Raw genomic sequence first — 124,703 nt, 5'->3', positions numbered from 1 at the left:
GGGGACACGGGTCCGAGCCCTGGTCTGGGAAGATCCCACATGCCGCGGAGCAACTAAGCCCGTGAGCCACAGCTACTGAGCCTGCGCGTCTGGAGCCTGTGCTCGCAAAGGGAGAGGCCACGACAGTGAGAGGCCCGCGCACTGCGATGAAGAGTGGCCCCCACTCGCCGCAACTGGAGAAAGCCCTCGCACAGAAACGAAGACCCAACACAGCCATAAATAAATAAAGGAATAAATAAATAAATAAATAAAATATATATATATTAAAAAAAAAAAAAAGACAGATCAGCATGTACAGTCAGTATGACCTTGGCACCTGGCAAGGGAGGCTTGTCATTGGAGTACTAGCATTGGCATCCCAGGAAGGGAGGCATTTATCTCTATCTTCAAAACAGTCATTCCTTACTCTGGACAGCCCACCCTTTTCTTTAATGATTAAAAGAGATGTGCAATGGATGTTTGATACGTCACCACCCAGGCTGTTCTAGTTAGCATAAAATTCAAATTTAACCATGTATAAGCCAGAATGATTTCCGCATTTCAACATGGTGAAAACTTCTTCCATTGTTTCTCCCTTTTGATCACAAATCTTTTGATAGAAAGCACTGATGATCAAAATATTTGTCCCTTGACTCGAGGGTGGTTGCTGCCTGCCCTGAGTCCATCATGTCCCTCCGTGCTAGGCCTCTTTTTTGTTTATAGATAGAGAGATAGAAAACTAATTGGGGGAAACTAATCGGACATAGTGAACAAGCACAGAGGTTTATACTAATAGGGAAACATTTCACAGGAAACATTATATATTTTCTCAATTATATCTAATTGTCACACAAACATTGTACATGTACTTTTAGCAGTAGACATAAAACAAGTGGAAATACATGTCATGAGTAGTTATACTCTGTGACAACTTCACTAAAGAATTTTGTTTCCATCCTGAACACTGGGGCAAAAGTATACTTAGAACAGTAACTTTCAATTTTGATAGGGAGACAAATATTTGGTAAACAGTTCAATTGAACTGGTAGGATGGGTCTTACAGGCCTGGTCTGGATTCTTGGGTCAACTGTCTACCAATGCTGTTGTCTTCTTCTCATCCTGGTGTGGGTGTCATTTCTCCTCTGAGCATTGTTTTAAGGTGAGTTTGAGGTCAGTAGTCCTCTCTATTCATCAGTCTGGGGCAGAGGCCCTTTTTTTTGTTTTTAATAAACACCATGCATTCACTACATTACTTTTACTTATTTAAAAAATATATTTATTTACTTTATTTTCTTTTATTATTTTTTTGGCCGTGTCGGGTCTTAGTTGTGGCACGTGGGGTCTTCATTGAGGAGTGCAGGATCTTTCATTGAGGCACGGGCTCGTTGTTGTGGCACGCGGGCTTCTCTCTAGCTGTGGTATGCAGGTTTTCTCTCTCTAGTTGTGGCGCATGGGCTCTGTAGTTGTGGCATGCAGGCTTAGTTGCCCTGCAGCATGAGGGATCTTAGCTCCCCAACCAGGTATAGAACCTGCTTCCCCTGCCTTGGAAGGCAGATTGTTTACCACTGGACCACCAGGGAAGTCCCCAGAGGCCCTTTTTAAGTGGAAAATTTGAATTCAAGAGTTAATTCCCTTCAGTTTCGCTGTGCATGAACTACTTAAGTTTCACTGTGCATGAGATACCTGATAAGGGTCCTTCCATCTAAGTTGGAGACAGTCCTTTAAGTGATGTCTTTTCCAGTATGCATAATCTTGTGGTTGTAGGTCATGGGGCATCTGACCTTCATTCAAATATAGATTACTATGATAAGCTTCAGAAACAAACTTAGAATGTCCTTTTAATAATTCAATTAAACTTTACCATGATGTAACATACCATCAAGGAACCATCTAGGAAGTGAGTCTTAGGCAGTATATAGTGAACCTCAAAGACCATTAACAACAGCACCAGAACTTAATATCCATTGAAACCATAAACTTTTTCTCTCTAAAATTACCCTAATTTCTTACCAAATATAGCCAAATTAAGACTAATTTGTTTGTAAAATAATTCTGATTTCAATAAGCTTGTCCTGATTATTTACATAAGTGTAATTTATCATATAAGCTCTTTTAAATTGGCATTGCTGGAACTTTTCATAAGGAATCTCAAATTGAACTTTAAAAAAATTTTTATTGGAGTATAGTTGATTTAAAATGTTGTGTTAGTTTCTGCAAAGTGAATCAGTTATACATATACCTATATTCACTCTTTTAAAAATTCTTTTCCAGGGGACTTCCCTGGTGGTTAAGACTCCATGCTCCCAATGCAGGGGGCCTGGGTTCGATCCCTGGTCAGGGAACTAGATCCCGCATGCTGCAATTAAGATCCTGCATGCCGCAACGAAGGTCCCACGTGCCGAAACTAAGACCTGGCTCAGCCAAATAAATAAATAAATAATTTAAAAAAAATTTCTTTTCCCATATAGGTCATTATAGAGTATTGAGAAGAGTTCCCTGTGCTATACAGTTATCTATTTTATATATCATAGTGTGTATATGTCAATCCCAATCTCCGAATTTATCCCTCCCTCCCCGCTTTCCCCCTTGGTAACCAAAAGTTTGTTTTCTACATCTGTGACTCTATTTCTGTTTTGTAAATAAGTTCATTTTTACCATTTTTTTAGATTCCACATATAAGAAATATCATATGATATTTGTCTTTGTCTGACTTACTTCACTCAGTATGACAATCTCTAAGTCCATCCATGTTGCTGCAAATGACGTTATTTCATTCTTTTTATGGCTGAGTGATATTCCATTGCATATATGTACCATATCTTCTTTATCCATTCCTCTGTTGATGGACATTTAGGTTGCTTCCATGCCCTGGCTATTGTAAATAGTGCTGCTATGAACACTGGAGTGCATATATCTTTTTTTTTTAATATAAGTTTATTTATTTATTTATTTTATTTTTGGCTGCATTGGATCTTCCTTGTTGGGTCTTCATTGTTGCGCGTGGGCTTTCTCTAGTTGCGGCGAGCAGGGGCTACTCTTCGTTGTGGTGTGTAGGCTTCTCATTGCAGTGGCTTCTCTTGTTGCAAAGCTCGGGCTCTAGGCACGCAGGCTTCTGTAGTTGTGGCACGCAGGCTCAGTAGTTGTGGCTTGCGGGCTCTAGAGCGCAGGCTCAATAGTTGTGGCACACGGGCTTAGTTGCTCTGCAGCATGTGGGATCTTCCTGGACCAGGGTTCTAACCCGTGTCCCCTGCACTGGCAGGCAGATTTTTAACCACTGCACCACCAGGGGAGCCCACATATATCTTTTTGAATTATGGTTTTCCTTGGGTATATGCCCAGGAGTGGGAATGCCAGATCATATGGTAGCTCTATTTTTAGTTTTTAAAAGAACCTCCATACTGTTCTCCATAATGGTTGTACCAATTTACATTTCCACCAACAGTGTAGGAGGGTTCCCTCAAACTGAACTTTTAAAAGGCCTCTCAGGGCCAGGAAAGTGATACCAAGGGCTTGTTATCAGATTCCGCTTGCAAAGCTATAGATTTGTGTGAATTCCTCTCTTCTCAAGGTCCCCCAAATATCTTGAGATTCTTGCACTTCTCAGGAGGTGGCTTTCCTTATTCACCTGATAAGGCTGCTGGGAACCTAAGAGTTTCCAATTTCTGGAGGAATCAGCTAGAGAGAAAAGATAAATGTTTTAGTTCTGCTCATACAGGTATAATTTACCAGGTTGCTATAAGTCATACCTAGTGTAAGGGGAAAGTTTACTTATATTTGGCAAACCGATTAAAAGCTAGTAATATTTCGGACCAAAACCCCTCATAAGAATTATAGCCATATTCATCAGTTCACTCAGTCCTATGTAACTAATCCTTGATCTTGAGCTTTTATTAACAGTTTTACGAAGCATCAGGATTTCCATTAGAATGTTTAAGTTTCTTATCCAGTTCAGGAGTATGACCTGAAAGGTATCAGGGACCTGTACTTGTCAAAAAAGTCCTTTCTATGGTCTTCCTATAGCTTAGGCATTTTTTTTTTGCAAAAGCATCAGAATGAAACAATAACTGTCTATGAATGATGAAAGATTTTAAAAAGCATGGTTAAAGACTTGATTACAATGCAACTGACAAAGAAATCTGGTTATTTTTGTGACATACAATATTAAAATAATGTAACATTATATGAGGACATATTCAAATTTTGGAAATTTCACACAATTTCTAGAACATTTATACTAATGACATTTATGCATACAAAATAACCTAAGAAGGTTTATCACCACTCATTTGACAATGCTTCCCATGTAATTTAAGATACCAAATAAACCTAATTAGTTTAACATCTCTCTTTGATAAAGAGAGAAAACAAATCTCTTGTGGTGTTCCAGAGGCCCTCTGGAAAACTTCAAAGTTAGCTAGAGGTCACATGAACTTCATTTAGAATTTGATCTTTGGGAAGTTTGTCAGAAATATCAAAAAGCTTTTAAAACACTTGGTCAAATAGGATCATAGGTCAATGTGAATCAATACTTATTCACTTAAACAAGTGACAAAAAAAGATTTCAAAAGAAAATACAGAGAGTTATAACAGATTACTTAAAAGGTAAAGAAACTTTACAATCTGTTGTCAAAAGCAGATTAATATTCCAAGGAAACTTTGTCCTCTCAACAGAGAGAGAAAACCAAATTCGAATTTTGCACCAGCTTATTTTTAATATTAAAATTCATTCACTCAGTTACATTCATTTTAATCTTAGCCAGTCCTGACCATGCACAAAACTCTTTTCCCAGGGTTCCTTTACCACAAACCTTCCACAACTTTCTGTATTCTTATTTTCTCCTGTTTAGAAATAACCAGCTTCAGAACAAAATCACTTTCTTTTTCCTTTACCAAAAACCTCTCCACTCTTCATACCTTCTCTTAACCAACAACATATATTAATTTACATATACGATCTTTTTAAAAATCTTAATTGCTAGAAACATATGCCACTTCATAGCACAATTTCTCAATAAAGCACAAAATATATTTATTAATAGTCTCAAACATATTTATTCTCTCTGTAATGAGAGGTCAAAATGGTAAACATAGACTCTTTAGCAATTAGTATTTCAGTATTTTATCTTATTTAAAAATCATCCAGACATTTAATAGATTCCCATCATTTAACTTTATTTAGCAAAACTCTAAAGTTTTAAGTTACCAAATATCTGGAGTGACTATTTTTAAGTAGATATTCTTATAACATGATTGTTCCTAGAGTTCACCTAAAAGCTCTTATCTCATTTACATTTAATTTACTTATAAAAATATCATCATACCAAGTTTTTTCCTTGCTGACAAATTTTTGTAACAGAAATAACAGGATCTTATTTGACTTCTAGTAAACCTAGGTACACTAGAAGTATTATATTTAATGTTGATGACTCTAAAGACATGTCTGTATTAATTAAATCAACAAACTAACTTTAATTACCAAATATTAATTTTATACTGAATATTTCCCAGATCACATAGACCTGAAATTCATTTGGGTCAGTTTTTTATATTTCTGAGAATTTATATAATTGTTTAATTTCATTTAAGCCAATTAACTAGTGCTCATTTACAAATTAACTTTGGTTATATCATCCAGAGGTAGAGACATATTATATCTGTAACATACACACAGACATAAAGACAGAACCAGAAATTTCATAGCTTCGTTTAAAAACTTAGTCATGAATCAGGTATTACAACATTAAACTCACTAGTTTATAAATAATAGTTGGAGTAAGTTAAGTTTAGTGTCTTGAGTTTAAAAAGGTCTCTTTCCCCCTTTTTCCTCTTAGTCTCAGGAATTGGAGATGGTCTAGATAAGAGAAAAATAAGAGTTCCCAAGAACGCTGGCAGAACATTTACATCTCAAAAGCACAGGGAGAGAGATACAAATTCCTCCTAGAAGGACTTGTCTCCTCAGTTTCAGAATTCTGAAAAGCTGTTTTTATCAAGCCAACTTTTTCTAACTGCGTATGCAAAAACCAGTTTTGGATTGTCAAAAGAGTCCCATCCTGGCCATTTTCAGGGTGGGAAACTGTCTTCAGTTCCCAATGAAGTATTTGCAAGTATACTTAATTGGGTATTGATACAAAGATATAAATGATTGTACATATGGAATTTCATCCCATTTTTCCTCTCTGTTACAAAACAGGACTAATTGTAAAATAGAACTATAAGTTCAGGACTTAACTTCGGGCCACTTCTCCCCTGACTCCAACTGATAGCAGGACCAGGATGTGTTACAAAAGAAAACCATTTTCATTTTTTTCATAGGTTCATAGCTAAACATTGACCAATTTTGAAGGATTGTATCCTAAAGGACTGCAGTCAGCTATACTATTAACATTCCCCATTTTGGAAGGGTGTCTCTCAGGGTGACCAGAGCAAAATGATACTAAGTAGATGTTTTGGGTCAGCAGTGTGGTGCTTGCGGAAGGCTCCTTCCCAGAGGACTCTTACATGTCTCAGAGGTCCCCAAACACCAAGAGGTGCTGGGCTGCTCAAGGTGCTGTGGTGACCCTCATGCAACTCTTGAATGAGCTCTCAGAGTTTCCTCTGACCCCAAAATGGGGTGTGTTCTTCCAAGATGGATTCCTATGAGAGCACTACACATCATGGGTAAAGAACCCGACACCTCCTCAAGTTTTCTAATTGCCTGGAAACACCCTGAAAGGCCTGGGGGAGCAATATCTCTTATCTTTGGAGTCAGAGGACCCTCATACTGAGCAGGTTCAATAAAATTTTGTGCCAGTTATCTGACAGTTAATGCTTATTAGCCAATTTTAACAAATAAAACAATCAGATATAGACAAACATGAACAGACAGAGACATCTGAAACCCTGGTACTCTAAACCCAGGTTTCAGGACTCTACCCCAATCCTGATGAGATTATTAGACAATTTGGGCACAGGCACATTCTAACGAGGTTACTCAACCAAAAGACGTCTGATCCAGAAGCTGTTTCTTCTCTCAAAAGTGAAAATAGTGCTGAAGTGCCTGGAGAGCTGCCCATGGGGAAGCAGAACCCTGACAGTCAAGCCTTTAGGCAAATCCGGTCTAGGTGGCCACTCAGGGTTGGCGGTGAGAGGCCATGCCCTGCAGGGGACTACAGTGCCTTAGGCAGGTGGTCAGAAGACCTAAGTCCCTTTGTAGTTGCAAGAAATTGTTACTGACAAAGGACTCATTGCCCAATAAGAATAGAAGCCAACACTATGGTACTGGCTTTTGAGAAAAGAAAGAGTTTTATTACAAGGTCAACCAGCAAGGATACAGGAGGCACAGCTCAGATCTGTCTCCCCAATCTGGGGTTCCATCACACTTCTGTGAGTTAGTAGAGGAGGGTTGGTATGTGGAAGTGTTGGTGGGCAGGATTCCATTGGAGGGCTTTGGAACATTTATGGTAAGGTGTGGTGAAGGGGCGTCAGCACTTTACCAGCACTGGATCTTCCTGGATAATAGATCTTTCACTTCTGAAAGGGTGCCAGCATTCAGGTTCCAGTCATGTCCCAGTCCTTTGGTTCCATGGAGGGAACTTTGGTTCTGGGTGTTACCTGAGATCAAAATTTTCTCCTCTGTGCATGTTCCAGCTGCATGACTGGCAGTTTTTTCCTGTTGTCTCTGAAAAAAGAACTCAGTATCTTGTTAGAAACAGGGTAGGGTCAGTATAAACTAGTTCTGTAGTTTCAGTATTTACTATCAAAAAAAATCCACGTATAAGTAGTAAATATGTGCATATCAGACCTGTGGTGTTCAAGGGTCAACTATATTTTAAAGAAATTTGTGGGTGTGGTTCTTGTCTAATAGAATGAAATTGAAAAGATTCACAGGAGACCTACAAAGTCTTTAATAGTATCATGTCACCGGAAGAATTGCCAGCTTGGGCTAACAGGAACAGAGACTGAATGAATGAGCAAAGGCTTTTATTTATTTATTTATTTATTTATTTATTTATTTATTTATTTATTTATGGCTGCGTTGGGTCTTCGTTGCTGCGCGTGGGCTTTCTCTAGTTGTGATGAGCAGGGGCTACTCTTCGTTGCGGTGCAGAGGCTTCTCATTGCGGTGGCTTCTCTTGTTGCAGAGCACGGGGTCTAGGCGCACGACCTTCAGTAGTTGTGGCACCTGGGCTCTAGACCACAGGCTCAGTAGTTGTGACGCACGGGCTTAGTTGCTCCATGGCATTTGGGATCTTCCTGGACCAGAGATCGAACCCATGTCCCCTGCATTGGCAGGCGGATTGTTAACCACTGTGCCACCAGGGAAGTCCCAGGAGTCATTCTTAAGGAACTACCCTGAGATGCCCCATCAGCAGGTGAGCTTGATATAGATGATGAGATTCTGAACTCTGAACTGATGCTGCAGTGGGATAATATTTGGGGGCCTTAGGAAGGCAGTGCATGTATTTTGATATTTTGAGTGATATGAACGATTGGGAGGCCACAGGGCAGACAGTGGTAGATAGTCTCTAAGCTTGCCCCCAGATCCCTGACTCCTGGTGTCCAATCTGTAACATAAGCCCCTCTGTTTGAGTGTGGGCTGGATTTAGAGATTCACGTCTTTTTTTTTTTGGCTGCGTTGGGTCTTCATTGCTGTGTGCAGGCTTTCTCTAGTTGTGGCGAGCGGGGGCTACTCTTTGCTGTGGTGCTCGGGCTTCTCATTGCGGTGGCTTCTCTTGTTGCAGAGCACGGGCTCTAGGTGTGAGGTCTTCAGTAGTTGTGGCATGAGGGCTCAGTAGTTGTGGCTCGTGGGCTCTAGAGCGCAGGCTCAGTAGTTGTGGCGCACGGGCTTAGTTGCTCTGCGGCACGTGGGATCTTCCCGGACCAGGGATCGAACCCGTGTCCCCTGCATTGGCAGGCGGATTGTTAACCACTGATCCACTAGGGAAGTCCCTAGAGGTTCACCTCTAATGGATAGGATACAACAGAAGCGATCGGATGACGCTCATACTATGTTATAAGAAGACCGTGGCTTACATCTTGGGTATCTCTTTCTCATCCCTTGTTCTGAGGGAAGCCAGCTGCCATGTCGTGAGCAGCCCCGAGGTGAGGCCCACATGGCGAGAAGCAGATACCTTGGCCTTCAGCCAGCGAGGACCTGTGGCCTGCGGAGGCTCATGTGAGTGAGCAGTGAGGCAGCCTCGCTCTGTGGAGCCAGGCGGTCACTGCAGCCCTGGCTGACACTTTAAGCCAGGAGTGCCCAGCTAAGGCACGCCCGAAGCCCTGACCCACAGGAGCTGTGAGGTAATAAATGTTGTTTTAAGACACTAAGTTTGGGATCATTTGTTGTGCAGCAATAGATAGTACAGTTTGCTTCTGTTATTTGCAACTTAAAGGTTTATAACAGACACGTTAAGTGATAACCCTAAGCCCTCCACGATTTCATGCAGTTGGCCTTCCCAACTTTCTTTCCACCAGCTTCAGGCTTCTCCACAAGACCCAAACTGTGCTCAAGCACATGTTTTGATGTTTTACTTTTATGCTAAGTATTCCCGAAGCAGATGACCCTGCCCTCTGAAACGTGCTCAATCCTCAACTGAGCTCCAAGTTTTTTGGTCTGTTCATCTGACTTCATCTCTTTCTCTGACACTTACAAGCCCTTGACTTTTCACTCATTAGGACAGTGGTTATCGAGACGGGACATCTGGACCAGCAGAAACAGCACCCCTGGAAACTGCAGATGCTTGGGTTCCAACCCAGACCTACTGCATCAGAAAACTTGAGGGTGGGGCCCAGCAGCCTTTACATGTCATGCTTTACATGTCAAAGGTATTAACACCTTTGTTTATTACGCTTTCCACTGGGATGCATTCCAGAGAGGACACTCTCCTGTGAGCCTCAAACTGGAGTTTCTTATCACTATAATATTAGCTATAAAATATCACTAGCATGCAAAGGGATTTTTAATTAATTGTTTTGTTTCAACTGGACATCCCAGCTAAAAAGAACAAGGGAAATAGAGAAAGGATAGGGTTTCAGATCATCAAATAACCATTTAGGATGTATTATAACGAACATGAACATTCCTGTGTCTGTTGGAAATAACAAGGTGTGACTAATTTACTGCAGATAAATATGTCCTTTTTGTTTATGATGTATTTGTTTACTCTTTGTTTGTCCTCCTCACTACACTGAGATCCTTGGGAACAGGACTTTGTCTGACCTGCCCATCATGTTATGGTCAGCATCTGGCATGGGCCAAGGTGCTCAATAACAAATGAGTGAATACCTAGCTCAATAAAACACAGGGTTTATTTGTGTCATGAGCCTACACATCCTCATATAGACCAGAATCAGAGCTACATATTATAGTCCAGCATATGAGACAAAGTATGAGTGCACAGTTTTGTTTTGTTTCACAAAAAAGGTCAGATTTTATTAACCACTGCTCCAATCCTCATCACTATAGATTAATTTTGTCTGCTTGTTAGCTTTATATAAATGGAATTATACAATATGAAACCTTGAAAGTCTGGCTTCTTTTTTATCAGCATAAAATTCTTGAAATTCATCTATGTGGTTATATGTGTCAGATATGTGTTACTTTTTGAAAAAATTGACTTTATTTTTCCGAGCAGTTTTGGGTTCCACAGCAAAATGGAACGGAAGGTACAGAGAATTCTCGTATACCCCCTGCCCCACCATGGGCACAGCCTGCCCCAAGTTAACACCCCCGCCAAAGTGGGACATGAACCTGATGTCAACGCAGACGATCAATGAACAATCTATAATAGGGAATGGAAGAGAGTTTTGCTTGAGCCAAGCTGAGGACTAGCCCAGAAGTATAGTCTCCACCAAGGAAGAACGTGGTCCAGAGAAGCATGGTTTTCAGCACAGTTTTATACTTTGTCGGAACAAAGAACATCCATGAAACCTGACAGGGGTACATTCCTTCAAGGCTCCAGGAGAGACGTATAGTTACAGATTAGCATGTACACAGAGAGTCAGCATGGGCCTGGTGTCTGAGAAGGGGAATATTTCCAAAGGAGTACTAGTATTGGTGTCATAGGAAAGAAAGCATTTCTCCCTATCGTCAAAGAGGACATTCTTTTTTTTTTTTTTTTTTTTTTTTTTTTTTTTTAACATCTTTATTGAGGTATAATTGCCTTACAATGGTGTGTTAGCTTCTGCTTTATAACAAAGTGAATCAGTTATACATATACAATATGTTCCCATTTCTCTTCCCTCTTGCATCTCCCTCCCTCCCACCCTCCCCATCCCATCCCTCTAGGTGGTCACAAAGCACCGAGCTGATCTCCCTGTGCTATGCGGCTGCTTCCCACTAGTTATCTATTTTACATTTGGTAGTGTATATATGTCCATGACACTCTCTTACCCTGTCACATCTCACCCCACCCCCTCCCCATATCCTCAAGTCCATTCTCTAGTAGGTCTGTGTCTTTATTCCCGTCTTGCTACTAGGTTCTTCATGGCCTTTTTTTTTTTTTTTTTTTTTTTTTTCCCCTTAGATTCCGTATATATGTGTTAGCATACTGTATTTGTTTTTCTCTTTCTGACTTACTTCACTCTGTATGACAGACTCTAACTCCATCCACCTCATTACAAATACCTCCATTTCATTTCTTTTTATGGCTGAGTAATATTCCATTGTATATATGTGCCACATCTTCTTTATCCATTCATCTGTCGATGGACATTTAGATTGCTTCCATGTCCTGGCTATTGTAAATAGAGCTGCAATGAACATTTTGGTACATGACTCTTTTTGACCTATGGTTTTCTCAGGGTATATGCCCAGTAGTGGGATTGCTGGGTCGTATGGTAGTTCTATTTGTAGTTTTTTAAGGAACCTCCATACTGTTCTCCATAGTGGCTGTATCAATTTACATTCCCACCAACAGTGCAAGAGTGTTCCCTTTCCTCCACACCCTCTCCAGCATTTATTGTTTCTAGATTTTTTGATGATGGCCATTCTGACCGGTGTGAGATGATATCTCATTGTAGTTTTGATTTGCATTTCTCTAATGATTAATGATGTTGAGCATTCTTTCATGTGTCTGTAGGCCATCTGTATATCTTCTTTGGAGAAATGTCTATTTAGGTCTTCTGCCCATTTTTGGATTGGGTTGTTCGTTTTCTTGTTATTGAGCTGCATGAGCTGCTTGTAAATCTTGGAGATTAATCCTTTGTCAGTTGCTTCATTTGCAAATATTTTCTCCCATTCTAATGGTTGTCTTTTGGTCTTGTTTATGGTTTCCTTTGCTGTGCAAAAGCTTTTAAGTTTCATTAGGTCCCATTTGTTTATTTGTGTTCTTATTTCCATTTCTCTGGGAGCTGGGTCAAAAAGAATCTTGCTGTGATGTATGTCATAGAGTGTTCTGCCTATGTTTTCCTCTAAGAGTTTGATAGTGTCTGCCCTTACACTTAGGTCTTTAATCCATTTTGAGTTTATTTTTGTGCATGGTGTCAGGGAGTGTTCTATTTTCATACTTTTACATGTACCTGTCCAATTTTCCCAGCACCACTTATTGAAGAGGCTGTCTTTTCTCCACTGTATATGCTTGCCTCCTTTATCAAAAATAAGGTGCCCATATGTGTGTGGGTTTATCTCTGGGCTTTCTATCCTGTTCCATTGATCTATATTTCTGTTTTTGTGCCAGTACCAAACTGTCTTGATTACTGAAGCTTTGTAATATAGTCTGAAGTCAGGGAGCCTGATTCCCCCAGCTCCATTTTTCGTTCTCAAGATTGCTTTGGCTATTCGGGGTCTTTTGTGTTTCCATACAAATTGTGAAATTGTTTGTTCTAGTTCTGTGAAAAATGCCAGTGGTAGTTTGATAGGGATTGCATTGAATCTGTAGATTGCTTTGGGTAGTAGAGTCATTTTCACAATGTTGATTCTTCCAATCCAGGAACATGGTATATCTCTCCATCTATTTGTGTCATCTTTAATTTCTTTCATCAGTGTCTTATAATTTTCTGCATACAGGTCTTTTGTCTCCTTAGGTAGGTTTATTCCTAGATATTTTATTCTTTTTGTTGCAATGGTAAATGGGAGTGTTTTCTTAATTTCACTTTCAGATTTTTCGTCATTAGTGTATAGAAATGCAAGAGATTTCTGTGCATTAATTTTGTATCCTGCTACTTTACCAAATTCATTGATTAGCTCTAGGAGTTTTCTGGTAGCATCTTTAGGATTCTCTATGTATAGTATCATGTCATCTGCAAATAGTGACAGCTTTACTTCTTCTTTTCCGATTTGGATTCCTTTTATTTCTTTTTCTTCTCTGATTGCTGTGGCTAACACTTCCAAAACTATGTTGAATAATAGTGGTGAGAGTGGGCAACCTTGTCTTGTTCCTGATCTTAGTGGAAATGGTTTCAGTTTTTCACCATTGAGGACAATGTTGGCTGTGGGTTTGTCATATATGGCCTTTATTATGTTGAGGAAAGTTCCCTCTATGCCTACTTTCTGCAGGGCTTTTATCATAAATGGGTGTTGAATTTTGTCGAAAGCTTTCTCTGCATCTATTGAGATGATCATATGGTTTTTCTCCTTCAGTTTGTTAATATGATGTATCACATTGATTGATTTGCGTATATTGAAGAATCCTTGCATTCCTGGGATAAACCCCACTTGATCATGGTGTATGATCCTTTTAATGTGCTGTTGGATTCTGTTTGCTAGTATTTTGTTGAGGATTTTTGCATCTATGTTCATCAGTGATATTGGCCTGTAGTTTTCTTTCTTTGTGACATCTTTGTCTGGTTTTGGTATCAGGGTGATGGTGGCCTCGTAGAATGAGTTTGGGAGTGTTCCTCCCTCTGCAATATTTTGGAAGAGTTTGAGAAGGATAGGTGTTAGCTCTTCTCTAAATGTTTGATAGAATTCACCTGTGAAGCCATCTGGTCCTGGGCTTTTGTTTGTTGGAAGGTTTTTAATCACAGTTTCAATTTCAGTGCTTGTGATTGGTCTGTTCATATTTTCTATTTCTTCCTGGTTCAGTCTCGGCAGTTTGTGCATTTCTAAGAATCTGTCCATTTCTTCCAGGTTGTCCATTTTATTGGCATAGAGTTGCTTGTAGTAATCTCTCATGATCTTTTGTATTTCTGCAGTGTCAGTGGTTACTTCTCCTTTTTCATTTCTAATTCTATTGATCTGAGTCTTCTCCCTTTTTCTCTTGATGAGTCTGGCTAATGGTTTATCAATTTTGTTTATCTTCTCAAAGAACCAGCTTTTAGTTTCATTGATTTTTGCTATTGTTTCCTTCATTTCTTTTTCATTTATTTCTGACCTGATCTTTATAATTTCTTTCCTTCTGCTGGCTTTGGGGTTTTTTTGTTCTTCTTTCTCTAATTGCTTTAGGTGCAAGGTTAGGTTGTTTATTCGAGATGTTTCCTGTTTCTTGAGGTAGGCTTGTATTGCTATAAACTTCCCTCTTAGCACTGCTTTTGCTGCGTCCCATAGGTTTTGGGTCGTCGTATCTCCATTGTCATTTGTTTCTAGGTATTTTTTGATTTCCCCTTTGATTTCTTCAGTGATCACTTCGTTATTAAGTAATGTATTGTGTAGCCTCCATGTGTTTGTATTTTTTACAGATCTTTTCCTGTAATTGATATCTAGTCTCATAGCGTTGTGGTCGGAAAAGATACTTGATACGATTTCAATTTTCTTAAATTTACCAAGGCTTGATTTGTGACCCAAGATATGATCTATCCTGGAGAATGTTCCATGAGCACTTGAGAAAAATGTGTATTCTGCTGTTTTTGGATGGAATGTCCTATAAATATCAATTAAGTCCATCTTGTTTAATGTATCATTTAAAGCTTGTGTTTCCTTATTTATTTTCATTTTGGATGATCTGTCCATTGGTGAGAGTGGGGTGTTAAAGTCCCCTACTATGATTGTGTTGCTGTCGATTTCCCCTTTTATGGCTGTTAGTATTTGCCTTATGTATTGAGGTGCTCCTATGTTGGGTGCATAAATATTTACAATTGTTATACCTTCCTCTTGTATCGATCCCTTGATCATTATATAGTGTCCTTCTTTGTCTCTTGTAATAGTCTTTATTTTAAAGTCTATTTTGTCTGATATGAGAATTGCTACTCCAGCTTTCTTTTGATTTCCATTTGCATGGAATATCTTTTTCCATCCCCTCACTTTCAGTCTATATGTGTCTCTAGGTCTGAAGTGGGTCTCTTGTAGACAGCATATATATGGGTCTTGTTTTTGTATCCATTCAGCCAGCCTGTGTCTTTTGGTGGGAGCATTTAATCCATTTACATTCAAGGTAATTATCGATATGTATGTTCCTATTCCCATTTTCTTAAATGTTTTGGGTTTGTTATTGTAGGTGTTTTCCTTCTCTTGTGTTTCTTGCCTAGAGAAGTTCCTTTAGCATTTGTTGTAAAGCTGGTTTGGTGGTGCTGAACTCTCTCAGCTTTTGCTTGTCTGTAAAGGTTTTAATTTCTCCATCGAATCTGAATGAGATCCTTGCTGGGTAGTGTAATCTTGGTTGCAGGTTTTTCTCCTTCATCACTTTAAGTATATCCTGCCACTCCCTTCTGGCTTGCAGAGTTTCTGCTGAAAGATCAGATGTTAACCTTATGGGGATTCCCTTGTGTGTTATTTGTTTTTTTTCCCTTGCTGCCTTTAATATGTTTTCCTTATATTTAATTTTTGATAGTTTGATTAATATGTGTCTTGGTGTGTTTCTCCTTGGGTTTATCCTGTATGGGACTCTCTGTGCTTCCAGGACTTGATTAGCTATTTCCTTTCCCATATTAGGGAAGTTTTCAACTATAATCTCTTCAAATATCTTCTCAGTCCCTTTCTTTTTCTCTTCTTCTTCTGGGACCCCTATAATTCGAATGTTGGCGCGTTTAATGTTGTCCCAGAGGTCTCTGAGACTGTCCTCAGTTCTTTTCATTCTTTTTTCTTTATCCTGCTCTGCAGTAGTTATTTCCACCATTTTATCTTCCAGGTCACTTATCCTTTCTTCTGCCTCAGTTATTCTGCTATTGATCCCATCTAGAGTATTTTTAATTTCATTTATTGTGGTTTTCATCATTGCTTGGTTCCTCTTTAGTTCTTCTACGTCCTTGTTAAATGTTTCTTGCATTTTGTCTATTCTATTTCCAAGATTTTGGATCATCCTTACTATCATTATTCTGAATTCTTTTTCAGGTAGACTACCTATTTCCTCTTCATTTGTTAAGTCTGGTATGTTCTGACCCTGCTCCTTCATCTGCTGTGTGTTTTTCTGTCGTCTCATTTTGCTTATCTTACTGTGTTTGGGGTCTCCTTTTCACAGGCTACAGGTTCGTAGTTCCTGTTGTTTTTGGTATCTGTCCCCAGTGGCTAAGGTTGGTTCAGTGGGTTGTGTAGGCTTCCTGGTGGAGGGAACTAGTGCCTGAGCTCTGGTGGATGAGGTTGGATCTTGTCTTTCTGGTGGGCACGTCCACGTCTGGTGGTGTATTTTGGGGTGTCTGTGGCCTTATTATGATTTTAGGCAGCCTCTCTGCTAATGGATGGGGCTGTGTTCCTGTCTTGCTAGTTGTTTGGCATAGGGTGTCCAGCACTGTAGCTTGCTGGTCGTTGAGTGAAGCTGGGTCTTGATGTTGAGATGGAGATCTCTGAGAGATTTTTGCCGTTTGGTATTACGTGAAGCTGGGAGGTCTCTTGTGGACCAGTGTCCTGAAGTTGGCTCTCCCACCTCAGAGGCACGGCCCTGATGCCTGGCTGGAGCACCAAGAGCCTTTCGTCCACACGGCTCAGAGTAAAAGGGAGAAAAAATAGAAAGAAAGAAAGAAAGAAAGAAAGAGGCTATAATATAGTGAAGTAAAATAAAGCTATTGTAAAGCAAAGCTATACAGACAAAATCGCACCCAGAAGCATATACATATACACTCACAAATAAAGGAAAAGGGGAAAAATTAATATATCCTGCTCCCAAAGTCCACCTCCTGAATTTGGGATGATTCGTTGTCTATTCAGGTATTCACCAGATGCAGGCACATCAAGTTGTTTGTGGAGTTTTAATCCGCTGCTTCTAAGGCTGCTGGGAGAGATTTCCCCTTATCTTCCCTGTTCGCACAGTTCCTGGGGTTCAGCTTTGGATTTGGACCCGCCTCTGCGTGTAGGTCGCCTGAGGGCGTCTATTCCCCGCACAGACAGGACGGGGTTAAAGGAGCAGCTGCTTCGGGGGCTCTGGCTCACTCAGGCCGCGGGGAGGGAGGTGTACAGAGGAGGCGGGGTGAGCCTGCGGCGGCCGAGGCCGGCGTGACGTTGCACCAGCCTGAGGTGGGCAGTGCGTTCTCCCGGGGAACTTGTCCCCGGATCGCGGGACCCTGGCAGTGGCGGGCTGCACAGGCTCCCGGGAGGGGCGATGTGGAGAGTGACCTGTGCTCACACACAGGCTTTTTGGAGGCGGCAGCAGCAGCCCCAGCGTCTCACGCCCGTCTCTGGGGTCCGTGCTGATCGCCGCGGCTCGCGCCTTTCTCTGGAGTTCGTTTAGGCGGCGCTCTGAATCCCCTCTCCTTGCGCGCCGTGAAACAAAGAGGCAAGAAAAAGTCTCTTGCCTCTTCGGCAGCTGCAGACTTTTTCCCGGACTCCCTCCCAGCCAGCTGTGGTGCACTCACCCCTTCAGGCTGTGTTCACGCCGCCAAACCCAGTCCTCTCCCTGCAATCCGACCGAAGCCCGAGCCTCAGCTCCCAGCCCCGCCCGCCCCGGCGGGGGAGCAGACAAGCCTCTCTTGGGCTGGTGAGTGCTGCTCGGCGCCGAGCCTCTGTGCGGGAATCTCTCCGCTTTGCCCTCCGCACCCCTGTGGCTGCGCTCTCCTCCGTGGCTCCGAAGCTTCCCCCCTCTGCCACCCGCAGTCTCTGCCCGCGAAGGGGCTTCCTAGTGCGTGGAAATCTTTCCTCCTTCACGGCTCCCTCCCACTAGTGCAGGTGCCGTCCCTATTCTTTTGTCTCTGTTATTTCTTTTTTCTTTTGCCCTACCCAAGTACGGGGGGAGTTTCTTGCCTTTTTGGAGGTCGGACGTTTTCTGCCAGCGTTCAGTGGGTGTTCTGTAGGAGCAGTTCCACGTGTAGATGTATTTCTACTGTATCTGTGGGAAGGAAGGTGATCTCCGCGTCTTACTCTTCCGCCATCTTCCCGAGGACCAAAGAGGACATTCTAAACAATCTGGATCATGCATTCTTTTCTTTAATGGTTAAAGCAGATATACAATGTATGTTTGACAGGTCATAAGTCAGGCTGTTCTAGTTGTGTTTTACATTCTATGCGTTTGGGCAAATGTATTCATCACTGTAGTAACATACAGAATAATTTCACTACTTTTTTTTTTTTAATTTTTATTTATTTTTATTTATGGCTGTGTTGGGTCTTCGTTTCTGTGCGAGGGCTCTCTCCAGTTGTGGCAAGCAGGGGCCACTCTTCATCGCGGTGCGCGGGCCTCTCACCACCACGGTCTCTCTCGTTGCGGAGCACAGGCTCCAGACGCGCAGGCTCAGCAGTTGTGGCTCACGGGCCCAGCCGCTCCGCGGCATGTGGGATCCTCCCAGACCAGGGCTCGAACCCGTGTCCCCTGCATTGGCAGGCAGATTCTCAACCACTGCACCACCAGGGAAGCCCTCATTTCACTACTTTAAAAATTGTCTGTTCTCTGCCTATTCATTTATATCCTCCCCAACCCCTGATCTTTTTACTGTCTCTATAGTTTTGCCTTTTCCAGAATATCATATACAGTTGATCCTTGAACAACATGGGTTTGAACTGCATAGGTCCACTTATACGCAGAATTTTTTCAATAAATACAGTAGTACATGTACTACTGCATATGTTGATTGAATTTATGGATGTGGAACTGTGGATATGGAGGGCTGACTGTGAAGTTAAGCATGGATTTTCGACAGCCCGGGGAAAGGGTGGGGGGTGGTTGGCACCCTTAACCCCTGTGTTGTTCAGGGGTGAAATGTAGTTGGAATCATCCAGTTGCTCTAGCACCATTTGTTTAAAAGTTTCCTTTTTCCATTAAATTTTTTGGCACCTTAGTAAAAAAAAAAAAAAAAATCAGTAGACTATATAGGTATAAGTATTTCTGGACTCTACTCTACTCCATTAATCTGTCTATCCTTTTGCCAGTACCACATTAATCTTTTTTTTTTTTTTTTCTTTTGGCCACACAGCATGTGGGACCTTGGTTCCCTGACCAGGGATTGAACCCATGCCCCCTGCAGTGGAAGTGCAGAGTCCTAAACACTGGACTGCCAGGGAAGTCCCAGTACCACACTAGTCTTGATTACTGCAGCTCTAGAGAAAGTCTTGAAATCAGGTAAAGTCCTCTAACGCTGCTCCTGTCCTTCAAAATTGCTTTGGTTATTCTAGGTCACTTGCATATTCATCTAAATTTTACAGTCAGCCTGTCATCTACAAAACGCCTGCTGGGATTAATTTGGATTGTGCTGATTCTATGGATCAGTTGGGAAGAACTGACATCTTAATCATATAGAATCTTTTAATTAATAAATATGGTATATCTTTTCATTTTGGTCTTTAATCTCTCTGAGTAATTTTATAGCTTTCAATTTAGAGGTCTTATATATCTTGCGTCATATGCATTCCTAGAAAGTTTATGTTTCCAATGTTTTATTTCATGATCCTGTTTCTTCCAATACATCATTATAAAAATTTCAAACATACAAGACAATTGAAAGAATTTTACAGTGAACACTCATTATACCTACCACCCAGACCCTATAAACACTTTACTGTATTTGCTTATTCATATTTAAAAATTTCATTTTACAATTGTTATTATATAGAAATATTTTTATATTGACCTTGAATCCTTTGAAATTATCAAATTCACTTTATAGTTCCAGTTTGAAATTCCTTTACATTTTCTACATACACAATCATGTCATTTGTGAATAAAGACAATTTTTACGTCTTACTTTCCAAACTTTGTGCCTTTTATTTCTTTTTCCTAATTATTGCACTGGCTAGGACCTTCAGCATGATGTTGCACAGAAGTGTTGAAAGCAGACATATTTGCCTTGTTCGCAACCTTAGGGTTAAAGCACCTAGTCTTTCCCCATTAAGCATGATTTTTTTTTTTTTAAGGTGCTCCTCATTAGGTGGAGGAATACTTTTTTATTCCTGGTTTATTGAGAGCTTTTATCATGAATGGTCATGGCTTTTTTCAAATACATTTTTACAGCTATTGAGGTGATTAGATGATTTTTGCTCTTTTTGTTGTTAATATGGTGAATCACATTGTTTGATTTTCAAATGTTGAACCAACTCTGTGGTGGTGAACTTGATTTGCTTAAGGACTTGATTTCATTAGTGAATTTTGGGTCTAAATTTCATGAGGGTTATTTTTCTGTAATTTTATATTCTTGCAATTCTTTGTAAATTTTTATCAGGGTTTTGTTGAACTCATAAAATGTTTTTTCTTATTTATTCCCTTATGCCTTTATCCTACTCATTATCTAGCTTCAAATTTTTTTTGGCTTAATTTGCTTTCTTTTTTCTCCAGCTTTTCTGAGTCTAACCAAATGGGTCTTGAACTTACCACCTTTTCTTCTGGAACTATCTTTCAAAGTCCTTGTTCAGTGCTTTTGACTGTCAGCTGTTGCTTTACTTCTTCACTCTTTGAGGTCTTGTCATACACATGCGTGCTTAGGAGTCAATCAAGTATGTAAGAGTTTAATACAGATTACAGGGCTCCCCTTCAGGCTTTGAGCCTTCCCTGCAGTGCTGGAGTGCAAGCCAGTGAGACTTCAGCTTTCCAGCTGAGCTCTGTCTGTTCATCCTGGAGTGCCGTGCATCCTGGGGTGCCCTTAGAGAAAGCCTTGTAAATGTGGGTTTCAAATAATGTGGTTTCCTTCTCTAAGTACCCTGAATTTTCTGCTTTTGTTCATTCTCTAGTACCTTTTTAAAAAACATTTTGTCCAGAGTTTATTATTGGCATAAATTTTAGTCTAATAATGCTCTACTCTGCCGTCACTGGAACCAGCAATCTTACTCAATACTTTAAAGATGTTGTTCCAGTTTCTCTTAGTTGCCTTGCTTCATATGATATGTCGATATCACTCTTATCATTGTTACCCTGTATGTAATGTATTTCTTTTCCTAAGGCTGCCTTTTAGGATTTTATCTTTTCTTCTGTTTTTAGCAGTTTGACTATGATGGACCTAGGTATGGTTTTGTTTGCCTTTATCTAACTTGAGATTCATTCACCTTCTTGGATCTACGGGTTCATGTTCTTCATCAAATCTGGAAAATTTTAGGCCATTCTTCCTTTTCTTTCTTTTTGTGTGTGCGTGTGTGTGTGTGTGTGCTAACTGAATCATACAAATGTTCATCTATACAGTAAGGAAAAGCCTCCTCACCCTCATCTCCTCCCAGGCACGAGGAGGCCCCACCACAAACACCCAGACACCGTCCAGGTGGAGGAGGCAGCTGCCGCTGCTCCAGGTTCACCCAAGGAAACAAAAGGCCGGGCAGGGAGTCAGCTTGCATTTCTGGGCCCCGGCAACCCTGCCACCCGCTCCTGCTGGGGCTCACACTGAATTTGGGGAGGCATTTTTTCTTATGCCCACTTCCCACCTTGGTCACCCTCAGGCCACACCAGCTGTCATGGTGAGGTTCTCTTTTGGTTGGAAGGGTCTTCGATGGACTTAAGGTTACAGCCAATCCTTGCTGGGGGAAGAGAAGCCTGTTTCTTGTAGAAAAATGCCCTGAATTCAACTGTCCCCATGGCAAAAAGAATAAAAGCATGCACGCGTGCACACAGATAGGCTCTTCCCAAGCCTGAGCCCCTCTGCCTCCCCCACTGGGCTCAGGTCCTTAAGGATGGTGCCTGCCTCACCTCGTGGGTGCCAGACACTGGTGGTCCTGCCCAGAGGCAGCCTGCCATTTGGGAAAGAGTCCGAGGAACTGAGACTACCAAGGCTGAGAGGGTAGCCTCTGCCGCCCCACTAGGCAGGGGAGAAGAGGTGCTCTAGGACTTGCTCAGAACCCACACCAGCGAGAAGAGGCAGGATGAATGGTACTAACAGCCTCCAGGTCCTGGGAGGACCACAGACACTCCTTCCGCCCCTACTCCAAGGCTTGCGCTCGCTCTGGCCTCTGCAAGGAGCTCACCTCTCCAAAGATGTGCACAGAAATGGTTTGCTCTTGAGAGGGAAGCCAACGTGCTTGGGATAATTACCTTGCTGGGTAAGATTGCCTAAAAGCAAGAGGAGGAGCAGGATCCTTGTGGCAGGGCCAGACCCACTGACGGTGACTACGAAGCCACCGCTGAATAACAGGAAAGGGGAAGGGGCACCTAGTGTGAAGATGTGATGCTTTGAGGGCTATCAAGTGAGGAGAACAGCTTGGCAGGTATGGGTTCCAGGGCAGCAGTCTGGGCCCAACAAACACAAGGCAATCGTGAGCCTCCTTGGCTTGGAGCTGTGGTGGCGTGGGCACCTGGCAGGGGCTCCCCTCTGCTGTTGGTAACGGGGTGCTCTTTGTGTGCCAAGAAAGTAGGCGCTCCAGTGTGAGCCCTAGCCCAGCCCCAGCCCCAGCGGCACTGCCCTCTCAGCAGGCCGGCTCCGCCCTCCCCCAGGCAGGGCTTCTTCAGGGGACCAATGTTTATTCCCCCTTTTATTTTGGGGGAGGTGGGGAGGCAAAGGGGGGTTTCATACAAGCTTTTCTCTCACAATCAAGCTTTGAAAAAACAACAGTCCTAGAAAAGGATGAGGAGGAACAAACGACGCACATTTTTGGAACTCAGACACCCAGATAGAGACAGACAGGCAGGCAGGCCCTCACCCACACCCAGGCTTGCTTGTGTCACACCCCCGGGGTGGGAGGGGTGTGGTAACAGGCAGGCGACCCTGCAACTGCACCCTAGATCCATATCCCCGGGTACCAAACCAACCAGGACTCGGCCATTATTCCTTTTTTGTTTTTAATATTTATTTATTTATTTGGCTGTGCAGGGTCTTAGTTGCGGCACATGGGATCTTTTATTTGCAGCATGCGGGATCTAGTTCCCTGACCTGGGATGGAACCCAGGCCCCCTGGGGAGCACGGAGTCTTAACCACTGGACCACCAGGGAAGTCCCTCAGCCATTATTTCTTAAAATATTTTTCTGGCACATTCTGTCTTTTCCTTCTGGGTCATCAATTACATGTATGTTAGATTACATGATATTATCACACAAAATTAGTGATACTTTTTCATTCCCAATTTTTCTCTTTCTTCCTATAATTTTTAGTAATGTCTTCAAGTTTATTAACCTTTTTGTTTTCAGTATCAGCAGATTTGCTGATAAATCCATCTAATGAATTTTAAAATTTCGGGAGGTATATTTTAGGTTTCTTTTTAGACTTCCCATTTCTCTCCTTGAAATACCTGTCTTCTTCACCATGTATGTCATCTATTCCTGCAAATTCTTCAACACATTCATAAAATTATTTCAAAGTACTTGCCTGGTAATTTTAATAACTGAATTAACTGTGGGTGGGCTTCTATTGACTATGTTTTTCCTTGATTATGGGTCCCATTTTGTTATATAGGGTGATACTTAGTTACACGTCTTCTAAGTTTTAAAATGGTAATCTAGATGTTGTCTATAAAAAGAACATTGGACACTGTAGTATAATATTGCTTTATTTAATTTCCTAGAGAATGCAACTCTGTCCTTGTGATACTGTGTTTTATAATAAGAAATATATATTTGGTCTTTATCCCTGTTCCTGACAAAGAGCTCCTAAAATCCTTAGGATTTCCTGTGATGAGAGCAATAAAGGTGTCTTTTATTTATTTTTTAGTGCCATTTTAAACATTTCGTCTAGACTTTATCACTACTGGTAAAAATATGAGTCCGATATGCACTACCCTGCCATCATTAGAACCTGCAGTCTTTCTCAACACTTTAAAGACATTTTTCCAGTTTCTTTTTGTTAATGAGGTGACTTTTGGAAAGCCCCTAGCCTAGCTAACCTAAGGATGGGAGTTCGTCACCAGAGTAACCAACCATGTGATTAGAGGGGAGAAGGGCTGAGGATTTGAGTTCATCACCAATGGCCAATAATTTAATCAATCACGTCTATGTAATGAAGCCTCCATGAAAACCTAAAAAGGATGGCCTTCAGAGAGCTTCTGGGTTAGTGAACACATGGAGATGCTGGGAGAGTGCTGTGCTCAGAGAGCATGGAAGCTCCGCACCCTTTCCCCATGCATTGCCCTATGCATCTCTTCCACCTGGCTGCTGCTAAATTATATTCTTTCATAATAAACTGGTAATCTAGTAAGTAAAATGTTTCTCTGAGTTCTGTGAGCCATCCTAGCAAATCAAACCCAAGGAAGGGGTCGTGGGCACCTCCGATTTACAGCCGATCAGTCAGAAGAACAGGTGACAACCCGGACTTGTGATTGGCATCTGAAGTGGGGTACATGGCAGTACTGTAGGACTGAGCCCTTAACTTGTGGGATCTAACACTATCTGCAGGTGGATAGTGTCAGAACTGAGTTGAATTATAAGACAGCCAGTTGGTGTCAGAATTGTAGTGTGGGGAAAAACACACACTTCAGAATGGGAGTGTCAGAATCTGAGTCCTATATTTGGTGACAGGAAAGGATTCCACAGATTCCTCCTAGGTTTGAAATGAATTGCAGCTGAGCTGCACTAATCATATTGAACCTGTGGTTCCCAATCTCTAGCCTCTAATACCACCACCTCTTTAATCTTGTGAATATTTGAACTAGGAGGGGTTGGGCTGCAGTTTCAGATACTGTTGGTTCACATTTGGATTAAGCTTTGACGGGCTCCAGAATACAATCACTCTGAGAAGGCACAGGACTACTACACTCCCAGCTTTTTATCTACTGCCACCTCCTCAGCAAAATTTGGGCAGGACTGGGGGAAAAAATGTTGGGACAAGTGACTGATCTTTCATTCGCAGCTTTCACATTCCAATCCATCCTCCCAGACCACACTGCTTGTCAAAGACTCAACTGGTTTCTTCTCAACTGTATATTCTCTCCATCTATGGCACATGAAGTCCTACTGCAAACTCACACCTGCACCATTCATCCCTCTCAGGGTATGGAAGTTGCATAGCTCTTTGCTCTCTTAGGAAGGGCTTGTTTCTCTTTGGAATTCAGTTCAAGGTTTCTGTATAGACAGTCTGTACTAAGCCCATACAAATGTACAATTTTATTTTGCCTTGTTTTTTTCTTGTTAACCATAGAAATGAAGGTCTTTAGTGTCTTAACCCAAAGTGGAAGTATGTAGGGCATTTTCTGAGATAGAGAATTTGGATCAGGTCTCAGATCAATCTCTGATAAAAGTGAATAAGCGTAGGTAAATTATATCTCAGTATTTGAAAAAGGCCGGAACTCTAGGTACCTTAACTAAATTCTCAGTCCCCTTGCAACTAGGTGTGACATGTAGGACAGATGCTTGCCCTCTGCTTCCTCTCTTCCTCTGTGGGCTGAAAGGTAGACAGAGGGCTGCCAGCTGGCCTTGGCTATTCAAACAAGGGCAACATCATCGGCAATAAGAAGCCAGAAGGGACCTCTGTCCTCAACCTCATGGTGTAGAACCACTAAGCCACCTTGAACCCCACTTGGACCTCCACACTATCACGGGAGAGAAATGAACTTCTCTTTCCTCATGGAAATGTGTTCTGGTCTCTTTGTTACAGAAGTTGAGCCTATGCTCTAACTCAATGGTCTTCAAACATTTTCTCTTAAATAAAAATTTTAGAAATCTGTATCCCCTCACACATTTTAAAGTTGACATCTGTTTTTTATATTTTAAAACTTTGCAAAGGCTATAGTTTCTGCTCTATTGGTTTATCACAAATGCTTTCAATATGTCTTCATTAAATTTTTAAAGCTACACATTACCTATGCAATTTATGCCAAATATCCCCGTTTAACGTAATTGCAAAACCAGTCCTCATTGGCAAAACCATTCTCTGACTGAAGTAATGAGCTAAGTCAGATCACTTCCTATCAGAAAATGTCTGACTTCATTTTTAAATTTCATAGGTGCTAGCCCAGGCCAACCATGTCACTTCTGAATCCTAATTCTAGGATTGGTAGATACAGAGATTCCCTTAAATTTTTCACGCCCATAAAATACCTGGAGAGTCTTCATGTACCCCAGGGTACAAAAACTCCAATTGGAAGGCCACTGCCGAGTAGAGTAGCACGCACAGGTTTAGCCCTGTCATCACACCAGCTTCCTGTCCACAGGGGCTCCTCCTGGACTCCCCTCTCCACCCCACATTTGAGCATGACACACCCAACTACCTCTCTAAGCCTGTCTCCTGACATGCCCCTTGCTCTCTGTGCACTAGCCACACAGGTCTTGCTTTGTCATGGACACACCAGGCTCATTCTTCCCATCCCCACCTTTTACATGACTGATAAGACATGACTTCCAAATGTTACCACTCAAGGAGGCTTTCCTGGATCCGTTCACACGGGAAATCACTCCCAAGTTGGTCTTACACATTATATTTTACATCAAGATAAATTCTAGATGGAACAAACAGTTAAATATAAAAATGAAAACTTAAAAGTTCCTAAGGGAAATAATGGGAAATTTTATAAAATCTTGGAGTGGAGAGGACCTTTCTTAAATTTTATTTTGTTTTAATGAAAAGTTGTATGGTATACTTTCAAAGTTCTCTTCTGGTTCTTAAAATTTTATGGAGTGAAAAGTGTCTTGTGTATAAACTCAAAGTCACAGTGGATAGGTGCCAGACTGCGGCTTATTTATTGGTACCATATCTGAGAGGCCTGTTTCTAGAGTAATTCATCTACTTTAAATGGGAGACTTATTTTGGTTATTGGTAAGCTAGGTTTTTCAGAAGAAACTTTTCATTGAAAACGACTAAATATACTGATTAAAATATGCTTTAGAAATCTTAAAATCTTAAGTACACCTGACAAAATAGTAAGGAACATTCCAACAGCTAAAAGAAAGCAAGAACCTTGACAGAGGCAAAGGGGTGAACTGGAGACACCTTATCCTAAAGATATTTGCCAATCCAGGTGAAATTAAGCCTGGGGCAAGAGGCTCATATACTTGGGTGTCTATATTTAAGTTAATCAAGTTAACAAACTAATAAATAAAGTGTTTTATCTTCTTGCTTGACAATTATATCTTCGTAAGAACAAAACTGAAAGTCATTAAAATATGAAAGACTATTTATAGCACGTATTGAGTTCTGTTGATTGGGCAAGCAATGCTGGCGTAATAAAATAAAAGCATAAATACTTTACAACTTCAAATCTTTATTTCATTAAAATAATTTTTTGTCTTGATTTCAGCAAATCATTTGTTATGTGAATAAATATTTTTTCATATAATTACATTCTACTAACAGTAACGTCAATCTTCCTTGATTTTAAGGACATTTTCTCCTGTCCTAGTTCTATCCACCATTTTAGTGGAGGTTCTGGCCAGGGAAATTAGGTGTGAAAATGAAATAAGTCATTCATATTGGAAGGAAGTAAAACTATCTCTATTTGCAGTTGGCATGATCTTGTATACAGAAAATCCTAAGGAACAGACATACACGCACATTAGTGCTAATAAGCAAGTTTGGCAAAGTTGTAGGATACAAGATCACCATATAAAAACCTGTATTTATTTCTGTACACTTGCAATGACCAACTAAAAAATAAAATGAAGAAAACAAATCCACTTCCAATAGCATCAAAAATAATAAAAGTCATATATTTGATAATAATATAAGACTAGCACACTAAAAAATAAATAAAAACATTGTTAAAAAAATTAAAGACCTAAGTAAATAGAGACATCCCATGTTCCTGGATTAGAAATTAAATATTGTGAAAATGGCAGTACTCTCCCAATTGATCTACAGATTGAATGGAATCCCTAGCAAAATTCCAACTGCCTTTTTTTTACAGAAATTGACAAGCTGATCCTAAAATCCATATTGAAATGCAAACGATCCAGAATAGCCAAAACAATCTTGAAAAAGAACAAAACTGGAGGAATCATACTTCCTGACTTGAAAACTTACTACACAGCTACAATAATCAAGACACTGTGGTAGTGTCATAAGGATGGACACACAGATGAATGAAATAAAACTGAGAACACATACATCTATAGTTAAATGATTTTTGACAAGGGTTCCAAGACAATTCAATGGAAAATAATAGTCTTTTCAACAAATCATGCTGCAACTAGACCCCTAACCTCACACCTGTTGTAAGACCTAAAACTTCATGTGCTGCCTTTACATCTTTGAGCCTCACAGGCCCTTAGAAAGGCCTAATCATGAGTTCCCTTGCTCTCTAGAAACATGCCCCACCCAGCTAGTTCTCCTATCCACTGAACCAGCTGCACCCTACCTGGTCCTCAATCTAACAGGTTTCATTTCCTTGCCAACCCACAGAATCATCCAAACCAATCACATCCACCACCTCCACTTCTAGTTACTATTGGGGTTGGCCAAAAAGTTTGTTCAGGTTTTACCTGTATAACGTATAACATCTTATAGAAAAACCAAAACAAACTTTTTGGCCAACCCTACAAAGCCGCCTCCTGCAGCCCCTGCTTGTTCATTCCATTCACATTGTGGTCTGAGAGCATACTCTGTATGATTTCTATTTTTAAAAATTTGTTAAGGTGTAGTTTATGGCCAAAAATGTGGCCTATCATGCTGAATGTTCTATAAGTTTGAATTGTATTCTGTTGAAGTAATTTAAAAATGACTATTTGATCCAGTTCAGTTCAACCATGTCCTTACTGAGTTTCCATCTCTCTACTTACATTGCCTATCTGTTCTTGCATGGCGTCCACCTTTTCCATTAGAGCCCTTAGCATATTAATCATAGTTGTTTTAAGTCTCCAGTCTAATAATTCCAACATTTCTGCCAAATCTGAATCCAGTTCTGATGCTTGCTGTCTCGTCAAACTGTTTCTTGCTTTTTTTTTTTTTTAAATAAATTTATTTATTTATTTATTTTTGGCTGTGCTGGGTCTTCGTTTCTGTGCGAGGGCTATCTCTAGTTGTGGCAAGCGGGGGCCACTCTTCATTGCAGTGCGCGGGCCTTTCACTGTTGCGGCCTCTCTTGTTGCAGGGCACAGGCTCCAGATGCGCAGGCTCAGTAGTTGTGGCTCATGGGCCTAGTTGCTCCGTGGCATGTGGGATCTTCCCAGACCAGGGCTTGAATCCATGTCCCCTGCATTAGCAGGCAGATTCTCAACCACTGCGCCACCAGGGAAGCCCTGTTTTTTGCTTTTTGATAGAAGCTGGACATGATGTGCTGGGTAAACGGAAATGAGGCAAACAGGCCTTTAGTGTAACATTTTAAGTTTATCTGGGTAGCAGTTAGACTGTTTTACCATTTGCTGTAGCGGTAGGTGTCAGAAGCTACAATTTCCTCTGGTGTCCTGGTTTTTGTATCCTATTGTGGTCAGGTTTCCCTGGAGACTTCTTATTAAATAAGGTTTTAGCTTACAGTTGTAATTCATTGTATTCCCCTGTTACACAGAAGCCCTACTGGTGTGGCAGCAAGGTGTGGAGGAGGAAAAGCATTTTGTAGTACTATGATTAGCTATGATTAGCTATGATTAGCTCTGTCTTGTGAGCCTGTGCCCCCGTGCTATGACCTTTACAAGTGCTTCTCAGTTATCTCCTCCCTCCACCCGCTACACACACACAAACACACACACACTCTCTCTCTCTCTCAGGTGACACAGAAGACTAGAAGGGGCTGGAATTCGGTGTTTCCCTTCCTCCAGGTTCATTAGGCTCTGGTAAAAGTTTCCCTCTACTCAGCCTGGCTAAAAACAGAATTCTCTGGGCATATTACAAAATGGACACTATTCTCTTCCTCATGCCAGAAACACAAGAGGATTTCTCTCTGATCTTCACTGTGAAAACCTGGTAGTCCTCCTAAAAGTCACAAAAGTATGTCCCATCCCTGAAGTCTGGGCCCCTTGGAGTTTTTAACTCAGAGTCTTGTCCACACTGAGCCTCTAGCGATTTGTCAATTATGATTTAAGTTTCCTTAGCTTGGTTCTGGCTCCTGAAGAGGTTTCTGCTGTTGCTCTGGTACAATGTGATTCTCTATGTCTGCTTGTCTCTCCAATTTGGGGGGCAGCAGTTTGCCCTCTGACCTCAAGTCTGATGGGTCTAAGAAGGGCTATTGATCTTCAGTTTGTTCAGCTTTTTTCTTGTTCCAAGGATGGCAGTGATGACTTCCAAGCTCCTAACATGCCCAACTGGAAAACCATAAGATTAAAGGTCCAAACAGAACCAGAAGAAAAATTAAGTAAAAGAGATCCCATCTATTCCACACAGAGGAGAAGGCAATTCAATGTACATCACAGCATTAACTTTCCTACACAAACTAGTTAAGGAGCAGCTCTTACTTATAGTGTAAAAGTCCTTTATTTAGATGACTCAAGAATCACCTGATGAGTGTAGCTGATGTGCTGGTGCACAGCCAGCAGACAGCTGCAGTGTCGCTGCTCCTGGGGTGGCCTCAGCTGGAGAGGTCGTGCTTGCCCTAGGGACCCACAACCAAGGACTGATGAAGGTGGGGGATAGAAGCCTACTGTCTCAGCCCTGCAGGGCTGGCTTTTCTCTCCAGCCAGTTCATCGCCCTTCCCTTCTTCCCAATCTGCATCTTGGAGGCTCCTTCCCAAAGAAACCAACTGGTGACACTTTGTGACGTCTATTCTTCCCCCAATTTAAACTTTGCTAATCTTCCCTTGGAAACTCTTAAAGTCATGAGAAAAGAACAAATACAGTATAAAATCAGTCTAAGGTAACAACAAATTCCAAATACTCATTTTTTAAAATGAAAAGATTTACTTTCCTAAATATCCTATAAATAAATGTATCTTGTATCCCAGGTTTAGAAACACTGATAATAAACATAATTCAGTTTATGAAAGAATTATGTTTTGGTATGTTTGATGTGATGATTTTTGCTATGCATAAAGAACTTTACCAAAAGAGCCAGGCCATCATTGTTTGAACCTTGACTCCATCATGACTGCTTTATGCGAGCATATGCTTCCATCAGTTTCTACAGGGTTTTGACTTAAAGCACCAGATCAAGAAATACTTCTCATATCTTATAGTTGTTAGGTTATACTGCAGTGTTTTCTTGAGACTTGGAAGTAACTATTCATCCCTGGCATTTGAAGGCCTCCTCAGTGAATTTCTTCCAAGACTTCAGAGTAAAGCCTGGGACCTGGGCTTGTTCCCAGGAGGGCTTATTAGCCGACTTTGCCATCTGCATGCAGGAAATGCTGATGCTGTAAAACGACTGAGGTTGTGCCTAGGGCAGAGGCCCCTGGTGCTCAGCTCTGAGGTTATGTGGACTTCAGTAGTTGTTTTTAAAAAATAAGTAGTAAATATAGTGCTGAGTCATAAGTGCTACAGACATGCCAAGAAGTATATAAAGAAAATGTGGGAAAACTGAACAGTAAATATAGTTTTAATTAATTGTGGTTAGCTCACAAAAGCCATACAATAGGATATATCAACAGCTGGCTTTTACATTTATTGACATTGGTGGAAGCTATTTTCCATTTTGGAACTTCCCAGGCATATAAAAGAAAATAAAACTTCTGTGACTAAGCAAAAGGGGAATAAAGTGCTTTAATTTATTTTTAATATTAATAATTACATTTTCAAAAACGATTATTTTACATTTAAAGGTATCAATACCATAAATCTATAGCTTATAGTAGGAAATATAAGTGTAAACAGCCTATACACATTCTGCATTATTGATACAGTTTTATATGCATAACCCTATATACTAACCAATAATCTCCAGAGAAAACACATAAAACCCACTTGTCTAGACAGTAGACAACAGTTTTAAAAACAAACCAAAATAGATTCCCGTTTCGCAGCTGTATGTGGTGGAAACGTGTATGTATGAAGATTAAATCTGAGGCATTTACTACACTGAAGATATCTGCTCCATGCCAGCCATGAGTGACAGTGCTAGAGATTCCACTGTGGGAAGAATAAAAATAGGTTAATAAAATAGGTTTAAATGTTTGAAAATGGCTAAATAGGCTCTAATAAATGTCTTGAAAAGTATTTAGAGACATTTTCTATTTTTAATTAAAATACTCATTATTTTTAACATATAATAAAGATGGTAATCTTCATTTATTAAATACAATTGAGAAAGTACGATTTATTTCTATTTCAGATCATTTTAGTTTTGAAAACAAAAAAAGTCTGGGCATTACACTGAACAAATCACATTTTTCAAAATGTCATAAAATCTGGCCTCAATTCATAACAAAACGCCATGTTCTGAGCTATGAGTGGAATCTCCTTGCGTAACAGTCACCCAGTGCAAAAATGGACAAATGCATCAATGTTTCCTCTAACACAGTATGGTTTTTTTTTTGGCCAAGGGTAAAAATGGGGGAGGCTGAGAGGTGGCAGTAGGGGCTTACAACATTAATTTGTTTTAAAATACTTGCATAATAAACAAATGCCTCTTCGTCGTAGAAGTCACCCGACACAGGAATACAGGGATCTAAGTAAGCACTGTGAGATCAGAACTTTCTCTCTGTTTTCCTGCCTGGCCGGCCCCCAGCTTCTTCACCACTTACAAAGAGCCGTCGGGGAGGGCTGGGGGTCAGGAGGACGGGCTCGGCGTGGGGTCCTCTAGGATTCCAGTGTGCCACACCGACAGTGGGTTTCTCTATCCTTGCAAAGATTATGTGCCTCTGGCCGGTCACTGCCCCGCCTACCTGTACTGTGGGTGCAGCAGGTCAGCACTGAAGGGCTCATCTCATCCCAGAATTTATTTAGACTTCTTTGCATTCACAACTTTCTGTGGATATGTTTTTGTTTGTTTATTCTGTGTTCACTCGTTACTCTAACAGTATTTTAAAAAATGTTCAGCTACTCTTAATGAGCATATCACAATTTGAACATACAGTAATAGGGAACAAATTAGCCCTGCATACTTTTCTCAAAAAAGCTTTGCAAGAGATACTACTTAGTCCTTTGTGTCTGTAGATTAAATGACTATCTTCTCCCCATGACTCACCCCACAGACCTCTATCTGCTTCACACACTGTCTGTGTACTGAACCGTCAGGCCTGCATTTCCTTGTGTAAGAGGCAGCCTTGGGAATTTTAAAATTGCTAAAACAACAAAAAACAACCCCCCCCCCACAAACCCTATCTTTTGAAAAGGAATAGTTACAAAGGCTACACATGACAGTGAAGTGTGACTGAAACCTATTCTGCCATCTGCTTTACTTAACGATGGTTTTAGAAATCCATTGGTGTAACACATGATATACTAGAAAGCAAAATCTTCCATCTCAATGTTTTACATCTGATTCACTCACTCCACTGTAATTTGGGAAAAACAATTCAACTGCTGAGGGACTTTCCAGGTTTGAAGTGGTGAAAAATTCTAATTCTTCATGAGATCAGTACCAAAACAATAACAGGTAGACTTAGTTATCAGAAAATATAAAAGCAGTAATATTTTAATACAATACTCACGATGGGGAAAGGATCCTCTACAGACAGCTTTGTTTAAAACTGTTACAAGAAACATATGGCAGTTTTTAAAATCAGACTCCATTTTCTCTATAGATTCCATTCTAGGAAAGAAAGTAAATTTCAATTTAGGTAAATGCATAAGGAGTTACTAGGTAGGCTATAAAATACCTTCGGAGTAATTTCAAATGTGCTTCAGTTTAATTACGTAGAATCCTAAGTCTAAGGAGTTACTAGGTAGGCTATTAAATACCTTTGGAGTAATATCAAATGTGCTTCAGTTTAATTACGTAGAATCCTAAGTCTAAAGATTCTAAAATAAAATATAAAATTTCCTGCCAAACTTTCAAAGAGTCTGAAGGAAAGTGTCATTAGGATACAAAACTGCTGCTTCAGGATGGCAGTGAGTTCTAGAGTGAGGATAACTGCGGATATTCCCGTTTCTATTGCACAGTTCTATACTTTTACTTTCCACAAGCACACCTTCTTTGAAATAAACAGCACATAAAGATATAAAACCTTACATTTTAAACTTACTAAAAAACTTGTTATTACGGGAAATAGCAAACACCCGTACCCAGCTTCAGTAGTCACCGCCCTGCAGGCAGTCCTACTTACACCCTCAGCCCCATATCTTTAGAAGCAATGTTGAGACATCATAGCATTTCAGTCATAAATATTTCAGTGTGTACACACTAAAGATAAATACTCCTTTAAAATCATAGCCACCATACCATTTGCTTAAAAATTTCACCTTGCTTTAAACATTTTTCACTTTCTGCTTTAAATGTGAATCAAGATCAGTTAATTTCCATAAACTGCGATGGTTAATGAGCCTCTTAAGTCCTCCTCACCCCCTTGTTGAAGAAACAGTTCAATTTTAGCCAAGTATACGCAGCAGTGTTATTACCTTCTCCGCCACCTGACAGTGACATGGAGGGAGAAGTCTGCTGCACACACTTGAGACAGCAATAATAAAGTAAGACTTCTGTTTTCATCCCTGCAATGAGGAATTTTATCTACCATCTTTCACCCCTGCAATGAGGAATTTTATCTACCAATGAGGAATTTTTAATCCACCATTTAGAGTATTCTGACACAGCCATATGTTAAGATTTTAGATTAGTGCTATAATGAACTTTCAGCTCCTTACTAATACCAACTAAGTACAAGCTATTATCCCAACAGCCCAGTCAACCAGACTTGCTCTTTTAAATATATTTCAAGGAAGTAATAATAGCAGCATTACATTAATTTTATAAACAAGACAGAGACAAACTATTGAGCTGCACATTCAAGGTAACAGTAGAGGATGGTACTCTGGATAGGAAGAAAGAGTTCCTGGGTCCTCTGACTTTCTATGTGATAGGTGTGGATAATAAACACCCTAAAAGTAAAATATACAATCATTCTTTTAGAGCTCTCTAAAATACAATTTTGGACTAGGATCTAGCATGATGTCCAGAATTTGGTTTAAAATAATTGAGTGAATGGGAGTGGGAGTGGGCAGTAAACACAAAACAGAACTGATTGTCACTGGCATCTACTGAAGTGGAGTGATGGACCCCAGGGTCTGTTATGCTCCCCGCCCACTTCTGTGTATGCTCGAAGGCATCCATTAACAAAAATTTAGCAAACCTATACAACAGGAATGTAATTTAAGGATATTTGCTTGTCCTAATCAAAAGACTTCAGATTTTTCTTGTTTTACCGCTCAGAAAAGAATTGCATAATTCTTGATCCTGCCTAGCTCAGATGAACAAATTCAATTCTTCAATTCTCTCCATAATTATAAGTGTATGTAATGTGTTGCCAAGATGAAAAACAAGGCTCCCAGATTGAAGCCAGCTAAAAGTGAAACTGGTCACAGCACAGAGGCTCCACAAACTTCGTACTTACTGCCACGCCCCCAGGCCAGCCTGCCAACCGTCTGCAAACATGAGGGCCAAGTTCAACACCTTCATGATGGCTTCCTTCACAAAACTGACCTGGAGAAAGCCATGGAAGAACACAGGCTCTGTGACCATATTTGGACACTGAAACCAACACTTTCACCTAATTTAAATGAGTCACAGATAAAGCTCAGTGAAATCATTGCCTTCTAGGTATAAGGAAGGGTACTAGGCTCTGAACAAAATGCACTTGGAATTGGGCCACATGCCTACTGCACCCACAGTACAGGTATATCAGCAGCAGAGTCTGACCAACAGAGCCATCAAGCTACCATTTCCTGGGACAGCCATTTGAATTCACCAGTGAAATGGGGCAAGTTATTCCAATGGCTGTAAGATGACTTAATCCCATATATTCACATCAAGCTGGACACATTTCCTGACCAAAGCACTATTATTCCATAACTGCAAATAAAATTTTCTTATTGAATCCAAACACAGTGCTGAGTGAGTGCAGACTGTCACAATAAAGTTGTCAACTGTTTCTCTTACATGTAACTTCCAGTCATATGGCACAAATTTGTAACCTATTTGATCTGGTCCTTCCTTTAAGAACATTTTGCAGATCAGAAGCTTAATAAGTATAAAATTCCAAAGTAGAGAGACAACTTCCCTTGGCTGGCTTCATTCCTGCCTCAGTGGCCAAGTTCACAGGTGACACCTCACGTACCTTTTCTCTCAGCAGACATCGATCATGGATGGTTGACAAGTATCTATAGTGAATTTTAATCAATTGATCTAAATCCTTGGCTTCTTCGACTTGATGTTGAAACTCCAGCCCTGTACTGTGAAGAATCTTGAAAGAGAAAGATGACAAATTTAATCAATAGATTTTTTTCTTTGAGAAATAATGTGCCACACACAAAACTTTTTTACCAACCTCTTCTACATTCACTTGCACAGGGAGGGAATGCCTCACTCTGGACTAACAGACTGCTCCTGTGTGGAGGGGCAAGTATATGAACTGTATAGGATATGCAGTGATTTTTTTAAAAAAAGTCACCAGGTAAATTGAATTTGTATGTTTTAATAAATTCCACTGCTTACATAATGGTCTTTCTTTAAAAGGAACATAACTGTACTTCAAGTAGAAAACAAAAAACAGAGAGCCTCCCATCAAGCCTCTTAGATAGCCTCAACCACCAGAAGGCAGACAGCAGAAGCAAGAAAAACTACAATCCTGCAGCCTGTGGACCAAAAACCACAGTTACAGAAAGATAGAGAAGATGAAAAGGCAGAGGGCTATGTACCAGATGAAGGAACAAGAAAAAACCCCAGAAAAACAACTAAATGAAGTGGAGATAGGCAACCTTCCAGAAAAAGAATTCAGAATAATGATAGTGAAGATGATCCAGGACCTCGGAATAAGAATGGAGGCAAAGATTGAGAAGATGCAAGAAATAATTAACAAAGACCTAGAAGAATTAAAGAACAAACAAACAGAGATGACCAATACAATAACTGAAATGAAAACTACACTAGAAGGAATCAATAGCAGAATAACTGAGGCAGAAGAACGGATAAGTGACCTGGAAGACAGAATGGTGGAATTCACTGCTGCGGAACAGACTAAAGAAAAAAGAATGAAAAGAAATGAAGACAGCCTAAGAGACCTCTGGGACAACATTAAACGCAACAACATTCGCATTATAGGGGTCCCAGAAGGAGAAGAGAGAGAGAAAGGACCAGAAAAAATATTTGAAGAGATTATAGTCGAAAACTTCCCTAACATGGGAAAGGAAATAGCCACCCAAGTCCAGGAAGAGCAGAGAGTCCCATACAGAATAAACCCAAGGAGAAACACGCCAAGACACATAGTAATCAAAGTGGCAAAAATTAAAGACAAAGAAAAATTACTGAAAGCAGCAAGGGAAAAACGACAAATAACATACAAGGGAACTCCCATAAGGTTAACAGCTGATTTCTCAGCAGAAACTCTGCAAGCCAGAAGGGAGTGGCATGATATACTTAAAGTGATGAAAGGGAAGAACCTACAACCAAGATTACTCTACCCGGCAAGGATCTCATTTAGATTCGTTGGAGAAATCAAAAGCTTTACAGACAAGCAAAACCTAAGAGAATTCAGCACCACCAAACCAGCTCTACAACAAATGCTGAAGGAACTTCTCTAAGTGGGAAACACAAGAGAAGAAAAGGACCTACAAAAACAAACCCAAAACAATTAAGAAAATGGTCATAGGAACATACATATCGATAATTACCGTAAACGTGAATGGATTAAATGCCCCAACCAAAAGACATAGACTGGCTGAATGGATACAAAAACAAGACCCATATATATGCTGTCTACAAGAGACCCACTTTAGACCTAGGGACACATACAGACTGAAAGTGAGGGGATGGAAAAAGATATTCCATGCAAATGGAAATCAAAAGAAAGCTGGAGTAGCTATACTCATATCAGATAAAATAGACTTTAAAATAAAGAATGTTACAAGAGACAAGGAAGGACACTACATAATGATCCAGGGATCAATCCAAGAAGAAAATATAACAATTATAAATATATATGCACCCAACATAGGAGCACCTCACTACATAAGGTAACTGCTAACAGCTATAAAAGAGGAAATTGACAGTAACACAATAATAGTGGGGGACTTTAACACCTCACTTACACCGATGGACAGATCATCCAAAATGAAAATAAATAAGGAAACAGAAGCTTTAAATGACACAACAGACCAGATAGATTTAATTGATATTTATAGGACATTCCATCCAAAAACAGCAGATTACACGTTCTTCTCAAGTGCGCACGGAACATTCTCCAGGATAGATCACATCTTGGGTCACAAATCAAGCCTCAGTAAATTTAAGAAAATTGAAATCATATTAAGCATCTTTTCTGACCACAACGCTATGAGATTAGAAATGAATTACAGGGAAAAAAACGTAAAAAAGACAAACACATGGAGGCTAAACAATACGTTACAAAATAACCAAGAGATCACTGAAAAAATCAAAGAGGAAATCAAAAAATACCTAGAGACAAATGACAATGAAAACACGACGACCCAAAACCTATGGGATGCAGCAAAAGCAGTTCTAAGAGGGAAGTTTATAGCTATACAAGCCTACCTAAAGAAACAAGAAAAATCTCAAGTAAACAATCTAACCTTACACCTAAAGAAACTAGAGAAAGAAGAACAAACAAAACCCAAAGTTAGCAGAAGGAAAGAAATCATAAAGATCAGAGCAGAAATAAATGAAATAGAAACAAAGAAAACAATAGCAAAGATCAATAAAACTAAAAGCTGGTTCTTTGAGAAGATAAACAAAATTGATAAGCCATTAGCCAGAATCATCAAGAAAAAGAGGGAGAGGACTCAAATCAATAAAATCAGAAATGAAAAAGGAGAAGTTACAACAGACACCACAGAAATACAAAGCATCCTAAGAGACTACTACAAGCAACTCTATGCCAATAAAATGGACAACCTGGAAGAAATGGACAAATTCTTAGAAAGGTATAACCTTCCAAGACTGAACCAGGAATAAACAGAAAATATGAACAGACCAATCACAAGTAATGAAATTGAAACTGTGATTAAAAATCTTCCAACAAACAAAAGTCCAGGACCAGACGGCTTCACAGGTGAATTCTATCAAACATTTAGAGAAGAGCTAACACCTATCCTTCTCAAACTCTTCCAAAAAATTGCAGAGGAAGGAACACTCCCAAACTCATTCTATGAGGCCACCATCACCCTGATACCAAAACCAGACAAAGACACTACAAAAAAAGAAAATTACAGACCAATATCACTGATGAATATAGATGCAAAATACTAGCAAACAGAATCCAACAACACATTAAAAGGATCATACACCACGATCAAGTGGGATTTATCCCAGGGATGCAAGGATTCTTCAATATACGCAAATCAATCAATGTGATAAACCATATTAACAAATTGAAGAATAAAAACCATATGATCATCTCAATAGATGCAGAAAAAGCTTTTGACAAAATTCAACACCCATTTATGATAAAAACTCTCCAGAAAGTGGGCATAGAGGGAACCTACCTCAACATAATAAAGGCCAGATATGACAAACCCACAGCAAACATCATTCTCAATGGTGAAAAACTGAAAGCATTTCCTCTAAGATCAGGAACAAGACAAGGATGTCCACTCTCACCACTATTATTCAACATAGTTCTGGAAGTCCTAGCCACGGCAATCAGAGAAGAAAAAGAAATAAAACGAATACAAATTGGAAAAGAAGAAGTAAAACTGTCACTGTTTGCGGATGACATGATACTATACATAGAGAATCCTAAAACTGCCACCAGAAAACTGCTAGAGCTAATTAATGAATATGGTAAAGTTGCAGGATACAAAATTAATACACAGAAATCTCTTGCATTCCTATACACTAATGATGAAAAATCTGAAAGAGAAATTATGGAAACACGCCCATTTACCATTGCAACAAAAAGAATAAAATACCTAGGAATAAACCTACCTAGGGAGACAAAAGACCTGTATGCAGAAAACTATAAGACACTGATGAAAGAAATTAAAGATGATACCAACAGATGGAGAGATATACCATGTTCTTGGATTGGAAGAATCAACATTGTGAAAATGAGTATACTACCCAAAGCAATCTACAGATTCAATGCAATCCCTATCAAATTACCAATGGCATTTTTTACGGAGCTAGAACAAATCATCTTAAAATTTGTATGGAGACACAAAAGACCCCGAATAGGCAAAGCAGTCTTGAGGCAAAAAAATGGAGCTGGAGGAATCAGACTCCCTGACTTCAGACTATACTACAAAGCTACAGTAATCAAGACAATATGGTACTGGCACAAAAACAGAAACACAGATCAATGGAACAAGATAGAAAGCCCAGAGATTAACTCACGCACCTATGGTCAACTAATCTATGACAAAGGAGGCAAAGATATACAATGGAGAAAAGACAGTCTCTTCAATAAGTGGTGCTGGGAAAACTGGACAGCTACATGTAAAAGAATGAAATTAGAATACTCCCTAACACCATACACAAAAATAAACTCAAAATGGATTCGAGACCTAAATATAAGACCGGACACTATAAAACTCTTAGAGGAAAACATAGGAAGAACACTCTTTGACATAAATCACAGCAAGATCTTTTTTGATCCACCTCCTAGAGTAATGGAAATAAAAACAAAAATAAACAAGTGGGACCTAATGAAACTTCAAAGCTTTTGCACAGCAAAGGAAACCATAAACAAGATGAAAAGACAACCCTCAGAATGGGAGAAAATATTTGCAAATGAATCAACGGACAAAGGATTAATCTCCAAAATATATAAACAGCTCATTCAGCTCAATATTAAAGAAACAAACACCCCAATCCAAAAATGGGCAGAAGACCTAAATAGACATTTCTCCAAAGAAAACATACAGACGGCCACGAAGCACATGAAAAGCTGCTCAACATCACTAATTATTAGAGAAATGCAAATCAAAACTACAATGAGGTATCACCTCACTCCTGTTAGAATGGGCATCATCAGAAAATCTACAAACAACAAATGCTGGAGAGGGTGTGGAGAAAAGGGAACCCTCTTGCACTGTTGGTGGGAATGTAAATTGATACAGCCACTATGGAGAACAATATGGAGGTTCCTTAAAAAACTAAAAATAGAATTACCATATGACCCAGCAATCCCACTACTGGGCATATACCCAGAGAAAACCATAATTCAAAAAGACACATGCACCCAAATGTTCATTGCAGCACTATTTACAATAGCCAGGTCATGGAAGCAACCTAAATGCCCATCAACAGACGAATGGATAAAGAAGTTGTGGTACATATATACAATGGAATATTACTCAGCCATAAAAAGGAACGAAACTGAGTCATTTGTTGAGACGTGGATGGATCTAGAGACTGTCATACAGAGTGAAGTAAGTCAGAAAGAGAAAAACAAATATCGTATATTAATGCATGTATGTGGAACCTAGAAAAATGGTACAGATGAGCCAGTTTGCAGGGCAGAAGTTGAGACACAGATGTAGAGAATGGACATGTGGACACCAAGGGGGGAAAACTGCGGTGGGGTGGGGATGGTGGTGTGCTGAATTGGGCGATTGGGATTGAAATGTATACACTGATGTGTATAAAATTGATGCCTAATAAGAACCTGCAGTATAAAAAAACAAACAAAACAACTAATACTAAACTTTCATTGGGCTATTTGTATGGAAATATGTTAATATAAATGTTTCAGACATTACATGAAATTTCTAAAAATCTTATATTTGTATGGAAATATGTTAATATAAAGGTTTCAGACATTACATGAAATTTCTAAAAAAAAAAAAAAAAGAAAACAAAAAACAAATTAAACAAAAACTTAACTACCATGGTAGAGAGTAAATGGTAAGCTACCATTTACTCTCAACAATTAAGGGCTTAAGGTTGGCCCTCTGAAGGCCGCTAGTGCACGGGAAACAGAGAGCACCTCTGCCATGTGTACCATGTCTAAAACACAGGCTTCAAAGGCTCACTTCATCCAAACAAAAGTGGGTTCTTAGAACCCACCTACCAGAATGACTACAGATTTTTTTTAGCAATGAGCACTGTCCTCGAATAACACTGCTACTGTTCAAACATCTGAACCCCTCTTCAGAAGCTACTCTAGAACTGGTTTTAATATGTGTAAGAAAAGCAGATTTACTCTACGAGTTACTTCTTATATTTAAGAAAAAAGTATATAATCTGGCTGCATTTTCCTCCTTACACCCCATACTAGCCTGACAGATTTGTTTTTAGGCTTCCATTACAAAAAACTGAAGCCATTTTCCAGGGACAGCCCTGTTCCCACTGGTGACATTTAAAGGACTACGTGGCAAGTTCTGATGGCAAGTCCAAAAGAGGAGCTCTGCGTGTGTCATCCCAAGGGGTCACTAGACAGCAGAGACACAGTGTCTGGATACATGTGCTCTGGCATGTTTTAAAAAACACTTCCCCCTGCTGCCACGTTATTTTATGATCAAGTTTTTAGTATGTGCTATCTTTACATTTACAGTCTATAAGTATTTTGTGTGCTTGTTTGTATTTATAAATATATTACAAGTAATTCTCGATGAACAGATGTATACACGGTGATAGAACTGAGTGGATGGACAGACACGAACCCTGGTCATGATGTAGTTGTGTAAGCTGTTCACAAAGTGCATGAGCTTCACTCTTAAGAGGAACATACGATGAATCTGCTGTCTTACTGGCTCCTTCTGTGGTCCAAAATTAGCAGCTGTGTCTTGTCCACCTAAAAGTCCTTCAAGTTGTGGTTTTTCAGCAGGACTAGCTAGTTCTGTGAAGGAACGAAGAGGAGGGGGGGTGGGAAGAGCATCCACTCAGACCCCACCTGCACCACTGCACAGAGCAGGACTTGTAATGGCGTGGTCACCAGCCCTGTAAAGGGCACTCGGCTGGATGCACAGCAGGGACCCCATCCTCCCTATCTGGAAGGTGAAGCAGTAAAAGCTGCCGTATCACCTTGATTATCACTGTCATCAAAAATATAAAAACAAAGTCCCATTAACTTGTCATTAAAACTTTTTCACATAACCTAAGAATTTTTATTCTGGCTAAATTCCTAATTTAGTTATTGCATTTCAGATTAACTGTACTCATTCAGGGAAGTTAATTCTGATGTCTGTAAAGCTATTGCCATAAATACATATCATTTTGGCACTTGTGTATACATAAAAAATGACCTAAGACTACCAACCTTTTTTTCAGTGCTAAAATTAAATTATAATTTATCTGTTGAAAACAAATCTTACCACCAAATAGTAAAACATCCAGACTATATTTTGCCCATTTTATTTGCAATAAGAGAAGAAACACCTGATTATAAATTTTTTGACATTCCAAACTTATAACAATGTCCACAGGCCATGGGACCTACGAAAACAAAAACAGAAAATTAGAATAGAAAGTAACCTATTACTCATATGTCTCAATTTTTTGTGTGTGTGTGGCTGTGCCGCACAGTATGTGGGAATCTTAGTTCCCCGACCAGGGATTGAACCCACGCCCCCTACATTGGAAGTGCGGAGTCTTAACCACTGGACCACCAGGGAAGTCCCTTGTATGCCTTCATTTTAATACAAAATGTTCTTACACAGAACATCAGCACATACCTTATAGCTCAGGGTCAGACCATCTAAGATATGAACAGGGAGTTTCTTCTTAGCTGTGTCAACATTTTCAAAAGATATAGATAGACTAGATAAAGAAATATCAGTTTTAGTTATTTAGCACTTTGAGTTATTTAACTTACATATTCCAAAAAGACATTTCACAAAAGGAATGCAGATATTCCATATTTTTCTAAGCATATATTCCAGAATAGAAATCAGGTTTCAGAAATAAGGAAGGGGGGCAAAATTTTTAAATAATGGGTTTAGCTATAAAAAAGAAGATACTTATAGTAAATTACTTAGGAAAAAAGACAAAGTCAGGGAAGGTTAACTGTATTTGCCAGGTGCCTAGTCCTGGTAGAGTTCAGCAAGAGGCTCAGGAGACGGACCCTCTGTTGGGGGTGGCAGGAGAGAGGGTGGGGAGAGAGAGACAGAGAGAGAGAGAGGGAGAGGGAGCGTGTGTGTGTGTCTGGGGCGGGGAGAGGCTGTTCTCCTCACCCTGGAGAGCAGGCATATGCAAGTGTGTGGGCAAGAATGGGGTCTGAAAGTGAGAGAGTGGCATGTACATATATACACTACTAAGTGTGAAACCGATAGCTGGTGGGAGGCAGCCGCACAGCACAGGGAGATCAGCTCAGTGCTTTGTGACCACCTGGAGGGGTGGGATAGGGAGGGTGGGAGGGAGGGAGGCGTAGGAGGGAAAAGATATGGGGATATGTGTGTGTGTATGGCTGATTCGCTTTGTTATGGGGCAGAAACTAACACACTATTGTAAAGCAGTTACACTCCAATAAAGATGTTAAAAAAAAAAAAATGGGGTCTGCTTCTAAAGCAAAGGTGTCACACATGGCTTCTTCCACTCTTTCCCAACTAGTTTGAGTGTGACTCTCAATAGAATGCAGCTACCATAGGGCATGGAAATGTTCCTGAGCCAGGCACTTATCTCCTTCACTCCTCAGAGCAGTTCTGTCACTGGGCTGAGAAAGGACGTGACTCTCCCAGGTTACAGAGGCACCCGTGATGATGCCTGGATGCAGCCCACGGAAGGTTAACTGTAATGCCGAGGCAGGAGTTAGCCTTACAACCAGAGATGTAAGGGGCGGTGTGTGATTTACGAGTTTAGCCAATTCATTCCATGTCAGACTAGTCAGAATTTTTTTATCTCGTAAGTCTGTTACACGTGCATCTACTAAGTACTTAGTAGGCACCTACTGAATACCTTGTCAAGTGCTGCACTAAGCAGGTGATAAAAAGCCAATCCCTCCCCGCCTCCAGGGGCTCATAGCCCAGAGCAAACAAAACGTGCAGTCACCCTCCAGTCACCAAGCCAGGGGGGCAGAGCTTTGCAGGAGTGCAGACAACTGCTGGCCATGCCCATGAGAGAGCAGCTAACTCAGTTAACTGGAGGGTGCAGACACGTGAAGGCTCCTGCGGGAGACAGTACAGCTCTCAGGGGAACCAGATATGTCCCAAATCCCTGAAGTGGGAAGTGTGGTGGAGAGAGAAGGCGATGTGTCTGTCTCTGTGTGCACAAGAAGCGAGGTGGGGAGCCAGACAGTGAAAAGCTCTTTCTCAGGAGAAGCTCGGCCCATCTGCTCCGAGGCGCCAAGGACCCCGAGCGTGTGTGGGGGCGGGGCGGCTAGTGTCCCGTGTGGCCCTGGAAGGCCAAGCGGAAGGGAGGGACGCCGAGACAGCTGGTTAGCAGGCGGCAGGGAGGTGCTCTCCAGCAAGCGCTGAAGGGCATGGGGAATGTCATCCAGGAGGCAGAACCGAGGGACCAGGGTATGTGGGGGCCGGCAGAGAGGAAGGAATCTAAGGTGAGCTACACTGGGCACTGGGATGAACAGTGGTCCCATCCAGAAGAAACAAAGGGCTGAGACAAAGATGAAGCTCAGTTTTGGACACATGGCATCTGAGGAAAGTCATGAGGCACTGGTTGTGCAGGCACCTGGGCTAAAGGTACTGACCTGCAGGTCACTAGCGGTCGCTGAAGCCATCGACATGGAATGAAGGTGCCCCAGGCAGGAGAGCGAGAAGCTACGCTAACGGTGGGCGGAGGGCAAGGGGCTCACAGGGAGGATGCAGGAGCACCAGTGACAAGGGAGGGGTATGGGCAGGGCAGGGGAGCCTGGAACCGAGAAGGAGACCTGTGGGTGCAGACTCAGGGAGCCTGAGGGCACAGACAGGCACCTAGAACACGTGGAAGCCACAGGAGAAGGGGTCCCAATGGGGTGGCTCATTTGTCCTGAGTTAATCTATGCGTGGGAATCTCAATAAAAATAGCACCAATGTTTTTGTTTTTGTTTTGGTGGATGGAGCTAGACAAGATGATAAATAAAGTACATTTGTCAAAATAAATAAGCAAGAATAGCCAGGAAAACCCTATTAATAAAACAGAATGCTATTGGCATGTGAATAAACAGAACAGTGAAACAGGATGGAAAATTTAGAGAGACCCAATGCATATAACTCAAGTGCATATGAAAATTTAATGATAAAGGGGTATCAAATAAATGGGGAAAGGTGGATTTTTTTTTTAAAGAAATGTGATGGCAACCAATTAGTCATTTGGAAAAAAGATAAAACTGGATCTATTTCTCATGTTTTTTAGCTGAATAAATTCCAAATGGATCAACATCTAAATGTAAAAAAATCCATTCAAGCATTAAAAGAAAACATGGGTGAATTTCTTTATAAACTTGGATACAGTAAAACTTTCTTAACTATCACTTAAAATTCAGAAGTAATAAGAAAAAAGATAGATTATAAAACTAAAAAATATCTTCATGACAAAACAAGAAATTGTTATACCATAAGCAGAACAAAAAGACAAATGCCGAACTGGGAAACCTATAAAAAGAGCTTCTAGGGAATTCCCTGGTGGTCAAGTGGTCAGAACTCTGCACTTCCACTGCAGGGGGCATGGGTTTGATCCCTGGTTGGGGAACTAAGATCCCACAAGCCGTGTGGCACAGCCAAAAAAACAAAAAAAAACAAAAAAAAGAGCTTCTAAAAATGGAGAGGATGAAGACCAACAACTTGATACTGACAGAAATAGTGGCAAAAGATACGGAGAGTTCACTTTAAAACAAATGCAAAAACAAGCATATGAAAAGATAACTACGCTCACATGGAAAAATGTAAATTAAAACTACACTGAGACATCATTTTTCATCATCAGACTGGCAAAAATCCGAAAGTCTGACAACATATTCTGTTGGTGAGGCTGTGGAGAAAGCCTCATTGCTGGCGGGAATTAGAAAAACCACAGCCTTTATGAAGAGGAATTTGGTAACTGCTAGCAGAGTTACACAGGTGTTTACCCTTTTACCTGGCAATCCCATTCTAGAAAAATACTCCAAAGTCACACTGGCAAAAATAAGAAGTGAAATGCACAAGACCAGTCACTGCATACATACATCGCAGAAGAACAGAATCCACGTGTCCACCAACAGGACACCTGGTTGAATGAACACAATCAGCTGTAAAGTAGTGCGGACAAGCTCTCTAGCCTGCAATGCACTGGGTCTGGGATGTATTATCTACTTAAGAAAAGTTAAGCAGGTGTTAGAGAGTGCACACTGTGTGCTTCCTTTTGTGTAACACGTGAGGAGAAAAAGGAATATGTACACATATGGTTTTGGTTCCAAAAAATAAACGCTGGAAGGATAAAATAAAATCTAATAAAAAAGGTAATGAGGGAAGGGAGAAAATGGGCACGAACAGGAACAGAAGCCAGAGCTCCCTAAAAGTAATTTTGTATCAAAGATTTTAACTTAAGAAATATATAGATGTTTTATACAATTAAAACACAAAATGGAATCAAGAAAAATAAAAATGAAGTGATTCCTAAAAGTAGAAAATAAAACAAATGAACCCAGCCCTATATTAGTGGTATAATCACATTGAGAATTGTTCCAGGTGACCTTGACTTGAAAGTACAAGGAAGAGAATATAGTCACAAGTATGTTTTAAACTCTCAGTGGGCTTGTTGCTGTTATTGTTACTTTGGAACTATTATGATTTATTATAGAATAAATATAATAAATATTTACGTTCATGTGTTAGTAAGCACTCAAGATACAAAAGAAAATCAAAAAAGTGAAACCCTGTCATCTTTAATACATACTGGAAATATCAATATGAGCTTATGATTCATCTTCCTCTTTCTACATATTTCCTAGCTCCATCCACTGAGTGAGCCCAGAATTATTGATAATCCAGTATAGACGAACACTCTGGGACACAGACCAAGGGCTTTTAAAGCCACAGAACAGACAGGACCAGTGCTCCTGGAAGAGGTGCAGAGCCTGGGGCAGGAAGTGCACAGGATGAGTCCGGACATCCAGTCCTGAAAGCAAAGATGCTCTCCAAGATTACTAGAGTCAAGTGAAGGAGTTCCGTCTGGGTAAAGATGGGACAGTCTGAGCAAGAAAAAAGGAATAACTGTAATAGATTGAAACATACTAAAAATAACAAAATTCATGAGTTTCTACTGATAGTGAAAAATATAACCTTAACCTTCCCTGGCCCCCCCTGGGGATTGCTAGGCACTAATTCCTTACTACGAAAAGAATTCAGCGGTTACCCTGCTTTTACTAACCATATAATTGACGAAAATTCTGCTTTTATGGAATCATCAAAGGTAATACATGACATAAATAAAAGGAATTATTTTATCCACTACTAAGCAGTAGACGGTCAGTAACCTGGCATGGCTATGAGGAAAACAATATCCTAAGTGGCATGTAATAAATGTTAATTATTATCATTATTACTTTTCAAGGGCCACTGAGGGAGCCAAGAAAGGTAGCCAAGCAAGGACATGGAACAGGAATAAGGACCAACAAGCAGGGTGGAAAATGAGCCTCTGTTATACAAAGATTTAATGGCACCAACCCACAGACCTGGCCCAGTTGCTCAGCAGGCAGACTGACAGGGAGGAGGGAAGGTGAGTTCCCTAGCTGGGGATAAGCCAGTACAACAGCTTGAAAACAGGCAACCCTGTCTGTGAAAAGTGGTGGAATCTATTTCCCCTCTAACTGGTCTGGCCTCTGACTTGGTTTGTGGTGGAAGTGAGGGTCTGTGAGGTGCGGCCTGCAGCTCAGGCCTTGGCCCGTGCCAAGGGCTCTGCTCTCACTCTCTCAGAACACCGCCTGTGACACCACAGTGAAGGCTGGTACAGCCGGCTGGAGGGCAAGGCGTTGGGTAGGAAGGCGGCCAGCATGGACTCCAGCCATGTGAGCAAGGCCATCAGACCCTGAGAGACCACACGGTGCCATCTCACATCTCCTCTCACTCAGTGGGCAAGTCGCTGCTGTCTCAGCTTTTTTTTTTTCTCAAAATATTTATTTATTTGGCTGTGTCGGGTCTTAGTCGTAGCATATGGGATCTTTGCTGGGGCATGCGGGATCTTTTTCGTTACGGCATATGAACTATTAGTTGCGGCATGTGGGATCTAGTTCCCCGACCAGGGATCGAACCTGGGCTCCCTGCACTGGGAGCCCAGAGTCTTACCCACTGGACCACCAGGGAAGTCCCTGCCTCAGTTTTCTAATGTGTAAAATAACATTAGTAAAACTCACAGGGGTTGGTGTGAGGATTAAATAAGGTAACATATAAAAGAGTACATGACACATGGATTATCCTATAATATTTAAAATAAAAGGTCCTCCCATATTTTACCGAGAACTGTCTTCAGGATAACGCTGTCCTACTGCTTCTTGAAGCTGGACATTAAGAAAAGACACATTCTGCCAGGTTTCCTTTTCTCTTATTTTATCAAAAATTGACGTGTAGAAGTCATACATGGTATCTCCCCCTTCCATTAAGAAGAAATTCCTCATGGCCTGCAAGTACTCAACCAACCTGAATGAAGAGAAAATAAGTGACAGAAAGATCTTAGGCTCATAAGATAGGATTCTAGATCAGGATCAGGTTTTGTACACCATCATTTTTAGTGAAATGGGTTTACACTGTACATTTACTAAAATTAGAAATACTAACACATCTTAAAGATTTTCAAAAATAATAACAACAGCATATGGTTTACTTTTAATAATCAAAAAGAAGTTATTTTTCTTAACATTGAAGAAAATTTGGCAAAGTCACAAAAGTGTAATAAAAAAAGTTAATCCAAATCTACTATTCATGACGAATTTCCACTGTTAATATTTAGGGTATTTCTTCCCAGTGTTTTTTTCCATGCATTAAAAAAAATAGTTCTTACCATATTATATATCCTGTTTTTTAAGATTTAAGAAACTTTACATTATTTAAAACTCTGTATAAACATAATTTGTATGAACTTTACAAAGTTCATACATGGAAATGAATATGCCATATTTTAATATGGATATGCCACAATTTAAAGAACTAGTCATCCATTACTAAGTAATTTCATGTTTTTTCTCTGATAGCAAACTTCATGACAAGCATTTTTGTGTAACAAGCTTTTTCTATATTTCATTTGGGATAAATTCTCAGAAACAAATTTCACAATAAAGTTAAGAAAACACTGATGGTCTACTGATCCTCTCAAAAGAAAACTGTTTATTGCATATCCATTCCTTACTCTAATAAAAATTAGCTTGAAATCTAGGTTTAAAAATAACTTCAGCTATTCTTAAAGTACAATAAACTACCGACTACCTCCCAAATGAAACCACTCCTCATACCTGTAATCTTTTTTTAGAGTTCGCATGAGGTTTCCACAGCAATCTAGATACTGCTTGTCAATATGAGGATAGAGGCAAGATCTCAGCGTTAATTCAAAAGTCTGGCAAGTCACAGATTCTGATGATCTATCCACACATATGTCTCCACCAGCAAACTTCTCGTGAAAGTCACTCTGTTCCAAATACAACCTTTAATATAAAAATATGTCTTCTTTTTAAGAGCTGTCAACAGAATTCTTTTTAAAAAAAGACATCAATTCTTTTTTCTTTTAATGGAGGTACAGTTGATTTACAATATTACAAGTTTCAGGTGTACAACATAGCGATTCACAATTTTTAAAGGTTATACTCTATAGTTATTATAAAATACTGGCATATTCCCTGTGCTGTACAATATATCCTTGTAGCTTATTTTATACATAGTAATTTGTACCTCTTAATTCCTCACCCCTATCTTGCCCCTCCCCCTTGCCTCTCCCCACTGGTAAACCAATGTTTTGTTCTTTATATCTGTGAGTCTGTTTCTTTTTTGCCATATTCACCAGTTTGTTGTATTTTTTATTTTTATTTTTAAAATTTATTTATTTATTTATTTTTTGGCTGCGTTGGGTCTTCGTTGCTGTGCACGGGCTTTCTCTAGTTGTGGCGAGCGGGTGCTACTCTTCATTGCGGTGCACAGGCTTCTCATTGCGGTGGCTTCTCTTGTTGCGGAGCATGGGCTCTAGGCATGTGGGCTTCAGTAGTTGTGGCACATGGGCTCAGTATTTGTGGCTCACGGGCTCTAGAGTGCAGGCTCAGTAGTTGTTGCACACAGGCTTAGCTGTTCTGCGGCATGTGGGATCTTCCTGGACCAGGGATTGAACCCGGGTCCCCTGCACTGGCAGGCGGATTCTTAACCACTGAGCCACCAGGGAAGCCCTGTATTTTTTTTAGATTTCCCATATAAGTGATATCATACATTATTTGTTTTTCTCTGTCTGACTTATTTCAATAAGTATAATATCCTCTAAGTTCATCCATATTGCTGCAAGTGGCAGAATTTCATTCTTTTTAATGACTGAGTAGTATTCCACTGTATACATATACACCACATGTTCTTTATTCATTCATCTCAATAGAATTCTCTTAAATCAAAACTCTGGAGTCCCATATTTATCTTGAGTCATAAAATTACCAACTATTATAGAAATAAAAATCTTTTTCCTCAAAGTATTCTTTGTGTGAAGCAGTCCTTCACAGAGTTGCTTCTGCCTAAAAGATCCTGAGTAGGTCTTTCTAGCCATTAGGGTTGAAAGTAGTGAATGGCGGCCATTAGACAATAAACAGGGTATTGTGTGGGTATTAATAACTTATTTCATTGGGGCAATTACCTAAAAGCCCCTAAGGGCCAAGATACATCGGGAGGGTCTGACTCAACATGTCCCAGGACCCCCTACTTCCATGAGCGTCTTCTGTATGAGTGACAGCGCTGCCCGTGGGCCTAGGGCACATGAAAATCTGTGGACTTTCACAAATAATAAGGAGGCTAAATTATGTACCTGAAATAAGTGAACACAATATATTCTTGTATTTCATTCATTAGAAAGGAGAGGCTACAAAGGTTTCTATTTTTAAGGCTGGAAAGCCCTACCTGGCAGAGATAAACAGTTACTAAATATTGCAGCATGGATTCTGCCATTTCAAACATTGAAAATCCTGCAGGTGTGTATCACCTTGCAAAATTAATCGCCAGCAGCGGATCATGAACATCATCCAGTTCAAGGTGCCTCTCGGCAATGGACTGCATCTTAATGAGGGTCTCTCTGGTGGCCTGCTGCTCAGTGAGGGCCTGTGCAGTGGAGTCTTCTCCGTGTCGAAGACGAGACTGCACAGACTCCAGAAACAGGGTATACAGACTTTTTCTTTCTGCATCTGAAACATAAAGAAATGTGTAAGGTGAATTATGTTCTAGTAAATAACATTACGAAATATTAAGTAAACTTATCTAAATATACTATAGCCTGGTATCTTTCCTTTGGCCTACGAAGGTCTATCCCTGTTTTGTTATCCTTACAGTATAGTACCCTTAGTACAACTAAACATTTTTATACCCTGTTAGACAATTGCAAAGTTCATGGTTAAACATTCAAAGTATAAGCTAGTTTTTTTCTGAACAGAGTAACAGCATAAGCAGGATGCCTGAAAGTAAAGTTACCATTATACTAGAGAGCACTATGATAACATTAATAGGAATCATAATTACATTGGGAAAAACACTTTCAACAGTGGCCCTGGAAAGTTCTTTACGTTTTATTATTCAGTTAAAAAGGAAACATTCCACAAAGTGAAAATATTACTTAAAGTAGATATAATAATTCAAACTAATTAACGTAACATTAAGATGATTTACAAACAAAACAACTAAGGTCACATCTATACCTCTCAAAGCCTTTTTAGTCAGTTGATAAAACCTTAAGTATATTGCTTAAATAACATCCAAAAAGACCAGAAATTATATCAAGATTTTCTCAAAATCTATGATCAAGTCTGAACTGTTCACCAACAAATTCCTATCTGCCAGAGTTCATGTCCTCAGGGGCCAAATGCTGCTCTGCATTAAGAAACAGCAGAGAATTATTGTTAAAGGACCAGTCCTAAGGCATCAAGAATAAGTAAAATGCATGTGGAACGTATTATCACTGCCTTTCAAACACCGTGATAAAAGTTTCCAACGAGGACAATCTTTTTTCAGTCAGGAGCAGCATGATCTATCAGTTTGATCATTGTGATCACTTCCATGAAAATAAAAGGCTTTGATAATTTTCAAACTGCAAAATAATGACGTATCTCAGGATGGCAAGCATGAAGATTGGAGCAGCTACTCCACCACTAAGGGGTTACCTCTGGCTGTGGCTTGGCACGTGGTGCTCTCCATGCATTGCAGGTTCTTCAGCAGCTGCATTGACTTGCCAGCCATTATGATCTGCTTGAGGACGGGTTTCAGGAAGGACACCATGGTGTGCTGCCTGCTGGAGGGACCTTGATCACTGCCAGAACTCGCACTAGCGTTATCACTCATTTTTTCTTCGTTTTCTGTCTTTTCCGATACACTGTATAGCGTGTAAGTTGCATACCAAAAGTCTCTGTGATTTACCGGAACATTCTTGTTTCTATAGGGATTCAAAAGAATTTAAACGTTAACTTCTCTTCCTTAAAAACAACAGTATATCTATTCTAGCTTAGGCATGTTGTCCAAACATTCCAAAACACAGTAATATCAATTATTAGTAAAACAATGCAATCTTTAGGTAAAATGGGACAGATGTTTTACCTTACTTCAGCTTAACATAGAAAAGTGGACAAATACTGTGAATGGCATAGGTAAAATCTAACTAAGCAGAAAGTTTCCTGAATTGGAATTAAACAAAATATGATTAATCTGGTTCTCTTTAAAGGTAGAATAAAAGTTTACCCATCTCCTCTGAAAGTAAACTCCAGAATTCCACATCTTTTTTTCCACAATTATTTCCACTGGACTATTTTAACAATGAAACAAGGTGTACTCATCACCCCTTAAGGATAGTCAGAATCCTGTTTTTACAAAAATCCTCATGTGCAACAGAAGAAACAAGACATAATGAGACCCAAGATTCAGCTAAAGAAAGGCCAGTTCTTTTATGTGAGCACTGTGTAAACAGGGTTACCTTTCTGTAGCTCTAAGAAAGTTACTCTCCCTGATGAGTTAAATGGATAGCTATCAATAAAAACATGTATCTAGGGACTTCCTTGGTGGTGCAGTGGTTAAGAATCTGCCTGCCAATGCAGGGGACACGGGTTCGAGCCCCGGTCTGGGAAGATCCCACATGCTACGGAGCAACTAAGCCCATGTGCCACAACTACTGAGCCTGTGCTCTAGAGCCCGCGAGCCACAACTACTGAAGCTTGCATGCTTCAACTACTGAAGCCCGTATGCCTAGAGTCCGTGCTTTGCAACAAGAGAAGCCAGTGCAATGAGACGCCCATGCACCGCAATGAAGAGTAGGCCCCGCTCGTCGCAACTGGAGAAAGCTCTCATGCAGCAACGAAGACCCAATGCAGCCAAAAATAAAATAAATAAATAAATAAATAAAAACAAAACAAAACAAAACAAAAAACATGTATCTGTACAGAGTGCAGAACTTAAGACTGAGTTAAGAGAGTGCAAATAGTTCTATATTGCAGTTTCCATGATTCTGTTCAGAAAAATCAATTAAGTGAAGGGGAATCATCATAAATACATTTTATGATGATTAAGATTTTCCTTAATTGTTTTATTAAATTGTTTGTTTCCTTATTGTTTATTAATTGTTTAATTAATTGTTTTATTAAATTGTTTTATTTTCCTTAATTGTTTTATTGTTTTTATTACTAAAAAGGTAAAAAGAGCAGCTAATTAGGAGAAATAAATATATTAGAGGCATATTCTGTAATATTTTCACATCTTTTATCTCACAGATAATTTATTCCCATTGGTTCCCATTAATGAAGCCATCTGACATCACCTAATTCATTTTAAGGGACTCAGTGCGCCTTTCACCATACCAGCCATAAACACACTATCACTCAAAAATATAATTTGCTTATAAGCAAAGCTGCGATTGACATAAAACTTGGAAAAATTATTTTTGGACTGGTACCTGATGTCTTCTATAAAAATGCAACAGAACTTGCCTATGGATCATGTGAAGCTAACGGAAGTGTACGACCTCCACATGGGAGAAGAGAGGTCAAGCCAGCTCCTGGTGTGCCTCCCTCACCTCTGGATGATGAACTCCCGGGCACAGTCGCACAGGTGCCCATGCACGATCCACTCATCTACAGTCTGCAGGTAGGGCCGCACGGTCTCCACCCAGAGCGAGAACAGCAAGGAGACCTGAGGAGACAGCGCAGCACGCACATCCATTCTCAGAACTCCCTCGTCTCCGGATAAAATGAGGTTCAAGCGTTTCTGAAGCACCTTTTAAAAAGTGATCCAATTTCTATGTTTTTTGAAACAAAGTAAGAAATTAAAAATCCAAACCACATGCTATAAAATCCTTATGAAAAACCTCACCTAAATATGAGAAGACCATATTGTCCATAGCAGGACCCTCTTAGGAGTGAAAGTTACCCAGGGACAACAGGTCTGAACTGGACAGTCCAAACTGGGATATGGTTATCCTATCCAAACAGTGCTATTAGCAAAATGTCCATTAACAACAAGGAAGTGATTCTGTTCTACTATAGTTCCTAATAAAAAGAAATTACAGAGCTGAAAGAAATCAACTTTTTATTGAAATGCAGTACCAAAATGGTGAGGAAAAAGAGTCACACCAACAAACTAGGCAGAACACCTAAAGTGTGTACCCAAAGAAACATGCAGCTTTCTAGATTAAAGTCTAGATTTGTATTTTTTAAAATTATGGTAAAAAAATACATAATATAAACTATACTGTCTTAACAATTTTAAAGTGTACAGTTTGGTAGTGTTAAATGTATTCATATTGTTATGAAAACAGACCTCCTAAACCTTTTTCAGGCTACAAAACTGAAACTCTGTACCCATTAACTAACCCATTTTCTCCTCTCCCCCGGTCCCTGGTAACCACCATTCTCTTCTCTGTTTCTATTTGACTAGAAACAGAATTTGACTACTCTAGATACCTCATATAATAGATCTGTATTTTTATTTAAGAAAGAGTTATTACAAATATCTATATAAATCAGCTAGGTATTTTTCACATCTTGCTTTTATGTTTTGTTTTATTCTTGCCTCATCCATCTGGTGAGCTTGGCAATTATAGATGAAAAGCTAGTTTCCTGCAGCCTCAAATTTAGAACCTAATTTGAAAACTCACAACAGCTGTCTGATACACTATTTTTACAAATATCTATAACAGGCTATCGACCACTCCTATGGCTGAGCAGAATTAGTCACACACGGTGGACTAGACAAGGATCCCCACATACAGTTTGCTCAGAGGCTTCTCCAACATTGTCATATTCAAGGATGGCTTTGTACAGGGTGTTGAGCAGGTGAGATGCTCGAACGACATTTCGAGTGTCAGGTGGAACTTCTGCTACTCCAGTACTAAACACTTTGTGCAGAACCTTGAGCTGAGCTAATCGAGGTGACAACTTGTCCACCACTATTGCAAGAGTTATTGTAGTATCTGCAAATATCAAGAAATCAAACTCATTAGCAAGGAAAAATATCTGCATTCAAAATGTGATATAAACGCTAACCTACTTATGGAAAGGCATGGCAAACCGGAGGATGGCAGGTTTTAATCTCATGTTACAAGGAACTGATTTCCCCCAAAAAAGAACCCCCTAAAGAAGGAAAAGACAACTCAGCAGAAAAATAATGAACAAAGGAAGTGACAATTCATGAAAAAGGAAATTCAAGCAATTCTTAAACATATAGAAAGATACTCAACCTCACTTATGAAAAAAGAATGCAGAATAAAACTACTCTGGGCAAATACAAAACAGACTACAATGGGCTCCTGTTTTAGTGCGGGGAGGCAGAGAGGGTGACTACTAAAGGCAACAAGAGCAAGTCCCTTCGTCAGGATGGCACAGCTCTGAACCCTAAATATGGAGGTGGTCTTACAGATCTACATATGTGATAAAATGTAAAAGAACGGCAGAAAGATACTGCTTACCTCCTCACAAAAAAACAAGGCCCTGCAAAACTGGTGAAACCCATGTCAGACCTGCAGACTAGTTAATGTACTGTGCCAATGTCAATTTCCTAGTTTTGATAACGTACTATAGGTGTCAACACTGGAGGACGCTGGGTGATGGGAACATGGGACCTCAATGTACTATTTTTTGCATTAGTTGTAAATAAAAGTTAAGGGGGAAAACCTGCACTGGGTTACCATTTTCACCTGTCATATTGGTGAAGACCCAAAAGTTTGATAACACACTGCTGGCAAGACTGGGAACAAACGGGTACCCATATATATTGCTGGCAAGGGTGTAAAGTTATTTATCTGTACCTCCGTGGAGAACAATGTGGCAATATCTACTAAAATCACATATGCCATCACATACCCTTTGACTTAGCAATTCCACTCTTAAGAATTTGTGCTATAGGTAAGTTGGTGCACATATGTACAATTACTTATATGTAAGTGGTTATCACTGCAGCACTGTTGCCAACAGGAAAAGATCAGATACAGCCCAAATGTCCATCAAAAGGGGGCTGGTCTATGATATACAACAAAATGCTCAATATGTAAAAAAGAACGAGGAGGCTCTTTAAATACTTGTATGGTATAATCCTCAAAATTTAAATTAGAAAGCAATTTGAAGACAGCAGTTAAAAGACTACTAGGCATATGTATATGAATATATGTTGCTTGCATATGTCTAAATTATTTCTGGAAGGATGCACAAGAAATGGATCAGTTGGTTGTCTCTAGGCTGGGGAACTAATGCAGGAGGAAAAACTTTCACTGTAAATCTTTCTATACTGTTTGGATTTTTAGAGATATGAATGGCTTAAAAAGACAGATTTAAAATAATTTAAAAAAATGAGTGTATTCAGGAGAATTACTTATTTGCCATGTAATTTTCAAATCTTATATCAATTATTAACCTAAATGGCATTCAAAATACGAGTTACGTTTGTTATGAGTAAAAGGGAAGAATATTTAAATACCATTATTGATGATGCACTTCTCAATTTCTGTAAGTTCCTCTTTGAAACCAATGAAGTATTTGTACAGGGCCCACATGAAAGCCTGGTATGTTCTAAAAGGTGCTTCTGTCGACTTCTTAGGAACGGAACTATTTCCAGGTAACAGGCTTTCAGAGCTGTGCCCCATGATTTCATCAATAAACTCCTGGAGTCTAAACACAACCTGGCCATATGCTGCTATTTGTTCTAGCACTGATCGTAAACAGCTCTACAACAGAAGCAAACCAGAATGATTTAAAGTCAGTCTTCTGTAGGCATTCTAATTCATATCCCCCTCACTGTAAAATATTTCTTTTGTGACTTTTTTAAACAGTATGCTTAGTAAAAGACAAAGTAATAAAACGAGTATTTAGTTTTACATTCAGAGGAAACAGTGTAAGCATTAATTTTTATAAAATATAGAACTGTGGCTTATACTTTTAAAAAACACATAAATATAAGGTAAATGTACTGTAGGCAAAAAATTAACAGTAGACAGCTTTCCCAGTAAAGAATGACAGAAAATACAAATCAAAACTAAATATGAACACCACAAACAATATAAAAGAATTCTCTAAGCACTATAAAAATACAAACTTAATTTTGCCTTTTGTAACTTAAATATATTTAATAGTTAATTTTAATATTGCAAAATGTTCTAAAGTTACATAACCATGATTTACATAAATCTTATTATTTAATTTTAATTACAATAAATACAAATAACTTACATGTGTCAAATGAGTTACTATAATGTTGTTCCTCACAGTTACCTTTCCATCTATCAGTTGAAATATAAAGAGCTTTTTTACCCCTGAAAGTAACCTGAAATAAAAAGATGAATGTACTTTAAGTTTAGAAAAATATTCACTACAGTAATGCCTAAGAAATTTTAATAAAAGATTCAGAAGGGGAGGGTAAGGGAGGACAAAGAGGTCAGATAATTAGAAAATAGAAGACATCTGTCTTTTTATCTGATTACTTTAAGATTGATTATTTCAGTACCATCTTTAAAAAAGTACAAAACAGTATTGTCAAAACATTTCCTCACATACGTGATGGTCCAAACAGATCTTCCCACTTTTAAGCATGTCAGTATTATATTTTATGGCAGAAAGAACCAGAAACTGGAAATCTCAGTAGTAACAGCACTACATGTTACATTCTTCATCTTCATTTTTGTGTGAACACAATCTAAATTTTTAGATTCCTGGTTCCTAGGTACAGGGCACAGGTAACTCTCACTGATGTGCTCTGCCTAAAAAGCAGTAAGCAGAAAATTAGAAACCTTAACTTGAATTCAGATATTTAAAAAGTGATAGTCTAATCTTGGTTAAATCATATATGACATTATTTAAAATGGAAAAGAGGTAAATATACCAAAATCTCCATGGTCGACTCTAAAGTTTGGGCTTCCTGAGTCTGCCAATCCAAATTTAGGTGTCCACAGGGACCTGACTTGGGTTCATACCTAATGGCCTATTTCTAATATGCATGTGAAAAACCCTCAAACATTTTTCTTCAAAAAACCAAAATTCTGCTTCTCATTAATAAAGTCTTTAGACTATGAATTAGGTTAACAGGTCTTACCAAAGGGTTTCCCGAATAACCTGCGTCTCAGTAACAAAAACTCTGTCATCTGGAACATATAATGGGTCACTGCTGTACAAATGTTGGTCCCTATTAGATAACAAACATCAAATGTCAATGAAAAGATTTCTCATTAAGTAAAAGTAGAAGTCTCAAAGAATATGTGTAATTTAGTGGTTATTTAACCAGTAATCAATAAGCAAATAAACATTAATACATACTTTAAATTTCCTCCCATATTCATTTTCACAAGTCAACTGATATACTCTCAGAGAAGCACTTTCAGAGCAATTCTAACTGCTATGTTTATTGCTGACTTCGGCAAATATTTAAAACTATGTATTGTTATTTTGGAAAAATAGTAACTATTTTTGCAGTAAGTACACTAAAACAGAAATAAAATAGATGGCCTAATATATATCAATCCATTCACTTTGAAAATAACAAATCAAAAGACAGATTATAGTTAAATAATTTCATTTTAAAAATAATAATTAAATAACAAAACTGCTTAATTGGAATTGTTAAAAATTTCAAGGAAAAGCAGATTTGAGATTTGTTTTCCCTTCTCACTTGGCTGCCTTGTGAATAAACCCTTTCTGCTGCAAACCTTGGGAGTTTCAGCATTTGGCTTGCTGCTCATCAGGCAAACGGAGCTAGTTCGATGAGGAACTGATCACAGGTTAAGTGGCAAGTGCAAAGTGTTATGAAGAATAAGTGACTGAGGAGAGCGGTCAAGATGGCAGAGTAGAAGGACCCTAAGCTCACATCCTCTCACGAGCACAGCAAAATTACAACTAACTGTGGAAAGAAAAACTGATGAAAAACACTGAGACATACCAGAAAATGTTAAAGAAGGAACCACAACAAGACAGGTAGGAGAGGCAGACTCGTGATACAATCAAATCCGATACTCCCCAGGTGGGTGACCCACAAACCAGAGAATAATTATATTATAGAGGTTCTCCCACATGTGAGGCACGCCCCAGTCTGGGGGGTCTGGCACCGGGACGAGGAGCCCCCAGAGCATTTGGCTTTGAAGGCCAGCGGGGCTTGACTGCAGGAGCTCCACAGGATGGAGAGAAATAGAGACTCCACTCTTAAGGGCACACACAAAATCTCATGAGCACCGACACTGAGGGCAAAGGCAGCAATATGATAGGAGCCCGGGCCAGACCTACCTGCTGGTCTTGGAGGGTCTCTTGGGGAGGTGGGGGATGGCTGGTGGCTCATCCTGGGGACAAAGACCCTGGTGGTGGCTATATCAGGGAGCATTCACCTGCGTGAGCTCTCATGGAGGCTGACCTCTGGGCACTAGGACCTGGCCCCACCCAGTAGGCTGCAGGCTCCAGTGTGGGGACGCCACAGGCGAAATAACAAACTGGGCAGGGACGCAGCCCCTCCCCTCAGCAGAAAGGCTGCCTAAAGACTTCCTGAGCCCACAGCCGCCTCTACACACGCCCGCAGATACAACCCTGCCCACAATAGGGACAAGACCCAGCTTCACACATCAGTGGGCAGGCACCAGTACCTCCTGCAGGAAGCCTGAACAAGCCCCTGGACCAGTCTTACCCACCAGGGGGCAGACACCAGAAGCAAGAAAACCAGTCTGCAACAGGTCACTGATGAAATCAAAGAGGAAATAAAAAAATACTTGGAGACAAATGAAAGTGGAAACACAATGATCCAAATCTACTGGACACAGCAAAAGCAGTTCTAAGAGGGATGTTTACAGTAATACAAACCTAACTCAGGAAAAGAGAAAAATCTCAAATAATCAAGCTAACCTCACACCTAAAGGAACTAGAAAAAGAAGAACAAATAAAACCCAAAGCTAGTAAAAGGAAAAATCATAAAGCTCCACAGCGGAAGTAAATGAAATAGAGACAAAAACATAATAGAAAAGATCAATGAAACTAAGAGCTGGTTCCTTGAAAAGATAAACAAATTTGGTAACTTGTTTATCAGACTCATCAAAAAAAAAAAAAGAAAAAAAAGAGAGAGAAGGCCCAAATCAATAAAATCAGAAATGAATAAGAAGTTACAACTGACACCATAGAAATACAAATGGTTAGAAGAGACTACTATGAGCAACTATATGCCTAATAAAATGAACAACCTAGAAGAAATGGACAAATTCCTGGGAATGTACAATCTCCCAAGACCGAATCAGGAAGAAATAGAAAATATGAACAGATCAATTTCCAGTAATTAAATTGGATCAGTAATCAAAGAAAGTCCCAACAAACAAAAGTCCAGGACCAGGTGGCTTCACAGGTGAATTCGTGAATTCTACCAAACATTTAGAGAAAAGTTAACACCTATCCTTCTGAAACTATTCCAAAAAATTGCAGAGGAAGGAACACTTCCAACCTCATTTTATGAGGCCACCATCACCGATACCAAAACCAGACAAAGATATCACACAAAAAAAGAAAATTACAGGCCAGTATCACTGATGAACACAGATGCAAAAGTCCTCAGCAAAATACTAGCAAACTGACTTGAACAATACATTAAAAGGATCATATACCATGATCAAGTGGGGTTTATCCCAGGGATGCAAGGATGAGTCAACATCTGCATATCAATGTGATACATCACATTAATAAATTGAAGAATAAAAATTACATGACCATCTCAATAGATGCAGAAAAAGCTTTTGACAAAATTCAACATCCATTAATGATAAAAACTCTCGAAAAAATGGGTATAGAGGGAACATACCTCAACATAATAAAGGCCATATACGTTAAGCCCAGCTAACATCATACTCAAAGGCGAAATGTTCTTCCTCTAACATTAGACACAAGACAAGGATGCCCACTCTTGCCGCTTTTATTCAACATAATTTTGGAAGTCCTAGCCACAGCAATCAGAGAACAAAAAGAAATAAAAGGAATCCAAATTGGAAAAGAAGTAAAACTGTCACTGTTTGCAGATTACATGATAATATATATAAGAAAATCCTAAAGATGCTACCAGAAAACTACTAGAGCTTATCAATGAATTCAGTAAAGTTGCTAGATACAAAATTAATATATAGAAATCTGTTGTAATTCTATACACTAACAATGAAATATCAGAAAGAGAAATTAAAGAAATAATCCCATTTACCACTGCATCAAAAAGAATAAAATACCTAGGAGTAAACCTACCTAAGGAGGCAAAAGACCTGTACTCCGAAAACTGTAAGACACTGATGAAAGAAATTGAAGAGGATACAAACAGCTGGAAAGATATACCGTATTCTTGGATTGGAAGAATCAATATTGTTAAAATGACCATACTACCTAAGGCAATCTACAGATTCAATGCAATCCCTATCAAATTACCAATGGCATTTTTCACAGAACCAGAACAAGAAAATTTTAAATGTGTATGGAGACACAAAAGACCTTGAATAGCCAAAACAATCTTGAGATAGAAAAACGAAGGTGGAGGAATCAGGCTCCCTGACTTCAGACTATATTACAAAATTACAGTAATTAATACAGTATGGTACTGGCACAAAAACAGACACACAGATCAATGGAACAGGATAGAAAGCCCAGAAATAAACCCACACGCTCATGGTTAATTAATCTACGACAAAGGAGGCAAGAATATGCAATGGAGAAAAACAGTCTCTTCAATAAGTGGTGCTGGGCACTGGACAGCTACATGTAAAAGAATGAAATTAGAACAGTCTCTAACACCATATACACAAATAAACTCAAAATGGATTAAAGACCTAAATATAAAACTGGACACTATAAAACTCCTAGAGATAAACATAGGCAGAAAACTCTTTGACATAAATCTCAGCAATATTTTTTTGGATCCGTTTCCTAGAGTAATGGAAATAAAGAGAAAAATAAACAAATGGGACCTAATTAAATTCAAAAGTTTTTGTACAGTAAAGGAAATCATAAGCAAAACAAAAAAGACAACCTACTGACAGGGAGAAAATATTTGCAAATGATGCAAATGACAAGGGATTAATTTCCAAAATATATAAACAGCTCATACAGCTTAATATGAAAAAAACAAACAACCCAACCAAAAAATGGGTAGAAAACCTAAAGACATTTCTCCAAAGACATACAAATGGCCAACAGGCACATGAAAACATGCTCAATACACTAATTATTAGAGTAATGCAAATCAAAACTACAGTGAGGTATCACCTCATACCAGTCAGAATAGCCATCATTAAAAAGTCTACAAATAATAAATGCTGGAGAGGATCTGGAGAAAAAGGAACCCTCCTCCCCTGTTGGTGGGAATGTAAATTGGTGCAGCCACTATGGAGAACAGTACAGAGGTTCCTTAAAAAACTAAAAATAGAGCCTCAATGTTCATAGCAGCACTATTTACAATAGATAAGACATGGAATCAACCTACATGTCCATCAACAGATGGACAGATGAATGGATAAAGAAGATGTGGTACACACACACACACACATACACACAATGGAATATTACTCAGCCATAAAAAGAATGAAACATCGCCATTTGCAGCAACATGGATGGACCTAGAGATTATCATACTAAATGAAGTAAGTCAGACAGTGAAAGGCAAATATCACATGATATCACTTATATGTGGAATCTAAAAAAATGATAGAAATGAACTTATTTATAAGACATAAATGCACTCATAGGCATAGAATAGAAACTTACTGTTACCAAAGGGGATAGCAGAAGGGGGGGAGAGATAAATTAGGAGTTTGGAGTTAACATATACACCTTACTACATATAAAACAGGTAAACAACAAGGACCTACTGTATAGGATAGGGAACTATATTCAACATCTTGTAATAACTCATAATGGAAAAGAATCTGAAAAAGTATTATATATACACACACACACATATATAAATGTATGTATGTATAACAATCACTTTGCTGTACACCTGAAACTAACACAACATTGTAAATTCAATACTTCAATTTTGAAAAATGTTGAAAAAAAAAGTTCAAGGAAGCATTTGATTTAAGTCACAACTCAAAACCAAATATTAAAATATCCAAGTTTCCTCTATCAACACATGAAATGGAAAATAGCTTCTTACCAGACAGCAGCTAGATTGGAGTGCAAATGTAAACTATGAGGAAACCTCGAGGACCTGACTGTCCAGTACTGACGGACCACATGTTGTTCCAGCCAGCTTCGGGCATCTGACTCATCTAGTGGAAGGAAATTTATTTACATTTAAGTTATAAGAGTTAACAACAAAATACTTGATCAGCTTTGATACAATATCTGGACTTACGATTCCATTCAAATATTCAATTGACAAAGGGTCTTTAAAATAACAGCTACCCAACAACATTTATATATATAATCATTTACTTAAAACCATATATATAAACACACACACATATACACAGAGAGACATACAAAATTTAATTAAATGTCACTGCTAGACAGTAAAAAAAAAAAAAAAAAAATTACTCGATTTTAAAATGACCCATGAATAAAAACACACGATCAGTATACTTGAATAATTCAATAATCATAAAAGAAATTGAAATGGTAACCTAAGATGTTCCCAAGCACCCCCAAAGTCTCAGGACTAGTACTAGGGTTTGAAGGATTAGCTATCTTATACAGATTGTTGTAGAAAACAGAAAAAGGGAGAGCTGCCTAACATTTTATGAGGCCAATATAACCTTGCTTCTAAAACCAGATAAAGACATGATAAGAAAAAGTAATTCATCAAAGAATAAAGATTAAAAATTCTCAATTAAAAAAGGCTAACCCAATCCAATACTGTAGTAAAAAAATAACAGAATGATCAAGGAAGTTTAGCTCAGGAATTCAAGAATGATTCACTATCAAAAAATCTATCAGTAAAGTACAAGAGTAAAAGTGATGAATTATAGAATTATCTCACAGATAAAAAATAGCACTTGATAAAGTTCAATACTTATTTATAATTAAAGACTCCTAGAAAAGCAGGAATAAAAGTCTTAATTTTACAAAGGACACATATCCAGAACCTAAGCCAAAAACTATCACACTTAATTAAGGAATTTTAGGGGCAACCCTCTTGGGATAAAAACTACGCCAGAAAACCCATGCTCATTGCCACTGCTTCCTCTGCAGACAAGACAGCTGGCCAGAAAAGAGACATGGTTAACATGTCATTAAGAAGATATAAGGTATAAGAACTGGCAGGAGGGGCTTCCCTAGTGGCACAGTAGTTAAGAATCTGCCTGCCAATTCAGGGGACACGGGTTTGAGCCCCAGTCCGGGAAGATCCCACATGCCGTGAAGCAGCTAGGCCCGTGAGCCACAACTACTGAACCTGCGTGTCTGGAGCCTGTGCTCCACAACAGGAGAGGCCGCGACAGTGAGAGGCCCGTGCACTGCGACGAAGAGTGGCCCCCGCTTGCCGCAACTGGAGAAAGCCCTCGCACAGAAACGAAGACCCAACACAGCCAAAAATAAATAAATAAATTAAAAAAAAAAAACACAGAGTTAAATGAAAAGAGGAACAGAACAGAGTTTATGCATAGCATAATACCAGTATGTAATTTTAAAAAAGGAATACGACCAACCAAAACAATGTACTTTACAAGAACTCATCATGTTTGAGAACAGATATCAAATACATTAGAATAGGAGCCTGTCACTGGGCTGGCAGAGAAAAGGAAAGGTGAATGAGAATCAGAAAGAGCAGAAGAGAAAAAATTAAACCAAAAGGCCCTGCACGGGCTGCTGCTGCTGCTCATGTGCTCTGAGCTGATTAATCCACACTCTACCCTAAAGGTCCAATTCAAGAATGAAAAAGAAAGGGAAGAGAAAAGAAAGCAGAAAATCGTTAGCATGCTAAACCAGCTTTAACTACTTTATGTGCATTTGGCAAGGTTCAGGTACAATGAACAGGGCTAGGTCACAGACCCCAGCTTCTGGGGTTAGCTTCACGGCTGTGACCATGGGAAAAACACTGTAACCACGCCTTTGTTTTTTATCTACAAAATGAGAAGTAGGATTAGATGTTCTAATCTCTAAGGTTGTTTCCAGCTCTTTCTAGATTCTACCAATTCATATTTTTTCACTAAAAACTGAAAAAGCAGACATTCAAATTTAAAATTAAATTGTAAAATAAATAAATAAACAAATAAATTGTATGGATCTTTTCCTTTTATTTAGTCACTAACTTTAGCAAAGCCAATCCTTCTCAAAAAAAAAAAAAAGAAAATAAACAACCATTTAGGACTAACAAAGTTCTCAGAACTATATATAAAAAAAAAAGACCAAAATTGCACTGTAAATGCCTTTTCAACATTAATTCTATAGAGCTACTTCTTAGGCACTACAGAAGAAAGATCTACTAATGGTTTAAAAAGGTTTGTTTTTAAGGATGGCAGAGCTTACCAATATCTTAAACCACATGGAACTGATTCTCAAAGCCTGCCTTTCCTTCTAGAGAATTCTTCTATTAGAAAATGATGCCAGAATCTAAGAACACACACTACCTTTCCAGCTGACTTGAGGTCCCAGTTTTTTGTTTTGATCTTGTTCTTCTAATGGTGTCCTGTCCACCTGAATCCCAGAGTCCTCTCTGCTTAAAGGCTGTTGATCATCTTCATCTTCACTTTCTTCAGACCAATTCTGATTAAAAGAAGGAAATACACCTTACCCTTAGAGCACCTAACAACTGGAGCTATTTAGACTAAAAGATCAAGAAAATTTCAGAAGAAAAGCAAAAACTTTATCAAATAAAACTTTTTTCTATATGTCTTGAAAGTTACTATTACAGGATGGAATTAGTTTTGGTGGCAAAATCCCAAGATTCACAGCTCCTTAAGGGATACATATATTTTCTTATCAACTTCCTAGTACTGATGTTTGGGTGCAAAATCTTAATAAAACTTCCATAATAAACCACTCTAATTTAGTGAAGAGTGTTCCTGTTTTAGATAAGTTGCTGTACGGCAGAAGGACCCATAAAAATCATCTAAATAACCTGGCATGTATTTATATTTTCAGTAGCAAAACCACTGCTACTTACTGGTGTGTCTACATTTGAGCCAAGGTCAATTTCTTCACCTTCCATCAAGTATTTTCCCCAGTCGAAATCATCTTTCTTTTCTAAAATGTAACAGAAGAATTTCATCAGCTTGATCAAAAATATGTGGGAAAAAAACCCAAATTACAATAAAAAGTCTAACGAAACTCAAAATAAGATACACTTGGGAAATGAAAGTTCAAAAATATTGAAACACTCAATAAATTGACAGTCTAATACATTTAAAATTTTAATTTCTTTATCTTCAAAAGTGATTTTTCTCTTTATATAATTGAAAGTTTAACTTACAAAGTCAGAATTCATATTTTAAAAGAAAATTTACAACTACAGTTGCATTTAAGACAACAGAAACATTTTAGTTTCACAGATTTTTCTTACAACTTTTTATAAAATCTCGATGTCTGGTAATTAAGTCATAAAACCAATTTCTCTTTTATTTGTTATATATGAAGAGCATTTGGTAACGTACCCACTTCTTTATCTCTTGGTGTTTCCACATAATTGCTGTTTGAAGGAGAATCAGACAGACATAGAAGAAGTGACAGTATGGAATAATGTGCATCTGTCTTTAAAACAAGAAATGAAAAATATGAATCACTGAGGTTGGTAAGAGCTTTCTAAACTAGTTTGAGTAAAGAAAAGATAACCCCATGACAGTTAGGTCCTCAAGTTTTTTTCCTGGTTTAAGAAAACAAAAATCATACCTAAATAAATCTCAAACTCTAAACTTGTTTTTATAGTTCAAACGTGTACAGATAAGGAACCTGTCAAATAATGCACTACCTGAATCATAATGAGGAATCTCAGACAAACCTAAATTGAGAACAAGCTACCAAATAATTAGCCTGCTCTCTTCAATAATGTCAAGGTCAAAAAAAGAAAGGGTGAGGAATGTTCCAGATCAAAGGACACCAATTGGTGAACCCAAGCAAAAAGTACACAGGAGTTCCTTTTACTATTCTTCAACTTCTAAGTTTTTTTAAAACTTAAATTGTATTTTAAAAATCACATTTAAAAAGCTGCCAAAAATTAAAAATACTCTAAATATGCAAATAGTCAACAACTATGCATGGAAAGGAGAGGAGGTGAATTAAAATCAAGGAAGGTAAGGAAGTCTCAGGTTACCTCTCCCTATTATATGTTCTATACTTTATGTACAGCTTCATAGTATTTATCATAATTATAATTAAATAGCTATTCACAACTACTTGGGTAGTGATGATCATGTCTTGTTTATTCCGTATTCCTACCACCCAGTGATGATAGGGACACAGCAGACACTTGGTAAACTTTCCTGGGAATGATAAGACAATATATCATGAATTCTCTGCTTAGAAATGTGTTAAATTCCTTTAACAAAAAAAAATAATTTTCATTCCATAGAGAAGAGTAGTCTAAAATGTAAATACTTGAAGAAAATAACTCCCAATATATAAAACTATTATTTAGTAATAATTGCTAACATCAGATTGTTTATTTTGGAAGGACTTTGTACATCTGAAACAGGTGAATGTTACCAGTGAAAGAGGAGAGAACTATGTACAGTAAAAGCAAGAGCACACACAGTGCCCTTGCAGACCTCCCTACTTTGCCAAGGACCAGAACTACCGCCCTGTAGCTGCATGGTGATGCACAAAAGCAGCACATGGTCCTGGGAAGAGGACCTGGATGAGGCCATTCCCCTACCCCTTGTTCATTTTTTTGCTAACATCTATAAGGGAGCTTGACACCTAGAGGACTCATTAATTGAAGTAATCACTGAACTAAAAATTAGCATTAATGGCTAAAACATAACCTATCAATCAGCTAATATCATGTTTTAACTGAAGTCACTAATAGCATTAAAGAAAAAAGAAGACTGCTGCTAAAAGTTAGGGCCCTGGAACTTAACATTTAGATGATACAGGAGACTGTCCAAGATGGCAGATTGGGAAGACCTGCGCTCACCTTCTCCTACGGGCACACCAAAATTACAACTATTTACAGAGCAACTATCAGTGAGAATGCTCTGCAGACTAGCAGAACAGATCTTCTGCAGCTAAAGATACAAAGAAGGAACCACAATGAGATGGTTAAGAGGAGTGGAGACATAGTCAAGACCCATACTCCCAGGTCAGTGACCCACAAATAGGAGGATAATTATAACTGCAAAAGTTCTTCCCAAGGAGTGTGGGGTCTGAGCCCCCTACTGAGCTCCCCAGCCTGGGGGTCCTGCATTGGGAAGACAAGCCCCCAGAATGTTTGGCTTTGAAGGCTAGTAGGGCTTATATTCAGGTGACCCAGAAGGCTGTGGGAAATATAGACTCCACTCTTAAGTGGCACACACAAAATCTCACATGCTCTGGGACTCAGGGCAGAAGCACTAATTTGAAAGGAGCCTGGGTCAAACCCACCTGCTGATCTTGGAGAACCTCCCAGAGAGGCAGGAGGTAACTGGGTCTCATCCTGGGGACACAGATGCTGCTGGCAGCCATCTTGGGGAGCCTGTTCTACCACAAGGACATTAGTATGGGCAAGCACCATTTTGGAGTCCTCCTCTAGCTTATTAGCACAGGGGGCTTACCTGCCCACCAGCCAGTCTGTAACAATCCCAGGCTCCCAGGTCAGCTGCCAGCCATCTGGAGACCTAACCTTGTCTACCAGTGTGCCCACGACCCAACCCCACCCACCAGTGGGCCAGCACCAGCCCCAGGACCTCCTGGGTCCTGCAGCCAGCTGTGCCAGGACCCAGCATTGCCCACCAGCAGCTGGGCAGACCTAATTGAGGCTGAGTCTGGCAGCCAACTGTGCTAAGGACCATCCTGTGTACCACTGGGCCCACAGTAGTCAGCCCACCACAACAGAAGGGTGCATGCAGCCCATAGAGGGGGCACCCATAGAACAAAGAGCTCTGGTGACCAGAGCGGAGTGCTCTGCTGGGCCCTGTAGGGCATCTCTTACATAAGGCCACTTGTTCAAGTATGGGAAACGTAAGCATTCCACCTAATGAACAGAAGTAAAAACAGAGAATTAGGCAAAATGAGGTGACAGAGAAACATGTTCCAAATGATAGAACACAATAAAAGGCCAGAAGAAAGAAGCAAAGTGGAGATAAGTAATCTACCTGGTAAAGTTTCCAAGGCAATGACCATAAAGATGCTCAACAAACTTGGGAGAAGAATGAACACAATGAGAAGCATAACAAAAAGTTAAAAAATCCAAACAAAAACCAAACATAGGTGAAGAATACAATAACTGAAATAAAAAATATACTAGAAGGAATTCACAGTAGATTAGATGATACAAAGGAATGGATCAGTGAACTGACAGTAGTGGAAACCATACAAGCTGAACAAAAAAATTTAAATAAAGGACTGCTTAAGAGACTTCTGGGACAATGTCAAGAGTACTAATATTCACATTATAGGGGCCCCAGAAGAAGGAGAAAGGGACAGAGAACTTATTTGAAGGGATAATAGCTGAAAAATTCTTTAACCTGGGAAAGGAAACAGACATCCAGGTCCAGAAAGCACAGAGAGCTCTAAACAAGATCAACCCAAAGAGATCCACACCAAGACACACTGTAATTAAAATGCAAAAATTAAAGTTAAAGAGAGATGGACTTCCCTGGTGGCGCAGTGATTAAGAACTCGCCTGCCAATGCAGGGGACATGGGTTCAATCCCTGGTCTGGGAAGATCCCACATGCCGTGGAGCAACTAAGCCCGTTCGCCACAACTATTGAGCCTGCACTCTAGAGCCCGTGAGCCACAACTACTGAAGCCCACGCGCCACAACAAGAGAAGCCACCGCAATGAGAAGCCCGTGCACCGCAATGAAGAGTAGCCCCTGCTCACCACAACTAGAGAAAGCCCGTGTGCAGCAATGAAGACCCAATGTAGCCAAAAATAAATAAAATTTAAAAAAAAAGTTAAAGAGAGAATCTTAAAGGCAGCAAGGGAAAAACAAGTTACTTACAAAGGAATTCCCATAAGGCTATCATCTGACTTTTCTGCAGAAACTTTGCAGGTCAGAAGGTAGTGGCATGATATATTTAAAGTGATGGAAAGAAAAAAACCTACAACCAAGAATACTCTACCCAGCAAAGCTATCATTCAGATTTGAAGGACAGAGCAAAAGTTTTACAGACAAGCAAAAGCTTAAAGAGTTCAGTACCACCAAACCAGCTTTTCAAGAATTGTTAAAGGGACTTCTTTAACTGGAAAAGAAAAGGCCACAACTAGAAATAAGAAAATTACAAAAGTAAAAGCCTCATTGGTAAAGGCAAATATACAGTAAAGGTAGTAGATCAACCACTTATAAAGCTAGCAGGAAGGTTAAAAGACAAAAGTAGTGGGGCTTCCCTGGTGGCGCAGTGGTTGAGAATCTGCCTGCTAATGCAGGGGACACGGGTTCGAGCCCTGGTCTGGGAAGATCCCACATGCCGCAGAGCAACTAGGCCCGTAAGCCACAACTACTGAGTCTGCGCGTCTGGAGCCTGTGCTCCGCAACAAGAGAGGCCACGATAGTGAGAGGCCCGCACACCGCGATGAAGAGCGGCCCCCGCTTGCCGCAACTAGAGAAAGCCCTAGTACAGAAATGAAGACCCAACATAGCAATCAATCAATCAATCAATCTTTAAAAAAAAAAAAAAGACAAAAGTAGTAAAATGATCTATATCCACAATAAGTAAATTAAGGGATACACAAAACAAAAAGATATAACATCTGATGTCAAAAACATTAAATGTTGTGGGGAGAGGAAAAATGCAGGGTTGTGAAAATGTGTTCAAACTTAAGAAATCAGCAACTTAAAATAATCACGTGTATATATTAGCTTGCTATATACAAACCTCATGGTAATCACATACCAAAAACCTATAATAGATACACACACACCAAAAGAGAAAGGAATCCAAACATAACACTAAAGATAGTCATCAAATCACAAGAGAAGAGAACAAAAGAAGAAGAAAGGAACAAAAAAGAAATAATAAAACAATCCCAAAACAATTAACAAAATGGCAATGAGAACATACCTATCAATAATTACTTTAAATGTAAGTGGACTAAATGCTCCAATCTAAGAATACAGAGTGGCTGAAGGGATACAAAAATACCCATATATATTCCACTCCTAAGAGTCTCACTTCAGATCCAAAGACACAGGCAGACTGAAAGTGAGGAAATGGAAAAAGGTTTTCCATGCAAATGGAAATGAAAGCTGGGGTAGCAATACCTAAATCAGACAAAAACAGACGTTAAAACAAAGACTGTAAAAGGAGACAAAGGACATTACATAATGATCAAGGGATCAATCCAAGAAGAATATACAATACCTGTAAATATATATGCACCCAACATAGAGCACCTAAATACAGAAAGCAAATAATAACAAACATAGAGGGAGAAACTGAAAATAACATGATAATTGTAGGGGACATTAACAGCCCACTTACATAAATGGACAGATCATCCAGACAGCAATCAATCAGGAAACACTGGCCTTAAATGATACATTAGATCAGATGGAGTAAATAGATATATGTAGGACATTCCATCCAAAAAAGCAAAATACACATTCTTTTCAAGTGCACAGAGAACATTCTCCAGGATAGATCACATACTAGGCCACAAAATAAGTCTCAGGAAAATTAAGAGGACTAAAATCATATCAAGTATCTTCCGACCATGCTGCTAAGAGACTAGAAATCAACTACAAGAAAAAAATTGCAAAAACCACAACCACGTGAAGGCTAAACAACATGCCACTAAAGAACCAATGGGTCACTGATGAAATCAGAGCAAATAAAAAAATACTTGGAGACAAATGAAAGTGGAAACACAATGATCCAAATCTACTGGACACAGCAAAAGCAGTTCTAAGAGGGATGTTTATAGTGATACAAACCTAACTCAGGAAAAAAGAAAAATCTCAAATAAACAACCTAACCTCACACCTAAAGGAACTAGAAAAAGAAGAACAAATAAAACCCAAAGTTAATAAAAGGAAAAATCATAAAGCTCTACAGCAGAAGTAAATGAAATAAAGACAAAAGCATAATAGAAAAGATCAATGAAACTAAGAGCTGGTTCCTGGAAAAGATAAACAAATTTGGTAACTTGTTTATCAGACTCATCAAAAAAAAAAAAAGAAAAAAAAAGAAAAAAAAAAAGAGAGAAGGCCCAAATGAATAAAATCAGAAATGAATAAGAAGTTACAACTGACACCACAGAAATACAAACGGTCACAAGAGACTACTACGAGCAACTGTATGCCTAATAAAATGAACAACCTAGAAGAAATGGACAAATTCCTGGGAATGTACAATCTCCCAAGACCGAATCAGGAAGAAATAGAAAATATGAACAGATCAATTTCCAGTAATTAAATTGGATCAGTAATCAAAAAAAGTCCCAACGAACAAAAGTCCAGGACCAGATGGCTTCACAGGTGAATTCGTGAATTCTACCAAACATTTAGAGAAGAGTTAACACCTATCCTTCTGAAACTATTCCAAAAAATTGCAGAGGAAGGAACACTTCCAACCTCATTCTATGAAGGCACCATCACCCTGATACCAAAACCAGACAAAGATATCACACAAAAAAAGAAAATTACAGGCCAGTATCACTGATGAACACAGATGCAAAAGTCCTCAGCAAAATACTAGCAAACTGACTTGAACAATACATTAAAAGGATCATATACCATGATCAAGTGGGGTTTATCCCAGGGATGCAAGGATGATTCAACATCTGCATATCAATGTGATACATCACATTAATAAATTGAAGAATAAAAATTACATGACCATCTCAATAGATGCAGAAAAAGCTTCTGACAAAATTCAACATCCATTTATGACAAAAACTCTCAAAAAAATGGGTACAGAGGGAACATACCTCAACATAATAAAGGCCATATATGATATGCCCAGCTAACATCATACTCAAAGGCAAAAGCATTTCCTCTGACATCAGACACAAGACAAGGATGCCCACTTTTGTCACTTTTATACAATGTAGTCCTAGCCACAGCAATCAGAGAAGAAAAGAAATAAAAGGAATCTAAATTGGAAAGGAAGAAGTAAAACTGTCACTGTTTGCAGATGACATGATAATATATATAAGAAAATCCTAAAGATGCCACCAAAACACTGTTAAAACTATTTCATGAAATCACTAAAGTTGCAGGATACAAAATTAATATATAGAAATCTGTTGCATTTCTATACACTAACAATGAACTAATGAAGGAAAAATTAGGAACTCAATTCCATATACAACTGCATCATGAAGAATAACGTACTTAGGAATGAATCTAACTAAGAAGGTAAAAGACCTATACTTGGAAAACTATAACACACTGTGAACGAAATTGAAGATGACACAAAGAAATGCTAAGATCTACAGTGGTCATGTACTGGAAGAATTAATACTGTTAAAAGGACCACACTACCCAGCAATCTGCAGATTCAATGTAATCCCTATCAAAATACCAATGGCACTTTTCACAGAACTAGCACAAATAATTCTGAAATTTGTACAGCAACACAACAGACCCTAAATAGCCAAAACAATCTTGAAAAAGAAAAACAAAGCTTGAGGTATCACACTCCCTGATTTCAAACTATACTACAAAGCGATAGTAATCAAAACAGTATGGTACTGGCACAAAAACAGACACACAGATCAATGGAACAGAACAGACAGCCCAGAAATAAACCCACATTTATATGGGCTATTATTCTATGACAAAGAAACCAAGAATATACAATGGGGAAAGACAGCCTCTTCAATAAATGGTGTTGGGAAAACTGGACAGCTACATGCAAAAGAATCAAAGTGGACAACTTTCTTACATCATGAACAAAAATAAATTCAAAATGGATTAAAGACTAAATATAAGACCTGAAACCATAAAACCCTTAATAAAAAAAATAGGTAGTACACTCTTTGACATCAGTCTTAGCAATATTTTTTGGATATGTTTCCTCAGGCAAGGGAAACAAAAGCAAAAATAAACAAATGGGGCTGCACAAAATAAAAAGCTTTTATACAATGAAGGATAATATCAACAAAATGAAAAGGCCACCTACTGAATGGGAGAAGATATTTACAAACCATATACCTTACCCGAAATGGGTTTATATCCAAAATACACAAAGAACTCATACAGCCAATATTAAAAAAACCAATCAGATTAAAACATGGGCAGAGGATCTGAATACACATTTTTTCAAAGAAGACATACAAATGGCCAGACACAGGAAAACACGCTCAACGTCAGTCATCATCAGGGAAATACTAATTAAAACCACAAGATATCACCTCACACTTGTCAGAATGGCTATTATGAAAAAGAAAACAAATAAAATGTGTTGGCGAGGATGTGGAAAGAAGAATTCTTGTATACTGGTGGTGGGAATGTAAATTGGTGTAGTCACTATGGAAAACAGCATGAAGCTTCCTCAAAAAATAAAAAATAGGGAGTTCCCTGGTGGCCTAGTGGTTAGGATTCTGGGCTTTCACTGCCATGGCCCAGGTTCAATCCCTGGTCGGGGAACTGCAATCCTGCAAGCTGCGCAGCACAACCAAAAAATAAAAAAAAAAAACTACCATAAGATCCACCAATTCCACTAAACAAAAACACTAAATTGAAAGAATATATGCACCCCTATGTTCACTGCAGCATTATTTACAATAGCCAAGATACCGAAGAAATTTAAGTGTTCATTGATAGATGAATGGATAAAAAAGATGTGCTATATACATACAATGGACTATTACTCAGCCATTAAAGAGAATGAAATCTTGCCTTTTTCGACAACAGGGATGGATCCAGAGGATACTACGCTTAAGTGAAATAAGTCAGACAGAGAAAGACAAAGACTGTATGATTACACTTATATATGGAATCAAACAGCAAAACAAATGAAAACCAAAACAAACATACAAAACAGAAACTGAGTCACAGATACAGAGAACAACAGGTGGTCACCACAGGGAAGAGGGATGGGGAATAAGTGAAATAGGTGAGGGAGATCAAGAGGTACAAACTTCCAGTTACAAAATAAATGAGTCACAGGGAAGAAATGCACACTATTGGGAACATAGGAATAATATTGTAATAACTTTGTATGGTGACACATGGTAACTAGAAATATCAAACCACTGTGTTGTGCACCTGGAACTAACATAGTGTTGTAGGTCAATTATACTTCTATTAACCTTTAAAACACGGGTTAATTTGTTCTTTTATGCTACCTGTTTGCAAAGAGATGAAAGTAAAGAGTTAGAGCTCCATCTCTAAATCAGCCATGTGTCCCTTCATAGTCTGTCTTATGAAGACCTGCACAATCCCTGCTACTCCATGGAAAGTCAAGAAATACATGTACATATATATTGAATGAGTAATTCCATGTGCTGTACATTCATTATATGAGAGGTGGCCTTGAATCTCAAAGTTAGAAATAATTTTCCACTTCCACATCCTTTGAAATCCAAAGCTACAAAGAGCCAGAATTCCTAGTTCCAGTGGGGTTTTACAGATATGCCAAAGTCTTTGCTTATTTCTTCTAGAATAACAAATAACCCCAAATTCTCCTTTGCCAAACATCGTTTCAAGCCTGGAGGTAAAGTGTCATTTACTCAGTAAGTCCTATGGAAACTATGTCTATCTATTTGTAAATCTAAGTAAAGTGGGGTTCAGAGATTCGCTTCTGGCATGATGGAAGAAGATGACCTTCAAATCTTCTCCCCAAAAAGCAACTGTAAGTCTGGACAAGATTGCCAAAGACAACCATTTCAGTGCTCTGGATCAAGCACAGTCATACAAATGCAGTGTTTATCCATGAAAATAACCTCAGGTAAGAACAGTGTGAGTTTGAGGCATGTACGCCTAAAGCTATCTCCCTTCTCCCACCAGCTCCATCAGAGTGGTACTTCAACCAGGGCTGGACAGCAAGTGAACACTAGCAGCTTTGCTGTCATTGTCTTAGTGGTGATTGCAGTGGCAAGTGAGTGGGGAAACCAGTAGTTGCAGGTCTGAGTGTCAGGCAAGCAGTGGACCAGCAGAACAGTTGAGGGTTTATCAGGGAGCTCCTGGATGCAAGACAATGAAAGGGGGCTTGCTAAGCTCTCCACATGTCTTGGGTTGACTAGAGGCTGTGATGTGCACAGCAGAGACTGGAGTGGACCCAAGCCATCCACATCTTTGGCCGATGGAGACTGAGTTCATGTGCAGAGATGAGAGAGCCCACACAAAGTATAAACCAGGACAGTCTTGAAAAGAGCTTAAGTAGAAATGTACTTCTCAGTCCACACACAAGTAAATCAGATTAACAACCAAAAATCATTTAATGTAATACACCATATCTTATGAACTGAATTATGTCCCCTTCAAATTTATATGTTGAAAATCTAACTCCTATTGTGATGGTATTCGGAGATGGGGCCTTTGGGAGGTAATCAGGTCATGAGGGTGGAGCACTGGTCCAATGGGATAAGACCAGAGAGCTCTCTCTCTCTCCACCATGTGAGGTCACAGGGAGAAGGCAGCCACCTGCAAGCCAGGAACAGTCCTTACCAGCAACCGAATTGGCCAGCACCTTGACCTTAGACTCCTAGTCTCCAGAAGTGTGAGAAAATAAATTTCTGTTTTTTTAAGCCACCAAAATACCAGTGTGTGGTATTTTGTTATGGCAACCTGAGCTGACTAAGACACATGAATAGAATTCAAGGCAAAAAAAGATATGATATCTCAGAGACACAGAAAAAAATCTGACAAAATCCAACACTCATTCATGATAAAAACTTTCACCAAACTAGGAATACAAAGCAACATCCTCCTTCAGATAAAGGGCATCTGTGAAAATCCTAAAACTAACATCATAATAAATGGTTGAAACTAAAGCTTTCCCTTTAAGATTGGGAACAAGGCAAAGATGTGCACTTTGGCTTCTGTTCAGCATTGTATTGATACCAGTGCAATAAGACAAAAAACAAAAAGACACCTCCCATTGGAATGGAGGAAGTCAAACTGTCTTTATTCAGAGATGACACGATCCTAAGTGTAGAAAATACTAAGGAAATCCAGAAGAAAATTACTAGAATAAATGAGTTTAGCAAGGCTAGGTGTAAGAAAAATCAATATAAAAGTGAGTTCTATTTTTTACATGCTAGCAATAAGCAAACCGCAAATGAAATTAAGACAATTCCATTCATAATAGCACCAAACAGAATAAAATATTTAGGAATAAATGTAAAAGAAATGAGGTAATTGGTGAAAAAATTAAAAATGATCTAAGTAAATGGAGAGTTCATATTTGTGGATTAAAAGATTTAATATTGGTAAGATTGTGTGTTAGTTTCCTAGGGTTTCCTTAAAATACTACAAACCATGTGATTTAAAACAAAAGGAATTTATTCTCTCTCAGTTCTGGAGGCTAGAAGTCTGAAATCAAGGTGCTGGCAGTCTATGCTTCCTCTGAAGGCTCAAGGGAAGAATTCTTCCTTGACTCTTCCTAGCTTCTCATGGTTGCTGTCAATCTTTGGCGTTCCTTGGCTCATAGCTGCATTGCTCCAATCTCTGCCTCTTTCACTGCATGGTGTTGCCCCATGTGTGTCTCTGTATTCAAATTTCTATTTTCTTATAAGGACACCAATCAACGAATTAATCCAGTTTGACTTCATTTTAACTTGCTTACATTGTCAAAGACCCTATAATAAGGTCACATGCACAGATTATCAGGGGATAGGATTTGAACATATCTATCTGGGGGACACGAGTCAACCTAACAAATGGCAATACTTCACAAACTGATTTATGGATTCAATGCAATCCCTGCCAAAACCCCAGCTGGCTTTTGCAGAAGTTTAGTTGACCCTAAAATGTATACAGAAATTCAAAGGGTCTAGAATAGACAAAACAGTTTTGAAAAAGAAAAAAGTTGGAGGACTTATATCACCCAATTCCAAAACTTACTATAAAGCTACAGTAATAAAGACAGTGTAGTATGTAGTATTTGTGTAAGGACAGGCATACAAGATTAATGAAACAATTGAAAACCCGTAAATCCTTATACGGTAAATTTGTTTTTGACAAAGTTGCCACGACAATTCAATAGGAAAAGAATAATCTTTTAAACAAATGGTGACAGGACAGAAGAATATATTCGTAGGCAAAAACAAAAAACAAAAAAAACAAACTTAGACCCTTTCCTCACAACATTTACAACAATTTACTCAAAGTGGGTCATGAATCTAAGTGCAAGTACTAAAAGTGCTAGAAGAAAACAGAAGAGAAAAGTATATCTTTGGGTTAGGCAAAGAGTTCTTAGATATGACATCAAAAGCATGAGTCATGAAAGAAACAAAAAGCTAAAATGGACTTCATTAAAATTAAGAATATTTTGAGTTTCAAAAAAACATCACTCAGAAAATGAAAAGATAAGGTAGGGTCTAGAGGAAAATATTTGTAAATCATTTTTCTGATGAATAAGTTGCATGAGAAATACACAAACAACCCTGAGGATTTAATAAGAAGACAAACAATCCAATTTAAAAATGGTTAAAAGACTCAAATGAGGGGCTTCCCTGGTGGCACAGCGGTTGAGAATCTGTCTGCCAATGCAGGGGACACGGGTTCGAGCCTTGGTCTGGGAAGATCCCACATGCCGCGGAGCGACTAGGCCCATGAGCCACAATTGCTGAGCCTGCGCGTCTGGAGCCTGTGCTCCGCAACAAGAGAGGCCGCGATAGTGAGAGGCCCGTGCACCGCGATGAAGAGTGGCCCCCACTTGCTGCAACTAGAGAAAGCCCTCACGCAGAAACGAATACCCAACACAGCCATAAATTAAAAAAAAAAAAAAAAAAGACTCAAATGAATATCACAGAGGCATACAAATGGCTAAAAAGCACATGAAAAATGCTCAACATCGTTAGTCACTCGGGAAATGTAAATCAAACCATAGGAGACATTACTACCTACTCTCTAGGATGTCTACAATCAAAAAGACAAACAATAACAAGTGTTGGAAAGGATGTGGAGAAACTGGAACACTTAAACACTGTTAGTGGGAATATAAAACGATACAGCCACTTTGGGAAATAATTTTGCAGTGTTTTTAAAGGTTAAACCTAAGCTTACCATATAAACCAGCCCTTCCACTCCCAGAAATCTACCAAGAAGCGTGAAGAAAGCTCATATGAGAATATTCACAGCAGTTCATTATTCATACTAACCAAAAACTGGCAACAATCCAAATGTCATCCACTGGTGATTAAGCAAAATGTGGCCATATCCATACAATGGAATACTATTCAGTAATTAAAAGGAATAGAATATGGACACATGCTACACATGGATGAACCTCAAAAACATCATGAAAGAAAAGCAGACACAAAAACTGGATATTGTATAATCTCATTTATATGAAATGTCCAGAAGGGCAAATTTATACATACAGTAAGTAGATCAGTAGTTGTGTGGGGCTGGGGTGAGAGCAGGCATTGACTGCAAAAAAACTGGGCTTGAGGAGAACTTCTGGGGTGACGGAAATGTTTTAAAACTGGACTGTGGTTGCATAACTACATATCTACTAAAAATCAGTGAACTGTACATTCAGAATGGAGGAATTTTATGGTAAGTTATATATCGATAAAGCTGAAAAAATGTGACGTTATTGCTGCACTACAAGAGATGTGTCAAAGACGCCACAGCAAAGGAGAAAAGGGCAACCAACCACTTTGCCTGTGTAAGTGGGGAAGAAGCCAAGGACAGAGAGGGACAGCAAGGCAGAAAGGAATACACAGATTTATTTCCTCAACAAATATCTATTGTCTACTCTGTTCTAGGTGCCTGAGAAATCAGAAGCAAAGCCTACACCTGTAAAACTCCTATGTTAAAGGGAAGATAGGAAATAAACAATAACAAATATAATAAACAAGTTAAAAGTATGTATAGACAATATTTGAATTTAATATTAAATGAGATTCCTCAGGCACAAGGGGAAGGGCAGGTACAGGACATAGGATGTGCCACAGAAGAACTAGGGAATGTGGTTCCACTGTGTTCAGTGAGCCCTGTGACTGGGGGTGTACAGAAAAATAACCAAAGATGGCAACAAAAAGGTCAAAGTAGGAATCAGAAGTGACACTCACTGTTTCATTTAATTATTCTGCACCACGTAGGTATTTTCATTGGTACAGATGAAACTGAGATTAGGGCATTTGCCAGGCAAAATGATAGTAACAGTATGTACTGAAGATGGTCTTTATTGGACTAACAGTGCCTGGCGCGTAGTGAATGCCCTGAAAATGCTTGCCTTTATGTTTATTATTAATATTATGGTGTCACAGTGCCTAAATTACTAAGTTCTATAGTCTACCCAGAAAGCTATACAAAATGAATCAAGAAGAGATATAAAAAAAGATTTGCCTCCTTCTCTTTCAAAATGCTCCTTGCAGGAACAATACACAGAAGTGTATTTCTAATCCTTAGAGCATGGGTTCATAGCACTGCAGTTCTCTCCTCCAGAAATACCTTTATAGCCCTTCCTTAAATTTATGGACAGTTTTAAAAATTATCTAAAGCTTTCTTTCTTAGGCCACCAACTCAGTGCAGACAAAGGGAAAGCCTATCAATAACAGAATACTCCACAGAGGTTATTGTGAAGATTGAGTTAATATATGTATGCACTAAAGGGTTAACTCAGGAGGCCTCAGTTGCCCAAACCCTGAACATCTCAAAGATCTTCAGGACTGGCCCTTGACTGGCTCCTAAGATATCTTCTGAGCCCTTGGAATATCCTGCTAGTACAGTATAATTTGTATGCCATTCTTTGGGCCACACTGTATCAGCCTGACCAGACAGTTTATGCTAACAATGTGACTTATGGTGAATGATTTTGTAGGCCTGAAGTCCTTGGTTTGACCTCTGGGAGTGCTGGAGATTGAGTAGCTAAGGTCAGCCACATGGGCACTGCATATCCATGTGACTGACCCCCCAAAAAAACCCTGGACACCAAGACTCAGGAGAGTTTCCCTAGTTTGCAACATTTTGTCACTGGGAGAGTTCAGTGCATCCCCATGCAAGTTCACTGGGAAGGGACATCTGGAAGCTTGTGCCTGGTTTCTCCTGGACTTCACCCCATGCCTTTTCCCTTTGCTCATTTTAAATCTGTATCCTTTCACTGTAATAAACCATAACAGTAAGGAGAGCAATTTTTTTTTTTTTGGAGCTCTGTGAATCCTTCCAGTGAATCATTGAGCCTAAGGGTGGTCTTGGGGATCCATGATTGAACATAGAAGTCCTTAGAACAGCACCTGGCATCTAGTGAGCAATATATGGATAATTATTATTGCCAAGTGCAGAGAAGTCATTTAAAAGTTTAAGGACAGCCAGATAGTGCTATTATTTCTGCCAATCTCTGATCTCAATTTCCATAATAGGTTGGGGCTAAGATGATTAAACAAGAACATACTTCTTCTTTCATCACAAGCTTGAGACACACTGGATTTGATGGCAACACTTAAGTCAATTTCCAGGAGATTCTGGTTCTAGTCAGTGGACAATACTAAAACAGAATGAATGTTTAAATGTTCATAGAAACAGGCTGACAATAATCAGATTAGAAACAGTAAAATACAGAGATCTCACAATATAGCATACCTTGATTTCCTTTATGCTTGGAAGTGATGCATTTAGAAATTCCTCAGTTAATCTCTTCCAACTAGCAGCTTTGCTGAGATCAGAATGAATGATGAATTTTTCATAAATCCTAAAACGTTAAAAAAAATCAACTGATAACTATAAAGCTATATTAATAAAAAGGTCTATAAGAAAATTCATATATATCTGAACATGCACACATATATACACACATGTAAACTTACTTACCCTTCTATTGTCTTTTCTACTTTGTGGCTGTTGACATCTAAGAAACGATGAAATCTAAAAGAGAAAATGTAATTCTTATAACAATCTTGTCATATAGCTAAGCAGATTAGTCTCACAGCCCTGCACATCTCCCCGACACCCAATACTCAGCTATATGTCTCCAGTGAGTGTACCTCTCTCCCTGTTATCACCTCTATCATTCATGCAAACAACCACTGAATCTGAGAGACTGCTCAAGCATTCTTTCCACAGGACACAGGTTGTCCTGAGCTACCCAACCCTGTCCTCTGGCTTCTCTGTCTTTTCATAATGCCCTGCGTCCAAGTCCAGCACAACACATTCAATAGCAGGGGTTCCTAATCTGTTTATGCCAGCAAAGCCCTGTGAATCCTAGGGACCCCTTCTCAGGATAATGCTTTTAATCATAAAATGAAATACAAAGGAAGCCAAGCATACTGAAATACAGTTGTGAAATATTTTTTTACAGTTTGTGATACAGTAAGAAACATATATCTTTGTTACAGCATTAAATAACAAAATCTAGCAGTGGGTTCATAACTATGTAACAGTAAATAACATTTAAAAATATCTGCAATAACTACAATATGGCAGTGAAATATGTGATTTCTGCTGGTGACACAGTCATACAATAAGCAACTACTTGTTGCTTTCATTCATAGTTGAAGGAAATGCTACTTTTTAGTTAGAGGTTAGTGTAATTTTTTTCTTGTCCAAATCCGTAACACCTGAATTCTATCTTCAGGCCCTCAGGTTAAGAAGTCCTATTCTATATCATATGTAATTAATTTTTGTCTGTCTTACTGAAGGACAGAAGCTTTATTTCACCTATCTATGAATTTCTAAGGCCTAGAATGTGGTCACAGTTTTTTAAAAAAAAACATGAATTGTTCATTTTTCTGATGGATTAAAGCATCATGAAATTATAGTACAGCTCATTCACCTCTTGTTTTTCATCTTTTAGTATCAAAGCCACACAATCTGTACTTAAAAGAAGTAAATTATACTACTAAATAACATATCTAATTCTAACCCAATAAATGGCTGACTGGAATACCACTTTACTCATAATAATTTAGTTTCTCAATGTGCAAAAGTAGATAATAACTGCTAATGCCTCTCCCAACTCTAAAATGATGTCCACTTACCTACTGTCATTTAGAAATATTAATAGAAAAATTATTTGAGATACAGCATTTAAATATCTCTATTTATATCACCTATTCAGGCATTGTTATATTTATAAGTTACATTTAAGAACTGAGTATTTTATTTCAGAAACTTGGGGGGGCTGTTAGACTCATCTATTCTTATTATAAACCAAGTAGGCACTTTATGATCATTAAGGTTGATAATCAAGATTACAGATTTTGCAAAACTGTTTACTATTCAAGAAGATTTCTATTGGGGATTAACCAAGATGGCGGAGTAAAAGAACGTGCTCACACTCCCTCTTGCAAGAGCACCAGAATCACAACTGTCTGCTGGACAATCATCGACAGGAAGACACTGGACTTCACCAAGGAGGATACCCCACGTCCAAGGACAGAGGAGAAGCCACAGTGAGACGGTAGGAGGGGCGCAATCAGAGTAAAATCAAATCCCATAACTGCTGGGTGGGAGACTCACAGACTGGCAAACACTTATACCACAGAAGTCCACCCACTGGAGTGAAGGTTCTGAGCCCCACGTCAGGATTCCCAACCTGGGGGTCCGGCAACGGGAGGAGGAATTCCTAGAGAATCAGACTTTGAAGCCTGGTGGGAATTGATTGCAGGACTTTGACGGGACTGGGGGAAGCGGAGACCCCACTCTTGGAGGGCACACACAGAGTGGTGTGCGCATCGGGACCCAGGGGAAGGAGCAGTGACCCTGGGAGAGACTGAACCAGACCTACCTGCTGGTGTTGGGGGGGTCTCCTGCAGAGGCGGGGGGTGGCTCTGTTTCACCGTGGGGACAGGGACACTGGCAGCGGAGGTTCTGGGAAGTGCTCCTTGGCATGAGCCCTCCCAGGGTCTGCCATTAACCCCATCAAAGAGCCTAGGTAGGCTCCAGTGTTGGGTTGCCTCAGGCAAAACAACCAACAGGGAGGGAACCCAGCCCCACCCATCAACAGTCAAGTGGATTAAAGTTTTACGGAGCTCTGACCACCACAGCAACAGTCAGCTCTACCCACCACCAGAGCCTCCCATTAAGACTCTCAGATAGCCTCAACCACCAGAGGGCAGACAGCAGAAGCAGGAAAAACTACAATCCTGCAGCCTGTGGACCAAAAACCACAGTTACAGAAAGATAGACAAGATGAAAAGGCAGAGGGCTATATACCAGATGAAGGAACAAGAAAAAAACCCAGAAAAACAACTAAATGAAGTGGAGATAGGCAACCTTCCAGAAAAAGAATTCAGAATAATGATAGTGAAGATGATCCAGGACCTCGGAATAAGAATGGAGGCAAAGATTGAGAAGATGCAAGAAATGATTAACAAAGACCTAGAAGAATTAAAGAACAAACAAACAGAGATGACCAATACAATAACTGAAATGAAAACTACACTAGAAGGAATCAATAGCAGAATAACTGAGGCAGAAGAACGGATAAGTGACCTGGAAGACAAAATGGTGGAATTCACTGCTGCGGAACAGACTAAAGAAAAAAGAAATGAAGACAGCCTAAGAGACCTCTGGGACAACATTAAACGCAACAACATTCGCATTATAGGGGTCCCAGAAGGAGAAGAGAGAGAGAAAGGACCAGAGAAAATATTTGAAGAGATTATAGTTGAAAACTTCCCTAACATGGGAAAGGAAATAGCCACCCAAGTCCAGGAAGCGCAGAGAGTCCCATACAGGATAAACCCAAGGAGAAACACGCCGAGACACATAGTAATCAAAGTGGCAAAAATTAAAGACAAAGAAAAATTATTGAAAGCAGCAAGGGAAAAACGACAAATAACATACAAGGGAACTCCCATAAGGTTAACAGCTGATTTCTCAGCAGAAACTCTACAAGCCAGAAGGGAGTGGCATGATATACTTAAAGTGATGAAAGGGAAGAACCTACAACCAAGATTGCTGTACCCGGCAAGGATCTCGTTTAGATTTGATGGAGAAATCAAAAGCTTTACAGACAAGCAAAAGCTAAGAGAATTCAGCACCACCAAACCAGCTCTACAACAAATGCTAAAGGAACTTCTCTAAGTGGGAAACACAAGAGAAGAAAAGGACCTACAAAAACAAACCCAAAACAATTAAGAAAATGGTCATAGGAACATACATATCGATAATTACCTTAAACATGAATGGATTAAATGCTCCAACCAAAAGACACAGGCTTGCTGAATGGATACAAAAACAAGACCCATATATATGCTGTCTACAAGAGACCCACTTTAGACGTAGGGACACATACAGACTGAAAGTGAGGGGATGCAAAAAGATATTCCATGCGAATGGAAATCAAAAGAAAGCTGGAGTAGCTATACTCATATCAGATAAAATAGACTTTAAAATAAAGAATATTACAAGAGACAAGGAAGGACACTACATAATGATCAAGGGATCAATCCAAGAAGAAGATATAACAATTATAAATATATATGCACCAAACATAGGAGCACCTCAATACATAAGGCAACTGCTAACAGCTATAAAAGAGGAAATTGACAGTAACACAATAATAGTGGGGGACTTTAACACCTCACTTACACCAATGGACAGATCATCCAAAATGAAAATAAATAAGGAAATAGAAGCTTTAAATGACACAATAGACCAGATAGATTTAATTGATATTTATAGGACATTCCATCCAAAAACAGCAGATTACACGTTCTTCTCAAGTGCATGCAGAACATTCTCCAGGATAGATCACATCTTGGGTCACAAGTCAAGCCTCAGTAAATTTAAGAAAATTGAAATCATATCAAGCATCTTTTCTGACCACAACACTATGAGATTAGAAATGAATTACAGGGGAAAAAACGTAAAAAAGACAAACACATGGAGGCTAAACAATACGTTACAAAATAACCAAGAGATCACTGAAGAAATCAAAGAGGAAATCAAAAAATACCTAGAGACAAATGACAATGAAAACACGACGACCCAAAACCTATGGGATGCAGCAAAAGCAGTTCTAAGAGGGAAGTTTATAGCTATACAAGCCTACCTCAAGAAACAAAAAAAATCTCAAGTAAACAATCTAACCTTACACCTAAAGAAACTAGAGAAAGAAGAACAAACAAAACCCAAAGTTAGCAGAAGGAAAGAAATCATAAAGATCAGAGCAGAAATAAATGAAATAGAAACAAAGAAAACAATAGCAAAGATCAATAAAACTAAAAGCTGGTTCTTTGAGAAGATAAACAAAATTGATAAGCCATTAGCCAGAATCATCAAGAAAAAGAGGGAGAGGACTCAAATCAATAAAATCAGAAATGAAAAAGGAGAAGTTACAACAGACACCACAGAAATACAAAGCATCCTAAGAGACTACTACAAGCAACTTTATGCCAATAAAATGGACAACCTGGAAGAAATGGACAAATTCTTAGAAAGGTATAACCTTCCAAGACTGAACCAGGAAGAAGCAGAAAATACGAACAGACCAATCACAAGTAATTAAATTGAAACTGTGATTAAAAATCTTCCAACAAACAAAAGTCCAGGACCAGATGGCTTCACAGGTGAATTCTATCAAACATTTAGAGAAGAGCTAACACCTATCCTTCTCAAACTCTTCCAAAAAATTGCAGAGGAAGGAACACTCCCAAACTCATTCTATGAGGCCACCATCACCCTGATACCAAAACCAGACAAAGACACTACAAAAAAAGAAAATTACAGACCAATATCACTGATGAATATAGATGCAAAAATCCTCAACAAAATACTAGCAAACAGAATCCAACAACACATTAAAAGGATCATACACCACAATCAAGTGGGATTTATCCCAGGGATGCAAGGATTCTTCAATATACGCAAATCAATCAATGTGATACACCATATTAACAAATTGAAGAAGAAAAACCATATGATCATCTCAATAGATGCAGAAAAAGCTTTTGACAAAATTCAACACCCATTTATGATAAAAACTCTCCAGAAAGTGGGCATAGAGGGAACCTACCTCAACATAATAAAGGCCATATATGACAAACCCACAGCAAACATCATTCTCAATGGTGAAAAACTGAAAGCATTTCCTCTAAGATCAGGAACGAGACAAGGATGTCCACTCTCACCACTATTATTCAACATAGTTCTGAAAGTCCTAGCCACGGCAATCAGAGAAGAAAAAGAAATAAAAGGAATACAAATCGGAAAAGAAGAAGTAAAACTGTCACTGTTTGCGGATGACATGATACTATACATAGAGAATCCTAAAACTGCCACCAGAAAACTGCTAGAGCTAATTAATGAATATGGTAAAGTTGCAGGATACAAAATTAATGCACAGAAATCTCTTGCATTCCTATACACTAATGATGAAAAATCTGAAAGAGAAATTATGGAAACACTCCCATTTACCATTGCAACAAAAAGAATAAAATACCTAGGAATAAACCTACCTAGGGAGACAAAAGACCTGTATGCAGAAAACTATAAGACACTGATGAAAGAAATTAAAGATGATACCAACAGATGAAGAGATATGTTCTTGGATTGGAAGAATCAACATTGTGAAAATGACTCTACTACCCAAAGCAATCTACAGATTCAATGCAATCCCTATCAAATTACCAATGGCATTTTTTACGGAGCTAGAACAAATCATCTTAAAATTTGTATGGAGACACAAAAGACCCCGAATAGCCAAAGCAGTCTTGAGGGAAAAAAACGGAGCTGGAGGAATCAGACTCCCTGACTTCAGACTATACTACAAAGCTACAGTAATCAAGACAATATGGTACTGGCACAAAAACAGAAATATAGGTCAATGGAACAGGATAGAAAGCCCAGAGATAAACCCATGCACCTATGGCCAACTAATCTATGACAAAGGAGGCAAAGAGATACAATGGAGAAAAGACAGTCTCTTCAATAAGTGGTGCTGGGAAAACTGGACAGCTACATGTAAAAGAACGAAATTAGAATACTCCCTAACATCATACACAAAAATAACTCAAAATGGATTAGAGACCTAAATGTAAGACCGGACACTATAGAACTCTTAGAGGAAAACATAGGAAGAACACTCTTTGACATAAATCACAGCAAGATCTTTTTTGATCCACCTCCTAGAGTAATGGAAATAAAAACAAAAATAAACAAATGGGACCTAATGAAACTTCAAAGCTTTTGCACAGCAAAGGAAACCATAAACAAGACGAAAAGACAACCCTCAGAATGGGAGAAAATATTTGCAAACGAATCAACGGACAAAGGATTAATCTCCAAAATATATAAACAGCTCATTCAGCTCAATATTAAAGAAACAAACAACCCAATCCAAAAATGGGCAGAAGACCTAAATAGACATTTCTCCAAAGAAGACATACAGACGGCCACGAAGCACATGAAAAGGTGCTCAACATCACTAATTATTAGAGAAATGCAAATCAAAACTACAATGAGGTATCACCTCACACCAGTTAGAATGGGCATCATCAGAAAATCTACAAACAACAAATGCTGGAGAGGGTGTGGAGAAAAGGGAACCCCCTTGCACTGTTGGTGGGAATGTAAATTGATACAGCCACTATGGAGAACAATATGGAGGTTCCTTAAAAAACTAAAAATAGACTTACCATATGACCCAGCAATCCCACTACTGGGCATATACCCAGAGAAAACCGTAATTCAAAAAGACACATGCACCCGAATGTTCATTGCAGCACTATTTACAATAGCCAGGTCATGGAAGCAACCTAAATGCCCATCAACAGACGAATGCATAAAGAAGATGTGGTACATATATACAATGGAATATTACTCAGCCATAAAAAGGAACGAAATTGAGTCATTTGTTGAGACGTGGATGGACCTAGAGACTGTCATACAGAGTGAAGTAAGTCAGAAAGAGAAAAACAAATATCGTATATTAACGCATGTATGTGGAACCTAGAAAAATGGTACAGATGAGCTGGTTTGCAGGGCAGAAGTTGAGACACAGATGTAGAGAACGGACATATGGACACCAAGGGGGGAAAACTGCGGTGGGGTGGGGATGGTGGTGTGCTGAATTGGGCGATTGGGATTGACATGTATACACTGATGTGTGTAAAATTGATGCCTAATAAGAAACTGCAGTATAAAAAAACAAACAAACAAAACAACTAATACTAAACTTTCATTGGGTTATTTGTATGGAAATATGTTAATATAAATGTTTTAGACATTACATGAGATTTCTAAAAATCTTATATGTTCTGGTATAATGTTATAAGTCATAATCCTAGTTATTACTTTAAAATGTATATCTCAGAAATAACTAATTTTCTTGTCAACTGCATTATTATGAACTTTCATCAAATCTTTAACTGTGGTCATTTTTAAGTCTTTTGTCATTTACAGACAGTTCTGGGTGTACTCTGATGCTTTTGCAAATATGTTCCTATAAAAGGGTTTCATCTTCAAGAAATTCATGGAAAAGACTCTGACAAGTACAGGTTTCTGGTAACTGACTGTACTGCTGAACTGAATGAATAAGCATTTTCAGAACTCTAATGAAAAACTGATGAACTCATAAAAGTGCTAACAAAAGATCAAGATGAAAAAAAAAATTACATGGGACTGAGTGAACTGATGAGGATGAGTATAATTTTTGTGACTTTCTGTCTGAATTAAAAAAAAAAAAAATCCCACAAGGACACAGAGGCAAAGAATATACAAATCGATTTTCACTGCAAAGTAAAGGAACTGTTACAGTGGAGGATTACTGGACTGAATGTCAATATTATGACATAGTATGAGTGTGTTTCATGTTTGGTAATTGCAATCATTGTTGCTTTTGTTGTGGTCATCCATGTACAATGCTTGGTGTCAGTCTATTCATCTCTTGTAAAAATAAAATACAGTGTGTGTGTGTGAAAAAAAAAAAACAAAAAACCAGAAACCTACAAGGGAGAACAACATCTGAATGATCATTAAAATGATTAACTATCCCATAAAAAGGTGACTTTAAAGATAAAATGATATGAGGGAAGCAAGGCCATTGGGAATACTTTGGAAAGTGACCAAGAAAAACTAGATCCCATAACTAATAAGAGTGGGTTCTTGTTTGCTTTGTATTACAATTGCAGTTTCCAGTTTCATGCGTATATGGGCATTTTCCTCAATTAAATTTTTAGCTCTTTTGGGAGAAGGGCTATGTCTTATGTTTGCTTTGAATAAGATAAATAGCAAGTACTTCAAAAATACTCAATTAATTGAACTGAAAAAAAAAAAGAAGATTTCTATTGAAATTAAACAGGTAGAATATTAACAATGACTAACATTCTTCTAATGATAATTTTTTTAAAATAATAATTTAATTACAGGTAATGATCAAAACAGTATCGTCTAATTTACATGTTCCATAAAGAAAAACGGGAGCTCTGACTTCACCTAAGTACCTAAACTGAATAAATCTTTAAAAATTAATTACATGAAAAACTGTATTAGAAGTTGCATTAGGCGGCCTGGTGTGCTCTATGCCAAGAACTGTTCTAGGTGCTGGGATAAGAAATGAACAAAACAGACGAAGATCCCTACCCTAGTGGAACCTGTATTCTGCATGAAGGTGGGGGAGGAGACGACAAACAGTAACAACAGCTAAGTTATCCAATGTGTCATGCTACGCGTTTTGGAAAAAGAAAAAGAGCAGGGTAAAAGAGATCTGGAGTGGCCCGAGCAGGGAGGGAGAGTCAGCGAGAATACAGTTTTAAATAGGGTATGACCATTATTTTGCTCTAAAACTTTACTCACCCATCCATTCAAAAAATTGTTTGATGGGCAGTGGCCCGCGCTAAGCGCAGTGGGCGGGGCAGGGAACTGGACAGACAGAACCCTTCCCTAGGGGCGCACTTCTAAGACGGGAGGACGACCCCCAGCAACCCACAACCCACTGTTTGAGCTTGCGTGTGTCACCGCGTCGGGGACCCAGAAGGCGCGAGGTCACCAAGCAGCTGGAGCTGCAAGGCGAGCTGGGGCTCTGCCGGTCGCGCCACGCGCCCCACACCTCGCCAGTCACCTTCCCGTCCCCGGCTCCGGTGCCGCGCCCGCACCTGAAATTGGACCAAGCGAAGTGCAAGGCGAGCTGGAAGTTGGGGTCCGCCTCGTCATGGACGCCCGCCACAAGGCGGACGAGCTCGCGCACGTCGCGTTCTTGCCTTCGGTCCAGCCGGCTCCAAGACGGAGCCGGAGACGCCATACCTCCGGCACTCCCACAGCCCTTCGCGAGGTCGCGCTCGCTCTCGCGAGTGTTCGAGCTACCGCCTAGTTGAGCGAGGCTGCGGCCTCTCTCGCGAGAGTTCGCGCTGCAGTCGCGTTAAGCCTGGGTTCTGATTTTTGTTGGTGGCTTGGGTGTGTGTTCACCAGTCTCACCTGGTTAAGTTTAGGAACGTCTTAAAAGGGGTAGCCGTTATTATTAGTTTTATTAATAATAGTCTCTGGCTAACCTTGGTTGATGGTTTAACTCCTAATGTTTTGAGAGCAGCCACTTCTCATTCGGTGTATCTGTTTGCACCTGCACTTTCAGGTACCATAATCCGTTAGTTGCCCATTCTTCTCTAAGCTTCAGTTTCTCCTAGAGGTGATCTCCAGTGATCTTTCGGTTCCCCTCTGCTTACAAGGGCCACAGTACATGGCCCACGCTCCGGCAGGTGTAAAGAAAGTGCGTTGTCCCACACACAGGCTGAGCGCTACACCTCCCCCTCTTGCCAGTGACTCCCAGTGGCCCAAGGAGAATTTGGTAAACCCCCTTGGCCAGAGGTAGAGTAATGTCTTTGCTGTTGTTCGTAATTAAAACTGTACTTTAAAACTGTTTCCGTTAAGTATTCCTCGTAACCATTCCAAGACTTGTTACATAGAACTATTAAATTTTTTTTTCTTTTAGGGATCTACTAGGTTTTCACGTGGTTTATTACATTGCATTACCGTAGTAAAAGATAGCTGATACACCACTGTCTCAGTCTGTTTGGGCTGCTGTAACAAAGTACCACATACTGGGTGGCTTATAAACAACAGAAACTTATTTCTCATAGTTCTGGAGGCTGGATTTTGAGATCAGGGTGCCAGCATGATTGGGTGAGAGCCCGCTTGCTGGAAGCAGACTTCTGGTTGTGTCCTCACATGGTGAAAGGGGTAAGGGAGCTCACTGGGGCCTCTTTTATAAGGGCACTCATTCCATTCTTGAGGGCTCCACCCTCCTTTTCTAATCACCTCCCAAATACCAGCATATTGGGCATTAGGATTTCAAGTTATCAATTTTGAGGGGACACAAACAGCTACCTAAAACATAGGCTGCACACAACTGCACAAATCCCACAAGAAGGGGAAAATCATAGCAGTAGAAATGATTCTGCGAAATGGAATTTATACTCTCTCCCTAGGCAGTCTTTTCTACTCCAGTCTCAACTGTCATCTGTGTGTTTATAACTCTCAAATTTGTGTATGCAGCTCACATTTTCCTTAGCACTCCAGATCTATAATTGCTTATTGTACATCTCCAAAATCAAAGTATACATACACACTTACATGTGTCTTTCCTGCCTCCCCATCTAGCTGGTTGGTCTTGACCTCTGGAGGGATACTTAGAAAACTTTCCACAGGGTGCTCCCAATGACTTGGACCCAGTAGGGACTGAGCTACTCTCCCAGGCCTCCCTGGCTGGCCTGGGCCAAGGTTCCCATTCTGGAAGGGGAATTGAAAATTTTTTCTAGAGGTGCCTCTGATGACTGAGCCCCATTCAAACTACAATTGGGCCCCAGATACCCTCTGTGGGCCTCAAAGGCTGGTCACCCACTCTGCAGGGGATGTGGGAACATTTTTGGAAAGAACATACAAAGACAGGATAGCAAACAGGCTGGGTGCACTGCCATGTGTCCCTTGCTGGCCTAGGCCAGTGCAGCCCTCCAGAATGGCCCCTGGATGAATCTTCTGGAAGTGCATGCAAAGAACAGGCCCCAGGCACCACTGCAACCTGGCGAAGGGTGCCATCCCCATCCTCCTGTCCAGCCTGTTCCAATGTCCCCTTTGGAGGGACTTAGAGATACTTAAGGGGTGTTTCTGTCGAATGTGCCATATATGGGACTGTGCCAGTCTAGGGATGTCTACCACAGATCTACATGCCCAGCCAAGTTGGGCTGGCTTTTAGAGGGAACTTACAAAAGTTTGGGGGAGGTGCAATGCCCTTCCCTTCATCCATGGCCAGCCTGAGGTGTTGCCCACTTTGGAGGGGAAATTGGAAATGTTTGGGGGAGATATAGCCAGTGACCAGGACTGATGCAGGATTGTGGTCAGAGTGCCCTCCCCAGGCCTGTCTGTACTAATGGGGCTGGTCCTGGCCTTGGAAGGGGAATTAGAAACTTTGGGGGTAGGGATCCCAATACCAGGACCTATCCAGGCTCCTTCTCCAGGCCTCCCTGGCCTGCCCAGGCCTTTCCACACCAGAGAGAGGCTTAGAAATGTTTTGAGGTGCCTCCAAGGACCAGTCACCAGGCAGGAGCACAGCCAGGGCCAAGGTGCCTCTGCAGCCTCCAGGCTTGTCTTGGTGATGACCCCCTCAAGAGGGAGACATCAATATCTTCAGAATGTGCACCCACCTTTTAATCTCCAAGTGGGACCATGGCCAGAACTGGGGTGCCCCCTGGGGCCTCCCTGTTGACCTGGGCTGGTACCTGATTCTGAATGAAAAGGGTGCCTCCCCAAAACATTTCTCAATCCCCCTCCAGTGGCTGAGATGTGAACGGCCTGCCAGGGAGGCCTGGAGAGGGCTCTGGGCTCTGCCACAGTCCCACAAAGGCCCGGCTGTCGGCAGCACCCACCTGAGTGTTCCTAGTCCCACTCTGGCCGAGACTGGCCCAAGCCAGATGGGAAGCAGGGGAGGGCAGCGTGGACACAGCTATGGTCCTGCATGGGCCCAAGTCATTAGTGTGCCTCCAAAAACATTTCCAAGTTCCCCTCAAAGGGTGGGTGTGTGCCACCATGAGCCTGCCAGGGAGGTCTGAGAGGGCACTAAGGGTCAGGCCCTGGTCCTGTGTGGGTCTGGTCAGTGGATGGCCTCTAGATGTTCACCTCTGAAGGATGTGGGCACTGGCCCAGGTCAGCAAGGGCTGCCCAGGGAGAGTAATGTGTGAGGTCCAGTTTTTGATGTGCCCCCAGAAAATTTTATGTCCCACTTTGGTGGTGAACACCAGCCTGTGACCGACATGGAGGCTCCAAGAGGGAGTCTTCATCTCAGCTGTTGTTTCTGTATCCCCCTTACAAATGGGGATTGGTCTGAGCTGGCCAGAGAGGCCCCTGGAAGGGTGCCTCATGGGGCCCAGTCATAGAAGTCACTCCTAAAACATTCCTAAGACCCATTCCAATGATGGGGAGCCAGTGAGAATCAAGAAGGACGTGCCCAGGCCTGGTGGTATCCCGTGTGGGCCTGGTCATTTCGTGCAGCCCCCCAAATGTTTTCATGTCCCAACCAGAGAAGGGGCACTGCAGGCAGGTCAGATGCACCCTGAGATCCCACCCAGACTCCTTGAGGTCCTCTGTAGGGCAGATCACTGGAGGCGGCACCCAACCACTTTCCTAAGCTCTCATCAGTGGTGGAGACTGGCCTGGGATGGCCAGGGAGCCCCACGGAGTGTCCTGACCATGGTCAGGCATGGGCCCTGGTCAACTGTGGAAAATGTCTCCAAGTCTTCTCTGTGCATAGCACTGGGTAGGGATGCCATGGGGTGGTACTGGGGCCTAGGCACAGTCCTGCATGGGGCCTGGTTACCAGATGTGTCTGTTGAAATTTTTCCTAAGTCCCTTTTGGAGGCAGAGACTGATCTGGGATGTACAGGGAGGCCCAGTGATAGCACTGTCCTGGCCACAGTCCTAGGTTTGGCTCAGTGGACAGATGTGCCTCCAGAGACACACGGAGATGTGTGTGAGTGGCCTGCCAGAGATACCTGTGGAGGGGCAGATGGTCCAGCCACAGTCCCGCATGGGGCCCTGTCATCATACGCCCCTTTAGAAAATGTTTCCATGTCCACTTCTGGACCCAGGGAGGCTTGGAGAGGGTGTCTGGGACCGGCTTCCCACTCCCAGCATTGGGAGCACCTCACACAATGTTTTGTACAGTCCTGGAATGATCCAGCCAGAGAGGGGCGACTGTGGAAGCTGTCCATGCACACCCACACCGCTGCATGGGGCCCACCCCCTGAGGCCCAGAGAGTGAGAATTGGAAGAACTCATGGCAGGGGCTTCCCTGGTGGCGCAGTGGTTGAGAATCTGCCTGCCAATGCAGGGGACACGGGTTCGAGCCCTGGTCTGGGAAGATCCCACATGCTGCGGAGCAACTGGGCCCATGAGCCACAACTACTGAGCCTGCGCGTCTGGAGCCTGTGTTCCACAACAAGAGAGGCCGCGACAGTGAGAGGCCCGCGCACCGCGATGAAGAGTGGCCCCCGCTCTCTGCAACTAGAGAAAGCCATCTCACAGAAACGAAGACCCAACACAGCCAGAAATAAATAAATTAATTAATTAAAACAAACAAACAAAACAAGCAAACAAAACACCACGCCTTGTGCTTAAAAAAAAAAAAAAAAGAACTCATGGCACAGAACAACTCCATCCAAACCCTTCCACTAAAAGACTTGACCAAACTGTGGCTTGTCTTTTGGCAGCATGTGTCTCTAGGATGACCCCAGGTCCCACCACCGCCCCCCACCCCAAACAAAATACCTGCTTGGGAACGCCCAGTGCTGACATGAAGTGTCCTATTTGTTCCAGCCGACACCTGACGATTGGCCCCTGCCCTCCCTTTCTTAGAGGACTTACTGAAAGGGGTCTGTGATTGTATGTATCTCTTGCAACTCAGAAACATCTCTCTCAAGGACCTGAGAGCCGTCCCTTGGAAATGTAATCACTAAGGATAAGGCCTCTGTCTGCCAGTTTCTGTCCTAACTTCCATAACTGCCAGTGAACAAACACAGATGAACAGATCGCATCTGCACTGAGCAACCCTGTGTACTTCCTCAGCTCTCTGACTGTGCCCAGCCGCCACACGCCCCTCCATTATTCTCCCCTAAAATGCCCAAATCAGCTCTGCACTCTGGAACAGAGCTCAGCTCTATCCCCTACTGCCAGAAGTTACTGAGTAAAACCTGTTTTCTGGCTTTAACTCATGTCTCGCTGTGTTTATCTTTGGCAGGGGGCACCCGGGCCTCGCTGACTCTGCTTGGTCAGTGTGCCTCCCAATGTCTTCTGTCCCCTCTGGCGGTGGGGACATCCCAGGATGGACAGGCAGGCCCTGGGGCACCAAGGCTCGTCACAGTCCACGCTGGTGGGCAGCAAGGGAGGGGCTGGGCACGGTTCGGCTTGGGCCCTGGTGAGCGTATGAATCTCCCTACCATTTCCAGGCCATCCCCTGGAGTGGGGACAGTGGTCTGGGTTGGCCAGGGGGCCTAGAGGTGGCACACCTGGTCATGCCTCAGTCCTGTGGGGTCTCAGTAATGAGCAGCCTCCACCAAAATACGTCCAAATGTGGCGGGGTGGGGGGAGGGCCAGGACTGTTCAGTTTGTACAGTCAGGCCAAGGAGGTGCCCCAGTCCCACCACAACCCTTCACGGGGTGCAGGCGGTTGCACACCATGAAGATGTCTCTGTCTCCCTCTGGAGGGGGGCCAGGAAGTTCTGGGGAGGGTGCCAGGGACTCCACCAAAGTCAGCTTGTGTCGGTTATAGGCGGGTATGGGGCCCTGTTGCAGGATGCACCTCCAGAAGGTTTTGTGTGTTGCTTCAGAGGGGAGATGACGCCAGCCAAGACGGGCCGAGAAGTGTCCACGTGGCCCTTTTTATTGAACCACCTTCAGAAGATGTTTCCAACTCACCTGCGGAGGTGGACACCAGCTGGACCAGCTCTTGCTGCCCTGGGAAGGTCCCCAGGCCCTGCCGAAGTTTTTATGGGGCTGGTCGCCCTACACGTTTCCCAGAACATTTCTGAAGTATTCCTTTGGGGAAATACTGGTCCAGGCCTCTGGAGAAGGACTTTAAAACATTTTTCAACATGCTCATCTAGGACCAGGCAGGTTCTATCCTCCAGAGAGGACTTAGAAAACATTTTCAGGAGGTGCTTCCATGACTGGGCCTCATGAGAGACCTCATCCAGCTGAACCAGATTAGCCTGGGCTGACCCCACCCACCAGAGGTGGCAGAAAGGTTTTGGTGAGCGTGTGCAATGGCCAGGCCAACCTAAGGCATCTTCCTTAAGACTCTCCAGCCTGGTGGTCACTGCCTCCAGGGGGAGACTTAGTTTCTCAGGAGGTACATCCTGTGACTGCCCTGCCTCTCCCCAGCCCACACCCTCTCTCCCCCTTCTTCTGGCCCTGCCACTGGAGGGGGACGAAAGAGTGTTTTCAGGTGGCCACTACCTTGCACACCCACTGTACTCCATCCGGCTTTTGTCTGACATGCCCCCTCTGTGCTATTTACCTGGCAGCTGCTGCACAACAAGGCTGTTCTCTCCATTTCCACACTTTGCACACAGCCTGGGCCATTCAATCACAACTCCTCGTAGAGAAACAATAGTTCCTTGCTCACCCATTCTACATCATCCTAACATGAGTCCTTGCTCATCTAGGTGTTCCATGCACCTAATAGTCTGCACACCCACCGAGTCATCTGGCTTACGTGCCTTGCACACCCACTGTGAGCCTCCTCATTTCCAGCTGTTATACACGGTCTTTCAGCCTTTGAACATCCAGTTCCACTCCTTGGACACCCACTCTCACTTTCAGCCCCTGGGAGCAGCTGTGTTGATTCAAAACCGCTGCTTGAACACCATTGTGCCCCAGCCTAAATCTGCATCTTGCCCACCTGCTCTGTCATTCAGATATCACTCTTGCACACCCACTCTGTGTGAATCAATAGCCTCCTCTTGCTTATCCATCTGTAGCATTCAATGTACACTCCATGCATACCCTCATGGGTGCCATTCAACCTTCTCTCCTTGTAAACTGTCGAAGAAAAACGCACAACATAAGAGTTGTAAGTTTCAGTATTATTCAGGGTCTTACTGAGGACTATAGCCTGGGAGACAGCCTCTCAGATAGCTCTGGGGAACTGTTCCAAAGAGGTAGGGAAGCAGCCAGTGTATGTATGAGTTTTTTGGCTAGGGAATACATGTATTCAAGCATACATCTTGGTTAAAAGATTACTGCTAGTCACAAAGAACAGATATCTCAAGGTAAAGATTTTGGTGCTTTTCTATATATGGGAAGATGCAAGAATCTGGGCTCACTGAAATTCTTTCTGAGATATGCATCTAACTATCTAGGAGCTGGTTTATCCAAACCACAGAGTGCCTCATCCTGTTTTTTTTCATCCTGAACTTCCCACAGGGTACACCGTCAGTGGGTGACTGCAGTGGGTTGCGACTTAACCTTTTATATAACGGGATGATGAATGACACTCTATTCTTTAAGTTTACAGCACCTACTGTGTCTCTGCAGTTTCCCTTTGATGCCTTCCTCTATGATATTCACGTTAACATCCAGCCAGGCTGTGCCATCAACTTCCAATCTCTGCTCACCAACAGTTTCCCAACCACATACTGCGTCCCTTGAACTTGCGGGCTGTGATTCAACTCTTCTGCAGAACCACTCTGAGTTATTCAACCATCCCTCCTTGCAGGCTCAACAGGTGCTGTTCCACCTAATTCCTCACACCGCCAGTGGGCTCCATTCATTCTCTGTGCTATTCAACTTATATCTATTGTACAACAAAGCTATACTATAAAATCATACCAATAATATACATGTACAATTGTACATCCAGACAATGGGTCTGTAATTACAGCCATTGCACTGCAGTGAGATGCGTGTATAGTGGAGGATGCGTGTGACTCAGTTGTCATGTGAGTGTGCGCCTGTGAAATACTTTGTTTGCCATGTGTGAGACAGTGTTTTGAATTGTGGTGTGATACTATGTTTAGCTGTGTGTGTCTGTGAGAGAGATAATCTGTGTTTAGTAGTGTTTTGCTTATTTGTGAGACACTGTTTCTTGGGGTTTGTGTGAGACAATCTGCTTAATGGTGTGAGTTTGTGAAACACTGTTTAGAGACACAAGTGTATGAAACTGTGTTTAGTGTTGTGTGTTTGTGGCAGACACTGTGTTGGGTGGGCTTTGTGTGTGAGACACTGTGAGTATATGAGGGCACGAAGTTTATTGGAGTGGGGGGTGTGTGTGAGAAAGAGAGAGACACTGTGTTGAGTGGTTTGTGTATTTGCGATCACTGTGTTTTGACCCCAGGAGGGCTCTTTTAGATGTCTCCACCCTGCTTTGGGTGGTGAGCCGGCTGGCCATAGTTTGCTCCTTGCTCTTAATTAAGAGGGTGATTGTTTTCAAGGGTCCTTGGCCACTTCTCTGGGCGCTGGGTGGGCAAAGGGATCCCCCAACTGCTCAGCTGCACAAACCAGGAAGTTAGCTTCTTTACTTGGAGTTGCAGGGGATGAGAAACGCTGGTTAGTGGGGAGCTGAGGGGAGAGGAGCCCTGCCTTCTTGGCCACCACCTGGAGAGGAGCTTTCAGCACACTGAGAAGGCTGGGGAGGAAGAGAGCTGGTTGTGCCTCAAACACTATAGACTGTTGCTGTTTTTATTGAGTGTTAGTTGATTTAAAAAATAAATGTTGGGAATTTCCTGGCGGTGGTTAGGACTCTGAGCTTTTACTGCCAAGGGCACAGGTTCGATCCCTGGTCAGGGAACAAAGATCCTGCAAGCCACACAGCACAGCCAAAAATTAAAAAAAAAAGTTTCTTCATTTGCTGTACAGTATGTCCTTAGGACTATTTTCAGATATTTTAAATGTTTTCACAGCTCCGCTTGTTTTGCTGGACCACAGAGCCTCTCATGCCAGCATCACATAAGTGGAACCCTTGTCCATCTTTCTTCCTGATTTATCTACTTGTCTGTGTGTCTGAATGCTTATTTATTCTATTTATCTGTGTCTATAGTCTGTTTCTCTGTCCATCTACTTATACATCTATTTGTCTATATCTCCTTCAATATGTCTGTCTTCTGACTGATTAGATGTCTTAATTTCTGTTCACCTATCTGACCGTCTGTTTACTCTGTTGGTTTTCTGTCTGATTCTCTGTCTGCCTATTTTTCTGTTTCTCTATTTCTAAGTCTCTCTCTGCTCCCTGTCTATCTATATAGCTGTCAATATGTCTCTCTGTCAATCTGTCAATATGTCTATTTATCCATTTTATCATCTATATCACTCTATCATAATATTGATCTGTCCTTCTGTCTCTTTTTTCCTGATTTTTTTCTCTGTTTCTGTATCTCTCTGTGTGTCTGTCTCTCTGTCATTCTGTTTGTCTTACTACTATTAGTAGAATAATTGTATATCTAATTCTCTATCTGTCTAATTGTCCATGTGTCTGTCTTCATGCCAGTCTGTTTTTCTGTCTTTATATTTTCTGTCCATCTTCCTGTCTATGTATGCATATATTTATGTGTGCTTATGTCTATCTTCTTTCTGTTTTTTAGTGTCCATTAGTCTATATTTCTGTCTGTCTTTGCACTATCAGTAGATCTGTCTTTCTGTCTGTCAGTCCTAGTAACTGTCTATCTGCAGGTCTCTGTATGTTTGTCATTTTGGCTTTCTACCTATCTTTTTGTCTATATTTATGCCTACTTTCTATCATCTCTGTTTTTGTTTCTTTCTTCCTATTTACCTACCTGTCTGTGTGAATGCTTGTATGTCCATCTATCTATCCCTCTATCTAGCCATCTGCCTGTCTCTCTATCTAACTCCCTATGCAAATATATCTATCTACCTATCATCTATCTCTCTTTCTGTATGTGTTTCTATGTGGCCACTTGTCCATCTGTCTTTGTCTACCTTTACACTATTTGTTTATCTGACTGTCTATCCATCTTTCAACTATCTTTCTGTTCATCTGTCAGTTTTAAACCTATTTTTGTATTCATAGGTTCATCTGCCATCTATTTTTTTAAACAGTTATAGTAAGATATAACTCATCTACATATACTTCGCCCATTTAAACTATATGATTCAATGGCTATTTTAGTATACTCACAGAGTTGTGCATCCTCACCATAAACAATTTTAGAAAATTTAATTTTCTAAAGGAAATCCTGGATCTCTTAGCTATTATCTCGCAATCTCCATTCCCTCCAGCTTTAGGCAGCCACCAATCTACTTTTTTGTTTTTATAGGTTTGCTTATTCTGGACACTTCATATAAATGGATTCATGCAATAAATTGTCCTTGATGACTGGCTTTTTTCACTTGGCATAATGTTTTCAGGTTTATCCATGTAGCATGTATTAACTATCAATACTTAATTTCTTTTTTTCCAAGTAATTTTATGATACCACTTTTTATTTACCCATTCATCAGTTGATGAACATTTGAGTTGTTTCTGCTTACTGGCTATTATGAATAATTTTGCTATGCATAATTGTGTACAAGTTTTTGTGTGGCTATATGTTTTTATTTCTCTTGGGTATACGCCTAGGAGTGGAATTTCTGGATTATTGAGGGAAAGTACAGAAAGTGTACCCCATCTCTCCTCACCCCCACACAGTTTCCCTCTTATTGATATTTTGCATTAGTGTGGCACATTTGTTACAATTGAAGAAATGATATTTATACATTATTATTAACTAAAGTCCATCATTTACATTAGGGTTCATTCTTTGCATTAAATAGTTTATGGATTCTGACAAATGTGTAATGTCACTTGTCCACCATTATAGTATCTTACAGAATAGTTTCACTGCCCTAAAAATCCCCTGTGCTCCAACTATTCACCTCTCCCTTCCCGGAAACCTTTGGCAAGCACTGATACTTTTACTGTCTTTATAGTTTTGTCTTTTCATGAATATCATATAGTTGGAATCACACAGTATGTAGCCTTTTCAGATTGGTTCCTTTCACTTAGTAATATGCATTCAAGTTTCCCCCATGTCTTTTCATGGCTTAATAGCTCATTTCTTTTTATTTTATTTTATTTATTCTTTTTATAATATCCCATTGTAAGTGTGAGTCATAGTTTTTTTAATCCATTCACCTAGGACATTCACCTCTTTCCATTTTTGGCAGTTATCATGTTGAGCATCTTTTCACGTGCTTATTTGCCATCTATATATTTTCTTTGGTGAGGTTCTGTTCGGATCTTTTGCCTATTTTTATTGAGTTTTTGTTTTCTTATTGTTGAGTTTTAAGAGTTCTTTGTATCTGGTTTCTCACCATTAAGTATGATGTTAGCTGTAGGTTTTTTTGTAGATGTTTATTATCAAGTTAAGGAATTCCCCTCTATTCTTATTTTACTGAGAGTTTTTAATATGAATTGGTGTTAGGGAATTCCCTGGCAGTCCAGTGGTTAAGACTCCACACTTTCACTGCCGAGAGCCCGGGTCCAATCCCTGGTCACGGAGCTAAGATCCCACAAGCCACACAGCATGGCCAAAAAAAAAAAAAAAAAAAAAAAAAAAGAATTGGTGTTGGATTTTGTCAAATGCTTTTTCTGCATCTATTGATATAATCATATGATTTTTTCTTTTGCCTGTTGATGTGATGAATTACATTGATATTTCAAATATCAATTACTTGTTGAATTAGACCTGCATACCTGTGTTTAAAAGACATGTATAGGTAGAAAGTGAAAGGATAGAAAATGTATTCCGTGCAAACAGTAATCAAAAGAGAGCAGAGGTGGCTATCTAATACCAGACAAAATAGACTTTAAGTCAAAAACTGTTGTTTGAGACAAAAAAGGACATAATATATTGAAAAAAGGGTCAAATCACTAAGAAGATATTAACAATTATAAATATATGTGCACCAAACATCAGCGCTCCTAAATATGTGAAGCAAACATTAACAGAATTGAGAGGAGAAATAGTTCTACAACAGTAGTTGGATACTGCAATACCCTACTTTCAATAATGGTTAGAACATAACAGGTATATACAGAACACTCTGCCCAAGAAAAGCAGAATACACATTCTTCTCAGGTGCACATGAAACACTGTCCAGGATAGACCATATGTTAGGATACACAAATCTTAAAAATTAAAAAAATTGAAACCATACAAAGTATATTTTCTGATTGCAGTGGAATGAAACTAGAAATCAATAGCAAAAGGAAAACTGAAAATTTCACGGTATGTGGAAATTGAACAACATACTCCAAACAACCCATGAGTCAAAGAAAAAAATCACAAGGGAAATTAGAAAATATCTTGAGACAAAATAAAACAAAAACACAGCATACAAAACCTTATGGAAGGGGCCTCCCTGGTGGCACAGTGGTTAAGAATCCACCTGCCAATGCAGGGGACATGGGTTCGAGCCCTGGTCCAGGAAGATCCCACATGCCGCGGAGCAACTAAACCCATGTGCTACAACTACTGAAGCCCACGTGCCTAGAGCCCATGCTCTACAACAAGAGAAGCCACTGCAATGAGAAGCCCGTGCACCACAACAAAGAGTAGCCCCTCCTCACTGCTACTAGAGAAAAGCCCGCACGCAGCAATGAAGACCCAAAGCAGCCAAAAATAAATAAATAAATTTTATATTAAAAAAAACCTTATGGAATGCAGGAAAAACAGTGCTCAGTGGGAAATTCATAGCTGTAAATGCTTACATTAAAAAAGAAGGAAGATCTCAGATCAGCAACTTAACTTCACACATTAAGGAACTAGAAAAAGAAGAACAAACTAAACTCAAAGATAGTAGAGGGAAGGAAATAATAAAAATTATTGCAGAGATAAATGAAATAGAAAATAGGAAAACAGTAGAGAGATCAATACAACCAAAAGTTAGTTATTTGAACAGATCAACAAAAGTGATAAACATTTTTTAGTTAGATTAAGAAAAAAGAAGACTCAGATAACAAAAAACAAAAATTCAAATAACTAAAATGGAAGTGGGGATATTAATATGGATTTTACAGAAATGAAACGGGTTATTAGAGAGTACCATGGACAGTTGTATGCCAAAAATTGGATAACCTAGACGAAATGGACAAATTCCTGGAAAAACAATCTACCAAAACTGAATCATGAAGAAATGGAAAATCTGAATAGACCTATTACTAGCAAGGAGATTGAAACAGTAATCAAAGACTTCCCAACAAAGAATGTATTTTACCACAATTTTTTAAACAATCACCAAAACCTCCCAACAAAGAAAAGGCCTGGACTAGATAACTTCACTGGCAGAATTCTACCCAACATTTAAAGAAGAATAAACACCAATCCTTCTCAAACTCTTTAAAAAATTGAAGAGGTGGGGATACTTCCAAACTCATTCTGAAGCCAGAATTTCTTTTATACTAACACTGGACAAAGACACTGTAAGAAAAGAAAACTACAGACCAATATTCCTTATGACTATTGATGCAAAGACTCTCCACAAAATGTGCTGGAGGAAGTCATTGAGAAGACGTCACTGCTGGTTGACCCGTGAGCTAGACCCAGGCAACCTGAGGCTCCTCACCCCCTACCCAGTCCTTGGATTGTTTATTCACTTGCCTTCCCCATACTAGAAGTTGCCACAGGGACACAGCTTTCAGATAATAAAGTGCTGTTGAGACCATCTGGATGGCAACGTCTGATGGAACTCAGTTAAGACATCTATATAAACTTTTAAGATTCTGGTGGGCGAGTATGGTGGTCTACTTGTGGCTGCCCAAGACAAGCCTTGTATGCAAGTTTCCTTGCTTATTAAACGTGCTACCTACCAATTTAGAGTGTCTGCCTCTTTCTTTAGTCTCTCCGTACCATCTGTATATGGGGGCCCATTTCAGATTTCACCCAGGAAACTCCTGAGTGTGTGAACTAACAATTGGTGAGCCAGCCAGGCGACCCAAGAAATGGGCCTTGGGAAAGAGGCATACTCAGGGGAAATCCTGAGCTGGCCATCAGTCTCTGTGTGGGGAGGGTGATCCGTATGTTAGGTGTTTGTGGACTGCCACGTGAACATGGGGATGCACCAAATGCTGGCTGGTCTAATCCACTTGTTTGAGGAACTGTGCAGAGCTCACTGTGGCAGAGAAGTGGAATGCACGGCTGCACAGTGGGCTGGCCACCAATGCTCAGCTAGAAGCTGAAGGTCGAGTTAGAATGTTGGAAGAAGAGCTGAGGTTAGAGAATGACTGGTGGTGTCCACTGCTCTGCTGGCTTCAAGATTAGCAGACTAGGTGGGAAAGCAGGATAATAAGTTGCAGACCGTAGTGTGTTGTTTTGCAAAGCTGGGAGGGTGCAAGTTGCTATGGATGAAAATCCAAGCATTTGTGATAAATCCTGATTGGGACACTAAGAAGTGAAATCCCTGGGAAAGTGAGGAGGGTGAATTGTTACATTAACAGTGAAATGGTTGGAGCGCCCTGTGCCCTAATACAAAGGAAAAATTTAAATAGTAATTGCCCTAGACTTCTGATAGTAGAGGAATATACCTCCAAATTCTTGGGAGAAAACTTCATTGTTTCTCTGTCCTTTGCAGTTGTAAATCTTATCATGTCTTTGAAATGTAAACATGCCAGGAGATAACTAAAACACTGCCCACAGATTCTGAGGGAAAAAGGGGGTAAAGAGACTTTTTAAAATACAGAAGCTTTCTCACCCCAGATTTAGTCCACAGCCTCCATAAGATTATTTGTCATGAGCAAATACAAATATTAAGTCTTCTCCATAAATATTAGTAAAATCTTTAGCTGTATGAATGGGTAACCTTAACTCATTCTGCCTGCCAGGGACACAATTTGGATTCAACTGTTATTTATAAACTAGTGAGTTTTGTATTGTTATACCTGATGCATGGCTAAGGTTTTGGAATGAATGCTATGGGAGCTCTGTGTCTGTCTCTGCGTTTATGTATGTCTATGGATATATGTTATGTATATGTGATTTTTTTTAACCTTCAGAGGGTATTGCCAAAATTAATTTGTAAAAGGTCTCTAATTGGTTTAAAGGAAAAATAAGCTTAGATATCAATAGTGCACTTATGTAAAACTAAGAACTTAATTTTCTTTCATCTGCTAGAAGCACAAACTTTTATTGGACTATTGGTCTGTTCTTGATGGGATTTGGAACTGCTTTTTTTTTTACCTTTTAAGAAATTTGCCTAAAAACAAAGATTCTGTGTTCTAGTAAAATAATTTCCTGTGCTTCATGTTGTCTTTATCAGGTTTTTGATTACTTAAGAAAACTGTTAAAAGAGTTACTTTTTTTTACAACTGTGTAACTTTCTATATTTGCCTAGTTAAATGGATAACTAAGTATTGTTTCACAGTGAACTATGATCCTATTTAATCAAGTGTTTTAAAACCTTTTGATATTTTTGACAAGCTTCTCCAAAATCAAATTCTAAATGAGGTCTTGTTGACCTTGAACTAACTTTGGGATTTTCCAGAGGGCCCCTGAAATATCTCAAAAGATATGTTCTTTTTCCTTATAAAAGAGAGACATTAAACTAATTGGGCTTATTTTATATGTTAAATTACCCGGGAAGCAGATGCTAAACTTTCTTTAGGGTATATTTGTATGAAATTCCTAAAAATCTGATATATCCTGGTATGATGTTATCATTCATAATTTTTAATTGTATGTCACAGAGATAACGAAGTTTCCTTGTCAATTGCATTATAATGAACTCTCATCAGATCTTTAACCATGGCTATTTTAAAGTCTTTTCTCATTTATAGACAGTTATTGTTTATTTTGTTGCTTTTGCAAAAGTTCCTGCAAAAGTCTTCATCTTCAAGGAGATTCATGGAAAAGACTGACAAATACAGGTTTCTGTAATTAAGATCTATTTGCCTTCATGTGAGAGGGACAATAGTGGGCCTTTCAAGTGGTTCCCCAAGGCTGCCTGCACAGCCCCACCATATGTCATGGATGGTAGCCTGAGACCTGCCCCTGTTCTCCTTCCCACATCAGTAAAACAGGCCCCTTACATTGATGATATAATGTTGAATGTGAAGACTTGCCTCTGCTGCAGCACACTCTGCAGACTTTGCTAACATAGGCAAGGGAGAAGATAGGCGGTGAACCCACAGAAAATTCAAGGCCCAGGCAACATGGTAAAGTTTTGGGGAGTTGTTTTGTTGGATAAGATGCACATTGTCTCAGAAGCTGTGATTGGTAAGGTACAAACCTATCCAATCCCTAAGAATGTAAAAGAGGTGCAAGCTTTTGTAGGAATTTTGGGGTTTGGAGGACTTTCATTCCCCATCTGGCACAATGCCTCCATCTCTCACCATCTGGTAAAGAAAGGCACATATAGGACTGGGTATCAGAGCAACAAGCCACCTTTGACAAGGGAAAGATGCTAGTGAAGCAGATTAAAGCTCTAAGCACCTCCCAGTCAGGGGTACCACTTGAATTAGATGTATCTGTGACTCTGGAAGGTATGTGTTGGGCACTGGGGCAGACACAACCAAAGGAGAGAGTACCCCTAAGGCCTCCAGAGAGGTCTCAGCTCTGGAAGGGGGCAGAAACACAATATACCCCCATAAAGCAATACCTCCTAGCAGAGTGCTTTTCCAGGTAGAACCTCTCACAAAGAGACAGTGTCTCATAAGAACTTTCCTTCGAGACTTCCCTGGTGGCGCAGTGGTTAAAAGTCTGCCTGTCAATGCAGGGGACACGGGTTCGATCTCTGGCCCGGGAAGATCCCACATGCCACGGAGCAACTAAGCCCGTGCACCACAACTACTGAGCCTGTGCTCTAGAGCCCGTGTGCTACAACTACTGAGCCTGTGAGTCACAACTACTGAAGCCCACGCACCTAGAGCCCGTACTCCGCAACAAGAGAAGCCACTGCAATGAGAAGCCCACACACCGCAACGAAGAGTAGCCCCCGGTCACCGCAACTAGAGAAAGCCCGTGCGCAGCAACGAAGACCCAACGCAGCCAAAAATAAATAAATAAAATAAATAAATTTATTAAAATAAAAAAATAAACAAAAACTTTGAAGTTTTTAATTTTTATGGGGTCCAATTTGTCTATTTTTTCCTTTTGTTGCCTATGCTCTTGGTGTCATATTCAATGCCATGAGGTTTTCCCCTGTGTTTTCTTCTGAGTTTTATACATTTAGCTCTATGTTGAGTTCTTTGACCCATTTTGAGTTGATTTTTGTATGTAGTGTAAGGTAAGATTTCAGCCTCATTCTTTTACATGCGTATATCCAGTTTTCCCAACACCATTATATAATCCTTTTAATAGTCTGTTAAATTATGTTTGCTAGCATTTTGTTGGTTCACACACTCAGGGGCTTCCTGGGTAAAATCTGAAACCTGCCCCCTTGCATGGAGGGCAGAGAGAAACTGAAGAAAGAGGCAGACCACTCCAGACTGGTAAGTGACAGGTTTCGTAAGCAAGGGAACTTACATACCAGGCTTGTCTTAGAGCCCATAAGACAAGTGTAGATCTCTGCTTGCCAGAATCTTAAAAGTTTGTAAAGAGGCTTTTCTTTTTTCTTTCTTCTTTTCAGGGATTTCACATAACAAAGAATATAGTCTTTACAAATATAGTTTAGAAAAGTCACTAAGCAAACACTCTACAGTAAGTAGCAACAACAAACTCTGGAGAGCAGGGAATATCTGATTTCTAGATTTGCCACATTATAATATTCAAAATGTCCAGTTTTTAACAAAAAAATTGTAAAGCATGTAAAGAAACAAGAAAGTATGGTCTGTTAACAGGAAAAAAGAAATTAACAGAAACTGTCCCCAAGGAAGCTCAAACATTGGATATAATAGACAAAGACTTTAAACCAACTGTCTTATATATGCTCAAAGAATGAAAGGAAACCATCCACAAAGAAATGAAGGAAACCAGGAGAAAAATTTCTCACCAAATAGAGAATATCAGTAAAGAGATAAAAATCATAAAGGAACCGAAGAGAATGCTACAACATGGATGAACCTCGAACATTAAAAAGAACAAATATTGTATGATTCCACTTAGATGAAGCATCTAAGATAGGCGAATTCATAGAGCCAGAAGTATTGTAGAATAGGGGTTAACTGGGGGTGTGTGTGTAGAGAAGAGTGGAGGGTTATTGTTTAATAGGTGCAGAGTTACTGTTTAGGATGATAAAAATGTCCTGGAAAAAGATGGTGGTGATGGTTACACAACATTGAATATACTCAATGCCACTTGTAATAAAGTTTTTATAAATGCCTTCTTGACCTAGTTTTGAGGCCCTGGCTAGAGGCTGGTCAGTTTCCCTTCTTGAGCAGCCAATTAATTCCACACCCCCAACTACCTACCTTATCTGACTCTCACACTCTGACTCACTATCGACATTCCGTAATCACCCAGGGCGAGGTACCAGATAACCAGGGACAGCCCCTATGCTCCAGAGCTGGTGAAAGTATTCAAACTAGCTAATGAGCCTGCTTATTCTGCCCTGCCTGTTCCTTCCTGTGGAAACCACAGTAAAGTGCCCACAGTTCCTCTATCTCCCTCTGCCTCCCGACTGAACCCGGTGCTTCCCCTGAATGGGCCTGTGTGGCATGCACGTTCTCTCAGGGGACTCCGAGTATAACAAACTGTAAAATTCTTCCCATTTTCTCCCTTGATCTGCCCCTGACCTTACCATACCTCACCCGAGGTATTATGGTTAAAACAATCAGTGCAGTGAGCAGGGTGGTTTGTCCCCAGAGACAGATGACACCTGATTGCTCCTGCCTTACTAACAGGATTTGCTGAACGGTGGAGGCAGCCTGGAAGGCATCACTCCCTGCTGGAGTGCTTGTGCTTTGACCACTGCCACCGTTTGCTATTTGTCTGAGGTTTTGCCATGACCTCCACCCTAACTGTAGCACTTGTAAGCTGAGTTTTCCCTGAGTTTCCACTGTTGTAAACACAACAAAGGAACTGCTGGCCTCAACAACATTGTTTTCTTTCCCAAGGTGCCCTATCAAATCCCAGGGAAAAGGTGCCCCTGTGGACCACTCAGGGCTTCCAGATGCTCTGTGGGCAGTCTCCCAGTGCTCCATCAGAACAGGCAACAGGAAACTAGAATTTGACTCAGATATGCCCAGCTGCTTGCTGGTGGCTCAGTGAGCTGACCAAGCCCTTCAACGGCATGAAGTGGGCAGCTCCTTGTGAGAAAGCGGTGCTCCTCATGGGCCCCTAATCTCTGAGTGCTTAGGTACCAGTGGCTAGGTGAGTTCACGTTACCTGTGCTTGGGCAGGGCAGTGTTGTTGAGGTCAGTGGCTCCTTGTTGCCAGCCTTGTGCCTGTTACTTCTGTCCCAGACCAGATGGGCTCTTGAGGCACACACTGGGGTGATTGTTGAGTTGTGATTTGTACTAACTGTTTTTTTTTTTTAATGAAACACCATTTTTACTCAGAAGAACAACTATGATAAAGTATTGTAATAGGGAAGAACATTCTGTATTCTATTACAAGCTAATCACTAGAGGGATGTTGCCTATAAGCTTAAATAATACATAATGGCCCATGTCTGGGAACCCTGCCTCCCAGGTAATGAGCATTAAGCTAAAATACCTTTGTTTAGCTCACAGGAAACATCCTGACAGGGCCCACCTGTGAATGACTGCAGGGAGGAAGAAATTACACTTTCCCTCCGGAGGCTGATGGGAACTAGGAAGTGTTTGACTTTATTTCCTCCCCTATAAAAGGAGCCTGAATTCTAACTCAGGCAAGATGTTTCTTCGGGGCACGAGCCCACCATCTTCTCGGTTTGCTGGCTTTCCAGATAAAGTCTTATTCCTTGTCCCAACAACTCGTCTCTCGATTATTGGCCTGTCATGCGGTGAGCAGTACGAGCTTAGACTCAGTAACTCTATGAATATTCAAACTTGGGTGTTTGGTAGTCAGTTTTTAAAAATAATCAAAGTGAGTCTCTGACTTCAAGGAAAACAACTGAAAGAATGTGTTGCCAGTGTTAAAATCTGGGCTTGGAAGGAAAAAATTATAATTTTGGAATACTTGCATTCACTATGAGCTTGACGGCTCCCCAGTACTTAAAGGCTTTTCTATTCAACAAATGTGATTTTTGATATTGGATAAGGAAGTATATTAATACTTGGAATATCTGCATAACTCAGTGAACCCATATTTTTCAAATGATCAATGCATGGTTATATTAGTTGGGGTTTCCCAGAGAAACAGAATATTTATGAAGAAATTGGCTCAGGCGATTATGGCTGAGAAGTCCCAAGATTTGCAGGATAGAGAGAGACCCAGGAGAGTTATGTATCATTCTAGTCTAAGTCTAAAGACCTGAAAACCAGGAGAGCGGATGGCGTAAATTCTAGTCTGAGTCCGAGTCTGACCAGAGGAACTGTCCCAGCTCGAAGACTGTAGGCAGGGAGAGCAATTCTCTATTGCTCAAATTTTTGTTCTATTCAGACCTTCAGTGAATTGGATGAGGCCTGCCCACATTGTAAGGACAATCTGCTTTACTCAGTCTACTGCTTCAAATGTTAGTTTCATCCAGACATACCCAGAATAATGTTTAACCTTATATCTGGGCACCCTGTGGCCCAGTCAAGTTGATACATAAAATTAACCATCACAGTGATGTTTTACAATCATTTATGGGTAAAAAATCCATCTAAAGTGCAAGATAAGCCAAACCGTAATATAACAATCCACAAAGTTCATTGTTAAGGCTTCAGATTCCACACTGTGATTAACCTTTAAGAAACTACAGCTACTTTTGTTTTAGTGTCATATCAAAGAAGAGTATCAACAGCTACCTGAAAAGACAAGTTAAAGTAAGCCAATCATTAAAGAGATTTGCAAAAATTTAAAACATTGCAACTCTTCTTACTGATTTCTTTTTTGTTTTGGGAAAATAGCTTTTCATTAAATTACTTTTTTATGTTAACATGTAATTGGTATATATTTTTTACACAAATCAGTAAATATTTTAAAACTTTTGTTTTAATTTCTAGTTTAGTAAACATCCATAGATATAACCCACTGCATAGTTAAGAATTTAACCTTGCCCAAAGAAAGGTCTGGCCTTTGCGCTTAGCTTCCGGGAGATAACCTTTGTTTGCTTGCAAGCCTTGGGTCACACTGGATAGTCTAACAATATGATTTAGACCAGGCGCTGGCCACACCAGAAAGACTATCAATGAGTGAGTGGGGTCTTTCTTTGTGTCACCCTCGGAGGGGCTGGAGCCTGAGATCACCCATGCCTATTTAATAGAGCCCCAGTAAAGACGCTGAACACTGACACTTGAGTGAGCCCCCCTGGTAGGTAGCACTCTGTGCATGCTGTCACACATGCCAGGAAGGTGAGACATCCTGACCCCATGGCGAGAAGACTGTAGAAGCTCCAGGTGTGGTATTTTTCCTGGACTCTGCCCTTTGTGCTCTTCAGTAAGATGATTTCAATCTGTGTTCTTGTAATAAACTATAACCATGAGTATAACTGCTTTCAGTGAATTCTGTGAGTCTTTCCAGGGAAATATCACACCCAAGGGTGATCTTAGGGACCCCTAAACTTGCAGTTGTTGACAGAAGTAAGGGAAATCTTGTGTACTGTGTTCCCTCTAATTTCAGAGTTGGCTAAACTCTTGTACTCACATAAACCTCTTTGGAGTATTTATTACTACTACTATTACTACTAGAGGTTCAAAGAGTTTAAGAACCACCAGTCTGGGAGTAACACTAATAGGTTTATCTGGCAAGATGCACATGGATTTTGCCTGTTCCAAAGTTACATTTTAGTAGGTCCCCTTTGGTCCTCTCCTTCCTGCCCCCTTGAACTGAAGCCACAAGCTGAATCTCTGAGTTCATTTTGGCATGGGGACAGAGGCCTACATAGCTCAGGATCCTTTCTACCCACTTAGAAGCTATTTCTGCCTGGGGCATTGTGGGGTGGGGCGAAGGAAGGCATGGTGGAATAGATTCACCCTGGGATGGCAGTCAGGTATATGAATGTCATTTAATTGAGCCAAGGGGATTCAGGGGTGGGGAGTATGAAGTGGGGACAGCACAGGGGTCAGGCAGCCTTTGAGCCAAAGCTTGATGGATGGTCAGGCAGTACAGGATACACAGGTCTGAGGCAATCTTAGGTACACTGGCTTTATCCCGGTAAAACCGCTTCAGTTCTTGTCTGCCTTTGTCTACTCTTCTTTCCATCTCTGTGTCTCTTCCCATAATGAAACATCATTCCCATGACTCCTTGGCATGCCTTAGAATAATGCTATTGTCAGAAGTGTATTTGGAAATGATCTGTGTGATTTGAGACTGAGAGTAAAGGCTCGAGATTAGGTGATATTTGCACAAATCTCCGGTGAAGAGACCATAGGCACTGGAATAGGACAGAGCTCTGTTGGAATTCTGGCTTTCCTCTGTCCTTAACCTGGGATCTTGAGCAAATTACTCAAACATTTTAAGCCTGTTTCCCCATCTGGAAGGTAGATATAGAGTGGTTAGGACAATTAATCAGAACATCCTTGGTAGCACAGGGCCGGGGACGAGGCAGTCACGTGGTAAATACTGACTACTTTCCCTCCTTTCCCACCACCTCCCTCTCTCCTGCAGAGACACTCAGTCTGGGATTCAGTGATGACCAACCACAGCTGTGAGGTCAGAGCCATCCTGGCTTTAGTTCCTGGGTTAAGGTAAGAAGTTAACTAGACTAGAAAACAGAATACATGCCATATGTGAATAGCCACTTTAATAATTTTCTGTTAGTGACAAGTCAGTAGAGCACAGAGATTATTATCAGAATTTGAGGTGGGATAATGAGGCCATATTTAGTCTGCTTAAGACATATCCAGGGAGTCGGGACTTAACTTGGGATTTTATGGAGACAACAAAAGGATTAGTTGAAAGTGGCTGAGAGCCTTCAAACAGAATAGGAGCTACATGCAACTGTCCGTACAGTTAACTTGGAAACAATATTAGACATACTATAAACAATTTTCCCAGAGATTCTGGTTTCAATTCCAATTTCCTAATGAATGTTTCTGTATTGTGCCTCTGCTTATATGTTTGCTCAGAATTTAAGAACAGGGTCCTAACCTGTGGTGTTACAGAGAAATCTGCTTCTACTAGTTCTTTCAAAGGTTTGTTGCTACTTATTCTCCAGGGAGTGGCCTCTCTTTTTCCCTCTTTCTGTCTTTGTCTCTTTTTCTCTGTCTCTCTCTCTCCTATGTCTCCTCCTCTCTCTCCCCCTCTATCTCTCTGTGTCCATCACCTCCCCTGTATTATTGACCCTGAGGCTGAAGTCAGAGGTTTGACCCTATAGCCAGCCATTCCTGCTTTTTGTGAAACTCCTATTGTACTGTGGTGAAGGAAAGGATTTATCTGGTTCACTCTTTGGTAGGAAAAAGAATTTCCCAATTCAGGGTAGGAGCTGAACGTGAAAAGCCGTCAAAAACAAGGACATCACAACATTTTCTGTTTAATACCATTTAAAAAATCCCCGCCCGCCGTTTTCTGCAAGGGCTCCAAGAGGATGACTGCTTAACCACTTTATATCTACCAGTGAGTACTATGTAAGCACCAAAATAAGTAGAAATATCTTGCCTGTCTTCATATCACACATAATCATAATATGGTTTTCAGTTCCTTTGGCTCTGTAACATCAAGTGGCAGCAGCTGTAGCATATGTTTCTCCATTAGAAATGACTGAAAGAGGGCTTCCCTCGTGGCTCAGTGGTTGAGAATCTGCCTGCCAATGCAGGGGACACGGGTTCGAGCCCTGGTCTGGGAAGATCCCACATGCTGCGGAGCAACTAAGCCCGTGCGCCACAACTACTGAGCCTGCGCGTCTGGAGACTGTGCTCCGCAACAAGAGAGGCCGCGATAGTGAGAGGCCCGCGCACCGCAATGAAGAGTGGCCCCCACTTGCCGCAACTAGAGAAAGCCCTCACACAGAAACGAAGACCCAACACAGCCAAAAATAAATAAATAAATTAATTAATTAATTAAAAAAAAAAAAAGAAATGACTGAAAGAGAAAAAAAAAAAAGGCATTAGTAAAATGGAAGCAGCCAATGGGAGTAAGTCCAAAAACGAGTGCTCCCCTCCGCAGAACTGAAGTGGGCAGGCATGAAGGATAGCAAGAACGGGTAGGAGAAGAGGCTCCGGAGGGCCCAGGGCTGTGAATGCAGAGTTTGCATACCTGTGCTAGAAGGCCCAAACCTCAACATTCTACAAGAGCGCCACCGCCCAAACCAAATTAAGTTCTCAGAGAAAGAGGCCAGTACTATTATAAGGAGTTATGGTTATCCCTATGGTTCAGATGAGGAAACTGAGGGTTAGAATGGCTAGTAATTCACCTGTTGTAGGTTCTGTGGCTGCTATGTGTCAAGTCCTACTAATTCTAAAGCCTCCGATCTCAGTTACTGTTCTCTGTTGCCAGGGGATGTTTTTGTGAGGGTGGAAGGATGCAAAGAGGACTTGGAACAGCACATCGTATTCAGTGGCCTAGGTGGGAAGCTCAAGGTCCTGGGGGCTGGGTCGCACTTGGCAGTGCCTCAGTCTCAGCATGGGGTTGGTGGGAGCTTCAAGTTGTCTCTGAAGAGGAGGAAGCAGCTTCTCCAGTGATGCAGCTCTCCTTGGACCATGGGTGGAGGAGAAAGCCTGTAGTCCTGGAGAACATCAGGCCTGTGGGATCACCACCACCTCATTATGCTCTTCTTCCCAATGCTCCAATGAGCCCTCTTAAATCTTTCTTTCCCTGCAGTTGAAATTCTCCTTGTCCTCAACTTCCTTCCCAATTTCCTAAAGGCCTGCTCTACCTCCTGGTTTTCCCTGAGGGTATTGTTCCCTTGCAGTCCTCTGGAACAAGTCCTGATAATTTTTCCGCATATTCCCAAGTTCCATGAGCCCAGCAGGGCTGTTGTCTTTCTCTCCTTCCCCCTTTTTACTTTCAAGCCATCATTTACCTTGCATTAAGCAATAGCCTCCCTCCTTTGAGGTTCATACTATTCAGCTATACCTACCCTCCTGTGGGCTGCTGTCTGCCTCCTTGAGTCAAAAATGATGAGGTGACGTAGGGGTTAGTTATGGATAAGACAATGTACTGATAATGGAAACACAAAGAGTCAAAGTAGAGCTTATCTCCAAACGTAATATTGCTGAAGCCAATGTAGTCATGAAAAAGAGTGATCGTATGGAAAAGTTCCCATAGGATCATCATGCTTTGTCATTAAAATTTTAATATATTATCTATATTTTAAAAATCTTAGAATATAGATGCTCATAACTTTACCAAAATATGAAATATGTTAGGCATTGAAGCTAAGAGAGATTAAATTTATCCAAGAACATTGTCATCCAGAATTTATTGAATAGAGACATCATAGAAAACTACTAAAAGAGACTGATGCTGACTGATTTCTGAGGGGTCTTCTAATTCTAATGAGGACCTCAGGGAGCAGAGCTGGGTATCCTTCCTCACTGTCCTCGCCCAGGGCACAGAGCCGCTCAGCAGGATTCTAGTCTACTCAGAAATCTTTCTACTTTGTGATGTTTGATGCTATTATAACAAGGAGAAAACTAGTAGTTTATTCACTAGTAGTTATTCACTAGTAGTTATTCACAAGCCAAATAAAATTTGAATTGCTTTTTGTTATATTTTCCTGCCAAACTGTTGGTTCTGTGACTACGACAACCCCATCAAGACTGGGTTGTGTGAACTCCCCGGTTTATATGTGTTACATTTTAACACTTGGCTTACCATATGAGAATGTGGATCTAAGATATGGTGTCCAAGTGTATCTTGGATTAAAATAATCACCATAGGCCCAATCTAAAAATGCATCTTTATTGCCAGATTATTGGATTTATAGAGCTCTGGAGTCAAGTGCACCAGACACAAAGCATCATGGATTGGGACAACCACCAGAAAGACAAAGGAATTTTGTAGAGATCTCAAGATTGGAATCACAATTTTAAGACATATACATGGTTTGAGAATATCAGCCTTATGTAACATTAGGTGAGTTCATAAAATTGAGAAGGTCTAAAAGTAGAGTGACCACCCATCCTGGTTTGCCTAAGGCTGATGGGTTTCCTGGGATGCAGGAAATTCGATGCTAACTGAGAAAGGGCCAGGCATTGATAATAGAAACACAAAATATACTCTGAAATATGAGTGGTTACCCTATCTAAAAGATGCCCTCATGAAATTACCAAGTAGAAGTTGACTTCTAACCTAATCTCAAAGGACACATAGTTTCATAAGAAATTGAGATTTTTTTTTTCTAGAATGGGAAAGGAGGTTGGTAGCAGATATGCCAAGAAGAGCTCACAACTTTTCCAGTGCTTTATAAGTTGAAACAAGCTCTCTGGGAACTTGGCTGTTGCTATGAAATTCACAATGAAGCAGGCTTTGAAGTCACTGCTGTAATATTGAGTAAACTTGAAGGACTTCTCTGGTGGTCCAGTGGTAAAGAATCCACCTTCCGATGCAGGGGACACAGGTTCGATCCCTAGTCAGGGAACTAAGTTTCCACATGCCGCGGGGTAACTAAGCCCATGCGCCACAACTACTGAGCTTGTGCCTCAACTAGAGAGCCTGACTGCAGCAAACTACAGAGCCCACGTGCTCTGGAACCTGCGTGCCACAACTACGGAGCCCACGCACCCTGGAGCCTGTGCACCACAACTAGAGAGAGAAAACCTGCATGCCACAACTAGAGAGAAGCCCGCACACCACAAGGAAGAGCCCATGTGATGCAAATAAGATCTGACGCAGCCAAAAAAAAAAAAATAAACTTAAGAAATCCCTGAGATGGATTGTGGTAGCTAGTCTCCAAATATGGCTCCCCGCCCGGTCAGTCCACACAACTATGAGAAATAATAACAGAGTATAATTTTAAGCCAGTAAAAATTTAAAATTGTGGTAAAATATGTATAACATAAAATGTACTATCCTAACCATTTTAAAGTGTACAGTTCAGTGGCATTAAGTACATTCATAATGTTGTGCAGCCATCACCACCATCCATCTCCAGAACTCTTTCATCTTGCAAAACTGAAACTTTAGACCCATTAAGCAATAATTTCCCATCCTCCCTCCTCCAAGCCTCTGGCAATCACTATTCTCCTTTCTGTTTCTATGAATTTGACTCTTCTAGGTACCTTATATAACTGGAATCACTGTATTTGTCCTTTTATGACTGGCTTATTTCACTTAGCATAATGTCCTCAAGGTTCATCCACGTTGTAGCATGTGTAGAATTTCCTTCCTTTTAAAGACTCCATTTTATGGATATACCATGTTTTGTTTATCCATCCATCTGTCAATGGACACTTGGGTTGCTTCTACTTTTTGGCTATTGTGAATAATGCAGCTATGAATATGGGTACAGAAATATGTATTTGAGACTGTATTTTCAATTCAAGCCACCAAATTTGGAGGTGGTTTGTTACATAGCAATAGACAAACAGCACGCTGAGTCATGATTAGATCACACCATTGAAATGGTACAAGGATGATGGTTGTTGAAGGAGAGAAATGTGTTTCTGTGTGAGTGGATGGAGGTCAGCCTGAAGACTGTGTGCTGACTTAGTGTCCCTAGGACCTCTGCTTTGGAACCCCTCACTTCCCTGGCTACCCTGGAGAGAGGGTAAAGCGGGCTGCAAAGTAGCAGCATTTATATACTGGATTGATAGCTGTGTGCCAACTGTAAGGAAAGACTACTCCATGTTCATACGCAGATTGGACAGTCTGCTAAGGTGCTTCCTCCACCAGGATGGTGCTAGAGCCCAGCTTGGAAAACAAAATAAACAAATTGTGACTGACTGGGTCAGTCAGCACAGGAGAGGTGAGAACGAAGAATGTTGAATCAATCTTGGATTCCATCACAAACCAGAGTGGCTAAAATCTCGCTCTTGTCCAGGTTAATCAGGGCTGAGGAAGCAAAAGAAGAAACCATAGGATTTTCCTGGAACAAGTTCAACAAATGAAGGTCAGATCTAGGTACCTAGGTGCACTTGGGGATCCTGATGTGATGCAGGTGAGCCTCACCTTCTTGAAGGTGGACCCCTGACACTGATAATAAGGATAAGTGGTTTTCCAACTGTTAAAAAATACAGTGTATTAGTAGAAATTTTGAGGTTTTTAGTAAGGGCAACAGATCAGGAGACAATTAGCATTGAAAAGATAATTGTTACTCACAATTCCCAAAAGAAGGGGGCACAGCCTGCCACGGGGAGTCACACAGCACAGCGTTGGTCAAGAGGCAGAGGGAGTGAAGAGAAAACATGGGCAAGAAACTTTATTGTGGTTTCCATGGGAAGTAATGGGCAAGGCAGGGGAAACAGGTTTAAGATTGACTACTTTGAATAATTTCAGTGGGCTCTGGGGCATAGAGGCTGTCCCTAGTTGTCTGGTACCTGGACCTGGGGTGATTAGGACAGGTGGATATTGGTATTGACCCTGATAAAGGAGGTGGGCAGTGAATTGGTTGGTTTGCAAATGAAAGGTGCATTTGCAGAGGAGTCATTTACTATCTCTAAGAATTAGCTAGCCTTGGGAGAGGCCATCCCTCCAGAGTCAGCAAGGCCCCAGATGTCAAAGCATCAGAAAACAGAAAATAAAAAACATGTTTAATACATGCTACAACATAGATGAAACTTAAAAACGTTATGCTTAATTCATTTTGATATGAAATTCACAGTGAAGCAGGCTTTGAAATCACTGCCGTAATATTGAAGAAATCCGAGAAATTCCTGAGATGGATTCTTGAGCAAACACACAAAAGGCTACATATTGTATGATTTCCTTTATGTGAAATGTCCATAACAGGGAACTTTATAGAGCCATAAAGTAGATTAGTGGTTGACAGAGGGAAGGGGGAGGAGGGAATGGGGACTGCTGATGGGTACAGAGCTTCTCTTTTGCAGTGATGAAAATGTTCTGGAATTAGATAAGAGTGATGGCTGCACAACATGGTGAAAATACTAAAAAAACACTGAATCGGACAGTTTAAAAGGATATATTATGGTATATAGACTATATTTCAATTAAAATAATGTGAAAAGAGAGAGGTGCTCCTACGGCTGCTGGAAACTGGAATAAAGATGGTAATGGCGATGGAGCAGGTTCTAGAACTTTTTTTTAAAAACATCTTTATTGGAGTATAATTGCTTTACAAGGTTCTAGAACTTTTGAAAAAGTGGAATAGAATTTGGTGACAGGTTGGATATGGGGCATGAGAGAGAGGAGTCGAGGCTGGTTCTCAGGATCCCAGAAGTGTTAGCCTGTGTGACTGGGAGCGTCACTGAGCAAGGCGGGTCAGGAAGATGAGGAGCAGATTGAGTGGGCACTTCAGGATGGGGGGCTGCACGTGCAGGGAAGGCTCACCGGATACACTGCTTTGAGGTGGGACTTTGATGTGGCGGTGGCCAGTGGACAGAGGCAGCAGTCTGCCTTGAAATGTAGATCTGGGTGCTGTTAGCAGGTGAGTGGAACCCAAGCCAGAGAGTCAAGGACATCTCCCAGGCCACCATCCTGTTCGTTCCTTTGTGTCTTAGGCATGTAGCCCCCTCCATCCTGAGCACCTTTCTCACCTTCTTTACTCCAATGCCGTAAAATTCTAGCAAGCATGCCTTAAACCACTCTCCCACCATGCCTCCCCATCCCAGGCTGGGTCCTGTACTTATCTTTATCTTTGCTGTGACTACTTAGTATTGAAAGTGAGTATTTTTCAGTCTGTATCCCCCACCAGGACAGGGATCCTTTTTTTTTTTAAAGTTTGTATACAGAACCAAATGTCTCTGACTCCCAGGCTGGAGGTCTCACCCACCATCCTACACTACTCATTTGCCCATGCCAGAAACCTCAGTGTCGTCCTCAGTGCCTCCCTCTCACCACTTTTGCCCAACCCAATGCCAGAACCTGAAGATTTGAGTGGCTCTCACATTAGCTCCTGTTCAAACCTCTGCCCTGACTTACTTCATTCACTCCCATCCTCACCTGGATGCAACCATCTCCTAACCGGTCTTCCTCTTGTCAAGCCAAGCTTACATTTAGAAAAAGTGATTTTTCTACAACACAGATCATGTCACTCCCATGCTAAAAGCTTTCAGTGACGATCCCCAGCTTTCAAGATAAGAGCAAGCCTTTTCACTGAGCAACATGCCTCTGTTTCTCTAGCATTCTTTTTTTTTTTTTAACATCTTTATTGGAGTATAATTGCTTTACAATGGTGTGTTAGTTTCTGCTGTATAACACAGTGAATCAGCTATACATATACATATATCCCCATATCTCCTCCCTCTTGCATCTCCCTCCCACCCTCCTTATCCTACCCCTCTAGGTGGTCACAAAGCACCAAGCTCATCTCCCTGTGGGATGCAGCTGCTTCCCACTAGCTATTTTACATTTGGTAGTGTATATATGTCCATGCCACTCTCTCACTTCATCCCAGCTTACCCTCCCCCCTCCCCGTGCCCTCAAGTCCATTCTCAACATCTGCGTCTTTATTCCTGTCCTGCCCCTAGGTTTGTCAGAACCATTTTTAGATTCCATATATATGTGTTAGCATCCGGTATTTGTTTTACTCTTTCTGACTTACTTCACTCTGTATGACAGACTCTAGGTCCATCCACCTCACTATAAATAAGTCAATTTCATTTCTTTTTATGGCTGAGCAATAGTCCATTGTATATATGTGCCACATCTTCTTTATCCATTCATCTGTTGATGGACACTTAGGTTGCTTCCATGTCCTAGCTATTATAAATAGTGCTGCAGTGAACATTGTGGTACATGACTCTTTTTTTTTTTTTTTTTTTCATGACTCTTTTTGAATTATGGTTTTCTCAGGGTATATGCCCGGTGGTGGGATTGCTGGGTCGTATGATAGTTCTGTTTAGCTTTTTAAGGAACCTCCATACTGTTCTCCATAGTGGCTGTATCAATTTACATTCCCACCAATAGTGCAAGACGGTTCCCTTTTCTCCACACCCTCTTCAGCATTTATTGTTTGTAGATTTTTTGATGATGGCCATTCTGACTGGTGTGAAGTGATACCTCATTGTAATTTTGATTTGCGTTTCTCTAATGATTAGTGATGTTGAGCATCCTTTCATGTGTCTGTTGGCAATCTGTATATCTTCTTTGGAGGAGTGTCTATTTAGGTCTTCTGCCCATTTTTGGATTGGGTTGTTTGCTTTTTTGTTATTGAGCTGCATGAGCTGCTTGTAAATCTTGGAGATTAATCCTTTGTCAGTTGCTTCATTTGCAAATATTTTCTCCCATTCAGAGGGTTGTCTTTTGGTCTTGTTTACGGTTTCCTTGGCTGTGCAAAAGCTTTTAAGTTTCATTAGGTCCCATTTGTTTATTTTTGTTTTTATTTCCATTACTCTAGCATTTCCATTTATTTCCATTACACTGAGATATTCTGGGTCAATGTAAACCAATATATTAAAATATTACAAATGTTCTCTGACCACACTGGAATTAAATTAGAAAACAGTAATAATAAGATATCTAGAAAAGCCCTAAATATTTGGAAATTGAACAATACATTTTATAAAACCCCATGCTTTAGAGAAGAAATAACAAAGAAATTATATAATATTTCAAATAATGATAATAAAAATGTAACATATCAAATTTGGTAAGATGTAGCTACAGTGGTGCTTCGAGGGAAATGTATAGCTTTAAATACTTACATTAAAAAAAGAAAAAAGATAAGTTTAAAACCAGTTATCCAAGTTTCCTCTTAAGAAGCTAGAAAAAAAAAATGAGCAAATCAAACCCAAGTAAGTGAAGTAAATAAAAAGAGCAGAAATTAGTTAAATAGAAAATGAATAACCATAGAGAAAATTAACAAAGCCCAAACTTGATTTATAAAATCAATAAACCCCTAGGAATAATGATCTGAAAAAAGAATGGTTGGTGTAGTGGTCACCTGCTGGAGTGCCCATGTAACAACTCCTTGGTCTCTAAGAACTTTCTCATTCTGACAGACCTTCCTGTTTTTGTAAATAGGTTAAATCAGTTGAAGTAGTGATTTTGAGGAAACTATTT

The 124,703-nt window shown here is 40.2% G+C and overlaps 1 protein-coding gene across 6 annotated transcripts; it reads right to left on the bottom strand.

The window, feature by feature from the left end:
• Positions 1-31,469: 31,469 nt before the first annotated feature.
• On the bottom strand, positions 31,470-93,007 carry TUBGCP5 (tubulin gamma complex component 5). Of its 6 annotated transcripts, none has more exons than XM_082465683.1 (23): positions 92,763-92,964; positions 83,536-83,589; positions 83,308-83,416; positions 68,124-68,220; positions 67,637-67,716; positions 67,101-67,236; positions 64,688-64,802; positions 59,627-59,716; positions 58,768-58,861; positions 58,019-58,265; positions 56,317-56,519; positions 55,125-55,324; positions 53,230-53,498; positions 52,062-52,260; positions 50,350-50,538; positions 49,358-49,540; positions 43,673-43,757; positions 43,313-43,433; positions 42,662-42,837; positions 36,160-36,285; positions 35,437-35,525; positions 33,541-33,641; positions 31,470-32,017 (listed from the first exon to the last, which is right to left on the bottom strand). In XM_082465683.1, the coding sequence occupies exons 1-23, from the start codon at positions 92,906-92,908 to the stop codon at positions 31,962-31,964; spliced, it is 3,165 nt and encodes a 1,054-aa protein (XP_082321809.1). In that variant the 5' UTR covers positions 92,909-92,964; the 3' UTR covers positions 31,470-31,961. The 6 variants fall into 6 exon arrangements, with proteins under 6 accessions (XP_082321809.1, XP_082321810.1, XP_082321812.1 ...); XM_082465684.1 differs by having other exon boundaries at positions 55,125-55,240; positions 92,763-92,963; XM_082465686.1 differs by lacking the exons at positions 83,536-83,589; positions 92,763-92,964 and adding an exon at positions 83,120-83,212.
• Between the last annotated feature and the right edge of the window lie 31,696 nt (positions 93,008-124,703).

Source organism: Balaenoptera physalus (assembly GCF_965194825.1).
Source record: "Balaenoptera physalus genome assembly, chromosome: 6".
NCBI lineage: Eukaryota > Metazoa > Chordata > Mammalia > Artiodactyla > Balaenopteridae > Balaenoptera > Balaenoptera physalus.
The sequence above is the reverse complement of the archived record's forward strand: the minus strand, read 5'-3'. Positions and strand labels throughout refer to the sequence as shown.

Coding starts and splice junctions, on each gene's coding strand:
- TUBGCP5 (XM_082465683.1), bottom strand. CDS start 92,908: ATGGCGTCTCCGGCTCCGTCTTGGAGCCGGCTGGACCGAAGGCAAGAA. Junction 42,838..43,312: donor GGATGTTTTACTATTTGGTG/GTAAGATTTGTT, acceptor GTTCCTTCACAG/AACTAGCTAGTCCTGCTGAA. Junction 33,642..35,436: donor GCTGGCCTGGGGGCGTGGCA/GTAAGTACGAAG, acceptor TTTCTTTCCTAG/AATGGAATCTATAGAGAAAA.